Source organism: Polistes dominula, unplaced genomic scaffold (assembly GCF_049000335.1).
Source record: "Polistes dominula isolate Pdom_NZ unplaced genomic scaffold, Pdom_raw_medaka contig_17, whole genome shotgun sequence".
Lineage (NCBI taxonomy): Eukaryota > Metazoa > Arthropoda > Insecta > Hymenoptera > Vespidae > Polistes > Polistes dominula.
Window position 1 is genome coordinate 2,658 of NW_028301049.1, and position 113,083 is coordinate 115,740.

The 113,083-nt window shown below is 32.7% G+C and overlaps 10 protein-coding genes, 1 long non-coding RNA gene and 2 other non-coding genes across 24 annotated transcripts; 8 read left to right on the plus strand and 5 right to left on the minus strand.

Annotated features, from left to right (window-relative positions):
• Positions 1-3,700: 3,700 nt before the first annotated feature.
• On the plus strand, positions 3,701-5,029 carry LOC149031534 (uncharacterized). The gene is made up of 3 exons (XR_016177614.1): positions 3,701-4,314; positions 4,461-4,671; positions 4,744-5,029. It is a non-coding gene; the product is annotated as an uncharacterized LOC149031534 (long non-coding RNA).
• hts (adducin 1-like protein hts) lies at positions 4,512-36,435 on the minus strand. Of its 2 annotated transcripts, XM_089175500.1 has the most exons (23): positions 35,608-36,435; positions 30,607-30,743; positions 30,138-30,324; positions 29,582-29,964; positions 29,002-29,451; positions 28,758-28,894; positions 28,310-28,427; positions 26,231-26,344; positions 25,948-26,040; positions 25,602-25,797; positions 25,353-25,490; positions 24,753-24,824; positions 24,375-24,449; positions 19,500-19,567; positions 18,023-18,168; positions 9,427-16,934; positions 9,041-9,194; positions 8,650-8,885; positions 6,821-8,575; positions 6,605-6,683; positions 5,257-6,525; positions 4,974-5,150; positions 4,512-4,912 (listed from the first exon to the last, which is right to left on the minus strand). In XM_089175500.1, the coding sequence occupies exons 2-15, from the start codon at positions 30,712-30,714 to the stop codon at positions 18,040-18,042; spliced, it is 2,268 nt and encodes a 755-aa protein (XP_089031626.1). In that variant the 5' UTR covers positions 30,715-30,743; positions 35,608-36,435; the 3' UTR covers positions 4,512-4,912; positions 4,974-5,150; positions 5,257-6,525; positions 6,605-6,683; positions 6,821-8,575; positions 8,650-8,885; positions 9,041-9,194; positions 9,427-16,934; positions 18,023-18,039. The 2 variants fall into 2 exon arrangements, with proteins under 2 accessions (XP_089031626.1, XP_089031625.1); XM_089175499.1 differs by having other exon boundaries at positions 4,512-5,150; positions 7,533-8,575.
• On the minus strand, positions 19,504-24,368 carry LOC107072119 (uncharacterized). Its single transcript, XM_015331785.2, has one exon. The coding sequence runs from the start codon at positions 23,473-23,475 to the stop codon at positions 20,704-20,706; it is 2,772 nt and encodes a 923-aa protein (XP_015187271.2). The 5' UTR covers positions 23,476-24,368; the 3' UTR covers positions 19,504-20,703.
• A 783-nt stretch (positions 36,436-37,218) lies between the features above and the next one.
• LOC107072136 (uncharacterized) lies at positions 37,219-41,605 on the plus strand. 5 transcript variants are annotated; one of them, XM_015331822.2, is made up of 3 exons: positions 37,219-38,646; positions 38,745-38,948; positions 39,441-41,605. In XM_015331822.2, exons 2-3 carry the CDS (start codon positions 38,796-38,798, stop codon positions 40,155-40,157), a joined length of 870 nt encoding a protein of 289 aa, XP_015187308.2. In that variant the 5' UTR covers positions 37,219-38,646; positions 38,745-38,795; the 3' UTR covers positions 40,158-41,605. The 5 variants fall into 5 exon arrangements, with proteins under 5 accessions (XP_015187308.2, XP_089031629.1, XP_089031628.1 ...); XM_089175503.1 differs by having other exon boundaries at positions 37,220-37,671; positions 37,838-38,948; XM_015331820.2 differs by having other exon boundaries at positions 37,222-38,162.
• Positions 41,425-43,090, plus strand: MCTS1 (malignant T-cell-amplified sequence 1 homolog). The gene is made up of 6 exons (XM_015331844.2): positions 41,425-41,602; positions 41,709-41,861; positions 41,952-42,052; positions 42,123-42,256; positions 42,500-42,567; positions 42,662-43,090. The coding sequence occupies exons 1-6, from the start codon at positions 41,592-41,594 to the stop codon at positions 42,741-42,743; spliced, it is 549 nt and encodes a 182-aa protein (XP_015187330.1). The 5' UTR covers positions 41,425-41,591; the 3' UTR covers positions 42,744-43,090.
• A 1-nt stretch (position 43,091) lies between these two features.
• Positions 43,092-48,079, minus strand: LOC107072117 (Brahma associated protein 111kD). 2 transcript variants are annotated; one of them, XM_089175496.1, is made up of 12 exons: positions 47,950-48,079; positions 47,567-47,830; positions 47,407-47,453; positions 47,222-47,302; positions 46,768-46,974; positions 46,504-46,588; positions 46,315-46,437; positions 46,078-46,250; positions 45,898-45,999; positions 45,405-45,593; positions 43,726-45,327; positions 43,092-43,232 (listed from the first exon to the last, which is right to left on the minus strand). In XM_089175496.1, exons 2-12 carry the CDS (start codon positions 47,628-47,630, stop codon positions 43,116-43,118), a joined length of 2,790 nt encoding a protein of 929 aa, XP_089031622.1. In that variant the 5' UTR covers positions 47,631-47,830; positions 47,950-48,079; the 3' UTR covers positions 43,092-43,115. The 2 variants fall into 2 exon arrangements, with proteins under 2 accessions (XP_089031622.1, XP_015187268.2); XM_015331782.2 differs by having other exon boundaries at positions 43,099-45,327.
• Positions 48,080-48,194: 115 nt separating this feature from the next.
• Positions 48,195-50,656, plus strand: sra (RRM_RCAN_like domain containing protein Sra). 2 transcript variants are annotated; one of them, XM_089175504.1, is made up of 5 exons: positions 48,195-48,679; positions 49,010-49,289; positions 49,359-49,548; positions 49,614-49,766; positions 50,173-50,656. In XM_089175504.1, exons 2-5 carry the CDS (start codon positions 49,032-49,034, stop codon positions 50,295-50,297), a joined length of 726 nt encoding a protein of 241 aa, XP_089031630.1. In that variant the 5' UTR covers positions 48,195-48,679; positions 49,010-49,031; the 3' UTR covers positions 50,298-50,656. The 2 variants fall into 2 exon arrangements, with proteins under 2 accessions (XP_089031630.1, XP_015187320.2); XM_015331834.2 differs by having other exon boundaries at positions 48,195-48,521.
• Positions 50,657-53,436: 2,780 nt separating this feature from the next.
• Positions 53,437-58,586, minus strand: Cul5 (cullin 5). The gene is made up of 11 exons (XM_015331789.2): positions 58,445-58,586; positions 57,583-57,792; positions 57,316-57,495; positions 56,887-57,028; positions 56,491-56,805; positions 55,925-56,397; positions 55,499-55,762; positions 55,258-55,413; positions 54,501-54,781; positions 54,301-54,424; positions 53,437-54,123 (listed from the first exon to the last, which is right to left on the minus strand). Exons 1-11 carry the CDS (start codon positions 58,460-58,462, stop codon positions 53,929-53,931), a joined length of 2,358 nt encoding a protein of 785 aa, XP_015187275.1. The 5' UTR covers positions 58,463-58,586; the 3' UTR covers positions 53,437-53,928.
• A 247-nt stretch (positions 58,587-58,833) lies between these two features.
• LOC107072148 (uncharacterized) lies at positions 58,834-59,507 on the plus strand. Its single transcript, XM_089175507.1, has 2 exons — positions 58,834-59,029; positions 59,270-59,507. The coding sequence occupies exons 1-2, from the start codon at positions 58,922-58,924 to the stop codon at positions 59,360-59,362; spliced, it is 201 nt and encodes a 66-aa protein (XP_089031633.1). The 5' UTR covers positions 58,834-58,921; the 3' UTR covers positions 59,363-59,507.
• Positions 59,508-59,517: 10 nt separating this feature from the next.
• On the minus strand, positions 59,518-82,712 carry LOC107072115 (A disintegrin and metalloproteinase with thrombospondin motifs 7). 4 transcript variants are annotated; one of them, XM_015331781.2, is made up of 18 exons: positions 82,229-82,710; positions 78,133-78,342; positions 77,168-77,325; positions 70,562-70,896; positions 65,113-65,398; positions 64,152-64,471; positions 63,794-64,062; positions 63,087-63,233; positions 62,739-62,895; positions 62,521-62,610; positions 62,141-62,456; positions 61,938-62,065; positions 61,610-61,857; positions 61,380-61,497; positions 61,024-61,283; positions 60,408-60,925; positions 59,918-60,091; positions 59,518-59,839 (listed from the first exon to the last, which is right to left on the minus strand). In XM_015331781.2, exons 3-18 carry the CDS (start codon positions 77,322-77,324, stop codon positions 59,691-59,693), a joined length of 3,672 nt encoding a protein of 1,223 aa, XP_015187267.1. In that variant the 5' UTR covers position 77,325; positions 78,133-78,342; positions 82,229-82,710; the 3' UTR covers positions 59,518-59,690. The 4 variants fall into 4 exon arrangements, with proteins under 4 accessions (XP_015187267.1, XP_089031621.1, XP_015187265.1 ...); XM_089175495.1 differs by lacking the exon at positions 82,229-82,710 and adding an exon at positions 78,431-78,620; XM_015331779.2 differs by lacking the exon at positions 78,133-78,342.
• Positions 80,706-80,778, plus strand: TRNAF-GAA (transfer RNA phenylalanine (anticodon GAA)). Its single transcript has one exon. It is a non-coding gene; the product is annotated as a tRNA-Phe (tRNA).
• TRNAF-GAA (transfer RNA phenylalanine (anticodon GAA)) lies at positions 80,953-81,025 on the plus strand. Its single transcript has one exon. It is a non-coding gene; the product is annotated as a tRNA-Phe (tRNA).
• Positions 82,713-82,760: 48 nt separating the features above from the next.
• On the plus strand, positions 82,761-92,077 carry LOC107072118 (A disintegrin and metalloproteinase with thrombospondin motifs 7). 2 transcript variants are annotated; one of them, XM_089175497.1, is made up of 17 exons: positions 82,761-82,868; positions 87,096-87,261; positions 87,340-87,644; positions 87,744-87,868; positions 88,295-88,441; positions 88,528-88,674; positions 88,755-88,902; positions 89,111-89,206; positions 89,317-89,526; positions 89,624-89,860; positions 89,969-90,092; positions 90,193-90,319; positions 90,438-90,558; positions 90,654-90,797; positions 91,009-91,127; positions 91,215-91,384; positions 91,455-92,077. In XM_089175497.1, the coding sequence occupies exons 2-17, from the start codon at positions 87,141-87,143 to the stop codon at positions 92,048-92,050; spliced, it is 2,937 nt and encodes a 978-aa protein (XP_089031623.1). In that variant the 5' UTR covers positions 82,761-82,868; positions 87,096-87,140; the 3' UTR covers positions 92,051-92,077. The 2 variants fall into 2 exon arrangements, with proteins under 2 accessions (XP_089031623.1, XP_089031624.1); XM_089175498.1 differs by lacking the exons at positions 82,761-82,868; positions 87,096-87,261; positions 87,340-87,644; positions 87,744-87,868 and adding an exon at positions 87,877-88,228.
• The last annotated feature ends 21,006 nt before the right edge of the window (positions 92,078-113,083 follow it).

Below are 113,083 nucleotides of genomic sequence, written 5' to 3' on the forward strand. Positions count from 1 at the left end.
CGCAACCCTGACGCAACCCTGACGCAACCCTGACGCAACCCTGACGCAACCCTGACGCAACCCTGACGCAACCCTGACGCAACCCTGACGCAACCCTGACGCAACCCTGACGCAACCCTGACGCAACCCTGACGCAACCCTGACGCAACCCTGACGCAACCCTGACGCAACCCTGACGCAACCCTGACGCAACCCTGACGCAACCCTGACGCAACCCTGACGCAACCCTGACGCAACCCTGACGCAACCCTGACGCAACCCTGACGCAACCCTGACGCAACCCTGACGCAACCCTGACGCAACCCTGACGCAACCCTGACGCAACCCTGACGCAACCCTGACGCAACCCTGACGCAACCCTGACGCAACCCTGACGCAACCCTGACGCAACCCTGACGCAACCCTGACGCAACCCTGACGCAACCCTGACGCAACCCTGACGCAACCCTGACGCAACCCTGACGCAACCCTGACGCAACCCTGACGCAACCCTGACGCAACCCTGACGCAACCCTGACGCAACCCTGACGCAACCCTGACGCAACCCTGACGCAACCCTGACGCAACCCTGACGCAACCCTGACGCAACCCTGACGCAACCCTGACGCAACCCTGACGCAACCCTGACGCAACCCTGACGCAACCCTGACGCAACCCTGACGCAACCCTGACGCAACCCTGACGCAACCCTGACGCAACCCTGACGCAACCCTGACGCAACCCTGACGCAACCCTGACGCAACCCTGACGCAACCCTGACGCAACCCTGACGCAACCCTGACGCAACCCTGACGCAACCCTGACGCAACCCTGACGCAACCCTGACGCAACCCTGACGCAACCCTGACGCAACCCTGACGCAACCCTGACGCAACCCTGACGCAACCCTGACGCAACCCTGACGCAACCCTGACGCAACCCTGACGCAACCCTGACGCAACCCTGACGCAACCCTGACGCAACCCTGACGCAACCCTGACGCAACCCTGACGCAACCCTGACGCAACCCTGACGCAACCCTGACGCAACCCTGACGCAACCCTGACGCAACCCTGACGCAACCCTGACGCAACCCTGACGCAACCCTGACGCAACCCTGACGCAACCCTGACGCAACCCTGACGCAACCCTGACGCAACCCTGACGCAACCCTGACGCAACCCTGACGCAACCCTGACGCAACCCTGACGCAACCCTGACGCAACCCTGACGCAACCCTGACGCAACCCTGACGCAACCCTGACGCAACCCTGACGCAACCCTGACGCAAACTTTTAAAATACCCAAAAAAACATATACACAAACTCTTAAAAAACCACAAAAAAACAAATACACAAACTCTGAAAAAACCCAAAAAAACATATACACAAACTTTTAAAATACCAAAAAAACATATACACAAACTCTGAAAAAACCCAAAAAAACATATACACAAACTTTTAAAATACCCAAAAAACATATACACAAACTTTTAAAATACCAAAAAAACATATACACAAACTCTGAAAAAACCCAAAAAAACATATACACAATCTTTTAAAATACCCAAAAAAACATATACACAAACTCTGAAAAAACCCAAAAAAACATATACACAAACTTTTAAAATACCAAAAAAAACATATACACAAACTCTGAAAATACCCAAAAAAACATATACACAAACTTTTAAAATACCAAAAAAACATATACACAAACTCTGAAAAAACCCAAAAAAACATATACACAAACTTTTAAAATACCAAAAAAACATATACACAAACTCTGAAAAAACCCAAAAAAACATATACACAAACTTTTAAAATACAAAAAAAAACATATACACAAACTCTGAAAAAACCCAAAAAACATATACACAAACTTTTAAAATACCAAAAAAAACATACACAAACTTTTAAAATACCCAAAAAAACATATACACAAACTTTTAAAATACCCAAAAAAACATATACACAAACTTTTAAAATACCAAAAAAACATATACACAAACTCTGAAAAAACCCAAAAAAACATATACACAAACTTTTAAAATACCCAAAAAAACATATACACAAACTTTTAAAATACCAAAAAAACATATACACAAACTCTGAAAAAACCCAAAAAAACATATACACAAACTTTTAAAATACCAAAAAAACATATACACAAACTCTGAAAAAACCCAAAAAAACATATACACAAACTTTTAAAATACCAAAAAAAACATACACAAACTTTTAAAATACCTAAAAAAACATATACACAAACTCTAAAAAAACCAAAAAAAACATATACACAAACTCTGAAAAAACCCAAAAAAACATACACAAACTCAGAAAAAACCCAAAAAAAAACATATACACAAACTCTGAAAAAACCCAAAAAAAAACATATACACAAACTCTGAAAAAACCCAAAAAAACATAAACACAAACTCTTAAAATACCGAAAAAAACATATACACAAACTCTTTAAATACCCAAAAAACATATACACAAACTCTGAAAAAACCCAAAAAAACATAAACACAAACTCTTAAAATACCGAAAAAAACATATACACAAACTCTTTAAATACCCAAAAAAACATATACACAAACTCTGAAAAAACCCAAAAAAACATATACACAAACTTTTAAAATACCAAAAAAAACATATACACAAACTTTTAAAATACCAAAAAAAACATATACACAAACTTTTAAAATACCAAAAAGAACATATACACAAACTTTTAAAATACCCAAAAAACATATACACAAACTTTTAAAATACCCAAAAAAACATATACACAAACTTTTAAAATACCCAAAAAAACATATACACAAACTTTTAAAATACCCAAAAAAACATATACACAAACTTTTAAAATACCTAAAAAAACATATACACAAACTTTTAAAATACCCAAAAAAACATATACACAAACTTTTAAAATACCCAAAAAAACATATACACAAACTCTTAAAAAACCACAAAAAAACAAATACACAAACTCTTAAAAAACCCAAAAAACATATACACAAACTCTTAAAAACCCACAAAAAAACATATACACAAACTCTAACTACACCCAAAAAAAAACATAAACACACAAACTCGTAATAAACCCAATAAAAAAAAAAAAAATAAATAAATAAATTGATACACACATACTGACTTAACCCTCGCGCGCGTGAATATTAAAACGCACACACACATAATGAACGAACCCTCGCGCGTGACCTTGACCCACATAATGAATGAAACTCGCGCGCGACCTTGCCCTGGATGTCCTTGACCTTCGATGACCTTGACCTGTAAAATCGGCTACAGGCACGGCCTCACGATTGATTGCCACCCCATTAACTAGAGACCAGGCCCCCTCTAATACTAGAAGACCCCCAATTTTCTTATTCTAATTCTTTACTACTACTACTACTATTATTTCATGCTTCTACTATTTCATACTTCTACTACTACTACTATTTCATACTTCTACTACTACTACTACTATTTCAAGCTACTACTACATGCAACTACTACTACTACTCCTCATCATCCCATTTTCCAAAGGCTGTCATTCTCAGGAGCAAGCTGAATACAACGCTCAGGCCTAAGCGTGTATTGCAAACTGCTCCTGAGCGCAGCCACAGGAGTACTCTGCTTCTGCAGAGTCGGGGTCGCACCCCGATGCGTTGAAATCCATGCGCTTTGCACCTCCCTTTATACTAAATCGGCTATCCCAACGCTACCGAGTTCAAGACGCCATCTCGTAATTATATATGCAAATGAACTGTACAGCTGACATACATCAAGTTGTAATGGCTTCTCCCTCTTGTCAATCTCGCATGACATCCATTACTTTAAAATAACATTGCCTTTTATTTTTTTTTTATTCTATCTTATTATATACACAAGTGCAAATATTCTTGTTGTTGTTGTTGTTGTTTAAAATCTTTTATAAACTAATGTGCAGTGGTCGTCTATTTATTTTAATATAGTAAAATCTATTATGTGCAATGATTTATTTCTTCTTGAAAGTAACATAACCACGAGACGTGCCAATTTTATCTTTCTAACGTGATATAGCCTCTTAAAAAAATTAATAATTTTCATTATACGTTATTACACATATATGTCTACAAGTAAAGTGGTATTTTTCTTATGCTAACATATCCATACTTAGTGAAATGATTTGCTATTTTAATTACATATAACCTCTCTCAAGTGCAATGGTTTTCTATTTAACTTTTTACATAACCTTTAGTGCAATGGTTATTAAATTAACACGTTCCGTTCATTATATGTACAACTCACGTGGTTATTACATAATTATTTAATATACTAAAAGGTTTGTGTTTATAATAAATTCAATTCTCTATTAAAATGTTCATGCATTAAAAAAAAAATTCCTTATACGACAAAAAACATAAATTTGTTTCATAATTAAATTTTACAATAATTAATAATGACATATAATGTTTGATTTCATTAAAGGAAAATTTCAATGGCTTGGATGATAGGATAGGTTATAAAAAAGAAATAAAATTTGACACAAAACGTGGTAATCCAAAGTAACCTCAAGTGTGCAATGGTATACTTTGTAAGTCGACAAGTAACCTTCTTTAAAGTGCAATGGTATACTTTTCCTGTCGACCTGTCCACCTGTACAGTGCAATAATATTCTTTTTACATTTACATAATAATAGTAAGTACAATGATATTCTTCTTAAGTTAACATAATACTAATAATAATAAGTACAATGGTTTTCTTTTGTAGATCACAAACACAAATCCAATGGCTTTCTTCTTAAGCAGATATCTAGTATCAAGTTAAATGGATTTCTTCTTAAGGAAATATCAAACGTCAAGTCCAATGGTTTTTTTTTCTTCACAAGATATCAAACATCAAGTCCAATGGGTTTCTTCTTAAGGTGAATTGGTGATCACTGCAAAAAAAGAGAAGAGAATAAGAAAAGAATTATTATAAATAAAAACAATATTATTCACTTAATTATGATTGCATCACTGTAAGAAATTTTGTTAATTAAATACTTTACACTTTACTACACAATACTTTACACAAAAGTACAATGTGACAGCAGGTAGCCATCTTGAATTTGTCCTAAAGATGTGTTTTCTCTCGTCGTCTAGATGGCGATACATATTCTCTCTACCAGTCGGTAACTAAAGTAAATATTTATGTTAACTTTTACTAAATTAATTATATTATATTAATTCACGTTTTATATGACAAAAATAAATGTATTTTAAACAATATTATAATACTTACTTCTTCAAACAACATCCTATTTCCATTATAAAATACATGATGGTATTTCTACAAAAAAAAACACAAATGAATTCATTCAAATATATACATTTTTATGCTCTTAGTCTATTCCCAATAAAATAAGTGTACATTAATAAATTTAGTACATATAGTAAGAACTGCACACATTAGAATGTATTTAACATTTCTTTTCTTAATTTGTGATAACTAGGAAACATTTTTTCTATCTAATATTCTTTTCATAAAATATTACTACTCTATATATGGTTTGCTTCTAGTGCAAGTATAAACAGTGACATAACCACAACTGCAATGATTTTCTATTTCAGTTAACATAACTTCAAATTCAATGCTATTCTAAACTTTCTATTTCAAAAATATTTCATTAATATGCTAAAATGTATATATGTTAATAATAAATTCAATTGTCTACTAAAATATTTCTATTAAAATGTTCATGCATTATAAATAAAAAAAAAAATACCTTATATGACCAAAAAAAACATATAAGTTTCTTAACTTGTAACATTTACAATAATTAATACTTACATGTAATGGTTGATTTTATTAAAGGAAAATTAAATGGCTTGGATGATAGGATAGGTTATAAAAAAGAAATAAAATTTGACACAAAACGTGGTAATCCAAAGTAACCTCAAGTGTGCAATGGTATACTTTGTAAGTCGACAAGTAACCTTTAAAGTGCAATGGTATACTTTTCCTGTCGACCTGTCCACCTGTACAGTGCAATAATATTCTTTTTACATTTACATAATAATAGTAAGTACAATGATATTCCTTTTAACTTAACATAATAATACTAATAATAATTATAATAATAATAAGTACAATGGTTTTCTTTTTTAGATCACAAACACAAATCCAATGGTTTTCTTCTTAAGCATTGATATCTAACATCAAGTCCAATGGTTTTTTTTTCTTCACAAGATATCACACATCAAGTCCAATGGTTTTTTTTTCTTCACAAGATAGCACACATCAAGTCCAATGGTTTTTTTTTCTTCACAAGATATCACACATCAAGTCCAATGGTTTTCTTCTTAAGCTTAATTGCCGAGCACTAATCACTAAAAAAAAGAATAGAATATGAACTGAATTATTATTGTAAATAAAAACAATATTATTCACTTAATTAAAGCATCACTATTGAATTTTTGTTAATTAAATACTTAACTTTACTGCACGTGGCAGTATACAATGGCAGGTGGCCATCTTGATTGTATCCAAGCGCGATGTATTTTCTTTCGTCTAGATGAAGAAACATATTGTACTTGTCGGTAAGTGAATTAAATATTTCCATCATTTGATGATAACAGCATAATCTTACCAGTCGGTACAATAAAGTAATAGCTAGTACCGCTGCTAGATGGCGATACGTATTCTCTTTACCAGTCGGTGTAAATTTCCTAATATACATTTTTATTAATTGATTAAAAAGTTAATAAAATCCCAATCATTTATACTATATGATAACAAAATAAATGTATTTGAATAGTATTATAATATTTACTTCCTCTTTAAAATAACTTATTATAATATTTACCTCTTTACATATTTTTGTCTAGATCAGTTTGTAATAATAGCAGCTGCATATTCTTTTTCCATAATAATAGTAATGAAATGAAATGAAATTCCTTGCAAAAGAAAGTATTAATTAACAAATACATCAATTTTTCTTGTCAGCTAATGGAAAAAAAATTAATATCTTCTATTACCGTGTGTACGTAAAACTTGATAAAAAATTTTGACATGAATTGAATGTCGTTAATATAATAATGTATTTGCCACGTGTGTTATCCACATATATGTCTTGTAATGATAACTAAGATATACATTTCTTCTCGTCTTCTTTTGATAAAATATTACACTATATACATATATTATTTTCTCGCAGTGCAAGTATCATAAGAACACAGAATGCATTAAACTGGAATTGCGTGCAGCAGAATTAAAGTGATGGTTAAAAAAACCCTCATGACTGTATGTGATATTTGGTTATGGATGGAGTTATAGGATTGCGTGGAAAGTTGAAGTGATGGTTTAAAAATCCCTTATGATCGTGTGGAGTCTCTCCTTTTGAATGGTGTCATTGCTGTGCGTGGAGAGTTGGTGTGATGGAATTGCATGTAAAGTTATTTTGCTAAGAAAAGGGACAGAAATGTTTAGATAATGCATAAAGTTAAGAGACAAACTAATCCACACATATATTTTAATAATTAGTAAAATTTCGTATAACAAAATACATATAGATTTACCTTAGTAGTAACTAATATTTGTTAAAATAAATTGATATAATGAGAACATCCTGAATTCATCTATATATACTCGGATTTAATAAAGAAAATTATTTTCCTTTGGTTATGACGTAATACTATTGTACCACACACTCCAATACATCCCATTTGTAACTATTTTCATCCAGAATTGGCAATCACTAATCACTAAAAAGAGAAGAGAATATGAAAAGAATTATTCTAAATACAAAATATTATTCTTTTGATTATGATTGCATCACTATTGCATTTCTTTAATTAAATATTTAATAGTGCACGTGGTAGTACACGACACGGCAGCCATCTTGATTTTTTCCTCAGCAATGTGTTGCCCGCGAAAATTCAAATAATAAGAAATGTTTTTTTATCATTAATCCGTAACCACAAAATTAATTATAATAATAATAATAATAATAATAATAATAATAATAATAATAATAATACTTTTATTATCTGAAACAATATTTATTTTGCAAGTGTGTTTATGTAATCTTTTAAAAATAATTCATAAATATGTCACTTTTTTTGTTGTTTAGTTAATAAAAGTCGATTACTGTAACATGAATTACTACTACTACATATAATTGTACATGCATCGAAATATTTTGTAATATAATAATTAATTTTCCATGAAATTATACTCTTATGGTCACGCAAGAGAATTGAAATATGTATGTGTATATATAGAGTATATATTAATGATAATGCTGCTGATGATGATGATGATCTAACATAAAAGACACAGTCGAGGCAAATTCCTTTCTGATTTTACATTTTCTTTGATCCAATTAATCACCCCGTTCATTTATATAAAATTATATGTCGATACAGTCGACGATGATAAGTCGCAGCACAACAGTTTATACAAGAAATCCTTTTTTGTATATGTGCATGTGTATTATTGTGGGGTGCAAAATAGACATATAAGTGTTTAATATAATAATATTAGTTGCAGTATTGTTGGATTCTTCTTATCAATCTTGATAATAATGAGTAGGCATTTTTAGTCAAGTTATTTACCTATCCTGTTAAATGAATCAGTTTATCAATCAGTTTGATATAGGTTTGTTTTTTACAAATACAAGATTGCAATGTTTACCTTTTGACACATTCTTGTCTTGATTATTCTTTGTTACTGCAGCTGCATTCTATTTACATAATATTATAGAATAAAACTCTTTTTCGGATTACATAATCAATGCAAATCTTCTAATCGTTAGCCGTAAGAAAATGAAATATATATCCATTGATCCAATGGTGTAATGGACTCCTCTTCTTTTGAGTATAACGTTCTTGGATTGGAATTTAAAATATAGATCTGCATGCTGAATTGATCTAAAAATATTTTTAAAAGTAATTTATATATATATACAAAAATAAGTTTGAAGAGAGAAAATGTTTAGATAATGCATAAAGTTAAAAGACAAAATAATCCATATATTTTAATAATTAGTAGAATTTCGTATAAACAAAATATATAAGTTACTTACTAGTATTTGTTATAATAATTTAATAAAAAGAACGTCTAGAATTCATCTGTATTCTCGGATTTAATTAAGAAAATTATTATTCTTAGGTTATGACATAACACTGTCCCACAGCAATACATCCAATTTAACTATTTTCATCCAGAATTGGCGATCACTAAAGAAAGAATTTGAAACAAATTATTATAAATAAAAAATATTATTCACTTGATTATTGCATCACTCTATGGATTTTTTTAATTAAATACTTTACATTACACATAGCTTGTATTTATGGTATTTAAAGTACTTTGACAGGTAGCCATCTTGATTTTATCCTAGTGATGTTTTATCTTATGTCTAGATGGCGAAACATATTCTACTAATTGGTAAGACATAGTAACACTTACTTCCGCTAGATAGCAGCCTAAATGTACTAGTCGGTACAGTGAAGTAATATCTTGTGCCGATAGATGGCGAAGTATATTTTACCAGTCGGTAATAAAATACAGATTACCCACCACACAAGATTTTTATTAACTGATTAAAAATAAATGCAACCTAAATCAATTTGTATATGAATAAAGTGAGTTTATTTTAATAGTATTAAAATATTTACTTCTTCTTTTAACTAAATTATTATATTTACCTCGTAACATATTATTGTCTAGATTATTTTTAGTCAGAACAGCTGCATTCTATTCTCATAATAATTCACATGGAATTCTTAGCAAAGAAGATAATAATTTATATAAATACTTTAGCAGTCAAGTTTTTTGAGCCCTCTTGACAAACTTGAGCAACGACGCCAGAATCAAATAGTAGAGTCTTCGCTATAATAAAAAGGGTAATAAAGAAACAGATATAAATCATTTCATAAGGTGAAAAATCAAATTAAGCATTTAATAAAAGGTCAGATCCACATAGAAATCATGCATTTTGCGTTACTGCTTTGAAAAATCTTTTTTCTGTTTTAAATGAGATTTATTCGTAAAATTAATAATAATGTGATTAATATTATATAATAAGTATGCGGTAAATATGTTAAGGACTATCATTATAGGTAATAACGATAGTAGTAATAATGATGATGATGATGATGATGATGATGATGATGATGACGATCATAACGATAAAAATAGTTAATAATAACATACTATTTTCTAATTCTATATTCATTAAAGAAAAACGTAAAATTTCAATGTAATTACTAATCGAATAGGAAATCGTTTATACATAATAATCCGAAAGGCCCCATTCGATGTCCATATAATTTAATAATCGCCAGTTTATATAAGAATTACACTTACGCGCTAATATCTTTTAAATTACATAAAGCACCAAATTTATATATATATTTGAAATTGTGCACTCTGCCGGACAGAATTCTCTTGAAAAATATCCAGCTCTGCAATAATACTTTTCATTTCTTTTAATTTGATAATAATAAAAGTAAAATTATAATACGAAAAAGCAGTAGCAACAAAACGATGATTTGCGTATTTTCTACATTACAATATTATCTATATCTTGCTTTTACAAATTTAATAACAACGTAGGAAAATTGTTACGACAGAGCTTAGAATAAATCATTTTATTTATCATTTTATTTATCTATGAAACTTTTCATGTTTATTTTTTCCTTATTTTCCCAAACCTTCAACCATAAAATTCTTCCTTATTCTTTTATTTCGTAATTACGTTTTTAAATATATATTTAGAATTTTAATATAGTAAAGAAAAGTAAAAGCCGAAGAAGAAATTAATTATTATCCATATAATATTGTAATTATATTATGTATTATTTTTGTGTTAATCGTTTTATTTATCGTTTATTCGAGCTTCTTAGAGGTACTTTATACGATTTTAAATAATTCACGCTTAATTTAATTATCTTTATTACTTTTTATTTTACATAGATTATTTCTTTTTATTTTTGTCTTTTTCTTTTTTCTCTTTATTCATTGAAATTCCACAAAAAGCTAAAATTTCAATTTTAGTCATTTTCGCGTTTAATTATAAGAAAGAGCAGCAGCGAAGAGATTGTGATTGATAATTCTGCTTTTAAAACTTGAATAAGAGAATAATATCCTTAAGATATTTTTAGTTTATTTCCAATGTATGGAATAGAACAAAGCGTTAGCAGAATATCCATAGAATATACAACGTAGAATATTAAATAGTATGAGCATACGAGCAAGTAGTGTATATACAACAGATATTCTTCTTCTTCTTCTTCCTTCTCTTCTCATTTGTATAAGTGCTTATCTTTTTTTTCTTTCTTTTTCCCTCTTTTTTTTTATTTATCATTAGGCAGTTATAACAATGACTGTTATATTTAATTGAACTCCTTCAATTTAATCATGAGTTACATTTTAATCGTTTATATCGGACTTGATATGAATGAATTTTGTCGACATATTGGGTGCGCATGTAAATTATCCGTCATCTGATGGCAAAAAGTGGCCCGACTGAAATGAATTATTTAATGGGAACCCAATAGGGTCTCTCATCAATTCATTTTGGTATTCCTATAGAAATAATAATTCATTAAATTACGATCATTTGACATAATCTTTAGAAGTTTGCTTCTTATTCAAATGACAGCGTCCCTAATCAATCTTTAAAGATCCCTACTACCAGAGTCGATTACCTATTACAATTTCATTTTTAATACTTTTCTTCATCCCTTTTCTTTTATCTTCTTTTTTGTTTTTTGACTCTTATTCATTTATATGTATAGACGACGACGACGACGACGACGACGACGACGACGACGACGACGACGACGACGACGACGACGACGACGACGACGACGACGACGTTATTGAACACAATAACAGTACGTACACAACCTATGTTTGTTTTTTATCTCTTTGCAACTTTTCGTTAAAAGATTTCTTTTTATAAGTACCCTCATTTTTCCATTTTTTCTCCTTTTTTCAAATTACTTACTTACAGTACAAAGACAACAAGAGTACTTGGAAAATTAATTTATATCGTAATAGGGTTTTTTTTTAATTAATGTTTTTTTTAAAAGGTCATACTGGTCAAAAATGTGGGAAAAATGGATTTTTAGTTTACATATATCGATTGAATATACCTTTAAAAATGAAATACAAAAATTGTTGATAAACAGTATTCATTATTTCGATTTTTATATAGCTTGGAAATTGAAATAGCGCGATACCTATAAGTATATTGCAATACGGTACTGCATATTTCCAATAGTTTTCTTTAAAAACACAAGAGAATTATGGTAAATTTTTAAAACGTTATCTTATACATCGGTGGTTCTCAAGGTATGTGCCGCAAAATATTAAACAATTTTCATCATTTTAATTCCATTAGTGACTTCTTATTTGTGCGACGTTAGATTTTCGACAATTACTATGATAAAATCAAAGTATCGCATAGAAATAAATGTGAAGAAAGAAATGAATTCAGTTTAATTCCACGATTTAAGAAAATTTCGGCAACCAACAGTATCATCCATCTCTGTCAGCCATCCAACTAATTACCATAATTGAATTTATTTAAATCAATATTTTTATAGACACAAATGTGTTTTATTTATTTTTATCTAACTCTTGCACAATATTATAGCTTATTTGCAAAGTGTACTTATTAAAATTCGTTATTTGTATGCAAGTTTAATTTATAGTAGCAATCATACAAAGTAAAAATTAATTCGAAATTTTCGAATTTCGGATCAATAAAAGTAAACAAAATCATTAACGCGAGTCTCGAAGAGTTTCTCAGATATTTCATATTGAAGGCAATTATTTTTCTTGAAAACAAAAACAAAAAACTTGTAAGAAATACTTTTTTTTTTTTACAATTTTGCGGCGCTTGACCAAAATGACCCTTAAATCTAAAATTGACGTATTACGATTTTTCTATGAACAATATAGCAATTGTATCTTTCTATTGATAAAAGGGTATACCCCAGGAAACTTAAATTATTAACCTATGAGTTGATAGGAGGAGCAAGGGTAAGGAAAAATTGCATAAACCTCCAACAATAAACAGTCAAACTTCCTCTCTACGCAACAATACAGATCATTCTTATACAAGCCTAATAAACTTACTTGATTGTAAATAATTTATTCATTAATGCCCTCCTAATGAAGAATACTTAGATGCACGTTCTAATATATGTCAACGAAATATATCTTCATAATTTTGCTTAATTTTCATACGTTAAAATTGAATATACATTATTTTAAATAATCGGTTTGAGGTAAAATATCATATACAAAGAATTCTGTGTCGTATCTTGATGATACTTCAAAATGATTCCGTATTAGGACAAAAATTCGACGAGCTCGTTATTATCGAACTTTTATTTCAAGAAATCATGTCCTAATACAGATTTACAAAATAGCAATATATATATATCGTGTAAAGAATTCGGAAATAATCATAATACTGCACATAACATCTAAGCTTTCGCAATGCTCATAATGTATATATAAGCCTTGTCGATTATAAATTTATAAACTTATACAAGATACGATAGCCTATACAAATGGCGAAGAAAAAATGCATGATAAATAATGTATAAGTTTAGAAATTAAGCGAAAATTATTATTATTTTTTTTCTTAATATAGTCAACATAATGATAATAATATTTAAAAAAAATAATAATAATAAAGAATAACGCTACGAAACAACGACCGATTGTTACAAATCGGGTAATATAGAATTACCGACTTTTTGACTTTAATAAAACTATAATAAAAAACAACACAGAATCGCATGGCCCGAAAAAATACGTAATCTACGTCTGGCAGTAGAAGACTTTTTTTTCTCGTTGCTAAGTGACTCCGTCTATTTTCTTCATATTATATAATCAACTTGCAAATAAGTTTGTAAGAAATATATATATATATATATATATATGGATATACATATACATATATATATATATATATATATATATATATATATATAAAGTTTTGGTCTTATAAAATTGAATTAATTTACAGTACTTCTTAAATGTAATTGCGTATTCTCATCGAATAATAATTAAAATTACATTATTCTAGCTCATAATAACTTAATAACAGCTTATATAGCTCAGCTTCGTCGTTTTAAAGTATTCGCGTTTATTTTTGTTTTATTTTTTACCGAACTATATACGACGAACGCTATTTTTTATATTTGCACATGCTTTAATAATACACGCGGACCCTGCCACTGAACAAACTCTCTCTCTCTCTTCCTAACTTTTTCCATGTTCGTCTCATTGTTTAAAATCACGCTCACTCAATTCCACATTGTCGTTGTGTTATCATATTGAGTGACAATTACAAATAAACAAAGAAAAATGACAAAACATTAGATTGTACAAAATGTAACACGTTTTCGATATAAAATAGGACAGAAAGAAAATGGAAGAAAGAAAAGAGAAAGATAAAGATAATGAAATCTTTCAAACGGTATACAGCACAGGCACCAATGAAAACAAATCAATTTTATATTACATATGTGCCGGTAATTAACGATGGGCTAATTAGTCAAAAAATGTTAACAATTTGTTTTATGTATTCGTCCACTGTCATAATTACTTGCAAAAATGACGGTGATTTAACAAACGAGTTTAGAGCAAAACAAACTATGGATTTTCTACGTTTTTGTTTGTTTTTAAGGAAATAAAAACGATCTTAACAAACGTAACAATCTTGATTTGGAAGTGTGTATTATAGAGTTGGTATAACCGCGGCCGGTTTATTGATAGATTTATTAATATTTATTTGTCATTGCGATTTATTCAAATCTTTCCTTTAGATCGATGTCAAAGACAATTTGAGATTAATTACATACCATCGATTTGTCTAACAAGCAACATTTTTACTTTTTTCTTTGTCGTTTCGTATATCTGTATGTGTGTATGTACAGTCAGTCATAGTAGCATTTATAACGACCTCCACTCTCAATTTTAAATAATTGATATTTACTTATAATGTCATTTCTCAAAATTCCTATAAACAGAAACTTGTTTTAGAGTAATTATTATTGAAAATTTCAAATTGATATCGAGAACATAAATACAACTGCACACTTAGGTAGTTACTTAGATATTTCTTCAATGTGATAAACGTCCAAGTATTATGTGATCATCAAATTGTTAAAATTATTTATCGAATCTTCACAATCGGATAAATTATAAAGATGAGAGATTGTTAATAAAAAAAAAAAAAAAAAAAAAAAAAAAAAAATAAGCAAATATTAATTATTTGAAAATTACAGTAGTAGTAGTACGAATATTTCTGTGACTCACTCTGTGTATAAATATATGTATGTATGTATTTATGTATGTAAAAGAAATGCTCGGCCGAGAATTAGAAAGCGCAAAGATCGGCTCAAGCTGTCCTTCTTGATGTCTTCGACAAAGACGAGTAAAGAATATGACTAGGGCCGTCTTTGGCGAAATGTATTGTGGCATATAATAAGAGAAGAAAAGAAGATAAGAAGATTCAAAAAAAGAATATATATACAGGATGATTAACAAACCATTATCAATAAAGAATACTCTGTTATTCACCCCGTATATATAAGAAATAAAGAAAAAAAGAAAAACACTTTCCTCGCACCATTAACGAAACATGCCTTAAATGGTTGTAACAATAATATATGACGATGACACGACTCCTTTAACCTGTTAATCGGGAAAAAATTCCTTTTTGGTCAGTAAAAATGTGAATATACTATTATCTAATTTGTATTAAGTTCTAATTTACATATAAGACAATTATAAAGCTTAAATTTAGCGCTTATTATTAAATAGAATTATTTAAATGTAATAGAACATAAACATAATGTAAAAGATACATACATTCGTAAAAAATACTTGTAATAGGAATGAAAAAAACCATTGATTATACATCGATTTACATTATTTTATTTATTTATTCATTATTATTATTATTAATATTATTATTGTTATTGTTATTGTTATTATTATTATTAATACGTCTTCCATCGTTAAAAATTTCTGACGAGTATGATCGTCTTCGTCGTCGGTTAACAGGTTAAAGGCACAAGCTCGAAAAAGAAAAAGAAAAGAAATCAAATTGACAAAGAAAGAATATTTATTATTCTATGCGACGAAGAAAATAAATTTAGAACTTTTATTTATTATTACTCTCGTAATCCTCTTCCCTACCTTCCTCCCTTTTTTTCTATGCAAATCCGCGCACTCTCGTCTAATTTTCTTATCCCTTTTGTTAAAGGGATTTAAAAAAATGTATTTTTCATTAAATTAAATTTCATCTAATTTGTATTCCTTTTCTCTATCTCTTTCTCTTTCTGTCTTTCTTTCTTTCTATTTTTTTCGCTTTTTATTTGAATAAACCTTCGAAACGGCCTTTTAAGGAGAACACTATTATATGTCTATAAACATATAATAATAAAAAAACAGGATTAGGGAGAGATAGAATAAAGTATTAGCTAATAGAAATTAGATTTGGGTGTGCGAATGCTTAAAATATTAAAAATGTAAAAATGTCAAGCACGCGCGCATACTCACACACAAACACGCAACAGCAACACGCACATACGCACACACAACGGTACTATTATAGATTCCTTATCGTAGATAGAATGCGATGGCAGTTTTATGTCCTGGAAAGATGCTGTGATTTATTGTTTCGGCCGCTTTGATTTTATTTCTTTTTCTTTTTTTTCTTTTTTTTTCTTTTTTTTTATTTATTATTTCATTTCAACTTAATATTCTCTCTCTCTCTTTCTTTCTCGGCCTCCGAATAATATTTATTATTGGTCGTCTGAGTGTGTGTGCCTTCATTTTCCATGATTCTAAAGGTTTACAACATTTCACATTCGTGCTTAGCTCGGAAAAAAATTCGTGTTCGCTTCTTCGTATTAACGGTAAGCTTTTCTTCGTGGCAGTGTCTGAAAGAAAGAGGAAATTATTAAAGTGAGAATGATATATAACGAGATAATAAATAAATTCATCACAATTTTTCAAGGCAAATTTTTTGATACGACAACCGTCGTTCTTATGTTGTGTGCCGTGTTTTTTTTTTTTATTTTTGGTCTTGTTGTTTTTGTATTTTTTTTTTTTTCTATCATAATGTCCAAGTTTTACGAGAATATTAACTATATGAAAATAATATAATAATGTGTATATACTATCATATTTCGCAGAATAACGCATGATTCATTTTTTACTGGCGTATTGAGAAATGATAAAAAATGTATTTGTCTAATATGCAAATGCAACTAGCGATAATAACTGAAAACTAATTCTAAGAGCGATGCAATCTCACGCGCTAAATCTCTCACCTGTTTCGGCATATCTCCATTTCCTATTATTATTATATATGTTACCATTAAAGTGTGATATACGTTAATTTATAAAATAACTTGTAGACAATAAGTATTATAATGTTACATATATATATTTTAACTTCCTTTCCTTTGTAAACGATAAGCCTTATATCTGATTTCCTGTCCTTTTATATTATTTAATTTCCTGTTAAATGTTTGAAGTGCGATCTTAATCCTTAATTAAACAAAACCTTGTGATCTTTCCGATTTTCAACCCAACCTCCAGTCATACTGGAGGGCAATAAGATTCATATGTTCTCTGTCCCTCTCCAAAAGGGCATACGTAGCTTAACTGTTAGTATAAATGTGTGAAAATAAGTAGAGAAAAGAAAAAGTTAAGAAGTTAATAATCTCCATCTGTTTTAAGTTAATATCATCTCTGTCTGTTAAAGTCTTTTACAATCAGTTATCAGTGTTTTTTTTATTTTTCTCTGAATCCCATACACTACTGAATTATATATCGACCGATCAAGTAAAGTATGAAATAATTCTTCAATTTGATGAAATATGAATAGTTTTAAATTAAAAAGACGTAAATCTGCCTTACATAACAAAAACATAACTATTATTTTTGTCATTATAGAATTCGATAAAGAGTTCATTGTTCAATTGAATATATAAATAAGTGAAAATACTGTGTTTATACAAACCTTCATTATATGGCTACCTACGCCTCGATCGACTTCTTCTTTTCCTTTTTCTTCTTAAGAAACGATGGCGTCCTAAGGCCCTTCTTCTTCTTTTTCTCCTTCTTCGGCGATTCCTCGCTAACACTCACGTCCTGCGACATGGAACCCTTAACACGGAAGGTCCCAACCGTAACCATAAACCTTTCCACATGCACATGCAACGTCGTCGATCGGTTTAGAATCATTCAATGAATTCTATTTAATCTTAAAATCTAAATATTAAGTTAAGACATTCATGGCTCATTGTTTATAATGGACAGCATATAATTTATTTTAAAGACATTTTTCAAAAGTGAGACGAATTATTAATTTCAGATTTATATTTTTAAATAAAAAACGAAATATTTTATATATATATATATATATATATTTCTTCCTCAGTAAAATGATATATTTAAAATATCAATAGTTCGATGTGTAATATTTACAATTTACATCATAACACGGACAGATTTTTTGATAAATACTAAGTACTTATAGATTGAAGCTTTTATTACTTATTGATACAGCAAACACCAGCCATATGATTAATATTGATTAGATCATAAAACATTGGGCCATTTGAAAATTTCAAGTAAGTGTAAAAAAAGTCCTTGAAGATTCTAAACTTTCTCGTTCGATTGCATTCGAGTAGTAGTCATGCATAATAGGCAACTAACTATTGAAATAAGCAATGAAATGGTGATTTGTATTTTAAACAAGAAACAAAAGAAAAAATGGAGAAAATAAAAGAAACGATAATGAATGAAATGTATGAAACTACGTCAAAGCTTTGAGCTTTGTATTTAAGAAAAAGACAAAAAAAATTCAAGAGAAATAAGCAGCTTAAGTTTCCAATTTACTCTGGCGGCTTGGCTTTATTTACGCGGCGGCTTGCTTTGTATATCTCTTTGTATATGGCACGTCTTTGAGCACAATTTCAGATGCTTATGTGTTATTCCTACACACCGATGCGCAGCTGTTTGTAAACTTTTGCAATCTAGTCCATTTGTTTTCTTTGTTTTTTGCTTTTGTTTTTGTTTTTTAACGTAATAATGACAATTTATGACTTATAAGCCAATTACTATTTTCAGGCATGAAATAAAAAAAGAAATATGAAAAATAATGATGAATTGTTATCACAGTTTTGAAAGGGAAAAAAAAGGAAAAAAAAGGAAAAAAAAAGGAAAAAAAAGGAAAAATAGAAATTAACGAGAAGCCACACACCCCACAAATGCTTCTCTCTCTCTCTCTCTCTCTCTCTCTCGTTCTCTCTCTCTCTCTCTCTTTCCATTGATTGAAACGTTAAACATGGACAAGTTATATTATAAATACATATTAGTTTGACATTTAGAAAGATAAAAGAAATTGTCTAGAAATAACATTTTGAAAAATAAAGAGAAAGTAAAACAACAACAACAACAACAACGAAGAAAGAAAAATGATAGTTTTAACGAACCTCCTTGCTACTTTGAGAAAATGTACTGTGATGGGCGTCCGAGTGATCGCCGTTTACGGTATTTTCTCCTGTAACAGAAAAATAATTTCGATCAACAACATCAATAACAATCACTAGCTATTATTATCGATTGAAATATTAATCCTTGAACAATTGAACATTACTAATGACATACATTATTTAACAATGTAAATTTTATAAAATAATTGTTTGTAACAATTCACTAATGAATTGTACGTTATGTAAAACATAATTCTTTTTTGTTCAAGGATTAAAATAAGTAATAAAAAATAAAATAAACGTTAAAGAGCCATTGAAATAAGCGTACCGTAATAATCGCAACTTACCTTACAAATGTGTAGCATAGTGTTACCGTGCATTGTATGTTCCCTTCCCTTTCTTTAAAGTAGATTCAGTAAGGACTGTGCAAAGGACAGGTGGTGATGGTACATTGTTTCGATTAAAGCGTTGGGAATTTTAATGAGAAACATTTTTACAAGCGATATAATGTTGACAGAAATAAAATAAATTCATAATCGTCGTCTGTTAGTTTCGATGTATGATAATGATGATATTACAAGGAAAAGTAAATAGAAGGAAGGTTTTTACATATACACAAGGTATAGTATTTCAATTTCAATAAAACTTCGATTTTGATGGTCTCGTTGGTGAAATATTTTGTCCTTAATTATAGTTAGATTAATTAATAATATAGAGTAAGATTATTTGAAAAAGTGCAAATGTTTATTTCTTATCATAAAAACAAGGACGCATGCGCGTCATTGAGCTAATTAAATGTATCTATATACATTAATGAGATCTGACCTGCGATCCCTGAATTTGATAACAGAACAACAAACATGGAAATCGTAGGCGCATGCATTTGTGCAAGAAAAAGAAAAAAATCTAAAACAAAAATAAACTCTGTTACATAGTCATTAATACTGAACTATCAAAAATATAACATAACATAACTAAACGAATGAATTCCTTTCTTTGGTATTTTTTACTTTATCTTTTGTAAAAAGAAAATAACGATACGATATTTCAAGATAAAAGAAAATAATAAATGATAAAATTTACGTGAAATACACAAATTAACGTTGTTGTTAACATTGGCCTCGTAACGGAAAAGAAAATTAATAATAATGATAATGATAATAATAATAATAATATTAAAATATATTAGTTGGTAAGAAAAATCTCAGTGGTCCTCAGAAGAGGAGAGTGAACGATTGTCTTGAGTGGATTCAATGAGAGAATTGATATTAAGTTTCATTCCCGATACCAATCTATATAAGGAAGAATCCTCATATCGTGGAAGCACATGAGATCCAGTCAAATCAAGATTCGCAAGTTGTTCAATACCGTTATTATTAACTAAAATAGGAGACGACTTTGAGATCACCAATTCAATATTTTCTCTAATTACATTATCATTTTGTTCTACGCTTTCCTTATCCTTTATAGAAATGATACTACGATTATTCGAATTGGAAGGTGACTTGGAAGGTGACTTGGAAGGTGACTTGGAAGGTGACTCAAAATTTGGACAAATGACGTAGGTTGCATCTGAAGAAATGGAAACTTGATCAATCGAGTCTTGAAAATGATAATCTGAACATGAAGACGGTCTGTCTACTGACGATGTATTGTACTCGCTACTTTCGTCCTTGCAAGTATAATAATCTGTTGATTTATTCGATTCTTCCCCACTTACGTTCATATTTTCATTTTCCATGAAAGATGTTATTATTGTCTCACTGCTATCCAATCTTTTCAATGAACAATCAGCAAAACACTCCGGACAAGTATCAATGAGTACGTTAGTTTCTTCATTTAATGATTCACTTGTAGTAGTCTCTTCCGTTATGGGTGATAAATCTTGATACTGATGATGATCATTGTAATGATCATTGTAATGATCAAAATAAAGATCGTTTGAGTCTACGTTTCCATTAGATATCATTGATTTATTATCAATAATTGGCATCCATCCGTTATTCAAACAATATTGCTCCATAATCTTCTCCCCATAAATTTCAGCAAGGTATTTAAAGTTTTTCTTAAAATTATTTGACAATTGCAAATTCCTTTGATACTCAACAACATTTTCGTTTGTTTCCCTATCGGGATATTCAAGCTCACAATGTTTACGTTTACGCGAATCTTTCGACGTTTCATTAAATAAATATTTGCTAACGTCACACTGAGATTTTTCTATTTGAAAATTTAACTCGATCACATCATTTCTACTCGATCGATTAGTTATAGAACAAAATTCAAGGACAATTTCATCGGACAAGGGACGTTTATTATTTTGTGAATCATTTTCCGTAATTACACGAACGTTAAGATTTTCATCTACGTCAATGTCAATATTTTCACTTTTACTTATCATATTGTCATCTGCGTCTTTAATACATTTTTTATTGCTTTCGGGTAACGTTCCTGGAAAATGACATTCGAGCGATGTACATGTTAACGTTTTATCAAGTATCTTGGGATAAGTTGTTTGATCTATTGATCTTATCATCGAACATTCATTTACATCGCTATTTTTAGTATTTCCTGAAATATTGTTAATAACAATAGATCTACTGTTGATGTTGTTATGTGAATCCTGTAAAATAATGGAGGATTTCTTGATACATTTTTGATCATTATCGATCTTTGGAGTGGAAACAATAAGTGTGTCTTCCATATCATGCATTTCTAACACGTGATGAACAAGCTCGTTAATGACAATTAAATTAGAATTATCTGCAGAAACCGTATTCTTTGAAGGTACGTTTAGATTTGAAGTTAAACGAGAAGCATCATCGATAACCTGATCAACAATATTTGCTGCCTCAACGCAAGCTTGACTGATATTAAGATCAGCTAATATTTGATTAACGCTACTATTCATGTCCTCACTAAAAGATTCCCCAAAAAAATCTTCCAACTCGAGGATCGTACCAGTTGGTAATTCTAATATGTCTGATCCATTATTAGAGCATTTATCGTTGTAGTCAACAATGGAATTATTATCAGTAGAGTCATCCTGAAAAATATTTTCTATGGACGAATTGTGAGAACTATCATCACTTTTGGCTTTATTAACTTCTTTCTTCCATTCGTTAGTCATTTGATGCTCTACATCAAATGAATTCTTTATGCTATCAACATTGTTATTTTCAAAACAAACCGTTAACATTTCGCTTGACGGTGGTGTCAAACTGTAAATCAAATTCATGTTCGTGGAATCTAAATTATACTTCTTATCCGATGGTGCTGCTGCTGCTGCTTCTGTTACCGGTAAAACATTTTGCAAACTTGCACAAGACGGCAAAATTTTATCATTGATACAATTAATAACATCTCCTAAACTATCTCGACGATTACAATTGTACAATTCCTCTTCATTGTTTTGTTTGGAAACCGATGATAAACAATGACAATCATCATCTTCCCAAAAAAATTTACTTTCACAAGAAAAACTTTCATCCATTTCTTTTTCAATGTCATTCTCCCTACAAGATTTGTCGTCTTGTTGATCATTAGCAACTTGATACCTAGACGAGTCACATATTTTCTCCATTATCGAATTCAATAACGTTCCATTGACTTTTTTCTCTATTCCAGCATTGCTTTCAGTTCTGTCATTATGATTCAGATAAAGTACAAGTTGATTTTCATTATTATTTTTCTCATCTTCGTTATAATTATTAATAATGTTATTAAAACATTTTGTTTGAAAAAATTTATAAGAATCTTTTTCTTGAACCCCATAGTTGCCATTCAACATCCTTGTCTCATAATTTTCGAAAAATTCACGTCTTGCTTCTATTCGAGTTTTATAATTTTTCCAAAATCGTCTTTCTCTGTTGTAATGATTATCTGTAACTTTTTTATCATAGTTCTTGTCATCATTCGTTTTTTTAATGGGCCTCCACATAGTGTTCCACGAACATTCAATCAAGGTGGGTTTCATACGTTCTGCGATGACTAAACTGCGAACGACCTTTAAATGCTGATTTTCATGGAGCTCGGGAGATCGCCAGCCTGAGCGAATGCTACCACTGCTTTCGCTGCCACAACCTCTTGATAGAGCACAATCTGTAAAATTAGATTGTCCAAAGACAAGCGAAGCTCAGTCTCTAACACATTCTTTTCTTCCACGTCAATCTATTCGATTTAAGAGTAGCATGATTGACCTCGTTATGATCACGGATCGCTCACACCTTCTTATACTATAATTCCTTTTACTATACCCCCAATTTAAGATAGACAATAACAGTTTTAACACTTATTTAACCAAAGGTTTTTATCAACCTCTGTATTATTATACTCCTAATGCTAAATCACGATCACGATCACGATCACGATCACGATTTCCTTAACTACAGTAAATAATAAGAAATAAAAAACAGGAAAAAGCACGATGATAACAGGACGACATACATACTTATAAAATATACTTATAAATATATTATATACACATAAAACATGTTAATGTATTAAAGTATTATTAAAATAAAGACATATAGAGAAAAAAGATCAACGTTCGGATTGACGTTATGATCGATTTGACGTATGCATATCTGCATGCTTATAAACTGTGTTAGAAAAACAAATGTGCGTCGTAATGATATCATTAAAATTCGTATGACAAATATCAGCATGTATGGTGTAAGCGTTAGCGATCATAAAGATTCCTTATACCCTTGTTAGAAATGGAAATGGAAATGGAAATGGAATAGAAATAAATTTAATGGAAAGGGAAAAAGTATATATAACATTAGGCACAAAAATACGATGATCATGCGTTACCTGATATAACACACTCCTTTCACTTGAAATCTCTTCTACCTTAACTAAGGAAATGCTTACCTTGCCTGCTAATATCACTTTCTGCTTCAATCGCAGCACGTCTCATTTCATTGAGGAACTCCGTAGTTGCATACGCTGTATTAAGAATAAACAATTACATGCATATGTCAAATTTGGCAAAAATACACATGCGAGAGAGAATATTTCTCTTAGTCTTATACAAGAATTACTTATTAAATCGGGAGTATCACAAAAATCCAAACGTAATTGTACAAAATATATATGCAACATATGAACATGCTAAAATTCCAAAAACTCAAAAGACCGTTACTGTACTACTTTACATTTCATATAATATTTTTTAAACAAACCTTTCTTTTTAACGATATACAATAATTAAGTCTTTGTAAATTTGTAGTAAATTTAAAATGTACTCACCGTCACTTAAAACGACTTCTGGTTGACTGGGCGCAGGCACTTGTTTCGTTTCTATCCGTAAAACTCTAGGTTCTGTCGATACAAAATTAAAGGATATTAATAAATTTCTATATTTCTTTTTTTTTCTTCAATTATCAATTATTATTAAATAGTAATTTGTCAAAAGTATAGGAGGGTGATATCGTGTTTAAAAGTACTTTTTTATATTTTAACAAATCAATAACAAAATTCATCTGACTTTTATTACTGATATGAGTTTGTAACATAAAAATATCACTCACTGTGTTATGCAAATACGCAATCTTTTACGCAAATACGCAGAATCCAGTAAAATGATTGGAATAAACCATAAAATACAATCTATCCATCTATCATAATCATCAAATAGATACAACATTTAAATTCCAATGTGAACTCCAATCATGACAATGATTACATGGAGTTAAATATATTAAAAAATACAATGTCATAAATGATTCATATGTAGAAAATGTACTAAAGGATGCTTAATAAATTTTGTTAAAATGTTCTTTTTAATTCGTTAATGTAATTGTCTGAGCCGTTTAAATGAAACATTATATATTTAATAATTTCTCTTACCATCTCTACTCTCTTCCTCAGTCTCTGATGTAACAGAGACTGGTGATTGAATTGGACTCTTGGCAGTGCTAGATTCGTGTGTTGCACGACTGATGTTAAATGACGACAATGCCTCAGATTCCGATTGTGATTCGTCATCTAATTATAAAAAGTTCATTAAACAAATGTGTCTCTTTTTCTTTGGAAGAAAATAAAAATATATATTTTATAAAAACAAAAGCATTGTTATAATAAATATTCTATGCTTACAAGGATCGCCCTTCTGCTTGCGCTCTATCTCCTTCTTATATTGATCTAATTCCTGATCCGTAATGGCATCAAATGGATTTTTGGCGTAAGGTGTCTTGTAAACCATTGCATTATGTTGAAACCCTCTTTGTATGATACCCTTACTAGCTGCTCCTACAAGTACAACTTGCTCTCCAGTACCACTGATCGTAGCATCCTTGAAAATAATTAAAGAAATTTACAAAATATAAAATTAAAAATCAATCAAATGTAGAATGTGTCATAAAAGTTTGTAAATATTTAAAAAGTGGAATTATAGTTCTTTCAATAATATATTCATGTAATATATAAATCCTAAAATTTATACCTGCATTTTTTTCGCTTCTTCCCACGTTACACCTTCCAATATGTGGGATTGTGGTCCAGCTGATATTTTATCTGCTCTACGATAGTCTTTTATCTAATGAAGTAAAAATAGATGCGTACTTATGTTATATTAATAAGATATAGATATATATACATCTGCTGAATAATTCAGAAAAGTTAAAATAATAAATTGTAAATACATATTGAGTATTTTTGATAATAATCTTTCTATCATTATCATTAGAATTATTTTGTTCCATTGTATAAAATATAAATTTACTTACCTGCTGTTGAATTTGTTTGAATTCTTTCGGATTAGTGTTTTTAGGTACAAACTGGAGAGCACCATCAATCTTCACTGGGGTACTGCTATGGGTCGGAGATCCATCGGACACCCACTGCACACAAAACCAGAGCATTAGAGTTGACCCCCTTTGATATATTTTATCAATATCATCATTTATCAATAAATAATACATACGATTGCGCAGTGAAAATTTAAGTACTGCATGTAATGTGTGCCTGCGTTGCATATTTTTCTTTAAACTTTAATATAATATTTCTTTCTGTGTGGGCGCTGATTTTAAATACTTTTAAATAAGAAATTTATATACATATACATAAAAAAAAATCTATTTATTAATATAATATTTAATTTTGTTCAGTATATAATTTGTTAAATTAAAAATATTACTACAAAAAACTCCAACTGTATCAAATATACTTAAAGGGTCATTTCACCTGGTTTTGTAAATGCAGTGGATGTATACCGAGGTCATGGAGAATTCGAAGACACGACCGACCAGCAGGCACACATTCATACAGGTTTCAATCCGACGAATTCTATTACTTTCTATACAGCATACATGATATATCAAAAAACCAAAATAAATGCATAACTAATAACGTGCAAATGACACCAAGAATGACTACCCGTCTAATTTAATAAATTTTGATGAATATATCTGCAATTGTACATCACACTCGTGCACACGCACCATTCTTTGTTTATTGCTTATTTAGATATGTTTTGAATAGTTAAAACATTGTTGAGACATATTAGACAACGGATTAAACTTTATTCGATTCATGAATATATATGCTACAGAAGACAAAATAACGCACAATCCTATATATCCTATATATATATATATATATATATATATATATAGGATGTATGTATGTATATGTATATGTATATTAAATATACACTTACATATATTTATAATTATAAAGTATTATGTATACTTCACATTTATCCAGTATTCACTGGTAACAATATTTGCTTTGTACTCATTTTTATGCCAGATATAATAATCTACTTTTGTTTTTGTTTGTTTTTTTTTTTTTTTTTTTTTTTTTTTTAACAAAGTACATACAAATAACAGAAATGATCATTCTAATAAATAATATTAAAAGTAACTATTGTAGTTGAATCAAATCCTAGTGATAAAAAATATTATTCTGCAACATATTAATTCGATTAATAATAATAAACAATGAAATAAACGATGGTGCATCATTCTAAAACATGATAATGTCTTCTGAAGTCATCTAAATATTATATATATATATATATATATATATGTAAAGGATTGATCCTTTTTTATTAGATCTTCCATGTATAACGATATAAAATTTCACAAGATACATCCATTAACACATATTTAATATAAGATACGATATTTGTTGTATATATTAATTCATCAACTATTTAGAATTACTTTTATTTGTTTTCGTAACAATATTAAGCATAAAGACTAGGTGATATATAAGATGGGCAATATAATATTAAAAGCTATATAGAAACATTAAACGCATCATTGTTAATGGAATGACGCATGAATGGAATGCATGAAAATACATAAAAATAAAGAAGAATCAATTGAATAATATAATTTTCCTTCATTAAATGCAATGTGTGTAGCTTTTATTCCAAATATATATTAGTTTTGATGATTAATATTATATTAAGGCAATAAATTTACATGATATGTTATACATACAAATCATACAAATTTCATTTGACTTAATATATGAAAAAGCATAGGAGTAGCGTTGATGTAAAGTATTATTCGATAACTATATAGGAATATTTATAGGCGAGTATTATATTCCTTATGTATCTTCAGAAATGTATTTTATAACACATATGATCTTTACAAAGAGAGATAGAGATCTGTGAAGACAAATTTTGATTTAACTATCGAAATACGATGACTTTAGCTGCACACATTTAAAGAATTTTTCATTTATACATATTTAATATATACGCGGCGTATGGCATTCATCAAATGTTATTCGCGTTATATGCGATTTATCAATGCTTACTCGTTTTTATTCTCAAAAGTAATAACTTCTACCTTTGTAATTTTCTTCGGATCAGGAGTACCAGTTTCCAATATCTCCACCTTTTGATACACATTCGGTGAATTTAACCAACGTGACCTATCGGTACCTTTACGACCACCTTTCCAAAGCCTATACAATAAATAGGAATAAAAATCAGATTTATAAGAAATTAGTTTTAATATAAATAAAGTGTCCAGGGGTAAAACAAACATGCTCCATTAAAATTAATTTCATCATTTAGGGAAATAATTTGCTTTCAGTTCAATAATTGTTTCAGTAGCTATAAACACATTAACACATAACATATATTCGTGTATATGTATGTGAAATTTTTATATCAAAAAAAGATTTATTTTTAAAAATATTTTTCTGAACTCATGAGAAAACATTCATAAAAAAACTCTTACTTAATCTTAGTAGTAGTAGTAGTAACAATTAAATAAAAAACGAATTACTTACCCCTGCTTATACAATTCTTCTTCTTCGAGCAAATATCCCAAAGATGAAACTGCTGGTGGTACCTCTACATCGTTTCGTGGTTTTGGAGGCTCTCCTTTTACAAGTGGATTTCTATATATATAACCTGTGCGAAAACCCTATAAAGAAAAAGAAAGCGACATATGTAATAATAATTTTCTATATGAATGAAAATGCATAAAAATAATAAAATATAAATATTGAAACATAATTATGAAAGACTTACGGCATTATCGAGCATCCTCATAAGCGCTTCAAATTCAGTTCCACCTATTCTCCAACGTTTTTCTAATTTTTCAGTAATTACTGTTGACTCTGGTGCTGCAATATGTTGTTGAGGAATTGGAGGCTTTCTTGATGCTTCGAAAATCGTTTTCTTCGATTCTTCCGAAATAAGATTTAAATTGTCTAGACCAGCTGGCATTAATTTTAATTGCGTTTCACAGGCCAATACAGTATTGTATACATTGTAAAACGCTTCTTCGACTGTTTCACCACAACAGAGAGCACCACGATTAGTTAATAACATGACTTTGTTTATAGGACCAAGATTTCTAGTAATTTTCTCTCTTTCTTCTGGGTCAAGCATTCCACCAACATAATGATGCGAACTTACTTCACCGATAACTATACTTTCCTGTCCAATTGGCAGTAAACCACATTTTAAGGAAGAAATCTATGAAGAAGAAAAAAAAACCAATAAAATTTTATAACAATGAACATTAAAAAGGATAATTAAAAATAATATTAGATCAGTAGAAAATCTAATTAGACATATGATTTAAATGTGAACGTGAATAACTTACAGCAGTAACGGACGGAGTAGAAATATGAATGATACATTTGATGTCAGGTCGAGCAGCATGTATCGTTGAATGTAATTGAAATCCCATAAGATGTATACCAAAATTTGTTGTTCCTTGCTCAACGACAGAACCTTGCATATCGACCTTAATCAAACTAGAAGCCGTTATTTCGTGATAAAGTAATCCAAAAGGATTAACCAAAAAGTGTTCTTGATCCTGATTTAAGCGGGCCGTCATTTGACCGCCTACATTTTGTGTCCATCCATATAAATCGAGTAATCTAAATACCGCAGCAAGTTTACAACGCAATAACTTTTCACCTTTCGCATAGCCCATACTCTCGACTCCGCGAATATCATTGATAGGCACGACACAATTAGAATCTAAAATTTATAAATAAGAATTTAACGAAATTCTTTCAGTATACCTTACAACAGCCAATAAATCAACTTTTTATATTTTTATTTGTATTTTAATATCATGAATAAGAATACTTAGTTACTTCATATCAAATGGAATAATATCAATGGATTCATTTGTTCGCTTAGGCACTTACTTTTAAATACATTTCCATTGAAACGTGCTCCTTGTGCACCCATCATATCGGAGATCTGTTGTAAAAGACCTGAGGGTCCGGCGCCATCTTTCATTTGCGTTTCAATTATACGTTCCAATTCTTCCCTGAATAATCGTGAATTCATCATCATTTCGACTCTCTTTCTTCTTTCCATTTCTCTCATGTCCTACAAATAAAAAAAAGAAATTACACACAAATCGTGTCATATTAATTAAGAAATTTATGCAAAAAATCTTTGTCATTTTAACTTTTCTTTACAATTTATAACAACTTTAGGTAGAAAGTATAAGTATTAGTAGTCAACTCAATTAATATTTCAGGTATATAGTTACTTACTCTCTCTCTCTCTCTCTCTCTCTCTCTCTCTCTCTCTCTCTTATATATATATATATATATATATATATATATATATATATATATATATATATATATATAAAGCATTACTTACAGCATCAATGTCTGCAGGCCTTATTTTGCTTTTTTCTTCCTCTGTAAGCCCATCCATTGCCCCATTTGTATGAGGTTCCGAAAGTTCCTGCTGACTTGTATCCGCCATTTTTTATTTTACGTATTCGACGCTACGACCTGGAAAAAATAAATAAAATAAATAAGAAAGAGTGATATGTAGAAATATTTTTATTATATCTGTATTTTTTCATTTTTATTCCATTTTATCATCATAAACCTAATTGTTACTTTATATAAATTTCTAAGAAAGATTCTGAAAGTTCCTGTTGACACATATCCACTATTTGATATTTTTCCGACTCTATGCTTCCTTCTACAACTTGGTGAAAGTTAAAAATAATAATAAAAAGAAGAAAAAGAAAATAACGTACAAATATATTGAATTGAAATAATTGAAATCAAACAATATTGTATAATTATTATTATAACATATTATAAAATGAATAAAAAGCAATAATATTGAATCCAGAATTTGAATTTAACATTAATGATTTTGAAGTAGAACTTATATACTTATTGTACCACCACATTATAATACTATAAGTATAGAATTTGATTGGTATAAAAACTAAAAAATATATGCAAATTTTTCTCCTATTAAAAATCTATGCACATCAAACTGAATTTTCAGGTATGCAATCTCATTTGCGAATAAAACAGAAAAATCATTTAGAAATAAAATGAAAAGGAATAAAAAAAATTGTCGATTGTTTATTAAAGAGAAACTTAGAGAACTTATAGAACTGCTATTGGTTATATTGAAGAGATTATTGCGTTACGACTACCGGAATTAGACCATGTTCTACTATTCACCGAACTATAAATAATTTGTAACTCGTAGATCACTCTTATGACTAAACGTTTTATTCTTTACTCGACGTGTTTGCTCAAGAAAGAAAAAAAAAAAAAAAGAAATATAAGATAAGTATAAACAAGAAAAAGTTACAAAAATGAAATTAATTCAAATTTCAAATAATTCTTCATTTACCTTTGAAATATATGTATACGAATTTCATTCATACAATGTATAATATAACACAAGTTGGGCATAGATTTCATTTGTTTATAATACATTTTCTTTCAATTAAAAATAGATTGAAATTTATATTGGCATACAAAGTAAAATAAACCAATAAATAATACAAAACATATAGACTCGTTTTTAGTTAAGAAATATGTTTAACCAAGAGTCACTTTACCCAACTGTAAAATTATACACATCTTTTTTGGCGAGTATCGTAAAACTGTAATTTCACATTTTTAATTGAAATAAAAAATTAAATCTAAAAGAGCTAACTAACTTCAACTAAAACTAAATGTATTCAATTTGAAGATGATAGATTGATGATAACTTTATACATAATTTGGCTCAATTCATTAGAAACGTTGGAAGCCCTTTTTTTGTTTCCAGTTATTATACATATATCGTGCCTAATTACAGAGATGCGTCGTTTCCGGTTTTAACGGGCGTAACAAGAACCGATGATACGAGATCTCATTCGACTTTAAGTACTTATGTAGATTATTTCAATAATAAAAATCCTAACGGTGATTTTTTCTACAATTCACGTTGTAACGTAACTTCGATAAATGGCTTTGACCTATCGTAATGACTATCGTTATGACGATGAACGTAAATAAATAACACCCACACACACATACTATAATTAAATATTATAATAATAATTAAACAGTGCACGCGTATACCTATTTAATGTATTATTATAGATATAAGTTGAGCAGTGTGGCAAATCCTTTTCACTAGTTTTCCTTTATTTTTTCCTAAAATTCGACTATAATTACTATGTCCATGAGCGTTCTTCTTCGTACACACCCATGAAGAATCATTTAATTAAAAAAGACGAATGTCCAACAAGCATACATGTGTAGTGTGAACGTGACACGCCCAAAGTTCCAATGACGATCGTTGGTAGGACGACGCTTCGTTAGACTTCAATGCAAATATGCTATGTTTCCAAATTCTTATACACACAGGTACATACTCGTATTTTAGGATCATTCAATTTTTAAATTGATATCATTTTCATTACAAAAGATTATTTTCATTATAAAAGTTCAACTTTGGTTGATCTTTTGAGTCATTTACTAATCATTATTCCATAAAAGCATACTTTTTCCAAACCTGATATTTATCCTATTAAAAATTTATTCTACCAGCAATAACTCAAATTAGCATAAATGTTAGTTAATGATTTTTGCTTGAACTTGGACGACATGTAGATATTATAGAAAAAGTATAAGTTATAATCTTGAATTCCATTTAAATTACAGCCAAAAAAATTTTTACATTGTTGAAAATCTCATTTAAATAGTGGCAATAAAAAAAAAGAAGTAATACGAGGATAAACGAGTTATGAAATCATTTTTTATGGTAATATGAAAAAATAAGGAATCTAAAAACATAAATGGTCTTAGAACACCTACGTTTAGGTAGGTAGACGTTTCCTTTTCTACTACTTGCACCCAATTGGGTGATCATGATGGTCATTCTCCTGACACAGAAAAACATAAATCTATTGTACTTCCTGCACGGAATATTAAAATATAATATAGTACTTTAAGCCATTTTAGTATATTTATTAATTCAAGTTCAGTTTAAATAATTGCAAATTCATTTTATCTTACTGTTATAATGGAAGTTATATGTACATATGTATACACACATAATTTAGTAATATATAAATGTGTATATGCGCGCGTGTACTACTAATACAGCCGATGACGACACGTCTCATGTTCCTGTATATTGGATATGCGGCTTTACACGCATGACGTGGCCTCAATGATTGCAACGAACCAACACTAACGCTCATACATTTATTATTATTATTATTATTATTAATAATATATAATGTATAATATATATGTTCTATTCTATATTTTATATATTCCCGAGTTTGTGTTTTATTTAAGAAGAATAAAAGGTTTCTTGTTGAGGCTCTAAACTTTTCAACCCACTCACTTATATGTGCAAAGTTAGACCGTTGCACACAAAAATATTATATAAAATATTTTTTAATAATTTTTCGCATTTAATAAGCGAAATAAATATGGACACAATTGAAAAGAAAATTGGTCTTATAAGAGATATGCCCAATCGTCTGAAAAACATTATAAAATGCAAAGAAGAATCAACCAAATAATAATTATATTTTTCTAACAATAAAATGTTCTTCTATAATATAATTCATATCAATTTGAAAGTTTAATAATCCTTCAATAGGTTTCTGTGAATAAGAATTTTGAAGCTTGGCAGAGTACAAATAAATATCAATTATTTCTAATTTACAATGGGAATAAGTACGAATACATCTATGACTCACTGTATATATAGTATTAATCGTTGCACACGATGTGTTATTAGTAAATGTGTGTTGTAACACTATGCAATGTTGTGTGTATCGTTAAATTGACATTAGTTAGAAGTACGATCTTTCACATGTGACATTAAAGAAGTTTCTTTGCTTTCTCCGATAGTCGTTTGATTACACAAAAGAAAGAAAAAAAAAAAAAAGAAAAAAAAGAAAAAAAAGAAAGAGAGACAAATAAGACAGATATCGGACAATGACCGGAATATACTAGAAACTTTCAAAACAATAATCAGCATTATTTAAGCATGAGAGAAATCGTTTGGTTGTTCTACATTATAACGCTACATAAGATTTTATAAACGTCTTATAAGACGATTAATAGCATCGAATCTACTAAGAGATACTCTGCAATTTGATCTTATCGTCGTCGTCGTCGTCGTCGTCATCGTCATCGTCATCGTCTATCGATACTCGATATGATTGAGATAGCCAACTTAATATTTATTGCGATGTTATGTTACATTTGAAATTTTTCAATAAATATTTCATTGAAATCTAAATTGAAACATTAAATTATATTTAAAACAACCTAATAGTAATAAAAATAACGATAGTAGTAATACTAATTAATGAAATACTACCATCTAAAACTAATTATATATGAATTAACATACTAGAAAATAAGATAAAATTTTATGATAACTATATATTAATTATCTTTTAACGAAACGAACGATAATTCTAATCTACGTATATATCAATTAAAACTTGAAATTATTGACAAAATTTGTAAAACAAAAAATTTAATAAACGAAACATGAACAAGTTTATTACGGATGCTGGAAAGATTGAACGGGATAGGAACTACTTAACAGAGTGTGCGTATGGTAGATGGTAGAGAGGTGGAGGAAGAAGTAAGAGGGGTTTATGTGACGCTTCGAACTCGATACGCTCTCTTCTTCGTAATGGCAGGAAAACGAATAAAGTCTGCAAAAGAAAGAGAAAAAATGGAAAAACATTACAAACAAAATATTCCGAATAGAGTATCGCTTTCAACCATCAATAGGGAGGAATAGGGACAAGCGTACCGTTGTTAATACCACGATCCGTTTCTACTCCTACTCCTACTCCTACTCCTACTCCTATTTCTATTTCTATTTCTATTTCTATTTCTTCAACTTAAAGATCCATTTTTTAATAGGACACTTCGAATAGATTTATTTAGCCAAGGCATTGGTCGATCATTGGACAAATGAGTATAGAAATATGATATTGGGATAGTAAAAGAAACAAATTACGGTATTAAACGCGAGCGAACAAGAGCCATAGTAATACGGTATAGTAAAGGTGGAGAGTGGAGGTGAAAGAGGAGGTGGAGAGATGGAGGTGGTACGAACCGCTCTGATGATGTTGATCGGTGCTGCTGAACCGGATTTGACATGACACACCCCTCGTTCGTCACACTACGTAATTTCTCGTACAAACATTCGTCGTCGATACGAAAGAAGACGACGATTCCTTTTCGTTCTACTATTTCTCAATTTGTGTTGTATGTCAGCGGATCGTACATGATGCGTACGTAGTAATTAAACAAAAAATGGAATAAAAATGTACATACATACTAGATATACGTAATTACGTTTACTTACCTATTACACAAAAACACACAAATGTCGTAGGTGATAATTATTATCCGATACTGCCCCGGTATTTTAGCAGGAGTGTTCCTTTAACGTGCCGTAGCTGTAAAACCGCCTTCTTAAGAGGGAGGGAAGAAGAGAGAGAAAAGGAGAAAGAGAGAGTGAAAAAACGAATGAACGGTCCTTCCGTTCGGCGGATAGCTTCCCCGTTACGAAGACGATATTCCTCGAAAACGATGAACTAACGGTAGCCAAGCCCTTCTTTACTTAACTTTCCTTTTCCCTTCCTCGCTTATCCTCCACCCAAACCCCAATAGAGTCCTCCACCGCCGTTAAACCGGCCAATCTTTCCGTTCTTCCGCTGTCCTTAACTTCTCTTTACTTAATAGCTTTTTTCTTCTTTTTCTTCTTCTTCTTCTTCTTCTTCTTCTTCTTCTTCTTCTTCTTATTTTTATATCTTATTCTTCTTATATTTCCGCTTTGCTTTCCTTTACTTTCAAGTTTCCCCACACCACAGAGAGCCGTCGTCCACACGAGTCAATCCCCACCAATTCTTTTGATAGGACGACTTATTATACACAGTTGTTTTCTTTTTTCTTTTATTAAACCCGAGCACCGAAGAACGCGAATTCTCAACGTGGAATCGCGATCCCCAGATACACCCTTTTTACATGCAGATCTTTTTTATTATAGATCCAGGAAAAATCGCATAACTGGAGCCCCCGTTTCCACTGCACGATAGCGTTCGTTGACTAATAGCATAAGATCGATCCGTTCTCTCTCTCCTCGCACTCATTCCCCTCTAATCATGGGTTAACACCACCGACACAACCAACACACGCGTCTTTATGACTTTAGTTTACTCCGCACGCCAATATTACGTCGCGTGGCGCTTCGAACGTCATTCCTCTGTCCAAACATTTCAAACGGCTGATATTTATCGCTTTTATCTGATTGGATGTTACCATTATTTGTCCATTAGGTCAGAAACCGTTTCATTATACCTGATTGGTCTAGCGTTTAAATGCAACGTCATCTATGGTTTTTTGTTCCTCCAATCATAAAAAAGCTTTTTATATCGTTTTATTTAAAGACAAGATTATTGGATGACAATATGATATTCAATATTTTAAGAAATATCTTTTAAATATAACGAACACATATTCTGTTTATATCGTTTGCACATTTAAACAAATACAATAATAATATGGAATTTGATTATTACTTTTGATCTATTCTTTGAAGAATATAAATATGTTATTGTGATATTAAAGTTAATAATAAAATATAAAACGAATAAATATATAAGGAGTAAAAGTAAAATTCGCTTAATTATATTTAAAATGTAAAATATACTTATGATGACAATTTCATGTCACTCTCATCTCAGGTGAGATCGTTACATTAATATTAACGTTTCGAAAAATATTAATAAACCGGTAGATTTAAAACCGGTTTATTTCGTGGCTTTGCATACTATTATGCGTTTATAAATAGAAATTACATAATTGAAAACCAATGTCTTGTCAAGATATAATTTTTCGCTTTACAATAGTCAATTCTGAAGAATTATTACGCTTAAAATTATTTACAGCTCTTCCAAGGAAAGATATAATAATAATAATAATAATAATAATAATAATAATAATATACTTAGTAACAATAATGACAGAGATAATAAAAATGACAACGAAGACTAATACAAACAACACAATGATGAAAATTATAGTGAGGTCATGGTATTGGCGAGGAAGACAGTGGGGGAGTCTCTTTTAATCATGCACGGCCAGGGCCAATGATTCATACGCAGTAGCATCACATTTGTTTCGCGTTTATATTGCGCTGTGGTCGTTATCGGGAAACCGCTAAATTTCTAATATAATATCCTTTTATTTGATTCAATCTATTTCTTTAAGATATAACGTCATTTGTGTTAACTCATATCGCGTAATGTATTGCGTACAATCGTTACGTCCTGCACAGCGTATTCGGCAATGTATCCTATGGATGAACATCTGATCGTGCATCGCGTATTCAGTTACATATGCATGCATTCATGTATGATATAATTATGTACGTATATAAGTATGTATGTATGTGTGTATGTTTATATGTATGTAGGTAATATGTGACGTATGATCGTCCAAAGATTTATTTATTCACTTGTGCACGTTTCTACCACGTTGACGTTGAGCTCTAACGATAAGAGAAAGTAACGGTAGCGAAACATTGTTCACAGGACGATGTCTCTCTCTCTCTCCCTCTCTCGACATCAATATTTTCATTAATATGTTGATAATATTGGTGACGGTTCTACTACTGACTAGACCATACAGTGTAAATAATCAGTGTTTAATCTATTATTGTTAAAAAATAACAAAAGACTCATTGATCGTTCGTTTTATGTAAGCCTCGCGATAATACATAGAAGAATTTACTTATGTAGACAGGGTTTTTATAATATTTCCCGAACAATATAAATTGCTTCCATTTGATTTAATCAAGATTTTGATTAGACTACAACAGTATTAGATGCTCGGCATTGATTGAAATCGTTGATCGACGTAAGTATCGCCATTTCGATAGCGGAACGGAATGTTATGTCCTTGATTTGATTAGAATTTAAAAAGCCATTAATTTGTTGTACGTCTTTCTAACAAGTATTATCTTTGGTATTTCTAAATAAAATATAAATAAATATTATTCAATTGTAGCATTAACCACAATTCTTTTATCACGTCCTTTAATTAAATTGACTAATTGTATTAATCTTCCTTTAGAAGTTCACAGTTCCCTAGGCACACTCGCAACGCTTATCTCGCAAAAATGCATATTTGCATGATTTTTTCAATATTCTTGTGGGTTGGCTTAACATTTGTACATATTATCGTCTTATTTAAAAAAAAAAAAAAAAGAAGTATATTGAAATTTTCTAAACCAACGCGTTTCTCAATCTTTTTCGGCTGTGTAATTTGAGTGATACCACGGCCTAAATGATCAGATTCCAATCAAATCTAAAATTAATCATTATCCTTAATTTAGTATAAGGTAACATTTGGAGAACTCGCAAAATATTGAGCGAACTGCTGTTAATAGATTGAGAAACAAGTTGTTTTAAAAGATACACATTTCTGTCTCATATATAGTGAAATCAAGGGTGCAAAACTGCGTACTATTTGGTTCTTGAAAACATCAGAATGCCATTATACTCGAGATCGGACAACTGGGCCTCGAAGCTAGTGATCGTTCTACAGTTCACAGCTTGGATCTCAGTTGGCATAGTTCTTCTTCAAAAAGGCGTTACCTCCTTACGAAGTCAGTCCATGATAGAGACAAATAGCAACACTCAGGTATAGAACTTTAGTACATAAAATAAGAAAAATGTCTATTATATTATATCACCTGATAGAAAAATGACGTTAAATCAATCGCGACAATTCACAACTTACGTGTTAATAGCCGTAGTCTAAGTATTTCTATAATAGAATATCAGTTTTTCCGATCTACAAATATGAAGCGTTCCAATATGGGAATAGGGAATTTCAAGGGAATTTTTCCAACTTTGATGCGTATCGATTTATATCATAACAACCGATCAAATGACCAACCCTTATCAAGATTTTATAATTGAATAAAAGTAATAATCAATTTGATTTTAATAATAAATAAAAACAAACACAAAATTTATAAATAATGGTAAAATAATATAAATCGTAAATTAACGGATTTAACCTGGCGAAAATGAACGGGTTAAACATTATCAGAAATAAAAGTCAATTAATTGACAATAAAAATGTCGATATCTGAGCTATTTTATAGGAACTATATATTCCCTTTCTTAGGAAACAAACGATACGACGATGAAATATTTAAATGAGAAAACGAAGAGAACGACGGATCAAGAAGACTTATCTAGCTATATTTCCAAATCTAAAGAACATTCAATAAAAAAGTTGTTAAAATCATATCCAGAGAAAACAAATGATAATATTATATTGGAAAAACATTCGAGTAGACATTTAAATATTAATGGAAAGTATTACGAAGATAGCGGTGATAAAATCTCGGATATGAATTGGCTTACGAAAGAATCGAAAGAAAATAAACAAGAAGAGGAGAAGGATATAATGAATTTAAATAAGATAGTCACTCGCACCAGCATTAATGATTCATCGATATATTCTAATGAAACGCAAGAATACAAAATTACCACCGTTGATTCCGAAAAAAGGAACAATTCTAATGTAACAAGTTTGAGAAATGGAAAAAAATTACGTGCCCGTATGAGCAGCGGTGCTGCGGCCGCCATTGCTATGGTTGCTGTTGGTGCTGCGATGCTCGTTGTTGGACCTATGGTTATCGCTTTACGTGCACTCGATAAAAGACGACAAGAAAGGAGATACTTAAAATCATTGGGGTGGAATGATCAACCCCCTACTTATGAACAAGCAACATTAATGAGCGAAGTTCCGAGATATTCCACCTTAAATTTGAACACTACCGTCCACAGTTCCTGCGTTGCATCTCCGTCTGCATGTTTATCCGCAAACACTAGCTAAAAATCTCCCTAGGTTATTATTTTAATATACTCATCACAATGCATACACTTTCTTACGAATTATAATCTTTCTCTTTCTTTTTTGTCTTAATCATGTAAGTATACAGGTTCAATGCACATTATATAAGTCATTTTATATTTCACAAACAAAGACCAAAAGCACTGAATTTTATCGTAGATGTATTATATTTCGTTTCGTTTCGTTTCGTTTCGTTTCGTTCCCTTTTTTATACATACATATACATTATTAATTTAATTAATTTCAAAGAGAATTAGATTTCGTATTTACATATAACATGTTAATAAAATTTCTTTGAATTTCGTGCACATCGGCCAATTGAAAAAAATGAATCTTCGAAATAATCGAAGCAATTGGTATGGTGCCTTAAAACTATATAATTAACTGCCTAAAACTCCATAATATTATAAGGTGTATATAAATATAATATATATATATATATATATCTGAATATATAGATATATATATATATAGATCTGAATATATAGATATATATATAGATCTGAATTTTTGTTAATAGGATAATGAATGAAATATATTTCTCCTTTTTTTCTTACTTATTTAAATCAACAAATTAATCAACTGATTGTAAAATAATTAACAACTAGTAAAAATCGTTTAAGCGTTTATCAATGCAATGCAATGCAATGTTTACAATAATTTATGATCAATATTATAAATTAATTAGATATTTTATAATCGTAATTTGTTGTTTTAAGTTGAAACAACATTTTTTTTATATCGTTATGTTGTTATAAGCATACGATGTTTCGAGTAGGAAATGATTGAAGTATTTAATTGAAAAAAAGAAAGAAATTGATAAGTAAATAAAACCCATCTGATTTCTCAATCGATTATTTAGAATTGTCAACAAATAATTATTTATATAATTTTTAAAATTGTGAATACATATTCTAGTCGAATTGAACATAAGATAATAATAATAATAATAACATTAAATTATAAATATAATAATGCAATTATTATTATTATTATTATTATTATTATTATTATTATTATTATCGTTATCGTCATTATTATTAAATACTGATTTGAAAAATTTTCAAAAGTACTACGTTTTATTTGAGAGAAAAAATAATTGTTTATTTATAAATTTAGTATGCACTTTCGTGCCTTTGCTAATTATTATTATTAAACGTATTTCGCAGAAGATTAAGTCATTTGTTTAATTGAATATTTGAAAAAAATATGAAAATACATTTGACATCGTTGGTAATAGTAATATAGTAATGGCTACCAACGGTGAGATTGTCGAAGCGTTTTCTTTATAAAAATAAGTCGATAAATAAAGAATAATTAATATTTATTATAATTTCATTGAATAATAAGTGCTATCAAAAGAAAAATAAGATATTTTCTATAATAAATTGTATAACTATTTATTAACAAAGAAAGATGTTTAAAAAGTACGTAGTTATTAGTACATAACCTTTTTCTCTTTCATATTTTCAACATGTATTCATGTATATATATATGTTTATATTTAATGGTAATATAACAATATTCATGTAGATTTGATGAGAAGGATAGTGTATCGGGTATACAACAATTGAAATCATCGGTTCAAAAGGGAATAAGGTCAAAACTTTTGGAATTGTATCCTCATTTAGAAAGTCATGTGGATACTATCATTCCCAAGAAGGATGCTTTCAGAATTGTTAAGTGGTAAGATTTTTCCTAATGACACATTATATTGCAAATTTGTTATATTGACGAATGTAATAAATTAACAAAGGTGCAATGTTTTGATCATAGTCATGATCACATAGAAATTATAGTCAATGCAGCTGGTGAACTTTTATTCTTTCGACAACGTGAAGGTCCATGGATGCCTACGTTGAGGTTATTACACAAATGTAAGTTATTTATTTTTATTACCTATTTTTACATTTTATTATTAGACATCATTATTTTTAATACTTTAAGATCCATTCTTCTTACCGATGGAACAAGTTGATAAAGGAGCAATCAGATTTGTACTTAGTGGTGCAAATATTATGTGTCCAGGTTTAACGTCTAAAGGTGCTAAAATGACACCAGTAGAAAAGGGAACCGTTGTTGTATCCTTATGAAAAAATATTATAACTTATTTCTTATCTTATTAGTGATTATTTTATACAATTGAAACACAACTTAATAATTTGAATATCATATTTTGTTTGGTTTTGTTTTGTTTGTAAATCGTCATTATCAAATTGTAGAAATTTATTCTTTTATAATTTTGGATATACCAATTCATATATTGGTATAAATTTCATAGTTTTATTCATGAAATATTAAATAAAAACTTAACAAACAACTAGGCAGTTATGGCAGAAGGAAAACAACATGCTTTAGCTGTGGGAGTAACTACTCTATCAACGGAAGATATGTAAATAATGATTTTTTAACTTTTAAGCATTTTTATCCTTATTTTTTCAATATATATATATATAAACATAGTTATATTAAATTATCATTTACAGAGCCAAAGTGAATAAAGGAGTAGGAATCGAAAATTATCATTATCTAAATGATGGGCTATGGCAAATGAAGCCAGTCAAGTAAAAGAGATAAATATTGTAATAAGAATTCGTATGCATCACACAATAAGATTTATATATTATATGAATAAACTCGTTTTTTTTTTTAAATATAATCTTGTATTGTAAAATGTCATAGCAATTTTACAATAGATAATCAAAAGATTACATTTTTATTATACAAATTACATAATCTATTATATTTATTTATATGTTATGTTTACTTAAGTGCGCTATTTTTTTTTAATTTTTTTTTTTTTTTTTTTATAATGAAAGCATGGAAATGGATAAAGTAATAATGAAAGAAATAAAAGAAAAAAAAGAAAAAAAAAAAAGAAAAAAAAGAAAAAAAAGAAAGAAAAAAAAAAGAAATACACGCTTTACACAGAGCTTGATTTCATGTCAGTAGAAGTCTCCTGACTGTCAGGAGCATTAGTACGTTCATTTTCACAATGACCTGATGCTGGAGAATAAGATGAATTATTACTATCGGGGGTAGAACCAGAAGTAGTACCTGAATTGGATACACTATTATTAGCTGCATTACTTTCTCCTACGGTATGAGGGGATTGTGGATGATAATGTGGGCTATGTGGACTATGAGGACTGTGTGCATGAGGACGACTCATAGTATGTGGCGAATATTGAGAATATGGCTGATGATAATAGGGATGAGCATATTGGGGGTAAGGTTGATGATAAGGTTGCTGTTGCGAATAAGTATAAGAAGGATGTGGAGGTCTTGGGGCAAGTGGAACATTTTGCGGCTGTGGACCAGGTCCTGGTTGATATTGTTGGCCATATCCTTGATTAGGTGGTATTATAGGCGATGTATGTGGATTATTTACTGGTCCTTGAGGAAGAACCTGTGTTCCTTGTGTTCCTTGAGATGTTTGATGTGGTGACATAGAATGGTTAGAAAGCATCCCTTGTTGATGAGGATTGTGCAATGGAGGTGCAGGCGAAGATACTGGAGGCATATTTGGTATGTTTTGAGTAGCGCTTACAGTTACAGGCACAGCAGAACTAGTAGTAGAATTAGATTGTTGTTGTTGTTGCTGCGACGATGTTGGAGGTACTGTTTGTTGATGAGATTGAGATTGCGATTGCTGGTGAGACTGAGGTGAAGGCTGATGAGAAGGCTGATGGGAAGGTTGATGAGAAGGTTGATGAGAAGGTTGATGAGATGGTTGATGAGATGGTTGATGAGATTGTTGATGAGATGGTTGATGAGATGGTTGATGAGATGGTTGATGAGAAGGTTGCGGTGAAGGTTGTTGATGAGATTGAGGTGGTAATTGATGGGGTTGAGGTGGCGGTTGTTGATGAGATTGAGGTGGCGGTTGTTGGTGAGATTGAGGTGGTGGTTGTTGATGAGATTGAGGTGGCGGTTGTTGATGTGGTTGTTGATGTGGTTGAGGCGGTGGTGGTTGATGAGTTTGTGGCGATTGTTGTGGATGGAATTGAGGAGGTGGCTGCTGATGAGATTGAGATGGTGGTGGTGGTGGTGGGGGAGGTGGTGGTGGTGGTGGCTGATGGGCTTGAGGTTGTGGTTGTTGATGAGTTTGAGGAGGTGGTTGCTGATGAGTTTGAGGAGGTGGTTGCTGATGAGTTTGGGGAGGTGGTTGCTGATGAGTTTGCTGCGGTGGTTGTTGATGAGATTGGGGCGTTGGTTGCTGCTGTGGTTGTGAAGATGATTGTTGATGAGATTGAGGTGGTGGTTGTGGATGAGATTGAGATGGTGGTGGTGGTTGTGGATGAGATTGGGATGGTGGTGGTGGTGGTGGTGGTGGCTGTTGATGAGTTTGAGATGATGGTTGTTGATGTGATTGAGACGGTTGTGACTGATGAGTTGGAGGCGGTGGTGGTTGTGAATGGGGCTGAGGCTGAGGTTGAGGCGGTGGTTGTTGATGCGATGGAGGTGGTGGCGGTTGCTGATGGGATTGAGGTGGTGGTTGCTGATGAGTTTGAGGCGGAGGATGTTGATGAGATTGGGGTGGTGGTTGTTGTGAAGACTGTGAAGATGGTTGTTGATGCGGTTGAGGTGTTACTTGTTGATGAGTTTGAGGGATTGGCTGTTGATGGGTTTGAAGCGGTGCCTGTGGATGAGTTTGAGACGGTTGTTGTTGATGTGTTTGAGGTGTTGGTTGTTGATGTGATTGTGGTGGTGATTGTTGATGAGATTGAACAGGTGGTTGTTGATGAGACTGAACAGGTGGTTGTTGTTGTTGTTGTTGTTGCTGCTGCTGCTGCTGTTGTTGTTGTTGTTGTTGATGATGTTGCGGCTGTTGTTGTTGTTGTGGTGATATCAGTGACATTGATGGCAATGGCGTTGGTTGTTGCTGTTGTGATGGTATTAATGACATTGATGGAGATGGTGTTGGTTGTTGTTGCTGCGGTTGTGGTGGTTGCTGTTGTTGAATTGGAGTAACAGATACACAATACATATTAGAATTAGATCCATGTTGATTTATCGGCTGATTTCCTTGTACAGTAGGGGATTCTGTTTTTGTGTCAGCATATGGAGGCGATGAATTTTCTTTCTTTATTTCATTATTCGGTTTATCAAAACCATTGGTCTTTTTATCAATCGTATCATTTTCAGTAGCCTGCAACAAAATATATGCATAAAGAAATTGAATATTTATTGAATATTGAGTAAAATATATGAAGTATTAAATCTTACTTCAGATGTAGGTTCATCATTGAGGGAAGCTGGTGTTGGAGTAGGTGTAGAATTTGGTGTGGATTCATTTGATGCAGGACCATCAGAACGATTTTCTTCCGAACCTCTTAATCTCTCTCTCCTCAGTACTTCATATTGTCGTTCTACCATTTTATTAAATGTTTCTTCATCTACTGCTGGCCTACAATGCTGTAATAAATGTTTTTATTATAGACAGTCTAAATCAGTGATATATTCTGGCCATGGTTCAATAGAGTAAGTAATGCGGTCCAAACAACATTTTCCGCAATAGTTTTAATCAGTCTCTTTGATTGCTTACAGGCCGTGACGACGATTAAAACGAATTGGACATCAATAGTCTAAATATTAGATAAATATTAAAGCTTTTGTAAGACAAATTATTAAGAAAAATATTTGTTCATATAACTCGGAGGAAACATTTGTTTATCTTTCGTTAGAAAATGTATTTCTACAAAATGATGAAATTATTTACTTTTTTCAATTCTTCTTGAAACACTTCACTTGTTTCAATAAATTTCCTTTTCTTTGCTTCAAATTTTTCTTCTATTTGTTGTAATTCTGCTTCCAATTTTTTCTATAATTATAATAATTTGATGAATAAAATATTGCTTGTATTTTTATGTTATTTATAATTTTATATGTTATTTATTACCTGATGCATAGTTAAAGATTGTACTTGACGGCGTAAGACTTGCATTCTTTGAGTTGTAACTACAGAACGAACATCAGGAACAACGGTATCACTGAAGATCTCGTTAATAAGACGATGATTTCTGGTATAACGTGAATATGCCACATGTTTTACAGAATATCCATCATCTTGATCTAAAAGTTGCAAAAGTATTTCATGCAGATTTTGATCATTATTAATAATATGTATCGAACATACCATCCTCATCTTCTGCAGGTAAAATATCAATCCTTCTATCTTGCGCAGATTGATTTTTACTACTACCAGATGAACGTTCATGACTTTCTCGATCATCATTGTTTTGTTGGGCCGCACATAATGCTGCATTAGATAGAAAAATAAATGAGAAAAGTTTAGATTAAAGTGAATACCAATTATATAACCAACCTGATTTTCCTCTATTTTTAGCAGCAATATAAGCCAAATATGCTGGAGAATTATGATAAGTCTTCAAGCTTTTTTCATATTCCACCTAAATTGTAAAATATAGGAATTATATAGATATAAATAATTTGGAATAAAGTGTAAAAGAAAAATGATAATGAAGTTTCCATCAGGTATTGCTGTACGAAGAATCAACTACCTTTCGGTTTGTATCATAAGTTTTTAGTACATTTTGTATATGATATAGAATATAAACATAAAGTATACCTTTTCCGCTTCGTATTCCTCAATAAATTCTGTTTTATCTTCCTCTGGCAAATCTCTCCACATTTGACCAATTATTTTCCCTATTTCCCAAAGTTTCAATTCAGGATTTTGAGCTTTTACTTGATCCCATACTTTTCGACTGTATCTCATATATGGCATGAGTGGTTTTTCAGGTGGTTTTGGTGGTTTTGGCATTCGAGAATCTGCCTATTTATTTATCCATAATACATAAAAATATATATATATTATTATAATTATTAATTTCCTTAATCCTTCCTATCTTTTAACCCTTTTAGCTATGAATATTTTCTTCACATGTATTGATTTTTATAAAAAAGATGATATGGAATTTTCATGATATTACGCTTGAAATAAAGAACATTAACCAATGCACCATAGTTTATATTAAACCAATCAAATTTTGACAAACTAGAGTGCTTACATGCTTACTCACATTTGTATTTTTTCCTACTTTTTGAGGTGTAAATCCTGGATGACTATGAGGAGTTTGTATAAAAGGACTTTGTGTATCCTTCTAAAATATGCATTTATCGTTATTATTATTATTATTTAATTAAAATGCGAAATTAAATAACTGTAATTAAATAACGAAAACATATTTTACTCAGAAATACTTACACTGGTATTTGAACTACTACTACTTCCACCAGATGCTCTGAGACGCTCTGAATAGAATAATATTTATCTTTTTATATATGTGTTCAGGAAAATAATTAATCATAAATTCTTATACATGAAACAAAGTATAAATATAAAAACTTGAAACAATGATACTTACGATTGGACGCAACAACGTTTGATGTAGCCATTGATACTTGCTTATAATTCGGTGGTAATGCCATTTTGTATTGCAAAGAAAGTCAATTATGGACTTTTGATAAATAATATTATATCAAACACTATGTTTTTTTTTTTTTTTTTTCCATATAAAAATGCTATGTAATAATTATATATAGGTTTTTTTTTGTTAATACGCCACGTAATACGATGAACCGTAATCACCCCTTGTCACGATTTAATTGAATCATGCTTCTTCCAACTTCTGAAATTGAAGTTAAGTAAACGTTGAGGAAATATTTCACAATGTTGTATAAGTTGACTTAAATTTATAATATATTGCAATTATTAGAAAAACATGTAAAATAAACAAGTAATACATACATAAAACATTTCGGCGTCTCTAAGTTAAATCCAAGAACTTTTCAATAAGGTGGAAGCACCCATCATGAAAGAATTATTCTACTTTTTTATTTTGGTTACACCAAATCCCACCCATCAAGTAGGGGCGTTGCGATCGATTTATTCTCATCTTTCTCGCTCCTACTCTAGTTATTTTACTTTTTTATTTTAATTACAGCGATGTCAACTAGAGGCGCTGCAGTCTCTAATCACGTCCAACCATTGTTTTCATACTAGATACTAATTGGTTATTTGACTTGGATTAAGAAAATCTTATGTAATTGAACATGAATTCCACTAATAGATTTCAATTTTCATTGAAATTTGTTTATTTTCATTATATGATAACATTATTGCTAATGATTAATAAAACTTGTTAAGTAATATATCAAATATTAGAGGAACAGACTTATTGAAGATTTGTGTCCATCTTAGTTTTGTTTCTTCTATGGTCACAAATGAAAAAGAGGGTTACAACGATAATAAAATAGTAAATACGATGTGGTGTTAAAATCGGTTTAAACTGTCGACAAGATTTAGTGGATATAATTCATGTAATTATTTATTTTCTACATGCTACGACGTAAATAAAAACAGTATTTATGTAATAATAATTATTAAAACACACGACGCGTGTGTGTGCGTGTGTGTGTATGTGTGAGATTAGTATTGAAGTTAATCGAACGTAGAAATTTCTACATTTTCAAAACAGGCAAGAATCTCCGTTGCATATTGTCAAATAAGTCAAGAATTTTTATCATCATTTTTATATTATTAATTTATATTTTTTAATAATGTTTGATACAATCATTAATGTCATTTAAAATGACTTTTGTAAATTGTTATAAAATACTATACTTATACCATGTCGACCATGGTATTATATATTTTATATTTACTGTTATATAAATGTTTTATTTTTATGTTGTAAATACAATTTACTTACAAATATTATTTTTATTCCACTGTATCATTACTATATGTATATATATATATATATATATTTGATTGTGTAATTTAATATCATTTTATTTGGTTAAAGTTTTTTTTTACAACAAGTAACAATGGAAGAAAAAGATAGTGCCGATGTATTGGGAGACGAAGAATCTGAAGAAACAGAAAATATAATAATAAATGAAGTCGACGGATTACCTAACTTGCATCCTAATTATGAACAATTAGAACTTGATTTTGAAGGAGAAAAAGGACATGGTTGTTTGAATTCAAGATCAATAGACGAATTAGTTCATGATGAAGATTTACCGACTTCTGTTATTGTTACAAATGTAGATCCTGGAGTGTTCAAAGTAGACGAATTAAAGGTAACAATGAATATTATTTTATCAGAATATAATATTAATAAAATTTGATATATATATACCTTTTTGTAGACTACAATAGAGGATCTTTTTAAACAATTTGGAGAAGACGCTACATTCCAATACTTTAAATCATTTAGAAGAATGAGAGTTAACTATAATTCTCCAAGTGCAGCAGCTAATGCTAGAATACAATTACATCAAACTCACTTTGGTGAAACTGATATTAATTGTTATTTTGCACAACCTGTAACACCGATAGGTATGTGTTATAGATATTTATACTCTATTCCTTAGTATCAATTTATAAGACTTTTTATTGGATAGATATGGAAGATCAACATCTTCAACCGCCAGCTCCTACTAAGCAGTTCCTAATTTCTCCTCCGTCGTCCCCACCCGTGGGATGGGAGCCACGCGAGGAAAATGAACCTTTAGTCAATCATGATTTATTGGCTGCTATTGCAAACTTGTCTGCAGGTATTTATCTTTTGTCTAGATTTATTGTGTTTACTATATTTATTAGTAAAATATCGGATTGGTTAATAAACAATGCTGACATTTTTGTGCATTGTTTTACAATGAACAATACACAAATCAACATTTCATTCTGCATCCATAGTCTACACTGGAAACTTTTATTGAAAACATATAGTAGTGCCCATATAGTACTAAAAGGTTTAAATATAAGATACTAATACTTATTGGCCAACCCAATATAAATTAACACGTTAAACGCCGTGCCAGTCCTTTAAGGATTGGCGTTAGACTTTCGGAAACTAAGCGGAAAGCTCGGCACTTAACTAAGGCTTGGCGCTTAACGTGTTAACAACAAATACAGATTATTATTATTATTATTATTATTTATATGTTATTACCATATCAGGTGGTAGTCATGAATTACATCCCGGAGGTTCTGGGCAACCAGGCATTGTTGTTCACGTATGTGAAACTGAAAATTCTATAAAAGGTGGTCCACGTATTCAACATACACGTTGTCCAGAACATTAATGAATTTATTTAGATACACATAATACCTTATACACGTCCAATAAATCATTTATCCATCCAAAAAGTAACTATAATAAACAAAATATCGTACAAAAATGGCAATTAATGTAAATTATAATTTATGCCGTATTTTTATGAAGTATAATGCAACATTTAATTTTTTCTTTCTTTTTCATCCATTTCAAATTTTTGCCATTAAAGTTAGATATTAAAGTGTTATAAATAGTCAGTGAATATATGCAAATTCTTATGAAATATAGGTATTTAATATTTAATATTAAAGTTCTAATCAAAATTAATTACATGACAAACTCTTGTTATATCAATGTAAAAAATTCTTCGCCCCCGCCCCCGCCCCCGCCCCTAATTATAAATGTTATTAATAATTACTGTTTACATGTAGTCTACAAGTTCTAGACTTAATATCAGTTTGAAGTGTCTGTTCTGAGAAAATATGTTCATTCATTTTTAGACTATTTAATGTTAATTCGGGCTAAATCAATAATACAAATGACAAAAATGTACAGTTTACGAATTAAAAACAAAAAAAAAGAAACAAAAAAAAATAGAAAGTATCTATATCTCAATGGAGTTATATATTATTAACAACAAAATAATATATCAGTAAACATTGATGTTTTTGTGAAACACATTACACACACACACAACACACACACACACACAAATTCTAGATGAAAAAAAGAAAAATAAGAAAAGAAGATTAGATATTGATTCTTGAGAAAAATTAAATTATTAATTGTATTCTCTGCTGTGTCATGAAAATTACTCTTTATTGCGTAAAGCTTAAAGCTTATACATTATGCAGTATTAGACAATACGATAATACTGATAAATAAAAAAGAAAAAAAATCCAAGAGTAATACTGCATTGATGACTTAAATTGTTCTTCAAATTTTTATCGATGTTCCTTGTATTTTAAAGTATTGCTCATTGTTGTTTTACTTTAATGTTAATGTGAAAATGTAAATGTTATAATAATATATTTAGAAGCCTACGATAATTAATTACAACACAACTACAATAATAATTATAACAATAATAATAGTAAGGACAAAAAAAGAAAGAATATATGAAAATATCAATCTGATCGTAATCTTCACGTTCAGCAGATTATTTGAGAGAGAAAATGTTACATTTAAATATAAGTTGTGTTTGCCTGAGGAAGTTAAGATTCAAATGTAGTTATGATATTGAAATATGTGATGTACATATACACGTGTGCATGCGTGGATGTTATTTTAATGAATGCGGTATATAAAACGGATATTAATGATATTTGATCATATTTTTGTTTTATTTTTTGCCTATTTATATTATATTATTAATTGTTTCGGGTATCAATTATACGTTTAATATAAGATTTCCTATAATTAATTGTGTGTGTGTGTGTGTGTGTGTGTGTTATATGTCATAATAACAAGCTACTATTATAACGTAAAATCAAAAGAATAAGATTTAATTAAATATACACATGCAATTTTGTTGAATATCAGTACTTCTGTAACATGACAGTAATACTTGGGTGTGTGCATATGTATATATTAATTTTATTATATGAAAAATATACATAGGTAAATTGTTTTAATATTTTATCTATAGTCATATTTTCATTGTGGGCAGTTACAAAACAGAGCAAAGAATTATTTTAAGTATGTAAATATATACACGCAAGATATATGTATATGTATATATATATATATATATATATACATATGCGAGTACATATTTATGGTGTACATGGCATATACGAATACGTATGATACGATGATAAATATATTTTATGTGTATACAGCACATCATTTTGATGGCAATATGCATATCAAAAATCTGATATACATTGTTGATTTTCTCATTAATAGTAACATGGTATTAGTTTAGTTTTGTCATACTATGTCTTTATTAACTATATTATGATTTTCTATATTTAAAGTGTTGTGTTGACAGTTAATTAAGAATGCATTTTATTTGGAATTATCTTAACGAGACTTATGTGATATTATAATTGATAATCGAAACACTTCTTCATTCATTAGAGAAACATAAACCTTAATACTCTTGTAAATACCTATATATATACCTATATATACCTATATATATATATATATATATATATTTACTTTTCTATATGTTACCGAGGTACAGAATATTTATGAAATTATATTTTTTGTTCTTCTTTAAAAGTTTATCGAGCATCATTGTGGAGAAACAACCTAATGAATAATACAATCTGTAGCGAGCAAAAATATGTAATTATGTGTAAATATTTTGAAATTAGATAAAATAAAGATAATATTACATATATATATCATATTGTCTTATATAAAATATGTTTTTATAATATTATTTAATACATTATTGACCAATTACGAATTAATTTATGCATTTTCATAAGCTACTTAATCAATTTTTATAACTCAAGACAATATAGGAAATTGTAACATTCTCTTTTTTTTTATATTGATTCATATTAAAAGTTTTCAGAACTAAAAGACCATGTTTAAAAAAAAAAAAAAGAATTCAATTAGAATGTAAACACTTGTTATGTACCATTACAACACATAGGTGATTGCTATACAGTTTGATATAAAAAATAGAATTATTGAAAGTTCCAGAAAGTATATTAATGTTTATTTAAATTGTATTACTTTAATGCTCAATTATCAAATGAAATATAAAATGATTATTCCCATGGTGCAAAATTGCTGGTCAATAATGTTTTCAAATAAAACGTAATATTTGATTGACTTTATATTTGTGTATTGATAGGTTTATAAAAAAATCTTGATCATTATTTCATAGAAGTCGTATATTCGTACATTCTTCGTTGGCTTATTCAAATAATATAAAAGCTTTATACAGGATATTGTTATTTACGTTTACTTAAGTATTTCACGATTTATAAGTTCACAGGGAATAATTTAAGTGGTGATACATTTATACAAAAGAGATTATAGGCCATTAATTACCTATTTGCAAAGTACTTATTGAAATTGATTGTAAAAAAAAAAACGATATTAAAACAGTTAAAATTATTCGGAAGATAAAATGAAGTAGCAAGTCGCTTAACACACAAGGGATGAACTAGTAAAATATCAAAATCAATCTTTCAATATCGGCCTAATTTTCTTCTTATATTTATTATTAATCAATTTCATTGTAAATCATAATTTATTACAATGAAATAAAAACTTTATACACGTAATCTGTGTAACACATTTCAATTCTGTTTACAGAAGAACTCTAACAAATAATATGTGATGTATTTGTCATACTTGTTGTTCACAGTGTATTTTTTCTTTTCTTATTTTCTTATTAAGATTCTTGAAAGATCTTTCTATAATGCTTTATCCCTGTTTTCTTCGGATACCTGTCCATCCATTGGAGTGATATGACTTCTTATGTTATTTATAATTCCACATAATACGCGTTTCTGAATTCAATTTAATTCAATTCTTTCGTAGTCCACAAAGAATGTCACATGTCTTTGTATCTTTTACTATCTTCAAGTATACATTTGTTGCACGAGAAAAACTTAATTTTTATAAAAATATAATATTAATAATAGAAGTTTGAACAATTTTATATGGATAGATATATATATATCTCGGTGTTACGCCATATAGACAAATGTATTAATGTCGTCGTCGTGTCTACGAATATATTTGTGCTCTATAAGCCATTCAATTTGTTCTTTTATCATCTTTTTACTTGGCAGAAACATATTTTTTAATATATCTACCAATTCAGTTTGCAACTGAGCATTACTTATCTTCTTCCTCATTTTCAAAATTTTTATGATGGCCTCCTATTGATACAAAATAAAAACTTATAAATATTATTAACTCGTTTCGTGCTAAGTGAGGAGAGACCGGATGGTTTAACTTTTCGTTTCAACAACTTGTTTTATGTGTTTAGATTGTTAGATTGTCACTAATCAAATATAGTAATTGTCAATGAATGATATAATAATAAATGAAAATACCTGAACTCGCAATATTCTCAATTGTACAATTGATTGATTATCTTCTTCTTTACTCCTTTCAGTTGACAATTGTAATCGACCTATTAGATTTATTTTTCCTCTTTTTTGTAATTTCCCATTTTTTCTGCAAATTAAATCAAATCTTGGTAATAAGAAAGAAACAAATGATATACAATAATAATGTACAATATTATACTAACACTATGGCGAACTCTTGATTAACCCAAAATCTTGTATCGTTCCCAAAATCTTTTGGACTATATGCGTGTGGTTCTACTAAAAGAAGTTGACGTTTTAATTTTGGAAAAGCACACAACGACCAAAGTGTTCTCCGTAATTCTGGATCAGGAAGTTCAGTAGCAAGACGAAGATTTTCATAAGAAATTTTTTCAAAAGGCCGTTGATTCCAAGCGAATAAAACAGCCATTTGAAATGTTGTGACATCCACATCGAAGCGACCCACTTGGTTGGAAAATGTTATCTGGAACACCATCCAAATTGGTTGCAAGATGAGGCTGAAAATTAGAATCGGGATATTGTACTTTGTGAAAAATTACAAAATACCCCTCTTTGTTACTGAATAAATAAAATTTGTCTTGTATTACATAAGTATAATTTGTATAAATTAGTTGTTGTATATGTTGAATTAGCGAGAGATGATTAGTTTAGTTTATTTTATTATACATTTTCTCTTTCTAGATTTACAAAGAAAATTATATTTTGAATTTCAATGTTATACTTTCAATTTCATACTTCAATTATTCATCTCTCGCCAATTTATAATAATATTTCATTGAAATATGTATAATTCTGCTTTTATTGTATATATATACGGGTCGGTCAGTTGGTTTAGTTATCATTTCGCAAATGAATGCAATGAAATAATTCAATAGTATGCACAAAATGTATACTTTCTTTGATTTAATTTGTTGGTAAAGCTTACGTATATATTCTTACCGTGCCATTTGACATGTGATGATACCATTGTAACTTTCGTCCGCTGTGTTTCTTTTTGTAAAATTCTTCAACTTCTGGTATATAATCTTCTAATTGTAAAGGTAAACTTACAGTAACTCTTTCGCTACCTCTTGCCCAGGCACCTGCATTTAATATCTATGTACAAGAAGATAATATATCATGTTAGAAAATATTATATGTTGTTATATTGAAAATATAACGTCGCAATGAATACAATCACCTTTATATTTATGCTATCTGCAATGGCAGCACGACATTGTTCCTTAAACTGTTGATTGAGATCTTGAGATACTTTGATATCTTGAAACATTCTGGCTAGTTTATTAACATAATCCGCAGGCATTCCAACTTCTCTAAGCCATTCAACCATGTTTTCTTCCTTTTCTGAATCTGCTGACGTATCTAATATGAGCCTTCGTGTTAAATGTGCTTTATGATAACGCATAAAAACATCTTTATTTTGTACATACTTTAAAACAAGTAACTGAAATGAAATATTATTCAAATTTATTTATTTATTACTGACGTTTGCCCCGAGGGAAAGAAGAAGAAGAAGAAGAAGAAGAAGAAGAAGAAGAAGAAGAAGAAGAAGAAGAAGAAAAAACAAAAGAAAAAACAACATGAATTCTGTATTATTTATACTGACCACATCTCTTAATTTGCTTTCTATTTCATCAGAAGTTAATTTCTTACTTAATGGAGTTTTTCTAAGAAGCATATCACAGTAATTGGCTAACAATTCTGGACATTTGGATTCTGGTTGTCCATTATTATTATTAGTAGGTTTATTGTTTACAATAGTTGTACCGATGCCAGAACCTTGGCGAGCTGGTAATTCGAGTCTAAAAACTGTAGCATCATTAACAACAAGTTTGTAAGCTTTATCTCGTGCAGTAAGAAAACGTGGATCATCATCAAATGCTTCTTTAACTAAAGTGGAAAATCTTCTAAACAGATCTAATAATCTTTCTACATATTTTTCCGAGTCTTGAGTAATAACATCAACTGCTGCCATCATATCTGCTAATCCAGCACTTGCTATGTGTTCTTCAAGATTTCTTAACATAGGACCTACTCCTTCTGGTACTCTATCTATCAATTTTAACATCAATCGAAGCTCTGTAATCATTGGTCAAAAGTTTAACAAATATTCTCGAGAATATATAGAGACGCGCAATAGTATAATAATGATGACCAAATAAATTCACTTACTATCTGTCTGATGATGTTGTATCATTCGTGGACATTCTGCTAGAATAGCTGGCTTAAAAGTAGCTACTAAAACTCTTACACAACAATCAGTTAAAAGTTGTACGCTAGCACTATTTGGTTCTAAATATTTCTGCGCGCGTAATTCTTCTTCCCTTAATTTGGATTCTGCATATCGCATATAATTTTCTACACCGTGCAATGATAATTGCTCTGGTGCTTTGACCCAATAAAATGCTTCTGTTGCTTCTATATAGGCAGCTTCAAAATTTTCTCTATAGATCTGTAGTTTGTCTACCGTATTTGAACACAGATTGACTAAAAGTAAACATTAACATTAGATTACAAAATTAATGATTAAAAATTAAATATTTTCAAATTAAATATTTTAATTTATACCATAGGATTCTCTAACACCAATAACCAATTGAGAATCAAATGCTTCTCCGTTCCTCTCAGCACGAACTAATCTCATTGCTGAATCTTGGAGTCTTTGTTTTATTTCACCAAATATACTTTGATTCCAACTATCTAACATGAGCTAAATTAAAAGCATAATATTTTTAAATGATATCATTTTAGTTAATATGTTCTTACGCCATATATGCTCCATGATGAACTTTCCGTTCAAGCCATTTAACATTTATCTTATCAAATTATCTATCCCCAATGCATCTTAATAAACTCTATATCTAGATTTTGTAATAATTACAATGTTTGCACTGTTATCATCAAAATTGTAAGTAAAATTAATAGAATCGTAACAATGACCAGAATGGGAAGTAATACTTTAGTTGTAATTTACTTTAATATTAAAAATAATCATACTTTTCTGACGATATCATCTGGCTGATTTCTCTTTTGAATACTAGAACTAGTTTTCCCAGCAAGATATGTTTCTAAATGTCGAAATGGCGTTGGCAAATAATTACATTGTGTAAAAAACTTTCTCCATTCGGCTATATATGCTTTTAATAATGCTTGCTCTTCTTGATGTGCTAATACTCTCTAAGTAAAGTAAACAACATTTCACATGAAAAAACTAAATATAATCAAAATATTATTATTATTTGATTATCTCTGCGTTAACCTTACTTGTTGAGCTTGCTTAATAAAATCCATTATGTCTTCTTTGAGAGCGTCACGTAACTTTGTAGGTCCTTTTTCGATCCACATACATACCAAATGGACAGAATAAAACAAATCTTGCCATTCCGTTTGCGTAACTGGTTCTTGTTTGAGAAGTTTCAATATTATAGGGCGCATACATGGCCATTTATCTTCAAATGTAAATTGAGTTTTATCCTGCAAAATACATTTATAGTTACTACATGTATTTGCATATAAATTAATGCACGAATCCTTTTTATCAATCTACATTAATTGCTGGTACCAATTTTTCATAATGACATTGTTATAATTAATACCAAGAGTGACGTATTTTATATGGTACTTCATCTATTTTTCTTCTCTCCTTCTCTTTATTCTTATTCCTACCCCTATCCCTATCCCTATCACTATCCCTATCCCTATCCCTATCCCTATCCCTTTCCACTGCCTCACCCTCTTTCCTTCTTACTTACTTACTAACTTACTTACTTACTTACTTACTTACTTGCTTACTTACTTAATGACTTATAATTATTTAATATTATTATATTAATATCAGTTTTATGTTTGTTGAAAAGATAATTCATATTTAAAATGCTTTAGAAAGACCTGAAACTTGTAATATAAATAAACAGAATTAAAAATAAAGTTAAGCTTAAAAATTGGCCGTTAGAGAAGAACAAATTTTGGTCTATATTTAAACGTTACATACGTTTAACAAAATATTATTTCATTCTAATACAATAGTATAAAAGACAAAACATTTTCAATGTATATATAAGTTAAAAGATAAATCAATTATATGTTTGAACAATTTTTAACTAATATTTATTTAGTGACAACTAACCTTTAACATCGCCGCCATCACAAAATTTTGACATATCCTATATTTAGTGTGACTACGCCAATGAACTCACGCACAGTGTTGCAAATTGTTTGGATGAAAAATTCCTAATTTTTATAAATGGACTACTATATACTAACTATAGAAAGATGTATGTAATTGGTGATTACAAGAAAATAATCCAAATTCTAACTTTATTTCTATTAGATATTTGCTTATTTTTTGATTTCCCAATGTTTTTCTTCTCATTGGCCCAATCACGAAGCACATACATGTTGTAAAGTAATGTGATTGGTCAATCTCTGTTTTAGCGCAAGCAAGCACCACCAAGTTGAACGCATCTACGCATATAGGAAGAATCGTATTGTAGTGTATGATGGTATATCTATTGTTAGACATTTTTTCGTGGCATTGTTCTATACCCTCTGAAAGGTAGATAGAAGTTGTGATCGATAACTGGAATCTTGAATAAAAAGCAAAATGTTTGTTCTTCAAAAGACAATTGGAAATGCACGATTGGCAAAACATATTGTACAGCAACGGAGAACCGTAGTTGATTTACCTCCGTCAGTCAAATTATCATTAACTGTAAGTATTTCTTGTTTGCGACGTTATGTAATTTGTAATATAAAAGGTAATGCGCTAATCTCTTGTGTGTAAAGTTTTTTAAATGAATATTTATATAATATTTCATTATGTTTAATATACCATAGATCGATAATAGCTACAAATTAGCTACAAATTAGTTACAAATTAGCCACGAAGTAGATTATTTTTGAAAATTCTACCAACTTTTTAGTTAAGATTATGCTTTCGTTTTTGTTTTAGGAAAAAATTCTCGCTGGAGTAGCACTTACTGTATCGATTTTGGGAACACCTGCATATATTTCATACAATCTGAAGAATTATAGTAAGAAGTAAGATGATTCTGTAATGACATTCTATAATAGTTGAAATCAGCTGTAACGTGACTGTTACGCTGTATTATTTAGAATTATTATAAGATCATGTATTTACAAATTTAATAATAATTAAAATACAAAAACATATAACATTTAAATAAAAAGTCAAACACATTGATTTGAACATTTCTATAGAAAATATATGATTTTTCTATCATCTTTTTATTAAAATTATAGATACACAGATAAAATAGCGTCAATAATAAATTTCTGCTATTGAAGATTAATTTGTATGATGTCGTTTTAACAAGATTAATTGAAACATTAAAGGGATATCATTAATAAAGTTAGAAGAAGGCGTGTCGTCTATTATGACGTATATGTTTACGTTTCTTGAAGCAAGTGGCACAACATTTTTGTCGCACAATCGAGGAAACGTCGCACATACGTCCGTAAGTGGCACACATCGACAAAGGTATTATACTGTCGTTGCAATCTACAAACAGACATTTCTATCATTAGAGAACATTTTAACATTTAACATTTTTATAAGATTTCACTAAAATATAATGACCATCTTTATCGTTGTTGCAGTGTTTTCTATAGTAACATCGTTTGCTACCAATTGGCTTTTTCTCATAGTTACAATCACTAGATAATAAGTTTGTTATTTCATTGCGACACTCAATTTCTCTACTTTTGACTCCGTATTTTATAAGACAAGTCGCATTGCACGCTCCCCAATCTCCTGAAAAATACCGGTAAATCCGCTAAAATCTTACTCCATAAAGTGAAAAGTAATTGGTAAATGGTAATTACAAATATATTACATACAAGTATATACAGTACAGTACAGTACAGTACAGTACAGTACAGTACAGTACAGTACAGTACATACATAACAAGAATAATTTTGTAATAGTGATAAAGAAAAAAGTTGTTTGTATAACAATATGCGTGGCATAAAACTGATGGTCAAAGATGCATCTTGCTTTGATTGACCGATCGATCGCTGGAAAGAAGACAGAAAAAAGCATTATTAGTACGTACGATTAACACCTTACCGACGATCCATTTTCCCTCAAGACAATTCTCTACGCTGATAGGTTTGTCATCCAAATTACAATCTCCTGGATTCGAACAAGTGACTTTTCTGTTTCTTTTTCCGTAAGAACAATGACTCCATCTCGAAACAATCCACTTGGATTTGGTATTGTACATCGAATTGTTTGGATTTTCATCAAAGACATTGTCGAATTCAAGGATTTCTGGTTCTGGGGTGGTCAGAACATCGTCTAACGTAATACCATCGTTATCGTTCGAGCTAACATTGTAAAATGACGCGTCTTTGTTTTCTGTATAAACTATCAATGGTATTTCCGAGGATAGTTCTTCACATGGTGGTAAATTTTGACAAGGACTTATTTCCTCGGGTATTGTATTCTTGTCACAATCTTTGTCTGGTAAAATGATGTCAGATCGATCCTTTCCTGTACCCGATGACACGCACATGACTGATCTTTTACGCAAAGCACCTTTGCCGCAGGTCACAGGACACCCTTGCCATGGGCCTACCCACCATCTAGCAAAGGGATGTTGTTATATTAAAATATTTTCGGAATCGTTTTTCAGATAATTTCAGATATTCATACAGACAGACAGACAGACAGACAGACATACCTGGCAGGGCAAGGATTTGAATTACATTCGCGTAATTTTGCTTCGGGTTTAATCGTGGTATTACAAAAATGTTCTTCCACAGCGCCACTCTTTTTTTCCTGACAGAGAGCTTGAGACGTTTGCGTACCACCGCCACAAGTTACCGTGCATAACGACCAATCGGAAAATATCCAGATATATTCCGGGGCACGATCAGGTTCCTTTGGTACTGTGTACTCGTAACGCAGACCAAAGTTCCGATAGTGTCCTCTATAAATTAACTGAAACGATGCGATTTTATTGAATATATATGCTATAAGAATTCTCCATTGTGCCCATGGAAAAAACATAAAACTCGGTTATGATCTTGTACTCACGTAAATCGTAATGTCTTCTTTGATAGGGCCAGGTATCCTAATCTTTTCCCTGTCCCGTTCACGTTCATAGAGGGCCGGAGTTCCGGCAACTTCGTATTCTCCTGCCAGAGTGATCTGCCTGTCCAATTAGTATCCTGGCGTTAGACTTCAGTTCGAACAAATCTTTATCAGGTATCTATCTTTATCAGGTATCTATCTTTGTTTCTATTACCGTATGTATACTTACGTACCGTTTTCCATTAAGGAAGTACTTGTTAGACTTTGGTACTCCAATGCCAATATAGTTTTTACTATTTCCAATTTCTTCTATTTTGATATTACGTGATCCGTAAGGAATTACAATGACTTTCTTGTATCCTGAACCATCGTTCTTGTCGTAAATTCCATTAGTAGTTTCACACTGTGTGCCATCGCCGTGACAGATACCGCATCGGTCTTCCGTGGCATCAGAATCAACGATCCAATCGCAGCCGACTTTCTGATAATTGTATTAATAAACGTTAAAGGTTCTTAACTTATCCTGACCAAATATAAAGAAAGAAAATAATGAGTACTAACTCTACATATTCCTGCGATGCACATATCTCTGCTACCGACGTTACAGGGCGTACCATCAAGGGCAGCTTCACCCCAAGGAACAATCACGCTTTCCTCTATGTCAGTGCAATAAAGTTTACATGGTTCGGCTATAACAACAAAATGTTAATACAGAATAATAGATATTTCATTGTGTAGAAATGAAATGAATGAAAATGCCTTACTCTGATCAAAGTAAGGCAGCCAAGTGTAATTTTTTCCTTTATATTCTTTTCCATCATAATTACTACACTGGACTGCACGAAAACTGGGAGTTCCTTCGGAACAAGGCTCCGTGTTGCAAATTTTATATCGGCGTCTTTCACCGATGCAAAATTTGCCACCGTGCGCTGGTTCCGGGTGATCACATTTCCTTTCAATGATCGACACCCCAGCACCGCAACTTCTCGAACATTCGCTCCAGGAACCCCATTCGCCCCAACTGCCGTCAATTGGATGCGATCGATCGACGATCGGTACACATTTTTGATTTTGGCACCACTGAAAATAAATTCATTTGTTTTGTTAGTTAAAAGAAATATCAGATAAAATACAAATGCTTTACCATATGTTTTTCGCAATGAGTTCCAGGTGCAGCTGGATGTAACATGGTTGTACAGGAACCATCGACGATACACCATAATTTAGAACAAATCTAGATGAATAATGGATAGGTATATTGTATTACTTATGATATTAATTTGAATAATTATTCGTCAATTATAATACTACTTTCTTTTAAAGAAGAGCTCACGAATTGAATCAGTGTTGATTACGTTTTACCTCCTGCAGAGGAGAGCAGACCGATGCATCTCTGACGCCAAATTGAAGTCTACATTGGTGTTCAGCGTTATACATAGCTCCTGGTGGTAGTATCGGATAAGGATACTGAGTGGGTTGGACAGTAGGTTCATCTTCTAGGCATTCACCTTTTCCTTGACTAAAATCATTGTTTTCATTGTTTTTGGCAATTCTTCAAATTGGAATATCAACACAGAATTAATGCAATAGACAAATAGCTTATAAAAACAATAATATTATACTAATATACTTATATACCTATATCGTGAGCTAGCAAATTTGATATATACTCGTATGTAGATATTTTATTATTTGTAGTTAGATACTTACTCTAAAAAATTGGTAATATCTCTTCTGGAGCATCTCGACCAAGCGACACCAACAGTGTCCACTTCGAATGTGGGCGTCATGACGTGTAAAGTATCACCATCGCGTTTACTACAACCGATTTTTTCCGTGTCGTGGTACATTCCAAAGCTAAAAAAGCAGCGAAATTAACAATCTACTATGATTATAAATTCACTAATCTTTCCTTTTTTACTTGCGTCAAATAAATAAATTACATGCATAAGCATGCATTTTATTACTACTATTTATCGGGTTCATATTTTTCATCATTTTTCATCATTTTTCATCAGTATTAAACAAATTACTCATAGAACAAGATCTTCAGATAAATATAATAAAGCCGGGTCACACATTGGTTTAAGTTATGTTTAGTCGTTGTGTTAGAAATTCATGCAGGTGTTACATATTAAATAAGATTACATTTACGGGTTATTTGTACATATGAAGCATTTATGATTATTTAAAAAAAAAAAAAAGACAAAAAAAAAATGTACTGGCGGCACCGTTTGCTTAAAACAAAAAATGAATGAAACATTTGGCATTTATGTTGTTATGTTTTTTCCTACAGATATAATAGAATAAAAGTAGTAGTGTTAGTGATGTTGAAAGGATCATCGTCTTTGAATCGTCTCTGAATCGTCTTCGAATCGTCTCTGAATCGTCTCTGAATCGTCTTTGAATCGTCTTACTTATGTCCAAGTTCGTGAGTGATTGTGTGCGCGAGGGTGATACCGTTGTCCTCGTTGACGCTACAACTACGATCGGGTTGACACATGCCAGCCACGTGGGCCACTCCCAACGTACTGCAAGGTGTATTTGCTCTTGAGCATATGTCCTCTCTCGTCACGAGAATCGCGACGTCATGATGATTCGGGTGCGAATCGTCCCCTAGATTCAGTTTTTGTTGCCATTTGCAAAAATTGTAGAGGGTCTTGTCCGCGTTCACTGTGATGTCCGGCTAATAGATAGATAGATAGATAGATAGATAGATAGATAGATAGATAAACAAACAATTTTCAACATTATAGTTGAATTATCGTTGCATACCTCAGCTTCTTCATCCTCAACGAGAATGATTCTGACGACGACTATGTTAATAAAGTTGCCAATGGTAGGATCAAGATAGAGCGAGGAAACCATATTCATAATCGTCAGAAGATAAGTTTCAACGTTGCCGTCCTGATGGAAAGCCATCATCGTTGTATCTGCAACTACGAGTGCTTCAACGTGACGTGGTCTACTGATCGATCTCTTGGAACGTTGCCACCATTTCGTTGGATGATGCTTCTTTCGGCCTCGACCCTGAACTTGAACCAGACCAGGCTGCGTTTGCCACTCGAGACGAGTCTCCGTCAATCGTCTTGGTTCTGTCAGATTTTCATTAATCTTACAACAATTATCTACAACGAATTTGGATTTTTCCATTAAGATTTGATGGTATGATACATGCAGATATAGGATAAATCAAATTGATGTCCGTGTAAAGTTTCTTCTTAGAAGCACTTGGGTTAAATCGAAGCAATCATGTAAGCAATGTTTCTTTAAAATTCTAACGTAGCGTAACGGCAACGCTCGGGGGCTGGGCGGGGGGCGGGGGGGGGGGGGTAAATCTTCTTGATGAATGGCAGTTGTAACGAGCTATTTAACGTTGGCTTATATTAATCGAATGATCTTTTTCTTCGGTGTCCCGATAAAAGAAAATTTCGCGTTAATAGAGATGGTTTGGCGCGAGTGTTTGGCGCGAGAACCCTTACCGAATGGGGACGCTGATTTATGCAAATTGAACGATCCCCGAGACTGTAATTAAGATTTCATTTGACACTCGTGCGAAGCGACTTCTCTGACCAGACACCCCATCAAATAATAACCTTTAATAATTCGAGATATCATCCGAGAGTTATATGTGTTATTAATCTTGTTGAAAAACAATATTATTAAATAGCTGCTTTATATCTTATCTTGCAATTTGATGCAATTAAACGGCTAGTAGATAATATTCTTCTCTCACCGCGAGTGCCGCAGTTTCTCTCTTGTTTCTTCTTTTTTTTGCGCCGGCGTCTGGGTCCTCGAGCTGATGGCAAGCCGGCGCCAATTTCACGCCTTCGTTTCTCGGCAGCTCGCCGGAAAACGAGGTGAGGACGACCACCTTTGCCGTCGAGCACCTTTGACGGTACGTGGATCCAACTACTTCTACGTCTTCTCTCGTGTCTTTCCACCTTCTCTTGTACCTTTTCCACCTCTTCGGCGACTGGTTCCAGCCAGAACTCGCCATCCACACTGTGTAGTACACCCGCCTGAAACGCAAAACCAGCTCGATCTCGTCTTACCCGCAGATAACTTTCTCAATTTATTTGTCTTTTTGGAAAAAGGAATTTACTAAATAAATCATGCTATACATATTTTCTATAAGTTTTTACAGTCATTGTTTTTTAATTTAATTGTGTCAGGATCTAAGAATTGAAATAAAAGCAAAATGTCAACTGGGAAGGTAGAAAAATAGCAGACACTCGTTTGCTATTTTGCCGTCGTCGGGGGACCGTGAAAAATCACGGCGCCAATCTCTACGAAGGCCGTGAAAGGGACAGACCTTCTTCTTCTTCTTCTTCTTCTTCCTCTTCTTCTTCCTCTTCTTCTTCCTCTTCTTCTCCCCTTCAAAGGCCCAAGAAAATGACTCAGCTCTGTATGGGGCCAAACGACTTGTTCTTCTCACCTACCTCACCTCCTTCCTCTCTACCAAAGAAACCCATACTTTCTTTTTTTCGTCCTCAGCATCTCCTCCTTCCTTTCTTATCCTTCTCGACGAAGAATCTCGCCTTTCTTCGATTTCTTCGATTTCTTCGATTTCTTCGATCAACGCGACATACCTTATTCCTTTTATAAAGAAAATATTGTCATTAAAAGTTGATCGTTTATATTTTGCGTCACAAATTCTTCAGAGAATTTCGACTAATCATGAGCTGATTATCTTATTTAGGGTTAGGCACAGTAATGCGAGAATATATTTTATTTGTATGTTTTTAAGTTACTGTAATAATTTATCTTTACTCATAACTTGCAAGGATATAAGTATTTTTCTTTTTGCTGCGTTGTTTGAAGTAACAAGATTCGAGCATAGCTTGCTTCGTGAATAAATCACGAAGTAAAATCGCGAGATAAGGAACTATCTTACCAGCGTTGAATTTATATTCTTCGATAAGTAGAATTTGTTGCTGAAGTGGCGATACCACACGATCGAGAAGAGAAATAACAAAAATAACAAAACACGTAAAACGAGTACACCTATACTTGATGACGTTTACTTATTGGTGGTACACCCAATGCTACTAGACCATTCAATTTCTAACATTGTTAGGAGATATTAATAGAAGAACGAGTTAATATTATTACCCCGTAAACGAATGAAATTTCATTTATCATTTTCTATTTTATTGTTAGAGATTTGGAGAACATTAGGAAAGGTTGCTAAAGGTTGCTGAATAAAATATAATGCTTTACGATACGATGATGCGCCTTCGTGCGAGATATTTCTTTTCGAAGTAGAAGAGGAAAAAGAGGAAACGAAAACTACCTGAGGGCTATTGGAAGAAAGCAGGACGAAAGCAGGACGAAAGCAGGACGAAAGCAGGACGAAAGCAGTAGACTCTCAGGGATCTCGATGATGATAAATGCTTCCTGCGGAGAAACGTGATTTATGCCGTCATTAGAACGCTCGTCCCGGACCTCCAGCGTGTGGGTGGCGCATAATGATTGCTACCACGTACTTACATGCACCTATGTAACTTACTATCTAAAACACGTAGGTATATATGTATGTATGTATGTTCGTATCTTTTTCTTATATTCGAAAAAAGCTTTCGTGTAATCTATGATGATACGTCATGGTTCGTAAAGACGGACCTCATGCGAGACTTATTGATAGCTTATTATCTTGAACAATCGTGAGAAACAGTATTTTCGATTGTTATTTAAATCGCTACCAATTTTCCATAACAGTTCATAGTAGATCAACAGTTTATATCTATGAAAATCTTTCTATTTTTAGTAATAAATTTTCGAAACACTCAACAGACACTATTAGACATTATTAATATTTCTGTATAGGAGAAGAAAGCTTTATTTATTGTTCACCTTATTTAAGATTCATCGTCCAAGATGTTACACACAACTTGTTATTAAATCGTAATTTCATTGAAAGTAACAGAAGGCCCACCCAGGGTTACTTCGATCCAAGGAAAGAGATATGCATTAATTAAAGGAGGTAGCAGGAGACTGGTCTCTCGATTAGCTATTAACACTAATTATATGTTTAAACGTTCGCGGCCAGGTTGAGTTAAAGTTGGTTAAGCGTTCTCCCGGGAGGAGATAACCTGTTCCCCTACTTGCGATCTCACTCAATCGAATCAGCGGACCGCGTGAAAAACGTGTATTCACGCCTCCTAACCTTTCGCTACCGTTCGAATGTCCTGCCTCTCCCTATCCTTTAAATCTAACCAATCGAATTTCTATTTTCCATCCGAACGAGCGAGCGAGCGAGCAAACGCGAATCAACCTTCGATAGTAGGTCGATATATCTACTTTACTTACTTATTAATCAAAGCAAACAATCGGTGAAAAGTCGAATCAAATTTTGATAATCGTAAAGTTTCATTGGGGAACTCACGCAAACAAAAATAGCGGTAAGAGAGAGAGAGAGAGAGAGAGAGAGAGAGAGGAAGCAATCTTCAGTAACGATCGTTTAAGTAATGATAGACCGTCCGGTGCTATTTATGAAATTACTTTCATTTTTTTCTTAATATTTTATTAAATAAACGGTCGATAATGATGACTTTGTAAGATATATATTATAGCATATTATAAGTCGCTGATTATGGGAACGTAAAATTGTCTTTAGTAAAATGAACAAGAGACAGCTAGAGACTTAAATTAGGAATCATTATAGGAAAGGGGGATGATGATCATTGTTAGATTCAATTGTAATTCAGTATTAGGCGACACGAGGAATTTCTGGTCTCACCACCATGGGATGAGATTAACCCATGGGATATTGCAATTAACGTTGTATGTTGCAAATTATCGAACATTATGTATTGCTGCCAATTATATGTGGCTTCCTGTGCTTTTGCTCCTCTTCGCAAATACATAAACCTGACACGATGTAGATACGTTTCTACATATCTATGTATATACAGTGGCGTACAAAACTTTTGGGTTAGCGTATTTTTTGTTCATTGCGTGAAACGACGAATTTTCTCGGTGTGCACAAAAGGCAATTGGAATGAGTTTGAATTATTCGAAAGTACGTAAGACATTTGACAAGTATTCGACCGATGTAATGCAAGATATCAAGTTTTTCTACTTGTTTTTAAGACAAAAATACGCTGACCCAAAACTTTTGCGCGCCACTGTACACATATGGATATTCCCTACAAAGACATAGACGATACTATATGGAGTCTATTCGTAGCCTATTTTGAATGGTGCCATTTAGAACGATTACTTCATTAACTTGCTTCGTGAATACGAATTCGTAATTTTCAAAACTGTGTCGTTTTACTACCCGCGCTGTTCATGATTATTCGATGCAAGCCTAGAGTAGAGTAGAGTTTAGATGTTAAACGTATAAACGTAACCCAAGGGCGCCAATATTAGTAACCAACAAATTACAATAGTATTAATAAATACTTTCTCGATCCAACACGTCAATTTGCACATTTTCTTTGCTAAGTTTATTATTAAAAAAGTATACGAAACAATAAGTATGTCTACTTTTCGGATGATATCGTTAACAGGAAGTAAGCCTTCGAAACACACTTTGAACGAAACTATTTTTCATCTCAGAATAGCATGTCACGTTCCGCATACTTTACTTAGCTGTTCGATAAAGGTCAACTATTTTCCTTCAGCGGCCTCGTCTTGCATAAAATAATAATCTTTTCGTCAGACCGTTTTCTTACTTTACTCTCTCTCTCTCTCTCTCTCTAGTTTTCTTTTCTTACTTTTATTTCTTTGAACAAACAGCTCGTTTTTCTTTCCTCGCTGAAAAATCCGTCGATGATTAATAAAACGATACGCGTTCGAGATAAGATATTAAATACAAAGAAATGTTTTCTCGACAATTAAAGAATAACATTTATCTCTGTCTCTTTCTAGCATATTACTAGCATTCGTCAATTGTTCTTTTAATTACATCCAAAGATCAAAAAGTACACTCATATTTTGACGAGACCTTAGACTAGCAAAAAACGTATAATTATACGAACTTTTTAATATTCTCATTTTCCTTTTATTCATTCTAATATCCATAAACGTTTTCTCTCTTGATTGTCCCTTTTTGATCTCCTTATTTCTCGTTTGACTTTAATTAACATTGCCCTTTTGACCTGTAATGAATCTCAAATCTCGTTATTCCAATTTTAGCATTCACAGTTCGATGAGCGATCGACAAATTGTGATAAATCGTTCCACTTCTTCCTCGATTTGCATTCTTTTCTATTTCTTTTTTTATGGCAATTCATTATAAAATATGTAATATGCAATGAATAAGTGGCTTTTGCCGACATTTTACGGTATAACGAAATAGTTAATGGACCATTTGAATATTCTACTCGATCGAACGATGTGGATGATGCTGCGAACGATGCTTCTTCCAGATCAATATTACATTTATTCATTTCTTCATTACGTTCATATTATATTGTGCAATATTATTTAGTATTAATAATTATAGAAAATAATATCAGAATATAAGTTATGTCGTTAAAATAAATGAGAAATACAGTAAGAGTACTGTAAAGTACTTGCAAGAGTATTTGTACTTTGTCCTAATATATAATGCACGTAATATTCATTATGAATGAAATTGCAACTTTGAAAAAATTCATTACTAACTGTTAGGGTCTCTAGTATATTATCTAATAGCTCATTGTTTATTGGATGATAACATGTGACATCTTTAGAACGTTAAATACAAAGCTGTCTTCTTACCTTCAATACTTATATAGTCATACATTTATGCATCAAATAAAATACATATATAATAGATGTGTATCGACATCATAAATAATTATATGAGCAAACGATAGACCAAGTCTTGTATGTATTTACTTGTATATGCGCGTGTAGAGATATAGGTTGACACATACAAGAAGAGACGAATACAAGAACTACGAGGAGGCGACTAGGTGTGCCGTCATAAATCTGCCAAGTTGCGGCAAATTAAATCATTATCTGGAAGCTACGAGAGCAAATTCAATTGATGCATGCTCCGAGGCTCCACCTCCATTCTCTTTCTCCGCGATCAAATTATTCTTACTTCTTATTATATTATATTTTTTTTCATTTTTTATATCATTTCTCAGGGATGCCCAAATTCTCTCGATTCTATAGTCGTGATACGCATTAATCATAATCAGGGTTATAATATCTCTTATCTATTAGAAAGAAATGATCAAACTTACCAGACCATCGCAAGCAGACAAAGCAACACGAGAATTCGGATGGTTACGGATGAATCCACGATAATGGCACTTGGTTGAACGGTTTTTTGCCGGTGCCCGAATATGGTAATCGCGTTTGTGTCTCTCGACGATGATACTCGATCCGATGAAGTCCTCGACAGCTGTCAATTCGATATGATACTCTTTGCCGGCTACCGTCAACCGATAATGTACTTCAGATCCGTTCTCGTCGTGATGATGACTCACGTTATGCGAGACTAACTCGCCTTTATGGCTAACCTTACGGGGTATCACGATCTCGTGATCATAAAGATGATTTTCTAGCGTGTACAATCCTGAAAATAGAAACATTCCAAAAGATATCTGTTAGAAAAAAAGAAATAACTATAATAAGAATATTGGTCATAAATATAAATAAAGTCAGTCGAATAGACTTTTATCGTACTTGTATCATATCGTATCAAAGTGTTATTCCCCGTCTTGGGAATCCAAGATTTCTTGCTTGATACGTTGGTGTGCGTTTGTCCAGTGGCACGTAAGAACGTGGGTAGTAAAACGGTCTGATTATAACATTATTTTGAAGCAAGTGGACTCGTAAACGCCATGGTGAAGCGTGTAAATAGGAGAAAGAGGAAATGTTCAGAGAACTAGGAAATAAGGGAATATAACTTGGTCCTGTCTCCATTCAATACTACAAGCAATTTCTTCATTTATTTATGTATTCGATAAAATAGTCAGTATTGCTGCGATAATAGTGCAATAACTTACGAACGAAAGATTTTTAAGTTTATAAAAGACGTAAATGACACATAGCTTGAATAATTGTTCCAAATAAATGGCCTATTGGGCAAAACAATAACTTAATCAATCAATCAATCAAAATAAAAAGCGATGAAGTTGACCATGCTGTAGTATAAGACTTCTCAGAAATGAGAGAGAGTTAGGTTAGTTGGTCGTAACAAAATAGATTAGAAGGGTTGGAATAGCTTTAGGTTCAATTAATGGGAGGCGTTCTGTGCTCCGTTCTGTGCTCTTCGACTTCACGAGCAAGATTTTCTCGTGATATATATATATATATATATATATACGAGTACGTAGAGAGTGCGAATATACGAATGTAAGTATAGTATTTACTGACGTTACATACACGCGTATGTTCCCCCCGCGTGATGGATGAAACGGTAAGGATTTATGTGGATGTTTTCCGACGCCCGTCCGCGTGTATGTCCGCGTGTATGTCCGCGTGTATGCTTGTCGGACGAGAATTCTAAACTCATTTGTCAATGGTCGCACATGCTGTGGACAACCAAGAGACATGTTCCGCACAAATATTTATTTTTATTTTCTACATTTGTCTACATAAGTATGAATGTTCGAATCGAAAAGTTAAAGATCCTCAGCATCGAATAGGCGTGTGTACACGCAATAGCAAAGATAGGTACTTGACATTTTTGTAAAAGTTTTGTTTGATCGATCTTTCCTCCATCGACTATTGTCGACGGTGATCTAACACTTAAATGGATAATTGCGTTTAAGTATCCATTTGCAAAGTAGACAAGAAAAGACAAAGAGGAAGAGAAATACGAAGAGAAATACGAAGAGAAATACGAAGAGAAATACGAAGAGAAATAGGAAGAGAAATAGGAGAATGCGTTCGCAGTTCAGCTGGCGCAATATGTCTTCATGTAAGAATCGTCTGACAGTCGACGTCCTTGCGGATTCATCTGCATGACCGCCGCATATCGCACTTCAGTGACCGAGCCAATGATTTTATCTACGTCAACACGTCTACGGTTGTCTCGATTATTATTACGTCATATGAGACCACTCTGATTTCTATACGCTCAAAAAGTTTCAATATAGAGAAATAGAGAAGCATTGCTTTGAAGAAGAGTTTACATGATGTTTTTCTGAAAGTCGGAAACCGAGGAGATCAGGATCAATCTTCGTGCTTTTTACGCATAGTAAAATGCGTCTCAAAAATCGTGTGTTAACTTTATATAAATAAAAGTTATTTTATACATTTGAAAATTGCTTAAATATAAATGAGAGTAAACGAGTCGTAAGTTACATGCAATTATCTTGTTGTATTTGATTTAAAAAGTAACAATTTTCTACACTTATGCATAAATATACGGAGTAAAAATGTCAGTAGATTTATAACTGTTACATCAGAACCAATGGAAAATGTTAACAGTTTCCTTCAAGCCCTGGAAAAAGCAAGATGGGGAGAGATAGAGATAGAGAGAGAGAGAGAGAGAGGAATAAGTTTTTGTAGTACAAACCAAGTATGCGCATGGTACGAGACTAACATAAGAGTAAAAGGAAAGAATAACCTACACGTATATTGTATATATATATATATATATATATATAGGTACATGTTCATAGCTCGCTCGGTGAACGGCGTAATCATCATTATACCATTATCATTAAAGACGGAAAAATGGCGGTACGACCAATCAGCGCAACTCTCTTAGAGTGGATAGGGTTAAACGCAGGTGGGGACTAGGATAGAAACGTGGACCTCCCATTAGATACGTTGATGTATTATGCAGTATCCACATTATAGTACTATACGCAGTATGTTTTGAATCGTTGTGTTATCTTGCACGAAAACTAAATTATCTTTACCATTGGATTTTGTCCATTTTCAAAAGAAGATTACATTTGAAAATATCGATATAAATCCTCTGATTAATTATTATTTGTACGTAATAATATAATACAATTTTTAACATTTTTTTCTAGTCGAATCTAAATTTATGGAAAGTTGAAATGTGCATTTAATCGTGTTTAACATTTTCTTATTTTTCATCTTTCTTAATCCCTTTAGTATAATCCATTTGATGTGTCGTTCGATTAATCGAGCAAATAATTAATAATACGCCGTAGCGTATCTCGATCCGATTATGCACGACTCATAAGCGTTAAGAATTATTAATTCATTAAAATGTCGTTTCTCAAATGAAACTTGTGTTTTCAAATATATTCACACAAGCACGATGGTATTTTATTGAAGAATTTGTAAGAAACTTTTCAACGATATATATTTTCTGCAAATAGAACTTATGTTAGACGGAAAGAAAAAGATTACGATGTTTTTTTTTTTTCGAAGACACTAAGTAGTTGAACATTAAGTTCTTCTCACCTATGTTATAAGTATTCCAATATTATCGATATAAATTGATCAGAAAAGCTCGAGGTCTCGAAAGGAAACGACAAACGCAGCGCCGATAAGCGAAATTTCATCTTATATATTTTACATTATAGATATTTAATGGAAAAGAAAAAAATAAGGAAGAGCAAACTCGTTTGCGATTTCCCATCTGGATTCCAGTCTCCGAGACAAAACCGGAGTTAATCTCAAGGAGACGCGCCAAAGTCGTCGACAACATTCCAAATTATTAGGCATCGAGAGTGATTCTTTATCTTTGATAGCTGATGTGTTACGGTAGAAACAAGTTTTCCTTTACGATGATTCACTTGAGCTTATCTTTCGCTAAAGATTATCGACTGATCCAGAAGAAGCGCGTAATATTAGCATATTTCTTGGTTTATCATATTCATTAAATCAACTGTACCGATAGTCGTGGAAATGAATATACGTGTGCTGTTTCCAATTATTATCCTTTATTTAAGGATCAATGATTTTATGCGATAGTTTTACATTTTTTCAGTACTACGGATGTTATATTGGTCAATAAGTCGTAATAACCGGCACATAATAAAATGATGAACAATGAATAATCTAAAATATAAGAATATTAAGTATAAGTAGTTTGCAATATCCGTCAAAAGATATCGGCTTTCGACTTTTGACTTTTGAAAGAAAACGAGAGTAGGCGATTCGACACAATCCCGGCACTATATTAACAAAATGGAGCTCTCGTTTCTTCTTCGTTAATACGAAGACACGAGACAGATGGTCTTTAATGAAATAAACCGACCGGCAAGCTTTTCAAACGCGACTGTGTTTAATGCGATGCTTCTCACATTTTCTACCGACAGATTCTCTTCAATAAGCTACGAAATAATTATCCAAACTTAGGGGTTAGCATGGGAAGAAAGAGATGGAATTCATCGGATCCAATCGGATCGATTTGATTGGAGAGGGCAGACGACAGGATGAAGAAGGCTTGCGTGGGTTAAATCGCAGGTAATCGGAGCCCACGCTAGGATCCACACGAGAGTGATCCTTTTCGAAAGATATCGTGCAAAATCCTTCCAGCAAGTTAAACACATTTCTATTTCTGTCCAACGATCAGAGAGGGAGAGAGAGAGAGAGAGAAAGATCTCTTCATATTTATCCAATTATATTACTTTCTCCCTAGTTTTTGTTCTAATAAATGTTCGATATCTTAAGTAATAGAAATAGATGGAACATCTATTCTTCAATAGAAGTGGTAGTTGTCTTTGTGAATAAAGAGACATCGTAACTCGTTGACTCGAGGGAAATCGTGAAATCCTTTATTACGCTGTCGAGGGGAACACGTTGTGGCAGGTAGTTTTACAGTTCGATAAGTGACGGCTGGAATCGCGTCGGCAAAGAAAGAAAAGAGAGAGAGAGAGAGAGAGAGAGAGAGAGAGAGAGGGAGAGAGAGAAGGACAAAGAAAGAAGCGAACTAGGAAATATCCCACGTGCCGATACTCTTCGTTCCTACCTCTTTTCCCGTAGGGAACTTACATTAGAGACTTTAGGATTTACAACTTCCTTTAGAGAACTCGTGTAAACGCATTACTTTGACTTGGAAAAGAGAGAATAAGAGAGAGAAAGAGAGAGTCAAGTAAACCAACCATTTTTCTACACTTTCAAAATCAATACTAAAGTAAATACTACAATCGACGATTATAAATTGTAAATGCAAATTTATGTATTATTCCTATATTTCCATATGTACCATTTGGATATCCATCCGTTAGAGATTTGTTAAAACTGGAATAATATTTTACATTTTGTATTAGCTACTCAATTACTTGGAATATTTGGAGTAACGGGATTGTTGAATATAATTTGATTAATATCTTATGACTTAAAATAAAATCAGATACTCGAGTAATCCGCGTTACCAAGTAATTGGCCTACTTTACCTATCAAATCCATTAGAAAGATTTTGAAGGATCTTAACTATATCTAACATTAAAAGTTCTTCTTCTTCTTCTTCTTCTTCTTCTTCTTCTTCTTCCCATAACCGAGAGAACTATCTCAAAGTTATCTTAACACATGAAACGTTACGAAGATAAAAGCTCATGTAACACGATGGATTACGTCCAGTATGTTTTCTACGCTTTCAACCTGATACCTCTTACTCGTTTATATTACTCGTGATTTATGAGCAGGTGAAAAGATAAATGCTTACTTCGATACATGCGACGAGATGCGACAATTAGGAGGCCACTTTTTCATCAAATAATCAATACAGTTAATCCTCCTCTCTCAGATAAGTTTATCTATTATTTATTTATTAATTTGAAATGAGATTAAACGTTGACAGATCGTTGAGCGATAATAAAAAATACCTACTGCGTCCAATGAATATTTTTCTTTCTATAAGACAAGTCTAATTGTACATATAATTGAGGACAAACCAAATATTATTTGCATTAGAAAAAATAATCGTTAATAAGTAATCGTTAATAAGTATATGGAGTGGCAAGATTCAGTCGCGTAGGATTCATTGATAGCGTTTGCCCACGCGGTTTAAGTCGCACACAAGTCGGTAGTACAAGTCGCACTTACGTTTACGCCTTTTTTTTTCATTTTTTATTCTTTTTCTTTTACTTGTTGTATTTCGAATGAACACGAAGCACCTACGCCAAACGATGCGTGCACTAGCAGTGCCGAGGCTGGATTCTGCTACAAAACATTGCTACGCTGCTGTATTTCTTTGGCGCCACGTCACATTTTCATTTCTAATGAAATATACAAGTATAAAAGAACATTCAAATCTCAATTGAAATATATATTATAATAAAACAAAAAACAAAAAAAAGAAAGAAGACAAAAAATCGACCTAGCGTCGTACCTAGCGTCGTACCTAGCGTCGTACCTAGCGTCGTACCTAGCGTCGTACCTAGCGTCGTACTTGCTTCGCTTTGCGAATCGTTATCATTTTGTACGATCAAAATAATAATAGTAATTGAATTTATTTTCCAATTCATTTGATTCGTTTGTCGTCATCGAAAGTACTTTGAATGTACTTTCAATCGAAATGACATATTAACATCGAGATAACGCATGTGTACTTCTGTAGGTATCGATTCTGCCTTTGAAATTTGCGCTATCGGCAATTTCTTGGCGGCACGAATGGCCGCGTAAAAGATGAGAGAGAAAGAGAGACTCGAAAGTTATGCCGATTTGCTGCTGCCGGCGAGAAAACGTCCATGGTGGTCCAGACCATATCTGAATCTCGATATATTGCGATAAGATCAGCAAAATCTCGTGGAGGTATCAAACGATTCGTAAATTCTCTGCCGCTACCGCTGCTACAGGCTATTCCTTCTCTCGATCACGATATTGTCTTTTTTTTCCTAACATTTCGACTCAACTTTTGTTCTATTCGATTATATAACTAAAAGAGTATATAATAATTGTGTTTGGCTTACCTCTTACGTTCAAATGTTCTCGTCGCAAACTTTCCGAAGTTGTACGAGCGATCAAGATGAACATTTGCAATATGAAAAGACGTCTCATTGTTAACGATCTTTTCAAAGATTTTTCGCTTCGCATTTTTTCTATTTTCTCACGATTCCGAATGTGCATTCTGAAAATCATGGAAAAATTGTGCATTAGTACAACGAAATCAGAAAAATGATTGTGAAACAATTGTCAAATAGTTTTGTAAATATAATACAATCGTAATTAGAATTATACATAATAGAAAAGAAAAATGTAAAGGCAAAAGAGAGAGAGAGACAATGCGAATTACATATACATAAGATAAAATCAATATAGCAGGTATTGAACCTAGGTGAAATGACAAAAAAAGATCGCCTATTAACCAGGCGACTGAGAAGAGAGATCGAATTTTAATAAGACACGCTATTATGACACGCCTTTGAGAAAACGCAAGGTTCCCGAGCACGTATGGAAAAACGCTTTCCCCTATTGGTCCGCGCGCATAATAACACGTGTTCCTCGTACACGGGCCATTAAACATGGGGAACACGTTGCATCTATTGGTCCATTGTGTCATTTCAGACTGCCTCCTTGCTCTCCTTGCCACCACTTTTTCCTTTCACGATCTTCTAATAAGATTGGAATAGTACTATACGTTCTACTCGTGCATTATGCGTATTAGAAAATTAAGGAATAAAAGAAAGAAGGAAAGTGTTTACGTAACTAAGAAAATAGAGAAGGAAAATAAAAGAAAATGAAAATAATTCAATTGTATTGAAGTAACAACAAAGAAATAAGAATGTGAGTTTAGGAATCATAGGAGTTTCGGTTGCGTTAAGCTAAAAAAAAATGGTTAGAAAAATCGATCCGCATTAAAAAATCATTGTAATTGCACTGGTAGTTAAAAAAATGTACAAAAATTGAACAGGGTCTTTAGAACGTATTCACATACCTTTCTCTTCCTTTCGCTCTCGCTCTTTGAAAGTATCGAACTGTAGGATCGAACTGTAGGATCGAACTGTAAGATCGAACTGTAGGATCGAACTGTAGGATCGAACTGTAGGATCGCAAACGATCGATTCTCCAATCCTTGACGCAATTAATTTAACAGTGAGAGGGGCAGGAAACACGCTTTGATGAACGCCGTAACGCGTAGGCATACCTGTGCACGAGGATAAATGAAATACTTTGAGGAAATAGTTGGAGTAAGCGAGAGAGGGAAAGAGAGAGAAAGCGGATGTTGTAGGTACCCATTCCGAATTTGGTCGAACGAGATTTACTCCTACGAGATCCCCCGATGTTTCTTTTTTTTTCTTTTTTTTCTTTTTTTTTCTTAGAGTTTAGGTAGAAGCTATTAATATGACGCATTACTGCTTCGATTCTCATTCGATAAGACTACGTAGGTGGGCGGCCTTCCTTTGATCTTTCTTCATTTGGACACTCTTGACCCTCGACTTTCGTAAAACCAATGTGCTACTTTATCGATCATTTCTTCTCGACTAACGTAATCACTTCGAGAGCTAATTATAATCATTTTCATTTCAGGTTTATATAGGTAGTAATAACAATGTATGAAATGAATACTTAAAACCAAATATCTTATAATTATTTTTAAAGAATTTTGTAGGATCCTATCTCAACTAAGACTAGAAACAAAAAATGTGATTTTAATTGTAATTATTAGATTAATTATCTGGAACATAGTAAGATAATTATTTGAATAATACCTACGAGCAATCATTTCCTTATAATAATTAGCCAATTATTTTCTTATTTATTATTAAGTATAATAAGATCACATGTCGGTGTTTGCTTTTTAAAAATAAAACCATGATTATAGATTGAACGATGGTCGATAAAAAAAAAGATACTAAAAGAAGAACAAGAATTGGACTACTCACGTCGCTCTTGGCAATGTAAATGAAATCATCCAGATTCTCGTTCGTAGAGTAAGGGGTGTTATTATATTTGTGCGAGTATGCGCCTGCGAATCGCGGATGACTTGCAAGATACGCGTGTATGACATCAGGAACATCCGTGTATTCATTCAAATCGATTCAATAGAGACTTCTTTCTTATTTAAACATACGAGCACACAACATTTGGAAAATACGTAATATGATTACGTACTATGATCAAAAAGTATTTAATAGTCAAGTTTATTATTTTGTTTTATTGAAAATAATCTCAGCAATAATAATTACAAAGATACGGATCCCCTTGTGAAATCAATTTTTCATTATTACGATTATTCAAATGATAGTTGAATAATCGTAATAAAATTGCTAAAAAAGGTTTCCCTGTATATAAGAATTTAGAAGCTTTGCATTGAAAGTAATTTATAGCGGGAGCAGGGGTCCAATCGAAAAATTTACTATATTCTAACTTTCTATATTGTGTGTGTGTGTGCAATATTTATTCATACTGAAAGTAAATTCAGCGAGTCACCGTATATCAAAGTATTTTTATTTTCGTGAGAAAGTCTGGTTGTATCTTGAAAAAGGATAAAGGTAGTCGGATCGAGGCAAGTTCGTAAAGGACATCGTCGTCGTCTACAAAGAGCCGAGAATATCCGGCACGATATTCGCTTTGAGAAGGAAAACTGGCGCAATAAAGTGTCGATCGTGGACACCACGCGAGTATCGAAGGGAACCTTTGAGTTGTTCTTGTTGTCGAGTAAATATTTATGCATGATTTATGCTACCATTGCAGCTGAGATTGCGTACTTACTATACACGAATATACTCTTTATCAACTATCAGGTTGACAAGGTACCCTATACTCACTTCATTGTTTCTTTCTTTCTCTTTATCTTTTTATTTCTTTATTTCTATTTGTTATTCTCTATCTCTTCGTTAGGCCACTCTCTCTCTCTCTCTCTCTCTCTCTCTCCTTCTTTTTTTATCCTTGACTGAAAATGATGGATCGAAATGGAACGAAGGGTCATTTACATTTTCGAATTAATCATGATCAGCCATTCGCATCATTCGATCTCGAAATGTCGCGATATTAGTTGACGGAGGAGGGGTTTTATTATTTCATTGCTTTAATAAAGGTATGTGTTAGAAGGAGTTTAAGTAAAGAAATGGTTTGGTCTAAAGAAAAATTACAAATTAGTAATAAATTGTATTGAAATGCTGCTTGCTCGTGTATTGTGCTCGTGTAATGTCATTAAGTTAACGATAATTTAAGCGTGGCGAATGTTCGAACGTTTTACGACAATCCTTCGTTCCCCTAACGATATAATAATCACGCGTTTTCATCCCCTTCGCAAGTCGACGTTTCATTTAATCCGATCGGCCGTATTTAGGTTGCACCATTTTTCAAAATCTATCTGTCTATCGATTAATCCTTCCAGTTATCAATTTCTCGTTAAGATCCTACTCGGATTTGTAATTATACAATTCTTCGTTTCATCCTGCCATACAACTTTTTATTCCATCTCAATTTCATTGAATTTTAGAAAAATCTTATGGGGATAAAAAAATAGTTGTGAATGTAATCGCGGAAGGGTTAAGCTACATCGCCGAAATAGCTCAGTTGGGAGAGCGTTAGACTGAAGATCTAAATGTCCCCGGTTCAATCCCGGGTTTCGGCAGGAATTTAATTTTTTTTATTTCCTACTATTTTATCTAATTGTTTATTTATATGGACATATAATAATAATAATAATAATAAAAAACAATGATATAAATAAAATAAATAAAAAAAAAATATAAAATAAATAATATTATTTTTGCTTATGATGTTTGAAAGTTAGTCCGATCCCATCGCCGAAATAGCTCAGTTGGGAGAGCGTTAGACTGAAGATCTAAATGTCCCCGGTTCAATCCCGGGTTTCGGCAGGAATTTACTTTTTTTTTTTTTCACTAGTTTCTCCACAAGACCTACAGCAATCAATGACTACGATAGAAAGTTTTAAAAAGCTATGGATAATAAATGGAAGAGTATTGAAATTTCACGATTCAATTTTGACAAATCCAATAATTAATTCTTGATGGAGATATTTTTGATTAATTATCTATTCAACCCAAATGTATTTGTGCTATGCTAACGTTACAATTGGAGTTGTTATTGCCCGTCCCGTCGGATACTCTTGGATACTTGATAAAAGATATCCTAATAAATCAAAAATATCAGGATATATTTTATTCAAGTACTCTACTTTAAAAATCAAAAACGTAAATTGAACGCTATAATTGATGATAATAAATGCAATATAAGTATGCTTGTAAATCTATCAGATTTGCATTTTTGTGTTTGTTCGTCCAGGAGGTATCTTTCCGAGTATCTGAGTACCCTGCAGGTCAGGTAGGACTCGTGTAATATTTAATATTTCGAGATAGAACCGGATACTTGGGCGTTATACACGCCCTTTTCGTACGCCTTAAGTATGGTACACCTGACATGTAATGTTGCATTATTTTAAATAAAGACAATGACTATAACGATGAAAGTGCATCAATATGTGCGTGCATTCGAAATCGAAACGTTTTTCATATTTTCCTAACTGTTTGGAAAAGTACACAAACCTGTTATCGGAACTTTTTTCAAACTCAATTTACAGGTGTATATACTTTTACTTCTCAAATATTATTCATAAAGAAAAATCGCGTTTGAAAGATATTAAAGATACAATTGGAAGAATCCAATCCATGTTCGTTGGGATTCAAACTAACAGGGTAAACGAAAATATCGATCGGCGGTGGTCGATTACACGTAGGCGATTAAAAGGTCCAACGTTTTAATCGAAACGAAGTAGCGCGGAATAATAACGGGTTTTAAACTGGGCTCACCTTGTACCTGTGAGTCGGCACTACGTTTGATTTACGACCGACGAAAGTGTCAACCGTGTCTGCGTGTCGTTTGTTCGATTTCGACGATGACGACGACGACGACGACGACGACGCGACGACAATTTAGAAAAAAGAAAAATGGAGAGAATATAATATAGTTAGCGTGTGTGGATATATATATCATTCCAATGAGTAATAATGAGCTATAATAGGAAATATACAAACTATCATATTATTGGAAATTCTACTCACCCTGAGATCGTAAAGGTATGAGATCGGTGAGGACAGCTGATCCAATGTTAACCACGTGGTATGGGATTTGAGAGTTTGTGCGAGCGCAAAACAAGGGGGTTCGAAAAATACTGCAGCACAACTCTAAACACGAATATACTATGCCCCCTGTTCTTGTCTTATAAATTATATTTTCAAGTATTATTTGTTGTTCCTTTCTTCTTCTTCTTCTTCTTCCTCGGAATCAGTCCTTTCGAATCCTCCTCCTCCTCGAGCCCTGGAAGTTCGACAAAGAAAGAGGTTAAGGGCTCGTCGTGGATTGTCGCTTTTCGGCGACATCGAGAGTCCAAAGAAAATATCTCCGAGGACAACCGCGGACGTGTTGGTTACGTGTTGGTTACTCGCCGGTTACTCGCCGGTTACTCGCCGGTTACTCGCCGGTTACTCGCCGGTTACACGCCGGGTTAGTCGTCGCCGGTTACTCGCCGCCACGGTCGCCGTCACAACACTAGTGGCCTGCTACACTCTTCCCTTGGTACACACATCCACTTTTCTCTCTTTCACCTCCCTCCCTCACTCTTTTGGCCTTCTCCTCCTTCATCGATACTACTATACCAGCCGCAAAAGCGCACACGAATGCAACAGAGCGATCTACTACTAGGTAAGACTAGTTCCTCCACCCAGTTCTGGACCCGTTTTCTCTTACCTCTCTCTTTCTTAGATGTTCACATACACACACACACACACACACGCACACTCTCTCTCTGTATCCGTTCGAATCGGTCTTGTTCTTTTTCTTGGGCTCTGTCTTTTTTTTTTTTTTTATATTTTTTTGTTGTCTTTCGTTTGTGTGTATCTATCTCTCATATACTATGTCGCGTAGTGTTTTACATTAAACGCTCGTGTTAAAATATCGTGCTAAATGACTCTTCGTTTTTATTCGCCTTATTGTTTTATCATTCTTCGATATTGCATTTATCTAAGTATCTGTATTTAATTTTTGATGACATTATTTAAAAGGTAATAGTTGGGAAAATGGAGATCACAAGTCGGATTAGCGGTTGTGTAGTTATCCCTTATATTACTGCAAGTTTTGTCTCTCTTTCTCTCGCTCGCGGTTGTCGTCGACGGGCAGTTTAACATTGCTAATAGGCGCGTCCACGCTTGTAAAAGCGGATAATTGGTCGTTAGTTATAAGCAAGCCACCGTCCTTAGTCGATTCTTTGCTAGCCTTCTCATCGGCAGGTTTCATCTTGGATTCACTGGCAAAGGGCTCCTAGCCTCTTAACGCAATACTTCCAGGGGAAGAGAATTTAATAATTATTTTCCAAGCAACGACCGGTTGTCCTCGTCTAGGAACACGGACAACTGAATGTTGCTCCTGAAAAGACCACCCAGAGTGGCTGCCTCATATTTCCCTCGATCCTTTCCTCCACGATAAAGTTGTTTTGGTTAGTTAATATTAAAATAACTTGATTACTTATATACTGCTATATTATATTAGAAAATAAATTTAGTCCATTTGTTGTTTTAAACACTACCCATAAAAAGAAGATTTCTTTTTCTCTTTCTCCGTATCTCAAGAAGAAGTTTGATATTAACGGACAAGGCAAACGATTGTTCGTGCTCTTTGAACGCGTCAAAAACGCCAACTACGATTGACTTATCAGGCCCGATTCAGTTGGGCTGATTGCAACCATATTTGGATCGATTTCGCTGCTATAGCTTCGGTCGAAGTACCGCGCGGGCCCTCTATCGGGTGAATCCTTTTCAAAGTAACATCCATTCGTTTATCTTTTATCTTGCAATTTCATTGAAATATATATCGTCTCTTTAATCGAATTATTCTAGACATCTTGTAATTAGTTTGATTCCATTAGATATTTCAATAAATATTTCTTAAATTTGGTGCATTTCAAATAGAATTTCTTTTCATTTTATTGTCACACTCGGTATATTCGTTAAGAACACATCACGTAACTTGCGACCAAACTTTGAAACAGGACGAAAAAGCGAAAATGACCGTTTCCATTTTGAGTTCTTTTAGCTCATTGGTCGACTGGTCGACTGGTACCTTAAACAGAATTAAACTTTATGGGTTCATTCTTTTTTCTTTCGTCTCGCTTATACGAGCATATGTTTGCAATGCTCGTGCAACATTACCAAATTTTAAAAGTATAATATCAGAAAGTCTATACAAAGTTACTTTTGCAAACATTTTACAGTCCATGGCGTGATTTTAGTTAGCGCGAGATTTGCAATTTATTTGAATGTATTTTACGTTACCTCCGGGAAATTTGAAAAATCATTCTCTCCTAGTATCGGATACCTAGTGTTGGATACGTGACATATTTAAATTTTCGGGTGCTTGTTCCTGCCGTGAGCGATAAAACGTTTGTGTTTTATGGACGGACGGACGGACGGACGGACGTACGTGGACTGTAACCAATAACGGAAGTTTGCACGTCGGTCAAGTGAAAAATTGAATCGTCGTTAAATCGATGATACGATGATAGGGAGGGAGTATCCTTTGCTTATTGACACGTACTATCAAAAACAAATCAAAAAATAATACACCGTAATATAATAAATTATTATTATTATTATTATTATTTGCTCATTTTTCTACTTAACTACTTAATTGTTTACGGTGTATCGTTATTCTGTTGCAAGGAATTGCGTATTATGCGTATCTCGAGTATCACATAATTCCGTTTAAAGGACCAATTACAGGAGCAAATTTATTCCTTACTAAATGGCCACTTTGCTGGCCAGTTAATAAGATGAATACGTGACGATGATTACCCCCGTGTGGTTAGTAAACTTCAAGAAACATTTTTCAAATTAGAAAGTACAAGTGTTTTTATTTGAAAAATTGTCTTTACAAAAGTACTGTATGTAAAAAACAATATACATAAGTACTGTGTCTACTACGTATAGGTGTTGATAGAATTTAAAGAGGATTCAACTCATATATTAAGTATTTCGATCATTTTGTTTCATTGCACGGATAATATTAATCGAAAGTTCAAAACAAAGGAAACTCGATTCGATTATCTCGTTCGTTAAAATCCACAAACTTTAGACGTTTGTCAAAGTTTGTCAAGACATCATGAAGTGCATTTTGACATTGGCTACGATTTTGCTAGCGACAGAACTCGTTTTTTTAGAGGATCCTACACAGAAATCAGAAAACGTGTATCATGGTAGGTAAGTGCGTCCATTTACCAATTATTTCATTGTTCTTCTGTGAATGTTCGATCAGAGAATTTTGTATTACCATTAACGTGATTCTGTCCTATATTTTTTATATTTAAATTGCAACGCGGATTAGGTATACAAGGAACGTACACGAAGCACAAATTTTAATACCACGTCGAGTCTTCGAGGATGGTAGTTTCAATACCTACAATCTTCCAAATTTCTACGATCGTCGAGAAATCAATGAACGAACCAAAAGATCCGTGGATCCTTATCTTTTACATTTAGTGTTGCCCTTTAACGGGATCGATCATCATGTCGAGTTGAGCCCGTACCATGAATTCATTTCACCACAAATGGTCATTGAAACACGATCCTCTGGTATTGGAATTGCCAGTAATCTCAACGAGGCCTTGAGATTTAAAAGAACTTCAGATCAACAGTGTCACTATAGGGGTATTGTCAGAGGCCATGACAATTCCAGAGCAGCTTTGTCCCTTTGCGATGGTGTGGTTCGTATTCATGCAATTTACTTTAATATTAGTTAAAAACACCCTCATGTCATATACATGATTGTTTTTGTTTTCTTTTGAAAGAAAGAAAGAAAGATTAGAAAAAACGTAAAGTATGAAGTAAATGAGTTATTCGAAATGGCGGCGGTCAGCCGCGAGTACGCATATGCTAGTACGCATATGCTAGTACGCATATGCAAGTAGAATTAACAAGGTTAAGCTCGGCGCGTAGGAGTACCGACGACGCGCGTTAATCCGAAATTTACGATCGGCAGACACATCGGAATCGACTTGACATTGTGCCGCAACATCGTCGATCTATATGCAAATGAGTAATATTCATTTGCATGCATTTAAGTGTATAATAAGAGGCTTGATTAGCGTTCCAGCAGTAGTACCTACTACTTTGGAAATGGTCGCTAGTGTTACTACTAAGAGTCGTCGTCTTAGTCGTCGTCTTAGTCGTCGTCTTAGTCGTTTGCAATCAACCGCCATTACTGCAATTGCAAACTCGTCGACACATGCCACTCTAAACATACTTAATACTGACGAGCCTTGTACGTTCATTGTGCCACGAGATTGATATTGCATTCAGATTGTGCGTCGATTGCTTGCGTTGTAACGATGAATGTACTAACGTACGAGATAACGAGGGAGGGAGAGAGAGAGAGAGAAGGGGAGGAAATGCAACATGCAAAAGTCTATGCAAATGCGTTACGATAATTAACGTCCGTTCGTGGCTCGTAAGATATCTTGCTTGTGTCAGGACACGTGTGAGTAAGATTGCCGAGAGGTAAAACGTTACGACGACGATTGCATACCTTGAATATTAATTTGTACGATAAACTCTTAAACAAGCTTTTGATTCGTACAACTATTGACACCGATCAATCTTCTTTTATATTTATCCAAATTGACAAGAGCTATAGCCCTAATCAATAATTACATCTCCAAGCTATTATTTATCTGATATGAAAATTTAGCGAATTCAAGTTTGTTACATAGAGGAAGATTTGAATGATAATGATTAGCCTCTTAGAGACAAACGCTTATTTTGTTGGTGTTTATTGTAGACTACTACGAAAGTCAACGACTAACTTATTCGTGCTTCCTTATTTCTAATAACGGTTATTATATCGGGCAAGTCGGTAACATGACACGTTGATCGCGTGCAGGCTGGCTATGTGCAGACTAATCATGGACGATATTTCATCGAGCCGATGAACGAAGTCAAGCCTGAACTGGATGGTCAACATGTTCACATAGCTTATAAGAGAGATGCGCCTCATGAAAAACAAAACAACGAAAACAATTTGACAAAAGGACATTGTGGAACTAAAGGTTCGTCATTTTCATCTGGCCTTATTTTTAATTATAGCTAAATATTTGTATTCAATATAATTATATAATTATTCGCAGACGATTGGGAAAGTTCATGGGCAGAACAATTGACAAAATTACAACATCGAATAGAAGATGATAACAATAGTTTAGGATCAAAACGAGAAGTGGTACACTCTGGCACTCATAGCATTCATCGTTACATCGAAATTGGCTTAGTAGCTGACAGAAGATTTCTCGATTTTCATAATAATACCAACTACGAACAATACTTGTTGACGATCATGAATATGGTATCGGATTATTATCACGATAGTTCTAGCGGTAATCAGATTGATATCGTCGTAGTACGTATGATTTATTTGGAAAAAGAAAAAGAAGAGGTATCGTTGATTTGATCAACATTCGTGTTATACATGAACGTGTTTACTGTACAGTTTGCTGTATTTTCATGTTGATTCTATCATTTTTCTTGACAATAGATAGACTTGCTCATAAGTACAAATGCCGATAAAACACTCGACAGTTTTGCCAAATGGGCGGAAAAAATGAATCCGAAAGATCACAAACATCCTAATCACTTTGACGTTGGGGTACTCGTGACTCGGTAAATTTCTCATTTTCATATTTCTTTGTTCATCATTTTGTAATAAAGCATTTTCGAGTTTATGTGTACCTATATCAAATTGATTTCTTATTATTAATCATAAATTATATTGACACCACTTGGTGGGATAAAAATGAAACATCCTACCTACATATATCGTCCAATATTCATTACGTTCGCTGTCCCGGTGAGTCACATATAAATCAGAATATAAACCAGTTGCGAGTCGACATCATCATGGGAGACTGGTCGAGAAGATATCAAATGATAGGAAGTAACAAATAAATGTTAATTATAATCAATGATAAGTTGTTGATTTCTGACAAGTTGTATATGACTCACATCGTAAAGATAGCAAATGTACTAATGCAATCATTTCCTAATCAAATTTTACCTATGATTATTATTCTTATAATTAACTTTGAGGTATGACATTTGTTCGGCAACGAACAATTGCGATTTGATGGGTTTGGCTTTTGTTGCTGCTGCCTGCGATGCTTCCAAAGCTGCTTGCATCAACGAGGATAACGGATTATTGCTTGGAGTTGTGATTGCGCATGAAGTTGGTCATGTGTAAGTTTATTTTTCAACTTTTACCCATTAGCCATTTGATATTTGATATATTTTATTTATATATTGATTTAGATTTTTTTCTTTAGAATGGGTTGTTCTCACGATCAAGAGGATATAAGCGGCTGTTCGAAAACAGACAAAGACGGAAGTTTCTTCATCATGTCCCCTGTTGTCTTTATCTTTACGATTAGATGGTCGCCCTGCAGTAGAAGATTTATAACTTCATACTTGGAGTAAGCTCGCGTTGTTCTTTGTTGTAATGTTATTAATGAAGAAATGTAACTTTGTGCGATATAAACTTCAATTATATTAGGAGTGGCCTTGGTGATTGTTTAAACGATGACCCAAAAAGTCCTGCTGCCAAGTATGCCTTTCCGAACATGTTACCCGGTGCTATGTACGGTACTGATTTCCAATGTCAGAACCAATTTCCTGGTTCAACGCCCTGTTCTAATAGAGGGGTAACACTTTTTCATTAATTATCTATACACAAAATGCAATTGTAACTTTGGAATATAATCTTGTCGTTAAACAAATTTCCAAATTGCAACTTGTGAAATAATGGGAAACTTGTGTTAGTCTTTCTTCTTTCACTTGAAATATCTTGTTACTTTTAAACTGATTCGATTATTCTCGGTTAGTGCATTTGCATGCCTAATTATATTCCAGTTCAGCGATTGTAAGGCTCTTTGGTGTTTGGCCAATTCAAGCTGCTATTCTATTGGGGTACCGAAAGCTGATGGAACAAAATGCGGCGAGAATAAGGTTCATTTGAATTTATTTATATTAAGTTGTCCAATAAGTGTCAACTTATTATTTAGATTGGAATCCTTATAAGCTAAAAGGAAATCTAAGTAAATAGAAAATTGGTTTAGTGGTGCATTCACAAGGAATGCGTGGACATGGGTTCCCGACCGAAGGCAGTGAACGGTGGATGGGGCGAATGGGGTCCCATGAGTTCTTGCACCAGAACTTGCGGCGGAGGTCTCAAATCTTCCGAGAGAGAATGCAACAAACCAGTCCCGGCAAATGGTGGTAGATATTGCGTTGGTGAGAGGAGAAGATTCAGCACTTGCAACACTACGGTAAAGACCGTATACAATTATAACTTTGTATGTTCGACACACCTTCTATTTGAAAGTACTAATTTCCCATTCCATTTGATTTTTGTGGATTTTCCAGCCTTGCGATCCAACAAAACCATCTTTTCGTGCACATCAATGTTCCATGTACAACGATAGGAAAGTTTCGTCTGATGGGCTACATCAATGGAAGCCATATTTTATGGAAACAATAAATAGTTGTGCATTGTACTGTATCAACGAAAAACGTATTTATTCCAAACTATCCCCTTCTGCAAACGATTCAACTCCTTGCAAACCCGGCACGAATAATATGTGCATTGCCGGCGTTTGTAGAGTAAGATTCTAGTTCTTCATTTCTAATTCTAATTCTAATTCTAATCTATTCATTAAAATTACTAATAAATTAGCTTTGCTTTACTTACACGTAATAAATGTCTTACAGAAAGTAGGCTGCAACTGGGTGGTTGATTCAGATGCAATTGATGATAGATGTGGCATTTGTAACGGTGACGGAACAAAATGCCAATTAATTGACGGTGATTATGACGTAGAGCATCCTAAGTCAGGTAAAGTCAGGATATTCGTTGAAAAATATAGTAGCATAGTAGAGTAGGTATATAATATTAATATAATATTATATATAAACAATTGTAAACAATTGTATAGCTTACGTGAAAATCGTAACAGTGCCAAGTGGTGCCCGAAGTATATTATTATTTGAAAAGAAAGCCGCTGACAATATATTCGCGGTGAAAACGACTAAAGACAAAAAGTATTGTTTGAATGGTGCCAAGTAAGTGACTATATTCTATTTGTTATCTTAAATATGGGAATTAAATTTAATTACGGGACCATATATTACAAGTAGTATAAAGTAGTATAAATAAAAGAGAAACAATTCATTTGATTAGTCAAGAAGAAAGGAGTGGCGACTATGAATGTGCTGGCTCGATGCTTATTTACACACGTCCGGAACCTAATAAGGAAGAAATTGCTATAAAAGGTCCCATCACCGAAGATATCGATCTTGAGGTTCGACTTCAATTCAGTGAAAGAGACTACTCTCGAAAATATTTATTAATGTAAACAAGAAGAAATAATCAATCTTTTCTCGTGTATCGTTTCAGTATGTATTTTTTACTCCGAAATTGAATCCAGGAATTCACTATGGCTACTCGATTGGAACGGCGAACGTGTCTCACACACCGAAATATATGTGGGATTTTGTCGAGTGGTCGGAATGCAATGCCAGATGTGGTGGTGGTTCGATGGTAACGTAAATATGTATTTACTAGTGTAAACGTTCAAAGAACGATCGTATTTCGATATTACTGAGAGACTCGCGAGTCAACAAGTTTAACATTTCGTTTCTATCCTTTCTATGATAATAAAACTCGGATAAAATTCGGTTTGTTTTTTCGATTTGTTATTTTAAAATTGACAATTACAATTGTTTGATGATGATGATGATGATGAATGCAGGTGTCCGAAGCAACTTGCGTTGAAGAAGGCAGCGGAAAAGTTAGTCCATCGTTTTGCGATGGTATTCCCCAGCCAGAAGCAAAAAGTCAAGTTTGTAATCAGGAACCCTGTGTTGCTAAGTAATGGCCTTTACTTTATTGCTATTTGAAACATTGAGCTATTTGAAAGAATTAGATATTTATATTTGGAAAATATATTATATTTAGATGGAGAGTAAGTCAGTGGAGCAAGTGTAACGCATGCGATGGTAAAAAAGGTACGAGGCATCGTAAAATCCAATGTATGAGAATGAGCGGGCAACCCGATGAGGAAGCCATTCAAGCAAATTTCGATGCTTGTCAGGGTCGCGTGCCACGACAAACAGAAGAATGCATTGGTACGGACAATTGATTTCTTTTACTTGTAACTATCTCTTTATTTACTGACAAACTTGTACAAATGTTCAGGTGAGAGGCCCTGTAAAAAAATCTGCGATAAGAAAACTCGTGATTCTTCGAGAAAAGAATTGATCGAGGACAATGAGATTGATGAAAATTTATCGGAAGATGATCGTCGTAGAATGATCGATCGGTTTGTTGATTTAGGACTGGCACGTTATCTTGAAAATATTCGTTCTTCGACGAAAGTTACGGATAAGAGCGACGATAAAAATGAATCGAATGATTTCCGACGATTCATACGCGATTGGGTTATGAATTCAGAAGAGGAAGAGAAGGAGAGCGATAGAAAAAATACTTGCGAATTCAGTGAGAAAAATTTTACTACGCCAAAGCCTGGCTCGATAATCAAGGATTCGATTCCGGAAGAAAATGTTGTATTGCTTGAAGCACCTTACAACGAAGAAATGTTAATTTCTAATTTATCGGACAAAGCATTCAACGAAGCTGGTGATATTATAGGAACGAGTATCGATACTGAAAATCAAAAAATTTATAAAGGCTTGGACGCTGTTAAGATGATAGAACAACTTCAAAATCAAAAGAAACCAAAGAATAATAATAATCATTCGAACGAGCAAAACATTACTACTACGAAAATATAATATAGATATGTTCTTTTTTAATTTCAATTCATTTTAGAATCTCAACTAAAGGATAATTTACTGAAAAAATCACTGTCTTCTTCCACCGTTTTATTTAGTTTCTTTTCTCTCGATCATGTTGATACATCAACTACATCTTCTTGAATTCCAACGTTATCGAGAGGTACGCATTAATAACAGGATCTGAGGAGTGAGTTATTAAAGGATAGTTAATTAGTTGCCAATTAACGATCGTTCCTTCCTAGATGTTGCAGGATGCGCTGTCACTTCGACAAATCTCGCAAACATCTTCGACCTCGTTAAATTCCATATCGAGATCGCATGGTATCTCTTTGCAAACGCCAATAACGCGGATGTCCCGAATGCCTCTCTACCATGCCTCTCTACCATGCCTCTCTACCATGCCTCTCTACGACCTTTGACATTAATAATTATCATTTGGTCCCACCCAGTAGTATAGCTTTCATGTTTAATTAGGAACTGCATCGACGAGATTTTAGCGGCTAGTGGCAAATAGTTACCTACCACTGAATTTTTTATGGAGCTAACATTTTATTCCCCAATTAAATGAGGACTCGAATAAAAGGTATTTTCTGGTTAAATCGCCATCCATCAGTGTGCAATAACGAAGTATCGAAATCACGATGTTCGTCGTTTTATTTACCTTCAAATGAATTGCTTTCTATTCTCGTTCAGGTCGCAAATAAAAAGCGTAACAGCGCACAGTAAAACCACGTAAAATCATATTAACTGTTACAAATGTCGCTTTATATTATATGTACTACGATATCGTTTCATTTTACCACTGTGATAAGTTTACGAGAACCATTTTTCCAGAATACTCGTTAAGAGCGTGCGATACCGTGCAAGGAATAATAAAATTCTAATATACGGGTTATTCGTTCCTAATTTCGCAAAACATGAATCAAATTTTTCTATATGCCTTTCTAAACTACGTTCCAATGAATAGAGAGAGAGAGAGAGAGAGGGAGAGAGGAAAAAACACTTTGTTAACTTGATTGGTTCTTCTTAACTTAAATCGTAAATCGACGATTATTAAAATGGACAAAAATGAAAATTCAATTGGACGATCGGCTGAGCGAGCAGATTCAGTCAAGCAATTAAAAGTTGCCTATTAGGCAAATGACACAAGTAGGATTCCAAAGCAAAACGGGGAAAGGTAGAAAAGTAAATGTAATGATTATTATATAAATAAACATTTTTCTAAATGGATAAAGCAGAAATGCATGTCAGTCAAGAAGCAACTACAGCTTATTGATACTAACGACAGATGGCACCTTTTTACAGTTGGGATACAGAGTGTCGCACAAAACTTTGGACTCACCCTTTTTTTTTTGTCATTTGTTTTCCCATAAATTGTCATTTCTATTATTCGAAAATACTTAAGATGTCCAACAGGTACTAGATATAATGTAAGATACCAAATTGAAGATGGTGGTGGGAACGCTAAAGTAGAATAGCCCGAAACTTTTGCACGCAACTCTATGCAAGATCTATTTTCTTCAAAGTTCAATTCTATATACTTTTTTTTTTTTTGGAGATTTTCATTAGAAATGATAGAAAAAATTAAAACATTACTAAGAACTATTCGCTGGAAAATATTTTCTTAAATAAAGGAACTACTCATTTCTTCGCAGAACCACCTTTTGAGAATCCTCTCGCACATTATCCTTTAAAGTTCCCTTGAGATTCTATAGAACGACAAGTAGTTTTGTTTTGCTACACGAGCACATACTCACGATATATGCACATTTATCGGGTGTTCAAAATAAAACAACAAATACTATAAATATTTGGTTAAATATCTTTGAAAATTGAACAATATAGAAAAATATATGAAATAAAAGTTATTTATTTATTAAAATGACCTTAAAATCTTTTTTTTTAAAGATTGATGAAGAATTTGTTAAAGATAAAAATGTGCACGACGATTTATTTAGAACACTCAATATATAAGAATGTACAAAATGTATTTCTAAATATTGTTCGATTTCAATCTATTAAGCAAGTATACGTTGAGGTATGTATAGAGACAAATCAACGAGTGATTCATACACGCGAGTGTACATAATCATAAACACACACATACACACAGGAAAAGAAACGTTATTTATCTCGTTGGAGATTGAAGAAGAAAAATGGAAAGCATAGGTTTCGTTTGTAAAGAAACTCGGTGAATTTTCAAATAGAATGAGGAAATTTTCTTCTCTAGTATTAGGTCCCGGTGGAACGACGAGAAAATTCCATAACAGAATCGATCGACATTGTCCCGAGCAACATCACGAAATTCAGAATGGATCTTCGAAAGGACCATCAACGTTTCGACATAAACGACAACACTTCCGTGTATAACACACACACACACACAGAGTTCTTTAAGTGCTTAGCTACATGCACTAGAAAAGCATCGCGAATGAAATATTTTGTAGAAGGGATCTAATGTGTTCTCTGTATAATTTTCTATGCAGGGTGATGGTTATTCAGTACATTACGCAGGATTCAATTTAATTTGATTAATCTTGAAATAGTACATTACAAAAAGGATCCTTTTGTTTTGTTGAATATTTTTCGCAATAAAATATAAGGATTAGCTCGATGGATGGTAGCAGTTTCGTTGCAGTGAAACAACTCGCGCACAGGTAAATAAATAAATAAGAATAAAAGCGTGAAAAAGCTTGACATTGTCTACCTCGCATGCGAGCTTAATGTTACGTTTTCGCTGTCACAACTACTATCTCTCTTTTCTTCTCTCTTTTCTTTCTCTAATTTCCTTCTTTTCCACTCTTTGTCTCGCTATGACGATCGAGAAATGTAAAGACTTTGCGAGTACTTAATCAAATAAAATAATAAAAAGTACGAGTGATCATCACATGAAAATATACGTAATCGCATATGATCGATCAATTTATCAATGCAAAATAATAAATGACTGTTTAACGATTTTTTGTACAGATTTAAAATAAACCTTCGTGTACGAGTTTGAAAACCACTGAAGTATAGAAAGCAGCAAGTTCTTAGCCCTTTTCCCCTCTGAATCTGAGCATTTCTGTCGTCGTAGTTGTAGGTCGGTTGGTCGTAGGTCGGTCGGTCGTAGGTCGGTCGTAGGTCGGTCGTAGGTCGGTCGTCCGATGCAATCTCTTTATCGTAAAGTTCAGATTAAAATAGCCAAGAAGTAGTGTATAGAACAGGGGCCCGTGGGCTACAACTTTAGCTTCCTTGTAATACCCGAGCGAACTTTTCTCGGGGGGGGGGGGGTCTAAAGGGTGGCCCAGGCAAATCGTGTATATATTTCCGGCAATCTCTCGAAGATCTTTTAAGAAAGTACAATTACGCTAGAGACTGTATTGTTCCTTGTTAAAGTGAACTCGGCGACGTTAAGACGTTAACGGACGAAATGTTGTTTTGCGTTTGTTTCTTCCAAGATAGAGTTAGGTATGCAGTATTTTCCTACTTACCTACCTATCCACCTACCCACCTACCGAGTAACTTGCTAATTAAACTGCCATCTGGTCGAGTACTTCTTAATTCTATTACTACGATATGATTATAAAACGTTGCATCTTGAATAGACGAAGCGAGAAACACCATTTCTTTACGAGTATAACCAGCCCTGGGTTTTCTTTATTCTTCAACTAATATCGTTTTAGATAAGAAATATAGAAAAAGAGAGAAAAGGAAAAATAATAAAACGAAATGAAATAAAAAAGGTAGAGAAAGAAAGAGAAACACAGAGTCTCGTTGTATTTAACACACGTAGAGACTCTTCGTTTTTGAGAAGTCGAGTTGTTCGTTCGTTCGTTCGTTCGTTCGTTCGTTCGTTCGTTCGTTTGTTGGTAACGTGCCGTGTAGTACTCGACCAAGCTAGTACGCGATGTGCCAACGAAAGTAACGACGCAAGATACCATGAGACGAAACGACTTTTTAATACGGCACGTTTCTACAACACATACGCATTTTGAAGTATGTGTCAACCCTATTTTATCTCCCCGTTGTGTTTGATTCGTGTCAACAGCAAACGCATCTATTGTTTTTATTTCTACACCCTTCTCGAGTACCAACCAAATTTTCCAATATATTTTAATCAATATCAAAAAAAAAATTGTCTTTTGAACTAATCTTCAATCTTTTTTGAATAACTCTGTATATAGCTATACTTGGTTTAAACAATCTTAGCATTCTTTAACGAAATTCTCATTTAAATGGATACTATATCTTTGGAAAAATCGTTACTAAGGATAAGCTTCTTCGCAAGGAAGTCAGTTATGCTTTATTGAAACTCTTGAGCTTTCTATCGAGCAAGACTTTACAATTTTAGATATCTGTCTGTCCCTGTCATAGTATTAAGCTGTTGGATAGAAATAAAATGAGAAAATGAGGGGGAGGGGGGGGGGGGAGAGAAGGTAAAACCAGCAACCATTATCATAAACCGCAGACTCAGCATCGGAAGAGTTTACGAAGGTTGAATTAAATGGTAGCAACTTTGAAGAAGTAAGAGGAAGGGTGGAAGAATCGTTTTTATGAAAAGCTTCTTCAGCGAGCTTTGGAAGTCTAAGGAGAAAGCGAAAGGACCCTACCTTCGAAATTTCCAGCGCCGTAAATCTCCATTAGTTTCTATTACACATTATTCGACGCTAGTTCTCTTTCAACAATTATTTCGAATAAATGATAAGGAAAAGATTGAGATAAAGACAAATATATTTTTACAATGTTGACTTGTGTCGAAAGTTACAACACGCGAGGAGGCGATAGAGTACAGCTGCTAAATTTGATTGAAAACAGAAAGAAATGAAAGAAAGAGTGAGAGAAAAAATATTCGGTATGCACGACAAATGTAAATTTCACCGTCAGCTGGAGATACAATCTCTGGCTGGGATATACCGGTTAAACGAGAACAATCGTGTACGAGCACATTGGCAGCCATTGGAAATTTCAAATGCCCCTTCACTTTTTCCCTTTACTCACATTCAACAACAATTGTCGTTCTTTAATAATCCAACATCGAATATTGGCCAGATTTCAATTGGATTGTTCTCTTTTCAATATCTATACATTAAAAACTATTTTATTTACTAACAGACAGACAGACAGACAGACAGACAGACAGATATATCGAATTAAAAGTGCAATTAATAATAGATAAATACATGTGTACAAGTGGTGAACAAAAGTAACTTTTCGAGTGCAAAGAGTTCAATTTCTTTTCGATGATTTCTATTTCTGAGTCTTTTGCACGAAACCCAGATACAATTTGAACTGTTACGTCAGATTATAGCACGCGATCTACATAGTGATATAACAGGTCTGAACTCAGGAAAATCAAATTAAAACTCGCGGATTCGTATTCGCTTTAACTGCGGGAACTTCAAATTCAAGCACGAGCTTTAATATAACACGTAGGTATTACGAGACACGTAGAAATGTGCATCTACATGTACTCAAACTAATACTTTGTTAAATGTATATATCTATTGCAATATACTATGAATATGTACTATATAGGCGTATATAGGCGTCTCTGTATATACAGGGTGTTCTCTTTAATTAGTGGAACAAGACAATTTTATCATATCAGGTTTAGAAGTAAATGAAGTTGGTATCATTTTTAAATTCTTTTTGTTCTTTTTTTTTGTTTGATAGGCTCTGCTAAGGAAAATCGTCTTCTTTTCGTTGATGTAAAAGTCCTTCTTCTGTCTTTTGAGCTCCGATTTATTTTAACGACCATGATTTGATCCTCTCCAACTATTATTTCCCTTCTTCGTTTCCATATTCGCATCGTTGGTTTTCATCTCGAATGTACGACTGTAATTTTCATTTCCACTTTTTCCCCCTAGTGATTTTCTGCCTTTTAAATGTAGATTTAAATAAAAAGAAGAAGTATTGCCTTTTAAATGAAATATTGAATGTTGATTTTGTCTCTTTCTCTGTTATAGTTTTTCTATTGAAAAAGTCATTTTATAATTGTTTTAATATTCGGAAAATTTGCTTTGGAACTTGTTATTTGAATTGACGCGTGTGTTATTCCATAAAATGAAATTCGTGTATCAATCTCGTTCGTTATATCATACAATATCAAGAAGGAACATCAAAGAATCACTTGGTTCAGTTTAGTTTAGTTCTTGAAGAATTTCCCGATACGATCGATTTCGTCAACTCGACCCGTTTCTTTTTTAACGGGTCTATCCAAGAAGAAGTTGCGGTTTAAGGCTCACTTTACGTTTTAATGGACGGTGCCATCCATTAGACAAACCGAACGTTGACTTAGGTTATTTCTCTTTTGTCGCTGCGTGAAAAGGACGGAACCGAATGTGGGTCGAGCAAACATTAGAGAGAGAGAGATAGGGGTTGAGTAAAGGGGAGGTAAAGGGGAGGTAAAGGGGAGGTAAAGGGGAGGTAAAGGGGCGGTAAAGGATAGAAGTAACGTTTATACTATATTGGAGAATAAAAAAGAGAGAGAAAAAGAACGGCAAAAGACGAGTCGTAGGAAATGGCTCCATTTCATTGAGATTTGTACCACCATTAAAGTTTTGTCCGTCTTTATGCTCTAAGAAGTCAACACAGTAGTAATTCTTTCTTCCTATCTTCCAATCCGTTTTCTCTAAAGTAACACCGAGTAGGCATATTTCCAAAGTTTCTTTTCCTTCCTGCATATATTTCAATACTATACTATATACATACTAGAATGACATATAGAACGTGTATGAATTGATAGGTGATACTAAACGTCGAAGAATTTCATTTGTCATTTTATTTTGTCAGCGGGTCATTTATACGAATCACTTGACGGTAGACTAAACGATTTTCACTTCTATCTTTCCTTAAAGCGAATAAACTTGCTGGACCATCCGGTATGGTCGTAAATGTCTGTCAGACTTATCATTTTCACGACATTTTCGAGTAATTCTAAAGGAGTATTAAAAGTGAAGAAGAAAGGTAAAGCTGACACGAAGCCGGATATACTCTGACGTTTCCCGTAAGCTGTATAATATTCTATTATATGTATTTTCAAATATACAGGGTGTTCCGAGCTTTACTGTAACCTAAAATTGCACAACGATATTTGGCATAGTGAAAGTAAGACAAATATATACGTATTATTAAAAGATCGATTGAAATAGTTTAGATTTTGATTAATTTTGTAAGTAACTGTACGTAGTAGAGATAAGAGAATAAAATCTTACAAAGAATAAAGTGACATTAAAAAGTGAAGAGGTCAAACGTCGATAGTTCTAACTACGATATCGTTTCAATTTACCGATTCCCCCGAGGAACACCGTTAAGAGGCTCGTAAAAGTGCAGCAACGAGCGACGACTAAACTCATTAACGAGTCGAATACATTGCTATGTGTTATGAAAGTGGTCGTAATCAGAGAACGACCTCTTCTCGGTATCCTCGAATGTAAACACACACACATACTACACATACATACACCACGGTGCAAGAAACTTTATTGTTCAAAGTTACGGCACATCCAACGTCACACTCCTCTACCCATGTCATCGAATTATCGTTTCGACTTTTAACATTAACGTTCGTTATCTCGTACACCTTTAAAAGGAACAAATCACTGGGATTATTCACTCAATGTTTCGCATCTCTCCTCTTAATTGTCTTGCTTTCTAAGAAATTTCCTCCATTTCTATATGGGGTGTTTTAATAATTGAAATATTAGTATTTTTCTAATAGGAAGAAGAGAGTATTTAAGCTTTCCTTCCCATAGAAATAGATCAAGTTATATAATCTTGGATAGCAATGGTTGAGGGTTATCACAATGAGGATAAAGGTTGGCTGGATAGTTTTCTACTAACCATAAACTCGACTATACTGCTAATTATCTCTTAAGAACTTAAGAGTATGCACTTGAAACAATAGATATACATATACGTATATTTTGGCTGCTTTTAAAGGAATGAAGATTAAAGTACTTTTGAAAGATCGAATTAGTTTGGCCAGCCCGCATTTCCTAAATTTCCCAACGACACGTGTGTGTGTGTGTGTGTGTGTGTGTGTCGATTGACCATGAGAGAAGGAAGGAAGAGAGGATACAGAATAATAACCTACAGATTACGTTAGATCTGTGATTGGCCGAAAACGAAAATTCATCTCGATCAGGAAAGCAGCTAATAATCTAACAAGAATTACGATTGAAACGAACGTCGATACCAAAAGAAGATTCGATTGGTCTAAACAGAAAGAAAGATAAAAAAAAAAAAACTAAAAAAGTAGGTCGTGGGTATTGACATCTTCCCGATATCTACGTACAATCCTGATGCAAATAATTCAACTACCTTTGCTAAAAATATTCGATACTTTTGATTGATAGCAAAAACGAACTTGCGTGATAGCTTTTTCTTTTTCCCCATTTTATAAAATACATATTGCAAATTGTCCCCATATGGATATTAGAATCGCTTTCATTTGATATAATATTGATTTTGGTGGTGCATCTTATCCGATTAGAAAGATTAACACCGCGATAAAATGAGGTTAACTGGCCGATATAAAGACATCTTCTCAAGAGGATAGCTGTTTTGAACGTCTTTTATTGCCGAATTAAGCTGAGAAAGTTGGTCAGTAGCCGGGCAACGGAGCCAAACCGTACAAAATTCAATATGAGATTCTGACTTTGGGATAACGATTATTTGATAACCAACCGTTTAAAAATATGATTCAGTTCCTTGCTCAATTCTTCTTGTCCGATGAGTATCAAAGTTCAACGATAATAACAAAAAATGGTTTTTACTTAAAAAAATTACATAGAATGACGTAACCCGTTCCATTTGATTATTCCTAACGATGAAAAATTACATGAGACGGAAACTCTGTTATAAACGAAGAAAAAAAAGTCCTTTTTATTTTAGTATTCACAATTTACGGTTGGTTGAAAGATTGTCATTTGGGATAGGTTCGATTAGTCGAATTAAACGGGAACTTGTTAGTTGGAACATAGGAAATATTATTCGTTTGCAAATCGCTGAAAATAAAGATGAAAGATGTAAGAATAAAGAGGAAGCTAATGCAGTGACGAAATGGGTCATCCAGGAAGGAAAAAGTGAACCTTTCTTTCCTAATTAGATCTTCCAAATGTAGATTATTTTTCTTTAGATTAGATTTTTGTTTCTTTTCCTTTCACTCTATTCTCTTTCTATTTATTTGTATTTTTTTAGCTAGCAACTCGAGCACAAGGAAAGAATTTGATTTTTATCTTGCTACGAGATATTAAAAATATGTCGTACAACAATAAATTCGTGGTAAGACAAATAAGAAAATCAAATTAGGAACTCTGATAGCTCTCGAGCTCGATATTTATTCGCAAGTTGATTCTTTAGAAAATTCTCATAATAATTAATAGACTAATTAGAGTAATTATTTCGTAAGTAACGTAACCAAGGAGAGCGGAACTCTAAGCGTGTAGACTTATGTTAGATGTGTTATTATTTCATTCTAGAGGAAGAAAGGTCTGAGAAAAAAGAAGGATAGAGATTCACTTTGTCCCTTTTTCTTGTTGATATCATTAAAATGTGATTAGCCCTAAAAAATAAGATATTACTTTCGTCGACAGAGAAAAGGCGTTCGATGGTTTTTGTTTGATTTTGCTTCTCCAAATGGTTTGACAAAAGTATCATTTTATTTGTGATTAGACTTGTCTGTTTTTTTCTTGTCAGGAAACAAAGGGAGAAAATTGAACAGTTAGGTCGTTTGCCCTTCTCATTGAAAATACTTCGTTATTAACGATCGTAAACGGCAAATTAACCAGATGAGCGTATCGACTCATTCAATTAGTAGACACGCACTGTGAGAGCGTCGAAACGCGTGATTAATAGCGTTATAAGCACGGCCTGTGTCACCAACCTTCCTACGTAATATCGAATATTCACGTTGCGATCGATCGTAACACGTCCGACGACTCTCGTCAATTCGCACGTCGCTTTCACATAATTTATTATCTTTGCTATTGAAATTAGAACATGCAACTCGTTAATAAATGACTATTCGATTATTCATTTATTTATTATACTTTTGTCATTTTTACCTTTACCTTTACCTTTACCTTTACCTTTACCTTTATAATAATCAAGTATTTCATACTAAACTTTTTCTACGATTATTACAATTAATTATTAAAGATAATTGGTTCCATTTGTAATTGCAATTATTACAAAGTAATACAATAGAAGTAATACAAAATACACACAGAAATAATATTAAAAGGGCAGAGCAAACGATAAGGTGGGTCACTCGACAAAGACATTCCTCGATGTTGCGTGTCACGTAATTCAATTTTTTCAACAGGTGCTTCTACCGAGCACTCTACATGAGCCTCGACACAAACAAAGTAATAAATTTCATTTAGAAATACTGCATTATACTGCATTCATGCATTAATTATAAATTTAATTTGACATGAAAATTTGGCTCGTATTTAACGTTTATTTCTTCAATCTCGTGGAGAGAATATCGCATAAGTATACTTACGAAAATCGACGTGATTAATATTTGAACTTGTTTAAATTCAAACGCGATAATTACACTTCGTGCACTCAAAATGACCACGATGTATATGCGAAACGTAGTATGCGCATCGTAGTTCATCGTGCCGCAATGTAATTACTGGTCTGCGTGATAGTACGAGGGTGGTTTGCGAGCTAATTTTTACTCGATTTTTACTCGATTTTTACTCGATTTTTACTCGATTTTTACTCGATTTTTACCCGATACACTAAGCGCACACTTCTCTCGTTACAAAGAAAACGAACAAACTTTTAATTTTATATAATATTTCATATTATTTAGAGATAAAAAATATTCATTTACGCAACTACTATGGCAACACTTCAATTTCACGGTTAACTAATTATAGGATAATATAATAGAATAAGAAATAGCGAACGCAACGCTTTCGCTATTTCTTATTCTATTATCTGTTTTTGTCACGTATCAAATTAGTAGGTATCTGTCAATAAGGAACATACTCGTATATCATCAAAAGTTACGTCGAACAGAAATGGGTTAGTGATCAGCTGGTTGTTCAATTAATTAGACTCTTATTCCTTCCAAGGGCCTTCCATCTTTTTTATTAGCTCAAAATAAGTATAGCGAATTCATCAGAATTGAGTCCCAAGGGACACAAGAAAAAGAGGAGAAGTTGGTTGATTTTTGTTCTTCTTTACGTATCAAATGAGTAGATGTTCCTGCTATTAGGGAAAATACTCGTGATATCAAATTACTTTAACCAAGAGTTGCTTGCGGTGGCTAGTAATTTTACCCAATTACCTGCATTTCTGTCGGAGGTCATCTCCTGATCTACGAACAGTATGTTAGTGATCTTTGATATGTCTAACTGATTATACCCTTACACTACTACCCTTCTACTATCTTACCTATCAGTTAAATACAGTGGACTATAGTGGAAAATAGTGGAAAATTCGATAGTCATTTTAAAGCTATTTACTCTTATGGTTGGAAAAAACAAATTTTTTATATGGTAGCAAAAGTTTGTTGCGAAAATGACACGATAACAAAAATAAGACATTGGGCTTTATATTCTCTTTCTCTTCTTCATTGACGCGTCAGTTTTGTCGTTTTTGTCGTTTTTGTCGTTTTTGTCGTTAGCCATATCTCTAACACCAGGCAGTTTCTTGCAACCCGGCCGGTGCAATTTCCTTCCAAATCTAAAATGCAAGTAACTGTATGTTTACCGAGATTACCATCCATCTACATGAAGAAGGAGCAAGAGATCCTTGAAGTAACCGTCGAATGATTCACCGAGAAACGACGAAGCATAGTCTCTGCCATTGGCATCGTTCTACCATCAACAACCAAGTTTCCTTCATAAATCCACTATTAGTATTTCCACTCTCTCTATCTCTCCTTTCCTCTCTTTACTGGATATTGATCCTTTTTTGCTTTTGAATATTTTCCTATTAAGAAAGGGAACCTTTGGTCAACAAAATTGATTATAAAAGAGGAAAGGTGAGATTTGAAGAGGGGATTTTTGTTGTTGTTCGTGTTTTTGACGTTTGGCAAGAAAAATTAGCAATTCAAAACAAATAGAAGCGATGTCATATATCGAGCGTGTTGTGTAATCGTAACCCCTTGGGATTGCAAGGTAGAATGTAGTAGAAACGGTTCCTATCTTCCTCTAGTGTCCTCCAAAATGAAAGCTGGACACATTTTCACCATTTTTATCTCAAAATGCTTTTATAAAGAAAACCTTAATTGTGTCTTCCTATCTTAATCACATCAAAGAAATTGTAGATAATATTAAAACTGTGACATTTGAAATAGAAACTTCAAAGAAGCAGATTTTGTTGTCTCTCTCTCTCTCTCTCTTGACTTTTGAAAAATAAATTCTCTTACAATCTCGAGCGTAAAGAGAAAAATTATTTGAGTCGCTAGTGCAGTCGTTGCAAGTAAATTCCAAGAAAACGGAGAGTACGATTTCTACGCGATGTTTTAAGCATAGAAAGATTGCTACGTTGCACACACACACACACACACACAACAGGTTTCCTACCCTTTCAGTAGGAAAAACATGACACTATTTCCCAGACCAAGTATTGCGAGTTTTAAGTACCTCGGGAGGTCCCTGGATAGGGGAAAGGAGTGGCTCAAGATGGTGAACGAGATTTACACCCTTATATATTTCTCTACTATCTCTCTATTATTTTCTTATTAATACTTCATAGTTACTCATTACTCATAACCAAGTTTGTTTGATTAGATCGGATTGGATGGGATCGTGTTTACGTAAATCGTGAAATGTAACTTTGTAGCTTTTCACACGATATGTGTTAGATAGAAATGTATACTATTTCAAAGGCAGCGGGTATAGGTTTTATCGCAAAGTTGCGTTGCGTGCATTCACGAGGGACACGGGATCAATTTCGTTTTCCTCCCATCGAGATATCTAGCAAAGCAACGTGTTGCTGCTACAAGGAACTGTACGATTCGTGACCTCACTCCAATTTTCTACAGGAAACCTTGTGAATGGTGACGCCTTCGTAATTGAATGCTTAAGCTGCCCGAGCGAACCAATTTAAATGCATTAGAGTTTAGGAAGTTTTTTTATTAACTCGAGATACCGTGATCGGATTCAACCATACCATTTGTATTATACATATATTGAATATTTCATGATGGTATATATTACAAATAGTCAAGCAAACTTAACTTGTACTTGCAATCCATATGGTCTATGCAACTCTACGCAACACTTTCAACATTTTCGATTGCATTTTTTGTTCCATTCAAAAAAAAATATAACTGGATATATCTTTTTACAATTGCAGAAAATAATGAAAATCTTTGTTGCGAAAAGACTTACACGTTTCCCATGCATTTGAATCTTAACAAGTAAATATCGCGCTGTATAACGAATCACCTGTATTGATCCAGTAAACATTCTACGAAGCCCCCGTTTGATGAATTTCACTGAAATAACACTTTTAAGTAACATCGAATGCGCAGAACGTGTAAACATTGAACGGTTCAGTTAACAGTGAAAGTTTCATTGTATAAACTACCGTTTGTGCATAGTATGTATCTAAATGTATCCAATGAAATACAATGATTATACCGTTAAACTTTCTATAACATGGTTAATTCGTTTCATGTTAGGTGTGCGCCAGGTATTAGTTTAGCACGAAAACACGAAACATTTGTTGAATAACAAATTGAATATTAATCAGAAATGGTAGAGTGTAGAATAGACACTCGTTTGTACCATTGGTTCGTACCCAATAGCTAATAATCTTTTATTGCGAACAATTGGTAAGATTCAAAATGTCCGGAAGACGATGATCGATCGTATTATGCTGGTGCAATACGCTCTTGAATTTTATGACGACAAGGAGGAAGAAGGGGAGAGCGTTAGTCGAATTTCGAGAGGACTCCAGACGGCTGTTTTGCATTTGAGCAGTATTCGATCCCGTTACCTATAGATTCCTCCTAGTATACTTTACGATGGAAATATTCCGGTCACGGATCCGGTTTACGTGACGTCTCCATCGAAAGGAGTTGCTGGTGGTTGCTGGTAGTTGCTGGTGGTTGCTGGTGGTTGCTGGTGGTTGCTGGTGGTTGGTGATGAAGAACAAGGGGGAAGGTGCTGAGGGCTGCCGATAGTCTTTTCGACCTCCACCTGTCGTAATGAAGACGTGCACCCTAATCCAGAGAAAGGACCGAATCTAATCCATGAATTATTACCTCTCTTCACTTCTTTTCCACTTCTTTCTTTTCGATCTATTAATTCGCGTCGATCGCACCACCGTGTGTCGCCATTTTTTCACTCACCGACGGAAAATCCATCGCTCGTGTCAATCCCCTTTCTCTTCCTATACTATTCTCTATTTTCCCTTTTGACTGTCTCTCTTTATTTTACGCCCGCGTTCTGATTCGCGCATTGTTTTGCGTAATACATTGGCGTAGTGTGGCAAATATTTTTCATACCTCTTATGCAATTATTTTCTAAAGTAATAGTATTGGCTTATTTCCCCCCCCCCCCTTGCCGTTTAATATTATAATATATTTATATTAAATGATAGAAAATTATTGATTAAATCAATTAAATACAAGTTTGAAAAAAGATTTCTTTTGATTTATATCCTTAATAGAAGTCTACGTCAATGCATTAATCCACGATGACGCTGTGCGTGTGTCTTTGCATTTCACTACAAAGGAGAACAAACAAGGAAAAAGAGTTGGAAGGAGGAGAATCAATGTGGAAAAAAGGAGTGGATATGTGCCTGATAAAACTAGCCGACGTTTTTAAACGTCCCACGAGTGCGTGTCGTCCGCACACATCCATACACATTTATATTATATATATATATATATATATATATATATATCAACACCTAGAAATGGATAATAACTAAACACCTAGGATAGGATAATATATACCCGATGAGTGTGCAAACGTTTCCATATCTCGCGAGAAATGATTCTTGTTACGTATATTGTCTCGGAATATATGATCAATTTATTTAGAATTTCAAACCAAGTTCAAACCAAGTTCAATATGTAAATATAGGTGTGTGTGAGTATTCACGTGATCGCGAGATGATCTTGCGTCTCTCTCTTCTACAAGACTCCGATGTGAGCGTACGTGTTGTGTCAACGCTATATCAAATATATAATTTCAAGCCTCACTAATGATTTTATTTATCCACCTCTTTTAACACAAATACACTTTAATATTAAGTAATATAGTAATAAAAAGAATATTTAGTTGGTTGTTTGGAACATGGTCTTGAAACATACCTCCCTTATCGGATTTCCCTGGACGATATAATCTTTATCTGATTGCGAGCCGCTTACAAGCGGCAAGATAGGAACTGTTATTTCGCAAAAGCGATAGCTGTACGTGGATTGGGCCGATCCACTCGATTTTAACCGGTCACTCGTGATGATGACGGATCGGCCTTGATTACTCCTTGCAATTTATCCTTCAGTGTTAAAAGAGAATAAGAAGAGAAAGCAAAGATGGAAGAAGAAAGGTGGTTCTTCGTAGGGACGTCAAACAGGGTGCTGATCCACCTCGACACTCGTGTAATTATCTCTAGTGCTTCACTTTTAATGAGAGTAACTAAGTTTCATCTAATTCGCTAGCTAACGCGATACAACTTTTCAACTGTTCAACTATTTTTTTTAAACATTATTAATAAACAATATTTAAAGAAAATCATTTTTTTTTTTTTTTTCATAGATATATTATATTTTGTAGACTAATCGTAAATATATGCAACGTCAGTTAGGACATTATGAAGGGAAGGAAATAATTGCCTAGCTTATCTCGTTTCTCTTTCTCTTTCTCTTTGTGTGTAATATACGTAATATAACGCAAATGCAACTAGAGTAGGTATATTTAAATACGGCCAGCAAAAGATAAGATTCGCCTGTCGTTGACTTTGATTGTACTATTATTCTCTCGACATAAACGATCGTCCTAGTGTAAAGGAAAATGGTAATGAGAGACCCTATAATCCTTCTTATCTTGGTCTGTGTGTGCACGTCGCGCATATGTTCACACTTGACAGATAAGACGGATGACAAGTAGGATCATATAGAATGAAATATAAATATCGGAGAGCTACCAAAATCGTCTTACATCAGCCATATTCAACCTGCGACCTAGTGCAAACCTTCTAGTGCAAACCTTCTAGTGCAAACCTTCTAGAGAAGCTTAGCTGGGTACAACTCTACTAACTCGGTCCTCAATTTATCACTTCTTTACGAGCTTTCAGAATACAATTTTCAGAATAAAATAGCAAAAATAAAATAGCAAGAATAAAATAGCAAGAAAATAGGATAAATTTATTATCAATAGTTTATTGTTTCCTTTGAAGCCTTTTTTCATAAAACAACGTCGTCCAATATAATCTAGCTGATAACTAAAGCCAAGGGGAGTATCACGTCACTATACACGCATCATGGTCCCTGAGCTACGATTGATCAAGTTTCCAAGCGAGAGAATAGGCATGTCTCTATGTGTGTATATGTGTGCCCTAAAGTGCAACGCACCCTTCATGTCTTCGAGGTAAAATATGTTTTCGTTATCTCCTCTGAACGGTGGATAATCTGCCATGCTGCTGGGACGATAGAAACCGTTATAACGTAATCCGGCTTTCAGTTAATTTAATAACTCCATTTTGAAAGATCTACCTATCTTACGACTCGCTCACTGACTCTTTCCTAAAGGAAACTTAACACTAAAAACAACAAATTCAGATGATTTTTGATCACATCCTTTTTTAAAGAAAGCTCAACGCATCTCATGTCCTGTAGAATGAACAGAACTACAAGTAAAAGTACAACTAAAACTAGTTGGAAGTGTTGCTCTCTTTTTAATTCAACTTTAAAATTGTGAGGAACTTTTCACATTGAAGGTAAAAACTTTCAAAGGAAAATTATGATTCAAATTTACGAAATATACTGGAAATTAGAATAAATTTGATGAAAAGCTGCAAACATTAAATTAGAATATTTCTTAAATGGTCGATTTGTACGTTTGCGTTTGTTTCCTTTGATCAAGTTGAATGGTAGAAAAGCATATTAAATGTAAAATATAAATCGACGACAGGAAGTTTGTAGAATATTTCATATTATGTGGAAAAATCAGTTTGCAAACTAAAGAAAATGAAAAGGGATGGATATTTGACTTTGTAGAAATTCCATCCAACGTATAGTTACGTATATGATATACGCTTTCCCCTTTATCGATTCGCTCCAAATTCCTTTGGACGTGTTAACCCGCGCGCGATACGAAGAATGTAGAGCAGAAACTTTGTAAAACCGTACTTTTAAAAAAGAGACATTGAAAGAAAAGAAGAAAAAGACTAAGAAGATAGAAAGAGACAGCTAAACTATAGGATGGATCGTTCCGAGTAATTAATCGTGAAATGTCTGCCGCTTTTTCTCTTGGATTTAAATCGCAAAGCGTGGAATTAACGCGGACTTGGCCCCGCTCAACTCGTTTCTCTTTCCAAATGCTTTTACGTACATCGATTTTTACTCTCCTTCTTACAATTATTTACATACATTCAATATATGTGTTGTATCATTTTATATAGGAAATGTGATATTAGGGACGATTTTAATTAAGGAGATTATTTGAGATTACGTTACGGGCGCGTAGTAGAACCAGGTAGATCGACGCACCTGCTATGACCAGAACTAATTACACGAGTCTCTTTGATAATTAAGCTTCGCTCAATGGGTTACTCCCTTCATTTCTAATAATCCCTATAATCAATCATTCAATTAACTTAAAAATTGTCTCATTTGTTTCTTAGTTAATTACATTAAATTCCCATAACTTTTCTAATATAAGTTTTGCACTTAAAATTGACTCACACTCTTTGGCAAGTCAAATTTGCTCTTTTGCAAGTCAATTTCAAGTTCTTACACTAGAATTGGACTTACAAAAAGGTCAGCTTAAAGTGCACAAAACTTATGTTAATCGAATCTGCCAAAGATGACAGATAAAGAAGTTGTGATATTTGGTTTTCAGTATTTAACCGACGAACGAACGAACGAACGAACGAACGAATTGAATTTCGTTAAAACGCGATTGCAATTGTTTGGAAATTAGGTCTAGATTGAAGTATCGCGTCATCATATGTTGCAATTAACGTATTGCTTTAAAAAGAGCGAAGAATACTGAGCTCAACTCCTTGGGGAATAACAGAGCATATTAAATACAGGTCAGAACTGTTGTCTCGAGTTTTAACTTTAAAAACATACTAAAATAAGAATAGAAGTTCATATATAAATATTACATGTATTCGATATGACCTGCTTTTCGAGTTACACTTTATTTGTACCCTTTCTTTTGTTTTCAACATTAACAGGAGCTACTTATTACAATTTATGAACTAAATAAATGAAGTATTCTCTAGTATACTCTATTGTATGAAAGTTTTTTAAATTAACAATTCCTATTCTGAAATTTTGAATAGATCACAAAATTGATGTATGAACGATCTAATCAAATAAATAGGAATAATTGTAATATGTATTATTACACGAAATTCTAATGAAAAAAGAAAGAATAGAAAATAGAGCTATCAGACCTTTTATTTCCTGTGCATTAAATCGAATCCGATCGAGTATCGATTGAGGAAAAACGAACGATGGTAATTTAGCTCGAAGTTCTTTTCCAGCTGTGAAAAAATGAAAGGAAAGTGGGTTGGAACTCATTGCAGATCTCTTCTTAATGACAATCTAAGACATTTCGAAACTTTCTTTCGTTGTCAATCTAATTGTATTTCTAATTTCTTTTTCAGCAACGTGTACGATTTGATGGGATTATTTTCCATATGATATTTTTTACTTCTTATTTGATTTAGTTTGCGTTACGTAAATTGGATAATTTCGGTAAATTCTTTTTATCCGAATTCGTAAACTATAGATACGCGACACTTTCATAAGAGAGAGAGAGAGAGAGAGAGAGAAAGAGAGAGAGCGAGCGGTTCGATAGCTCGCGTAAAAACATTACAGGCAAGCTGCGCTTTTCGTGCTAATGAATATTCCACTGCATATTTCTCCATTTCTTTCTATTTTTCCCCCTTTTTTTCCCTTTTTCCTTTTTTCCTTTTTTTAATTATATTTTGTAATGTGTTTTTCGTCGACATAAAGGTAGTACATATAACGTAGATACAAATTCCTATCTCCCTCCGAGAGCTTTCATTTTGTTATTAATTTCAATTGCATTTATGCACATAAATATAATACATGCGTACGCGTATAACCAGTCACAGAAGCTTTTAAAACTTTTTTTAAATTCATCAACTTTTATTCGATTCACGGCAAACAAAAATGTTTATAAATGATTACTAAAATGTTAAATAATTGTTGTCTAAGGTTTTTCATTTTATTTATAGATAACACCTATTACGTTGGTAAGATAAAAGTTATTATATATATATATATAGATATATATAAATGAAGGAGAGATTTTGGAATGTTTGCGAAACCGACTGTACGTTTTTCTATATAATAAAGACATAAGAATGTAATTTTGTACAACTCTCTTCCTTTTTCTATTTTTCTTTGTTTGCCTGCAGCTTGTCTTTCATACTTTTAATTAGGTACTAAATTTGTTATCGTGCCAACACTCGTGACCCATTCTTGCATTAACTATAAAAATAGTTTGTTAAAACGCGTATGCAAGTTGAATTTTAAATTTTCCTACAACTGGATAGCGACAATAAAAATTCAACAAATTTAATTAGTCATGATTCTATTAATGTTCTTTCTTTCTCTTCCAACTTTCCGTTTGTTGGCCATTTATTGTTATCATTTCCCATCAACAGAATGTTTGTTATTTTAATTAACTTTTTATTATCTTTATTATTTTAAATATAAAATAAAAAATTATATAAATTGTATTATATTTTATTATAAAATTTGATATGAAAATAATGAAAAATTTGATCAATAACATGATACGATCAAATGTACAGATTATATTTATTATACAGGATGTCGTCCTGTAACAGGTGCTACAAGTGAGCAGAATTGTACAAAATTTCAATAAAAACTTCAATTCAAGATGGTTCTGATTGTTTCGTTATTATATTTCTGGCTCACCTAATGATAGGGAAAAAAAGAAAAAGAGAGAAAGACAAGTACATTTCTCTTGGGATTATTTGACTTGGTGGAAATCGGCAGATTTATCTTCCCAGCGATAGTTTCTCATTCGGTCCTGTTCGATCGAATAGCCGATTAGTGCAATTTTCTTTTTCTTTTTTCTTCAGACCAGCTGACTGTGCAGTAATTAACACTAGCCTCGATTACACTAAAACCCGAGGAAATGCATTTCCCAGTCTCCTATCTCCTCCTATCTCCTCCTATCTCTATTCTTTTTCACACGACTCCCACTCACGTCAGATTTATTTCTGATACTCAGCAGAGAGAGAGAGAGAGAGAGAGAGTCTCATCTTTGTCAACTTTCCTTTCCATTCTTTTTTCATAAGCTTTTCCCGAAATGTCAGTAGAACGAACTATTAAACTATTTTATGAGCGTAATTTTGGAACAGTTGTTTTTTTTCTACAATACAAAAGTTTGATTGATTTGAATTTATTTGTTGTTCTGGTAATTTGGTCGAATTGCATCGGTGGATTTATGCGTCGCACCGAAGCTGCTTGCTTACTTCATCCGTAATTGCGTCCTTAGATTCGCTCGCGGCATTTTACAATTCGCATTAATCACGGCTCTCTCGCAAGATTCCAAGTGAAAATATACGGCCCGGAAACAAGAGAGTACGCCGCCATTCGTTAAGACGTTTAATTTTATATGACTCTCCATGGCGGTGCTTACCTTCTTTTTCTTTTCCCCTTTTCCCTTTTCCCTTTTCCCTTTTCCCTTTTTCCCTATCTATCTATCTCTCGCGAGCGCGCTCGTTGACGTTATTTATTTTCTTACGAGACAGAACAAAAACCATTTCTCTCTTTGGTAAGAAAGCTAAAGCAGAATGTTACCAACAATTAATATCCTATTTTTATGCAAAACC

Coding starts and splice junctions, on each gene's coding strand:
- LOC107072119 (XM_015331785.2), bottom strand. CDS start 23,475: ATGAAACCCACCTTGATTGAATGTTCGTGGAACACTATGTGGAGGCCC.
- hts (XM_089175499.1), bottom strand. CDS start 30,714: ATGGCGGATACAAGTCAGCAGGAACTTTCGGAACCTCATACAAATGGG. Junction 25,491..25,601: donor CAAGCAGAAGGGCGATCCTT/GTAAGCATAGAA, acceptor TTTTATAATTAG/ATGACGAATCACAATCGGAA. Junction 24,825..25,352: donor TGAGGAAGAGAGTAGAGATG/GTAAGAGAAATT, acceptor TTGTATCGACAG/AACCTAGAGTTTTACGGATA.
- LOC107072136 (XM_015331822.2), top strand. CDS start 38,796: ATGCCATTATACTCGAGATCGGACAACTGGGCCTCGAAGCTAGTGATC. Junction 38,949..39,440: donor AGACAAATAGCAACACTCAG/GTATAGAACTTT, acceptor TCCCTTTCTTAG/GAAACAAACGATACGACGAT.
- MCTS1 (XM_015331844.2), top strand. Junction 42,257..42,499: donor TAGAAAAGGGAACCGTTGTT/GTATCCTTATGA, acceptor ACAAACAACTAG/GCAGTTATGGCAGAAGGAAA. Junction 42,568..42,661: donor ACTCTATCAACGGAAGATAT/GTAAATAATGAT, acceptor TATCATTTACAG/AGCCAAAGTGAATAAAGGAG.
- LOC107072117 (XM_015331782.2), bottom strand. CDS start 47,630: ATGGCATTACCACCGAATTATAAGCAAGTATCAATGGCTACATCAAAC. Junction 47,303..47,406: donor GTAGTAGTTCAAATACCAGT/GTAAGTATTTCT, acceptor TGCATATTTTAG/AAGGATACACAAAGTCCTTT. Junction 46,589..46,767: donor AGGAATACGAAGCGGAAAAG/GTATACTTTATG, acceptor TTTACAATTTAG/GTGGAATATGAAAAAAGCTT.
- sra (XM_089175504.1), top strand. CDS start 49,032: ATGGAAGAAAAAGATAGTGCCGATGTATTGGGAGACGAAGAATCTGAA. Junction 49,290..49,358: donor TCAAAGTAGACGAATTAAAG/GTAACAATGAAT, acceptor ACCTTTTTGTAG/ACTACAATAGAGGATCTTTT. Junction 49,549..49,613: donor ACAACCTGTAACACCGATAG/GTATGTGTTATA, acceptor TTTATTGGATAG/ATATGGAAGATCAACATCTT.
- Cul5 (XM_015331789.2), bottom strand. Junction 56,398..56,490: donor ACAACATCATCAGACAGATA/GTAAGTGAATTT, acceptor CAATGATTACAG/AGCTTCGATTGATGTTAAAA. Junction 54,425..54,500: donor AATCAAGAGTTCGCCATAGT/GTTAGTATAATA, acceptor TTTAATTTGCAG/AAAAAATGGGAAATTACAAA.
- LOC107072148 (XM_089175507.1), top strand. CDS start 58,922: ATGTTTGTTCTTCAAAAGACAATTGGAAATGCACGATTGGCAAAACAT. Junction 59,030..59,269: donor CAGTCAAATTATCATTAACT/GTAAGTATTTCT, acceptor TTTTTGTTTTAG/GAAAAAATTCTCGCTGGAGT.
- LOC107072115 (XM_015331779.2), bottom strand. CDS start 77,324: ATGCACATTCGGAATCGTGAGAAAATAGAAAAAATGCGAAGCGAAAAA. Junction 63,234..63,793: donor ACTCACGAACTTGGACATAA/GTAAGACGATTC, acceptor CTGCTTTTTTAG/CTTTGGAATGTACCACGACA. Junction 61,498..61,609: donor TACTTCCTTAATGGAAAACG/GTACGTAAGTAT, acceptor CTAATTGGACAG/GCAGATCACTCTGGCAGGAG.
- LOC107072118 (XM_089175497.1), top strand. CDS start 87,141: ATGAACGAAGTCAAGCCTGAACTGGATGGTCAACATGTTCACATAGCT. Junction 90,798..91,008: donor GATGTGGTGGTGGTTCGATG/GTAACGTAAATA, acceptor TGATGAATGCAG/GTGTCCGAAGCAACTTGCGT. Junction 91,128..91,214: donor CAGGAACCCTGTGTTGCTAA/GTAATGGCCTTT, acceptor TATTATATTTAG/ATGGAGAGTAAGTCAGTGGA.